Source organism: Halichoerus grypus, chromosome 8 (assembly GCF_964656455.1).
Source record: "Halichoerus grypus chromosome 8, mHalGry1.hap1.1, whole genome shotgun sequence".
NCBI lineage: Eukaryota > Metazoa > Chordata > Mammalia > Carnivora > Phocidae > Halichoerus > Halichoerus grypus.
The window spans coordinates 151,366,298-151,509,873 of record NC_135719.1 but is presented as its reverse complement, the minus strand read 5'-3'; the positions used below and the strand labels follow the sequence as shown (position 1 = coordinate 151,509,873).

At 55.0% G+C, this 143,576-nt stretch overlaps 2 gene segments (V, D, J or C); both read left to right on the top strand.

Moving 5' to 3' along the window:
* The first annotated feature begins 52,704 nt into the window (after positions 1–52,704).
* LOC118535940 (immunoglobulin heavy constant mu-like) lies at positions 52,705–66,714 on the top strand. The segment is given in 7 exon segments: positions 52,705–52,869; positions 61,707–62,024; positions 62,106–62,447; positions 62,716–63,033; positions 63,134–63,466; positions 66,289–66,404; positions 66,495–66,714. Coding segments are annotated over 6 exon segments (1,362 nt in total).
* Positions 54,397–117,329, top strand: LOC118519715 (immunoglobulin heavy constant gamma 1-like). The segment is given in 7 exon segments: positions 54,397–54,851; positions 111,617–111,907; positions 112,198–112,251; positions 112,383–112,706; positions 112,829–113,149; positions 114,711–114,841; positions 116,076–117,329. Coding segments are annotated over 7 exon segments (1,317 nt in total).
* Positions 117,330–143,576: the final 26,247 nt, after the last annotated feature.

The window sequence follows — 143,576 nt, the reverse complement described above, 5'->3', positions numbered from 1 at the left end:
TGTCTGATTGTTGTTGCTAGGACTTCCAATACTATATTGAACAATAGTGGTGAGAGTGGGCATTCTTGTTGTGTTCCTGATCTTAAGAGAAAGGCTCTTAGCTTTTCCCCATTGAGAATGATATTCATAGATGCTTTTCATAGAAGCTTTTATGATATTGATGTATGTTCCCTCTATTCCCATACTTTGAAGAGTTTTCATCAGGAAAGGATGCTATATTTTGTCAAATGCTTTTTCTGCATCAATTGAGAGGATCATATGTTTCTTTTCTCTTCTTCTGTTAATATGATCTATCATGTTAATTGATTTTTGAATGTTGAACCAGCCTTGCATCCCAGGAATAAATCCCACCTGGTCATGGTGAATAATCCTTTTCATGTACTGTTGGATTCTATTGGCTAGGATCTTGTTGAGTTATTTGACATCCATGTTCATCAGGGATATTGGTCTGTAATTCTCTTTTTTGATGGGATCTTTGTCTGGTTTGGGGATCAAGGTAATGCTGGCCTCAGAGAATGAGTTGGAAGTTTTCCTTCTGTTTCTATTTTTTGTAACAGCTTCAGTTTCATATCTAGAATAGGTATGATTTCTTCTTTATTTTTTTTTTTTTTTGATTTCTTCTTTAAATGTTTGGTAGAATTCCCCTGGGAAGCCATCTGCTTCAATTTCTTTGCTGGTTATGCCTCCATTCAGGTCTTCTATTTCTTCCTGGTTCAGTTTTGGTAGTTTATACATTTCTAGGAATGCAGCCATTTCTTCCAGTTTGCCCATTTGTTGGCATATAGTTACTCAAAATATGTTCTTATAATTGTTTGTATTTCTTTGGTATTGGTTGTGATATCTCCTCTTTCATTCAGGATATTATTTATTTGGATCCTTTCTCTTTTCTTTTGGATAAATCTGTCCAGAGGTATCTATCTTATTAATTCTTTCAATGAACCAACTTCTAGTTTCATTGATCTTTTCTACTGTTCTTCTAGTTTCTATTTCATTGATTTCAACTGTAATCTTTATTATTTTTCTTCTCCTGCTTGGTTAGGATCTATTTGCTGTTCTTCTTCCAGGTCTTTCAGTTGTAAGGTTAGCTTGTGTATTTGGGACTTTTCTTATTTCTTGGGAAAGGCTTGTATTGCTATATAGTTCTCTCTTAGGACTGCCTTTGCTGCATCCCAAAGGTTTTGAGCAGTTCTGTTTTCATTTTCATTAGTTTCCAAAATTTTTAAAATTCTTCTTTAATTTCCTGGTCAACCCATTCATTCTTTAATAAGATGTTCTTCAACCTCCAAGTGTTTGAGTTCCTTCCAAAATCTTCTTATGATTGAGTTCGTTTCAAAGCATTGTTGTCTGAAAATGTGCAGGGTATAATCCGAATCTTCTGGTATCCTTGAGACCTGATTTGTGACCCAGTATGTAATCTATTCCGGAGAATGTTCCATGTGCAATCAAGAAGAATGCGTATTCTAGAGCTACGGTATGACCCAGCAATTGCACTACTGGGTATTTACCCCAAAGATACAAAAGTAGGGATCCGAAAGGCTACGTGCACCCTGATGTTTATAGCAGCAATGTCCACAATAGCCAAACTGTGGAAAGAGCCAAGATGTCCATCAACAGATGAATGGATAAAGAAGATGTGGTATATATATACAATGGAATATTATGCAGCCATCAAAAGGAATAAGATCTTGCCATTTGCAACGACGTGGATGGAACTGGAGGGTATTATGCTGAGCGAAATAAGTCAAACAGAGAAAGACATGTATCAGATGACCTCACTGATATGAGGAATTCTTAATCTCAGGAAACAAACTGAGGGTTGCTGGAGTGGGGGGTGGGGTGGGAGGGATGGGGTGACTGGGTGTTGGACACTGGGGAGGGTATGTGTTCTGGTAAGCGCTGTGAATTGTGCAAGACTGTTGAATCTCAGATCTGTACCTCTGAAACAAATAATGCAATATATGTTAAGAAAGAAAAAAAGAAGAAGAAGAATGTAGCAGGAGGGGAAGAATGAAGGGGGGGAAATCGGAGGGGGAGAAGAACCATGAGAGACGATGGACTCTGAAAAACAAACTGAGGGTTCTAGAGGGGAGGGGGTTGGGAGGATGGGTTAGCCTGGTGATGGGTATTGAGGAGGGCACGTTCTGCATGGAGCACTGGGTGTTATGCACAAACAATGAATCATGGAACACTATATCTAAAATTAATGATGTAATGTATGGGGATTAACATAACAATAAAAAATTAAAAAAAAAAGAATGCGTATTCTGTTGCTTTAGGATGGAATGCTCTTTGTGTATCTGTGAAGCCCATCTCTTCCAGTGTTCCATTCAAAGTCCAAGGACTTTTATCTGTCCATTGCTGTGAGTGGGGTGTTGAAGTCCCCTACTATTATTGTGTTATTATCTATGTGTTTCTTTACTTTGATTATTAATTGGTTGATGTAATTGGCTGCCCCCAAATTAGGGGCATAAATATTTATAATTATTAGATCTTCTTGTTTGGTAGACTCTTTAAGTGTGATATAGTGTCTCACTTCCACCCTTACTACAGTCTTTGGTTCAAAATCTAACTTGTCTGATATGAGGATTGCTACCCCAGCTTTCCTTTGACCTCCATTGACATGATAAATGCTTCTCTATCCCCTCAGTCTTAGTCTAGATGTGACTTTGGGTCTAAAATGAGTTTCTTATAGACAGCATATCAATGGGTCTTGTTTTTTTATGCAGTCTCATACCCTGTGCCTTTTCATTGGAGCATTTAGTCCATTTGCATTCAGGTTAATTATTGAAAGATATGAAATTGGTGTTATTTTATTACCTGTAAAGTCAGTGTTTCTGTAGATTGTCTCTTTTCCTTTCTAGTCTTTGTTATTTGGGGGCTGTCTCTTTGCTCAAAGGATCCCCTTTAATATTTCTTGCAGGGCTGGTTTAGTGATCATAAATTCTTTTAGTTTTTCTTCATCCCTAAGCTTTTTATATCTCCTATTTTGAAGGACGCCCTGCTGGATCAAGTATTCTGGCTGCATATTTTTCCCATTTAGCATATTGAATATATCATGGCAGGCCTTTCTGGCCTGCCTGGTCTCTGTGGATAGGTCTGCTGCCAACCTTATGTGTCTACCCTTGTAGGTTAAGGACCTCTTGTCCCAAGCTGCTTTCAGGATTTTCTCTTTATCTCTGAAGTTTACAAGCTTCATTATTATAGATTGGGTTTTTGACCTATTTTTATTGTATTGAAGGGGTTATCTGTGCCACCTGGACTTGAATGTCTGTTCCCTACACCAGATTAGGTAAGTTCTCAGCTATAAATTGTTCAAATAAACCTTCTGCCTCTCTCCTTCTTTCCTCATCACCTTGGACCCTTATTATTCAAATATTATTGTACTTTATGGTATCACTGATTTCTTGAAGTCTCCCCTCATGATCCAGTAGTTGTTTTTGTCTCTTTTTCTCAGCTTCCTTACTTTCCATCATTTTGTCTTCTCTATCACTGATTCTCTCTTCTGGCTCATTTATCCTAGCTGTTAGAGCCTCCATTTATGACTGCCTCACTGTAATAGCATTATTAATTTTGCCCTGATGAGATTTTAGTTCTTTTATTTCTGCAGTAAGAGATTCTTTCGTGTCTTCTGTGCTTTTTTTTTAGCCCACCTAGTACCTTTATAATAGTTGTTTTGAATTTTAGTTCCAACATCTTACTTATATCTGTACTGATGAAATCTATGGCATAGAGCACTACCTCTGGTTCCTTTTTTTTTTTTTTTTTTTTTTTTTTTTTTTGCTGTGAATTTCTCCTTCTAGTCATTGTGTCCAGAAAAGACAGGAGGAAATAAAGAAATAAAAGAAAAAAGACGGGGAAGCATGATGGTAGAAGAGTAGGGGACCTCGTTTCATCTGGTTCCTTGAATTTAGCTGGATATCTATCAAACCATTCTGAATGCCCACAAACTCAGCCTGAGATGTAAGAAAATATATCGGGAACTCTACAAGCAGAAAAATGACTGCTTTTTGCAAGGTAGGAGGTGTGGAGTCCCAAATTTATGGGAAATTTCAGAAGATATGTGGAGGGGGGGAGGGAACCTCCATAAGCTGGCTACTGGAAAATGATATAACAACAGAGAGCAAAATCAGAACCCTTAGAAATCTGCTCCAGTGAGAGATCCCTTTGTGATAGGGGCTCAGGGGGTGAAAAGGGCAGAATTCTAGGTGGATCATTGTGGTCTCAGGATCCCAGGGAACACAGAAAGTTCGGGGGTACCTGAACTGATAGAGTGCTCAAGCAGTGGAACAGGTAAACTGGTTATGGTCAGTGAGCCCAGGAGGGACCCTCGGCTCTGGTCACCATAAACTGTGAACTGGGTGGTCAAGTGACCCCTCTATGCCTGAGCACCCTGAAAAGGACTGGAACGTGCAGGCCATTTACCGTTTCCTGGCAGGGACAAAAGGGCTGTGCCCATGACTGAGCAACAGGTCTCAGGGTTACAGCAGCCCTGGAAAGGACAGTAGGGCAGCATTCTGCCATGACCAGGGAGCAGCAGGATAGTAGGGTGCACATGCAAGCCCACAACCACTCACCCGTTGCAAAGACACAACGCACAGAGATGCTTGTGGGTCCCTGGGACTACCCCAGGGAAAATTGCAGTGAGCATGAACCTCAGGAGTCTCCGGAGTTTGGTGCACACAGATGTGGCACCCACAACCAGGCAACAGCTCTCAGGGTGGTGGCGGCTCCAGAAAGAACAGTACGGCAGCACCCAGCCATGACCTAGAGGCTGTGGAGCAGGGTGCACATGCAAGCCCACAACCGCTGGCAGTCACAAAGACACAAAGCACAGAGACAATCGCCGGTCCCTGGGACTCCCCCCAGGAGAATTGCAGTGGGCACAAACAGTGGGGGTCTTCAGAGTTTGGCGCACACAGAAGTGGAGACAGTTTAACCCAAAGGGTTTATTGAAGAAGGAGTACCACGATCTTGTGGCTCTGGACCAGATCCCCACACAGCCATTTTTGCTCTGACCCTCTGAAGAGGCATGGAGAGCTTCGAGGGAAAAGCCACACAACCAGCTCACATTGAGCCCATCCCCCTGATAAAGGGTGGAGCAACTCCGCCCAGACAGAGACACCTGAGAAGCAGCATAGACGGCCCCTCCCCGAGAAGACAGTATGGAAGAACCGGTGAAAGACAAGTTTATGGATCCCACAAGACTGTAAAACTCCAGCACCAGGGGAAAATAGTATATCGACCTCCAGGTTTTTCCCATGACTCGTTTATCCTTCAGTAACAATGAAGCATGGATCACTACATCAAAGACTAATGGTGTATTATATGGTGACTAACATAACATAATAAAATAAAATTTAAAAAAATAAAATAAAATAAATAAAATTTTCCATTTCTTTTTTCTTTTTTTACCTTTTTCCCATTTCAACTAGATTCTTATTTTACCAACTTATGTTAAGTTGCTTTTTATCTTTTATTTTTTCACATTTACTTTTTATAGATTTACTGCTCATTCTAATCCTTTTTTCGCTCTATTCAATTTTATTTATTTTTTTATTGTTTTTTTTTAACTTTTTTATGTTATGTTAGTTACCATACAATACATCATTGGTTTTTGATGTGGTGATCCACGATCCGTTGTTTTCATATACCAAGTGCTCCTTAATACCCATCACCGGGCTGACCAATCCTCCCTCCCCCCTCCCCTCTAGAACCCTGTTTGTTTCTCAGAGTCTAAAGTCTCTTTTTATATATAAGTTATGCTTTCTTTGCAATTTGGGGATATTGTGTTTTCTAACACACAGACCAAAATTCAATCAGGAATAAGTGGATCATGCTGCTTTGTCAACCCTGTAAAATTATAGTCTCTCCTCTCGCCCCCATTTTTTCTTTTGTTTCATTTTGAATTTGTTTGCTTTCCTGTGCTGGCTTCCGACCACTTCGGATTTTTTCTAGGGTGCATTGTGCTTGGGTCGTGGTTGATATTTTGGACTCTGTTCATTCGCACAACCATCCCTCGACAAGATGATTAGGAGGAGAAACACTCAACAACAGTATGGAGGTTTCTGAAGGCGTTAAAAATAGAGCTACCCTACAACCCAGGAATTGCACTACTGGGTATTTATCCCAAAAATACAGATGCAGTGAAAAGAAGGGGTACATGCACCCTAATGTCACACAGCAATGTCCACAATAGCCAAACTATGGAAGGAGCTGAGATGTCCTTCAAGGGATGAATGGGACCACAGGGAGGAGCTGTGTGCACAGCAAGAGAGGGTGTGAAGGAACCCCTCCTCTGAGATGGACAGGGGCTCAGGGGAGGCCAGAAGGCCCCCATGCAGCACCACTCCCCCCAGGGCTCCTCAGGGTCCCCTCCCGGAGGCTGGGGGCTCAGGCAGGGAGGCAGCTGCCCCTCTGTGGGGGGAGGTTCTGGGGGGTCCTCCCTCCGGACATGCCACACAAGGCAGCTCTGCAGGACCCCACACTCAGGGCTGGATGAGGTACAGAGGGAGAGAATTTCTGGAACACACATCCTGGGAAACCAACAAGCTCAATGCGGAAGTCCAGCCTGGGAGGCCAGGCACTGGGAGAACACAGCCTTTTCCTCGCTTGCTTCCTCACTTAGAAATGCTGCCATGGGAATCCCCTGCCTTTGGAATGAGACCTTAAAACCCAATGGAAATGTCTCCTCAACATTGACCACTCGTGGTGCTGGGAACCCCACCAAGCCCTGAGGCTGGACTCAGAGGAGGGTCGGGGTCACAGGGCAGCGCCCAGCCCAGGAGACAAGGAGCAAACGCACCAACATGGGCCCCTTGGGCAGGGACGCTGAGCTTCACAGGAGACAAGAGCCCAGAGAGGACTGACTCTTCCCCTCCAGGCAGCAGTGATGTCAAGGCTTGAAGACCCAAAGGACACAGGCAGCTGGGGACGGGGGTTCCAGCAGAGGGCCAGCCCGTCTGCTCCACAATCCCATGGGGAACCTGAGGGAAACAGACAACAATGTCAGCCAGGCCCTGGGCAGCCCTCTCTGGAAGCCCCGGTGGTCAGGAGGTGGGACGAGAGACAACCAGGGTCCATCCTGCAGAGGGAAGCATTTAGGCCCAATCAGAATCACCCACATTCACCACGGAGTCGATGCCCAGGAGCCACTGGGAAGACAGAGAGATCAGATTCCTGGGGCCTCGGGAGAAGGTGCGGGACCTGTGCAGACACAACAAACCTCACCCTCACGGGGGCTCTGGTGCTCCAGCAGCACCCCCAGCCAGGTGTGCAGGAGGGCACCTGGGCCTCCCCTGGAACTGGAATACACATCACCTGTGCCTGGGCATCCCCTGGGCCTCCCCTCTGTGTGGGCCTACCCTGAACCTGCACCTAGGTCTTCCCTGGTCTGGACCTCCCCTGTTCAGCTGCACCTGGGCCTCTCCTAGGACTGGATTTCCCCTGGACCTCCCCTTGGTCTAGACCTCCCCTGCACTGGCACCTGGGCCTTCCCTGGGTCTAGACCCCTCTTTATCTGTACCTGGGCCTCCCCTGGGTCTGGACCTCCCCTGAATTTCCATAAGTCTGTTCCTCTCCTGCACCTGGACCTGAGCCTCTATTGGTTCTAGATCTCTGCACCTGTAGCTGGTCTTCCCATGGTTCTCCCCTCTACCTGAGACTCCCCTTCACCTGCACCTGGGCCTCTCTTGGGATGGACCTGCCCTGCACCTGTAATTGGCCCTCCCTTAGGTCTGGACTACTCCTTCATCTATACCCTGGCCTCACCTGCACCTGGCCCTTCCCTGGGCCTCCACTGGGTCTGGACCTGCCCTGCACCTATACTGGGCTTTACCTTCTCCTGGGCCTTCCCTTTGTTAGCACATCCCATGCAAATTCCCATGGGCTTCTCCTGGGGTCAGACCTCACCTGAATTTGTACCCAGGCCTCACCTGCTCCTGGGCATTCCCTGATCTGTGCTTCTCCTGGACCTGGGCGTGTGGCTCCCCTGTATCTGGCCGTTACCTGTACCTGGGCCTCCACTTGCCCTGCACCTGTGCCAGGGACTCACCTGTACCTGGGCCTCCTCTGGGTCTGGAATACACTTTACATGTCCCTGGGCCACCCCAGCACCTCCCCCAGGCCCTGCTGGGCATGAGCCTCACCTACATTTGAACCTGGGACTCCCACTGCCTGGGCCTCACTTGGGTCTGGACCTCCTCTGCACCTGTACCTGGGCTTCCCCTGGGTCTTGGCCTCCCCTGGGCCTCAACTGCACCTGGGCCTCCCCTGCACCTGTAACTGGTCCCAACCAAGATCTGCATATCCCCTTCACGTGCGCTGGGCCTCTCCTTGGTCTGGACCTGGGTCTCCCCTGGGACTGGACCTCACCTGCACCTGGTCCTGTGCCTCTATGGGTTGGACCTCCCCTTGACCTATACCTGAGGTTCCCCTGGGTCTGGGCCTCTATGGGGATCCCCTGAGTCTGGACCTCCATTTCACCTATGCCCTGGCCTCATCTGCATGTGGGCCACTCCTGGGCCACCTCTGGACCTCCCCTGGGCCTCCCTGGGCCTGGGCCTCCCCTGCACCCGAAGCTGCGCCTCACTGGCTGTTGGGCTTCATGTGGGCCATCCCTGGGCCTCCCCAGGTTCTGGGCCTCCCCTCAGCCATACCTGGGCCTTACCTTCTCATGGGCCTTCTCTGGGCCTCCCCTTTGTCTGGACCTCCCCTGCACCTGGACCTGCACCTGGCCTCTCCTGGGTTGGACCTCACCTTCATTTGTACCTGGCGCTGTCTTGGGTATGGACCTTCCCGGGTACTCCCCTGGGTTTGGACCTTCCAAGCACCTGTACCTGGGCCTCCCCTGGATATGGATCTCCCCTGGCTTCCCTGAGTTTGGATCTGCCCTGCACCTGGACCTGGACCTCCCCTGGGTCTGGACCTTCCCAGCACCTATACCTCAGGCTCCCAAGGTCTAGAAAACACTTCACGTATACATGGGCCTCCCCTGACCATCCCATGGGCCACCTCTGGGCCTCCCTAGGTGTGGGCTTCACCTACAACTGTTCCTGGGCCTCCCCAGGCCCTGGGCTTCACCTTCACCTGTACATGGTAATACCCTGGGTTTGGACTTCCACTTAGCCTCCACTGGGTATGGGTCTTCGTTGGATCTCCCTGGATCTGGACTTCCATGCACGTGTTCCTGGGCCTCCCCTGGGTTTGGACATATCTTCACCTGCTCCTGGGCCTTCCCTGGATCTGCCCCTCCCCTGTCCCTTACCTGGACCTTACGTGCTCCGGGGCTTCACCCACACCTGCGCCTCCTCACCTGTACCTGCCCCGGGTCTGGCTAGAACCAGAAAGGACTGAAGCTGAACCAGGGACAGCAGGCCCTCTGGGGCTCGAGAATCTCTGGGTCCATCAGCACAGGGGCTTTAGAGAAGGTGAGCTCACAGGCACATGGCAAAGGGAGACAGCTGCTGGGGGTCAGAGGCACAACCAGAGGCCCATGTCCAGGTGGGCAAAGCCTGGCATCATCCTTCCAGATACCCTCGAAGGCCAGGCAGCATGACTCAGACCCAGAGTACCAAGGCTCAGCAGCACCCGGACTGACTCCTGTCTGGTCCTCCCACCTCTGGCCTCCCTGGGTGAGAGCCACCTGCTGGCCCCAGGGTAAAAAGGGCCCCAGAGTGACCCCCACACCATGGGGCAGTTTATTAACCCAGAAGGCCGTCACAATGTGGTTCGGATCCATTATGGGCGCACACTCCAACCCAACACTGCCGCGGCCTGCCAAGGAGCCTCGACCAGCGCCCAAGAGGCCTCCCCTGTTTCCAGCAGGACACCTGCAGCTCTGGGCCCACCCACCGTCTCCCCGGGCCCCGCCTCCATCCAGGGCTCAGCTCTCAGCATCCCAGGTTCCTCCCCAGCTGGGCCCTCAGGCAATGACCTCCAGGGAAGAAGGATTTGGGGTGGGTCTGTGTCACTGTGGTATTATTATGGTAGTAGCTGTTACTACCACAGCATTACAGAGCCCATCAAAAACCCCGACCAGGGAGTCCCAGCCATGGCCCTGCTCTGGGCACAGCAGGGACACCATCCCTGGGTTTTGAACGTGGCCACATCACCAGTCTGGCTGGACCGTCCATCCCAGTGCTCAGGGATCCCCTAAGTCTGGTCCAAACCTGACCTCACCTGTTGACCCCCGGGACCCTCCATCCACACTGTAAATCCGGGGGCTTCCGGAAGAGCACACCCTCCCGCAGGCCAGTACTTGGCATATCTGGGCACATACCCCAAGTCTGGGAGAGGCTGCCTGAAGGAGACAGCCTGACCCCCAGGGCTGCCCCCATGCCCAGATCCACCAGGAGCCCGCAGAGTACCCGGAGCAGCCCCCACACCCCCGTGCCCCGCCCATGGAGGCTTGGCATCTCCCTACCCCTGCAGGGGGGGGGCCTCACCTACTCCCTGGGGAGACAGGGCTGGAGAGGGCAGCCAGAACGCCCCCAGCTGGCCAGGACTGTGGGGCAGGTGCACAGGACAACCCTGCAGACAGGCCCAGCGGGGCGCCTGGACCGGGGCCTCCAGCAGGAAGGGGTCCTTCCCCCACCCACCAGGCTTTTTGACAAGGAACTTCCCACTGTGTAACTACGTACGCTACAACCACAGTGACTGACCCAGAGCAAAACCCAGCCCGGACCCGGGGCCCTCAAGCCTGGCTCCTGAGGGTCCCAGGGCTGGCTGCCCACCACTGCTCAGCTGCTGACGGCCAGGGGTCCCTCCCAGAGCCCCAGACCTCTGTCTCCATCTGGGAGGTGCTGAGATTGCCCTGTGCACAAAAAACCCTCTGCAGCCCCCCCTCTCCCCAGCACAAGCTCAGCTCCAGGTCCCAGCCTATAAAGACCCTGCTGCATCTCTTCCTCCCACAGGTAAGACGGGGGGCAAGGGGCCCCTCACACCGTCCCCTCCCGGCCAGATGCTGCCTGGTGGGGGACAAGACCAGGACGCTGCTCACAGTGGTGACCCACCACAGGGACAGAGCTGGGCCCGGGGTGCCCCGAGGACAACGCGGGGCCCAAAGGGCTGGGAAGGATGGTCAGGATGGGCAGAGCAGTGGACAAGAGGTCGCTGAAGCCCCAGCGAGTTAGGGACCCCAGGGAGGGGCCATGTGCACAGCAAGAGAGCATGTGAAGGAGCTCCTCCTCCGAGATGGGCAGGGCTCAGAGGAGGGTCGGGGTCCCAGGGCAGCACCCAGCCCAGGAGACAAGGAGCAAACGCACCAACATGGGCCCCTTGGGCAGGGACGCTGAGCTTCACAGGAGACATGAGCCCAGAGAGGACTCTGCCCCTCCAGGCAGCAGTGATGTCAAGGCCTGAAGACCCCACAGGACACGGGCAGCTGGGGGGGTCCAGCAGAGGGCCAGCCCGCCTGCTCCACAATCCCATGGGGAACCTGAGAGAAACAGACAACAATGTCGGCCAGGCCCTGGGCAGCCCTCTCTGGAAGCCCCGGTGGTCAGGAGGTGGGACGAGAGACAACCAGGGTCCATCCTGCAGAGGGAAGCATTTAGGCCCAATCACCCACATGCACCACGGAGTCGATGCCCAGGAGCCAGTGGGAGGACAGAGAGGTCAGACTCCTGGGGCCTCGGGGAAGGTGGGGGACCTGTGCAGTCACCGTAACGTCACCCTCTCGGGGGCTCTGGTGCTCCAGCAGCACGCCCAGCCAGGTGTGCAGGAGGGCACCTGGGGCTCCCCTGCACCTGGGCCTCCCCTGCTCCTACACCTGGGCCTCCCCTGCACCTGGGGCTCCCCTGCACCTGGGGCTCCCCTGCACCTGGGCCTCCCCTGCTCCTGGGGCTCCCCTGCACCTGGGCCTCCCCTGCTCCTACACCTGGGCCTCCCCTGCACCTGGGGCTCCCCTGCACCTGGGCCTCCCCTGCTCCTACACCTGGGCCTCCCCTGCACCTGGGCCTCCCCTGTTCCTACACCTGGGGCTCCCCGGCACCTGGGCCTCCCCTGCACCTGGGGCTCCCCTGCTCCTGGGCCTCCCCTGCACCTGGGCCTCCCCTGCACCTGGGCCTCCCCTGCTCCTGGGGCTCCCCTGCACCTGGGCCTCCCCTGCTCCTGGGCCTCCCCTGAACCTGGGCCTCCCCTGCTCCTGGGCTTCCCCTGCTCCTGGGGCTACCCTGGACTGGAATACACATCACCTGCGCCCGGGCCTCCCCTGGGTCTCCCCTGCACCTGGGGCTCCCCTGCACCTGGGCCTCCCCTGCACCTGGGCCTCCCCTGCACCTGGGCCTCCCCTGCACCTGGGGCTCCCCTGGGCTTTCCATGATCTGTTCCTCTGCTGCACCTGGACCTGGACCTCCCCTTCGTATAGACCTCCCCTGCACCTGAAGCTGAGCCTCTCCGGGGTCTGGACCTTCTCTGTACCTGTGCCTGCGTCTGCCCTGGGTCTGGACTACCAATTCACCTGTACCTGGGCCTCCCCTGCTCCTGGGTCTTCCCGGGCCCTGGCCTCAGCTGTACCTGATCCAGGGCCTCACCTGTTCTTGGGCCTCTCCTGGGTGATCCCTGGGCCTTCCCTGGGCCTGGGTCTCCCCTTGCCTCCCCTGGGGCTGTACCTCCCTTTGATCTTGACCTGGGTCTACCCTGGGTCTGGACCTCTCCGGGCCTCCATGAATCTGGACCTCTCCTTCACCTGTACCTGGGCTTCACCTGCACCTGGGATTCCCCTGGGCCTCCCTGAGCCCGGGCCTCCCCTGAACTAGTACCTGGGCCTCACCTGCTCTTGGGCCTCACCTGGGCCATCCCTGGGCCTTCCCTCATCTGAACCTCCCTGGACCTATATCTCGGCCTCATCTTTTCTGGGCCTTCTCTTCAATTGTACTTTGCCCTCCCCTGGTTCTGTGTCTCCCCTGGGCCTTCGCTGGGCCTGGACCTGCCCTGCACCCGTACGTGGGCCTCCCTTAAATCTAAACTACTTCTTTACCTACACCTGAACCTAATCTGCATCTGGGCCTCCGCTGGACCTCCCCTGAGCCTCCTCTGGGCCTGGGCCTCCCCTGAACGATTACCTGGGCCTCACCGGCTCTTAGACTTCACATGGGCTGTCCCTGGACCTCACCTGGGTCTGGACTCCCCTGCACCTCTCCCTGGGACTCCCCTGAGCCTCCCATGAGTGTGGACGTCTCCTGCACCTGTACTGGGCCTCCCAGGGGTCTGACAACCATTCATCTGTACCTGGGCCTCCCCTGAGACAAGAACACCAAATCACCTAATCCTGGGCCTCACCCGCACCTGCACCTCCTCACCTGTACCTGCCCCGGGTCTGGCTAGAACCAGATAGGACTGAAGCTGAACCGGGAACAGCAGGCCGTCTGGGGCTCGAGAATCTCTGGGTCCATCAGCACAGGGGCTTTAGAGAAGGTGAGCTCACAGACACATGGCAAAGGGAGACAGCTGCTGGGGGTCAGGGGCAACCAGAGGCCCGTGTCCAGGTGGGCAAAGCCTGGCGCCGTCCTTCCAGACGCCCTCGCAGGCCAGGCAAACGACTCAGACCCAGAGTCCCAAGGCTCAGCAGCACCCGGACTGACTCCTGTCTGGTCCTCCCACCTCTGGCGTCCCTGGGTGGGAGCCACCTGCTGGCCCCAGGGTACAAAGGGCCCCAGGGTGACCCCCACACTGTGGGGCAGTTTATTAACCCAGAAGGCCGTCACAATGTGGTTCGGATCCATGATGGGCGCACACTCCAGCCCAACACTGCTGCGGCCAACCAAGGAGCCTCGACCAGCGCCCAAGAGGCCTCCCCTGTTTCCAGCAGGACAGCTGCAGCTCTGGGCCCGCCCACCACCTCCCTGGGCCCCACCTCCATCCAGGGCTCAGCTCTCAGCATCCCAGGTTCCTCCCCAGCTGGGCCCTCAGGCAGGTGGCCTGCCAGGGAAGAAGGATTTGGGGTGGGTCTGTGTCACTGTGATAGTAACTGGAACTACCATAGCATTACAGAGCCCATCAAAAACCCCAACCAGGGAGTCCCAGCCATGGCCCTGCCCTGGGCGCAGCAGGGAGACCATCCCTGGATTTTGAATGTGGCCACATCACCGGTCTGGCTGGACCGTCCATCCTAGTGCTCAGGGATCCCCTAAGTCTGGTCCAAACCTGACCTCACCTGGAGACCCCTGGGACCCTCCATCCACACTGTAAATCTGGGGGCTTCCAGAAGAGCAGACCTTCCCCCAGGCCAGTCCTTGGCATATCTGGGCACATACCCCGAGTCGGACAGACTGTCCGAAGGAGACAGCCTGACCCCCCAAGGCTGCCCCCATAGCCCAGATCCACCAGGAGCCCCCAAAGTACCTGGAGCAGCCCCCACACCCCCTGTGCCCTGCCCATGGAGGCTTGGCATCTCTCTACCCCTGAAGGGGGGGGAAACTCACCTACTCCCTGGGGAGACAGGGCTGGAGAGGGCAGCCACACCGCCCCCAGCTGCCCAGGATTGTGGGGCCGGTGACCGGGACACCTGTGCAGACAGGCCCATCGGGGCACCTGGACCAGGGCCTCCAGCAGGAAGTGGTCCTTCCCCACCCGCCAGGGTTTTTTTTTTCTCTGTTATGTTAATCACCATACATTACGTCATTAGTTTTTGATGTAGTGTTCCATGATTCATTGTTTGCGTATAACACCCGGTGCTCCATGCAGAACATGCCCTCTTTAATACCCATCACCAGGCTAACCCATCCCCCCACCCCCCTATCCTCTAGAACCCTCAGATTGTTTCTCAGAGTACATAGTCTCTCATGGTTCGTCTCCCCCTCCAATCTCCCCCCTTCATCTTTCCCTTCCTACAATCTTCTTTTGTTTTTAAATATATAATGTATTATTTGTTTCAGAGGTACAGATCTGAGATTCAACAGTCTTGCACAATTCACAGCGCTCACCATAGCACATACCCTCCCCAATGTCTATCACCCAGCCACCCCATCCCTCCCACCCCACCCACCACTCCGGCAACCCTCAGTTTGTTTCCTGAGATTAAGAATTCCTCATATCAGTGAGGTCATATGATACATGTCTTTCTCTAAATGATTTATTTCGCTCAGCATAATACCCTCCAGTTCCATCCACGTCGTTGCAAATGGCAAGATCTCATTCCTTTTGGTGGCTGCATAATATTCCATTGTATATAGATACTACATCTTCTTCATCCATTCATCTGTCGATGGACATCTTGGCTCTTTCCACAGTTTGGCTATTGTGGACATGGCTGCTATAAACATCGGGGTGCACGTACCCCTTCAGATCCCTACATTTGTATCTTGGGGGTAAATACCCAGTGGTGCAATTGCTGGATCGTATGGTAGCTCTATTTTCAACTTTTTGAGGGACCTCCATACTGTTTTCCAGAGTGGATGCATCAGCTTGCGTTCCCACCAACAGTGTAGGAGGGTTCCCCTTTCTCCGCATTCCTGCCAACATCTGTCCTTTCCTGGCTTGTTAATTTTAGCCATTCTGACTGGTGTGAGGTGGTATCTCATTGAGGTTTTGATTTGGATTTCCCTGATGCCGAGTGATGTTGAGCACTTTTTCATGTGTCTGTTGGCCATTTGGATGTCTTCTTTGGAAAAATGTCTGTTCATGTCTCCTGCCCATTTCATGATTGGATCATTTTTTCCTTGGGTGTTGAGTTTATAAGATCTTAATAGATTTTGGATACTAGCCCTTTATCTGATATGTCATTTGCAAATATCTTCTCCCATTCTCTCGGTTGTCTTTTGGTTTTGTTGACTGTTTCTTTTGTTTTTTTTGTTTTTTTTGTTTTTTTTTTAAAGGTTTTATTTATTTATTTGACAGAGAAAGACACAGCGAGAGAGGGAACACAAGCAGGGGTAGCGGGAGAGGGAGAAGCAGGCTTCCCGCCGAGCAGCGAGCCCGATGCGGGGCTCGATCCCAGGACCCCGGGATCATGACCTGAGCCGAAGGCAGACGCTTAACGACTGAGCCACCCAGGCGCCCCTGACTGTTTCTTTTGCTGTGCAAAAGCTTTTTATCTTGATGAAGTCCCAATAGTTCATTTTTGCCCTTGTTCCCTTGCCTTTGGCAATGTTTCTAGGAAGAAGTTGCTGCGGCTGAGGTCAAAGAGGTTGCTGCCTGTGTTCTCCTTCAGGATTTTGATGGACTCCTGTCTCACATTGAGGTCTTTCAACATTTGGAGTCTATTTTTGTGTGTGGTGTAAGGAAATGCTCCAATTGCATTCTTCTGCATGTGGCTGTTCAACAATTTTCCCAATACCATTTGTTGAAGAGACTGTCTTTTTTCCATTGGACATTCTTTCCTGCTTTGTCAAAGATTAGTTGACCATAGAGTTGAGGGTCCATTTCTGGGCTCTCTATTCTGTTCCATTGATCTATGTGTCTGTTTTTGTGCCAGTACCATACTGTCTTGATGATGACAGCTTTGTAGTAGAGCTGGAAGTCCGGAATTGTGATGCCGCCAGCTTTGCTTTTCTTTTTCAACATTCCTCTGGCTATTCAGGGTCTTTTCTGGTTCCCTACAAATTTTAGGATTATTTGTTCCATTTCTTTGAAAAAAGTGGATGGTATTTTGATGGGGATTGCATTGAATGTGTAGATTACTCTAGGTAGCATTGACATCTTCACAATATTTCTTCTTCCAATCCATGAGCATGGAACGTTTTTCCATTTCTTTGTGTCTTCCTCAATTTCTTTCATGAGTATTTTATAGTTTTTGGAGTACAGATTCTTTGCTTCTTTGGTTAGATTTATTCCTAGGTATCTTATGGTTTTGGGTGCAATTGTAAATGGGATCGACTCCTTAATTTCTATTTCTTCTGTCTTGTTGTTGGTGTATAAGAATGCCACTGATTTCTGTGCATTGATTTTATATCCTGCCACTTTACTGAATTCCTGTATGAGTTCTAGCAGTTGTGGGGTGGAGTCTTTGGTTTTACCACATAAAGTGTCACATCATCTGCAAAGAGTGAGAGTTTGACTTCTTTGCCGATTCGGATGCCTTTGATTTCTTTTTGTTGTCTGATTGCTGTGGCTAGTTCTAACACTATGTTGAAAAGCAGTGGTGATAGTGGATATCCCTGCCGTGTTCCTGACCTTAGGGGGAAAGCTCTCAGTTTTTCCCCATTGAGAATGATATTCGCTGTAGGTTTTTCATAGATGGCTTTTATGATATCGAGGTATGTACCCTCTATCCCTACACTGTGCAGAGTTTTAATCAAGAAAGGATGCTGTACTTTGTCGATTGCTTTTTCTGCATCTATCGAGAGGATCATATGGTTCCTGTTCTTTCTTTTATTGATGTATTGTATCACATTGATTGATTTGCGGATGTTGAACCAATCTTGCAGCCCAGGGATAAATATCTCTTGGTCGTGGTGACTAATCCTTTTAACGTACTGTTGGATCCTATTGGCAAGTATTTTGGTGAGAATTTTTACATCCATGTTCATCAAGGGTATTGGTCTGTAATTCACCTTTTTGATGGGGTCTTTGTCTGGTTTGGGGAACAGGGTAATGGTGGCCTCATAAAATGAGTTTGGAAGTTTTCCTTCCATTTCTATTTTTTGGAACAGTCTCAGAAGAATAGGTATTAATTCTTCTTTAAATGTTTGGTAGAATTCCCCTGGGAAGCCATCTGGCTCTGGGCTTTGGTTTGTTTGGAGATTTTTGATGACTGCTTCAATTTCCTTAGTGGTTACAGGTCTGTTCAGGTTTTCTATTTCTTCCTGATTCAGTTTTGGTAGTTGATATATCTCTGGGAATGCAACCATTTCTTCCAGATTATATAATTTGCTGGTATAGAGTTGCTCATAATATGTTCTTATAATTGTTTGTATTTCTTTGGTGTTGGTTGTGATCTGTCCTCTTTCATTCATCATTTTATTAGAAGAAAGAGAAATTAAGGAGTTGATCACCAGTCTGATTGGACCATCCATCCCAGTGCTCAGAGATCCCCTAAGGCTGGTCCAAACCTGACCTCACCTGGAGAGCCCTGGGACCCTCCATCCACAATGTAAATCTGGGGGTTTCCGGAAGTGCACACCCTCCCCCAGACCAGTCCTTGGCATAACTGGGCACACACCCCGAGTCTGGGAGAGACTGCCCGAAGGAGACAATATGACCCCCCAGGGCTGCCCCATAGCCCAGATCCACCAGGAGCCCCCAAAGGACCCAGAGCAGCCCCCACACCCCCTGTGCCCTGCCCATGGAGGCTTGGTATCTATCTACCACTGCAGGGGGACCTCACCTACTCGCTGAGGAGACAGGGCTGGGGGGGCCAGACAGACCCTCCCACAGCTGCCCAGAACTGTGGGGCAGGTGCATGGGATACCTGTGCAGACAGGCTCAGTGGGGCGCAAGGACCGGGGTCTCCAGCATGGATGGGTCCTTCCCCCACCTGCCAGGCTTTTTGACAGAAACTTCCCACTGTGTATTTACGTAAGCTAAAACCACAGTGACGGACCCAGAGCAAAACCCACCCCAGACCCTGGGCCCTCAAACCTGGCTCCTGAGGGTCCCAGGGCTGGCTGCCCACCACTGCTCAGCTGCTGATGGCCAGGGATCCCTCCCCAGAGCCCCAGACCTGTGTCTCCATCTGGGAGGTGATGAGTTTCCCTGTGCACAAAATAACCTCTGCAGCCCCCCCTTCCCCCTGCACAAGCTCAGCTCCAGGTCCCAGCCTGTAAGACCCTGCTGCATCTCTTCCTCCCACAGGTAAGACGGGGGGCAAGGGGCCCCTCACACCGTCCCCTCCCGGCCAGATGCTGCCTGGTGGGGGACAAGACCAGGACGCTGCTCACTCTGGTGACCCACCACAAGGACAGAGCTGAGCCCGGGATGTCCCGAGGACAACTTGGGGCCCAGGGGCTGGGAAGGGTGGTCTGGATGGGCAAAGCAGGTGGACAGAAGGTCCCTGAAACCCCAGCGAGTTAGGGACCACGCGGGGGGCCATGTGCCCAGCAAGAGAGCATGTGAAGGAGCCCCTCCTCCAAGATGGGCAGGGCTCAGAGGAGGGTCGGGGTCCCAGGGCAACGCCCAGCCCAGGAGACAAGGAGCAAACGCACCAACATGGGCCCCTTGGGCAGGGACGCTGAGCTTCACAGGAGACATGAGCCCAGAGAGGACTCTGCCCCCCCAGGCAGCAGTGATGTCAAGGCCTGTAGACCCCAGAGGACATGGCCAGCTGGGGGGGGGGGGGTCCAGCAGAGGGCCAGCCCGCCTGCTCCACAATCCCATGGGGAACCTGAGGGAAACAGACAACAATGTCGGCCAGGCCCTGGGCAGCCCTCTCTGGAAGCCCCGGTGGTCAGGAGGTGGGACGAGAGACAACCAGGGTCCATCCTGCAGAGGGAAGCATTTAGGCCCAATCACCCACATTCACCACGGAGTCGATGCCCAGGGGCCAGTGGGAGGACAGAGAGGTCAGACTCCTGGGGCCTCCGGGAAGGTGGGGGACCTGTGCAGTCACCGTAACGTCACCCTCTCGGGGGCTCTGGTGCTCCAGCAGCACGCCCAGCCAGGTGTGCAGGAGGGCACCTGGGGCTCCCCTGCACCTGGGGCTCCCCTGCACCTGGGCCTCCCCTGCTCCTGGGCCTCCCCTGCACCTGGGCCTCCCCTGCACCTGGGGCTCCCCTGCTCCTGGGCCTCCCCTGCACCTGGGCCTCCCCTGCACCTGGGCCTCCCCTGCTCCTGGGCCTCCCCTGCACCTGGGGCTCCCCTGCACCTGGGCCTCCCCTGCACCTGGGCCTCCCCTGCACCTGGGCCTCCCCTGCTCCTGGGCCTCCCCTGCACCTGGGCCTCCCCTGCACCTGGGCCTCCCCTGCTCCTGGGCCTCCCCTGCACCTGGGCCTCCCCTGCTCCTGGGTCTCCCCTGCACCTGGGCCTCCCCTGCACCTGGGGCTCCCCTGCTCCTGCAGCTCCCCTGCTCCTGGGCCTCCCCTGTACCTGGGCCTCCCCTGCACCTGGGCCTACCCTGCTCCTGGGCCTCCCCTGCACCTGGGGCTCCCCTGTGCCTGGGTCTCCCCTGCACCAGCACCTGGGCCTCCCCTGGCTCTGGACCTCCCCTGGGCTTTCCATGATCTGTTCCTCTCCTGCACCTGGACCTGGACCTCCCCTTGGTATAGACCTCCCCTGCACCTGAACCTGAGCCTCTCCGGGGTCTGGACCTTCTCTGTACCTGTGCCTGCGTCTGCCCTGGGTCTGGACTACCAATTCACCTGTACCTGGGCCTCCCCTGTTCCTGGGTCTTCCCGGGCCCTGGCCTCACCTGTACCTGCTCCAGGGCCTCACCTGCTCCAGAGCCTCACCTGTTCTTGGGCCTCCCCTGGGCGATCCCTGGGCCTTCCCTGGGCCTGGGTCTCCCCTTGCCTCCCCTGGGGCTGTACCTCCCTTTGATCTTGACCTGGGTCTACCCTGGGTCTGGACCTCTCCGGGCCTCCATGAATCTGGACCTCTCCTTCACCTGTATCTGGGCTTCACCTGCACCTGGGACTCCCCTGGGCCTCCCTGAGCCGGGGCCTCTCCTGCACCCGAAGCAGCTCCTCACTGGCTCCTGGGCTTCACGTGGGCCATCCCTGGGCCTCCCCAGGTTCTGGACCTCCCCTCAGCTATACCTGGGCCTTACCTTCTCCTGGGCCTTCTCTGGGCCTCCCCTTTGTCTGGACCTCCCCTGCACCTGGACCTGCACCTGGCCTCTCCTGGGTTGGACCTCACCTTCATTTGTACCTGGCGCTGTCTTGGGTATGGACCTTCCCGGGTACTCCCCTGGGTTTGGACCTTCCAAGCACCTGTACCTGGGCCTCCCCTGGATATGGATCTCCCCTTGGCCTCCCTAGTTTGGATCTGCCCTGCACCTGGACCTGGACCTCCCCTGGGTCTGGACCTTCCCAGCACCTATACCTCAGGCTCCCAGCCTCTAGAAAACACTTCACCTGTTCCTGGGCCTCCCTTGCATCTGACCCTCCCCTGTTCCTGTCCCTGGGCCTTACGTGCCCCAGGGCCTCACCCACACCTGCACCTCCTCCCCTGCATGTGTTCCTGGTCCTCCCTGGGTCTGGACATCACTTATACATATACCTGGGCCTCCCCTGAGACAAGAACACCAAATCACCTATACCTGGGCCCCACCCACACCTGCACCTCCTCACCTGTACCTGCCCCGGGTCCGGCTAGAACCAGAAAGGACTGAAGCTGAACCAGGGACAGCAGGCCCTCTGGGGCTCGAGAATCTCTGGGTCCATCAGCACAGGGGCTTTAGAGAAGGTGAGCTCACAGGCACATGGCAAAGGGAGACAGCTGCTGGGGGTCAGAGGCACAAACAAACCCCATGTCCAGGTGGGCAAAGCCTGGCACCGTCCTTCCAGATGCCCTCGCAGGCCGGGCACACGACTCAGACCCAGAGTCCCAAGACTCAGCAGGACCCGGACTGACTCCTGTCTGGTCCTCCCACCTCTGGCTTCCCTGGGTGGGAACCATCTGCTGGCCCCAGGGTACAAAGGGGCCCAGAGTGACCCCCAAACCGTGGGGTGGTTTATTAACCCAGAAGGCCGTCACAATGTGGTTGGGATCCATGATGGGCGCACACTCCAACCCAACACTGCTGCGGCCCGCCAAGGAGCCTCAACCAAGGCCCAAGAGGCCTCCCCTGTTTCCAGCAGGACACCTGCAGCTCTGGGCCCGCCCACCGCCTCCCCGGGCCCCGCCTCCATCCAGGGCTCAGCCCTCAGCATCCCAGGTTCCTCCCCAGCTGGGCCCTCAGGCAATGACCTCTAGGGAAGAAGGATTTGGGGTGGGTCTGTGTCACTGTGGTATTATTGTAGTAGTTATTGTGGCTATTACTACCACAGCATTACAGAGCCCATCAAAAACCCCGACCAGGGAGTCCCAGCCATGCCCTGCCCTGGGCGCAGCAGGGAGACCATCCCTGGATTTTGAACGTGGCCACATCAGCGGTCTGGCTGGACCGTCCATCCCAGTGTTCAGGGATCCCCTAAGTCTGGTCCAAACCTGACCTCACCTGGAGACCCCCAGGACCCTCCATCCACACCGTAAACTGAGGGCCTCTGGAAGAGCACACTCTCCCCCAGGCCAGTGCTTGGCATATCTGGGCACACACCCCGAGTCTGGGAGAGACTGCCCGAAGGAGACAGCCTGAACCCCCAGGGCTGCCCCCATAGCCCAGATCCACCAGGAGCCCCCAGAGTACCCGGAGCAGCCCCCACACCCCCTGTGTCCCGCCCATGGAGGCTTGGCATCTCTCTACCCCTACAGGGGGGGCCTCACCTACTCCCTGGGGGACAGGGCTGGAGAGGGCAGCCAGACCTCCCGCAGCTGCCCAGGACTGTGGGACAGGGGCATAGGACACCTGTGCAGACAGGCGCAGCGGGGCGCCTGGACCGGGACCTCCAGCAGGAAGGGGTCCTTCCCCACCCGCCAGGCTTTTTGACAAGGAACTTCCCACTGTGTTACTATGTAAGCTACAACCACAGTGACTGACCCAGAGCAAAACCCAGCCCGGACCCGGGGTCCACAAGCCTGGCTCCTGAGGGTCCCAGGGCTGGCTGCCCACCACTGCTCAGCTGCTGACGGCCAGGGGTCCGTCCCCAGAGCCCCAGACCTCTGTCTCCATCTGGGAGGTGCGGAAAATTGCCCTGTGCACAAAATACCCTCTGTAGCCGCCCGCTCTCCCCCCTGCACCAGCTCAGCTCCAGGTCCCAGCCTGTAAAGACCCTGCTGCATCTTTTCCTCCCACAGGTGAGACGGGGGGCAAGGGGCCCCTCACACCGCCCCCGCCTGGCCAGATGCTGCCTGGTGGGGGACAAGACCAGTATGCTGCTCACAGTGGTGACCTGCCACAGGGACAGAGCTGGGGCCGGGGTGTCCCGAGGACAAAGTGGGGCCCAGAGGCTAGGAAGCGTGGTCTGGATGGGCAAAGCAGGTGGACAGAACGTCCCTGAAGCCACAGCAAGTTAGGGACCCCAGGGAGGGGCCGTGTGCACAGCAAGAGAGCATGTGAAGGAGCCCCTCCTCCGAGATGGGCAGGGGCTCAGGGGACGGTCGGGGTCCCAGGGCAGCGCCCAGCCCAGGAGACAAGGAGCAAACGCACCAACATGGGCCCCTTGGGCAGGGACGCTGAGCTTCACAGGAGACATGAGCCCAGAGAGGACTCTGCCCCCCCAGGCAGCAGTGATGTCAAGGCCTGTAGACCCCAGAGGACATGGCCAGCTGGGGGGGGGGGGGGGTCCAGCAGAGGGCCAGCCCGCCTGCTCCACAATCCCATGGGGAACCTGAGAGAAACAGACAACAATGTCGGCCAGGCCCTGGGCAGCCCTCTCTGGAAGCCCCGGTGGTCAGGAGGTGGGACGAGAGACAACCAGGGTCCATCCTGCAGAGGGAAGCATTTAGGCCCAATCACCCACATGCACCACGGAGTCGATGCCCAGGGGCCAGTGGGAGGACAGAGAGGTCAGACTCCTGGGGCCTCGGGGAAGGTGGGGGACCTGTGCAGTCACCGTAACGTCACCCTCTCGGGGGCTCTGGTGCTCCAGCAGCACCCCCAGCCAGGTGTGCAGGAGGGCACCTGGGGCTCCCCTGCACCTGGGCCTCCCCTGCTCCTGGGCCTCCCCTGCACGTGGGCCCCACCTCCACCCGGGCCTCCCCTGCTCCTGGGTCTCCCCTGTGCCTGGGCCTCCCCTTCTCCTGGGCCTCCCCTCCACCTGGACTCCCCTGCACCTGGGCCCCCCTCCACCTGGGCCTCCCCTGCACCTGGGCCTCCCCTGCACCTGGGGCTCCCCTGGGCTTTCCATGATCTGTTCCTCTCCTGCACCTGGACCTGGGCCTCCCCTTGGTATAGACCTCCCCTGCACCTGAACCTGAGCCTCTCCGGGGTCTGGACCTTCTCTGTACCTGTGCCTGCGTCTGCCCTGGGTCTGGACTACCAATTCACCTGTACCTGGGCCTCCCCTGCTCCTGGGTCTTCCCAGGCCCTGGCCTCACCTGTACCTGATCCAGGGCCTCACCTGGTCCAGAGCCTCACCTGTTCTTGAGCCTCCCCTGGGCGATCCCTGGGCCTTCCCTGGGCCTGGGTCTCCCTCCCTCCCCTGGAGCTGTACCTCCCTTTGATCTTGACCTGGGTCTACCCTGGGTCTGGACCTCTCCGGGCCTCCATGAATCTGGACCTCTCCTTTATCTGTACCTGGGCTTCACCTGCACCTGGGATTCCCCAGGGCCTCCTCTGCGCCTGGGCCTCCCCTGAACTAGTTCCTGGGCCTCCCCTGAAAAAGTACCTGGCCCTCAACTGCACTTGGACTTCACATGGGCTGTCCCTGGACCTCACCTGGGTCTGGACTCCCCTGCACCTCTCCCTGGGACTCCCCTGAGCCTCCCATGAGTGTGGACGTCTCCTGCACCTGTACTGGGCCTCCCATGGGTCTGCCCCTCCCCTGTTCCTGTCCCTGGGCCTTACGTGCCCCAGGGCCTCACCCGCACCTGCGCCTCCTCACCTGTACCTGCCCCGGGTCCGGCTAGAACCAGAAAGCACTGAAGCTGAACCAGGGACAGCAGGCCCTCTGGGGCTCGAGAATCTCTGGGTCCATCAGCACAGGGGCTCTGGAGAAGGTGAGCTCACAGACACATGGCAAAGGGAGACAGCTGCTGGGGGTCAGGGGCAACCAGAGACCCGTGTCCAGGTGGGCAAAGCCTGGCACCGTCCTTCCAGATGCCCTCGCAGGCCGGGCACACAACTCAGACCCAGAGTCCCAAGGCTCAGCAGCACCCGGACTGACTCCTGTCTGGTCCTCCACCTCTGGCCTCCCTGGGTGAGAGCCACCTGCTGGCCCCAGGGTACAAAGGGCCCCAGAGTGACCCCCAAACCATGGGGTGGTTTATTAACCCAGAAGGCCGTCACAATGTGGTTGGGATCCATGATGGGCGCACACTCCAACCCAGCACTGCCGCGGCCCGAGAAGGGGCCTCATCCAGAGCCCAAGAGGCCTCCCCTGTTTCCAGCAGGACACCTGCAGCTCTGGGCCCACCCACCACCTCCCCGGACCCCGCCTCCATCCAGGGCTCAGCCCTCAGCATCCCAGGTTCCTCCCCAGCTGGGCCCTCAGGCAATGACCTCCAGGGAAGAAGGATTTGGGGTGGGTCTGTGTCACTGTGGTATTATTGTAGTTATGGTAGCTGTTACTACCACAGCATTACAGAGTCCATCAAAAACCCCGACCAGAGAGTCCCAGCCATGGCCTTGCCCTGGGCGCAGCAGGGAGACCATCCCTGGATTTTGAACGTGGCCACATTAGCGGTCTGGCTGGACCATCCATCCCAGTGCTCTGGAATCCCCTAAGTCTGGTCCATAACTGACCTCACCTGGAGACCCCCAGGACCCTCCATCCACACTGTAAATCTGGGGCCTTCTGGAAGAGCACACCCTCCCCCAGGCCAGTCCTTGGCATATCTGGGCACATACCCCGAGTCTGGGAGAGACTGCCCGAAGGAGACAGCCTGACCCCCAGGGCTGCCCCCATAGCCCAGGTCCACCAGGAGCCCCCAGAGTACCCGGAGCAGCCCCCACACCCCCTGTGCCCCGCCCATGGAGGCTTGGCATCTCTCTACCACTGCAGGGGGGACTCACCTACTCCCTCGGGGACAGGGCTGGAGAGGGCAGCCAGACCGCCCCCAGCTGCCCAGGACTGTGGGGCAGGGACACAGGACACCTGTGCAGACAGGCGCAGCGGGGCGCCTGGACCGGGGCCTCCAGAAGGAAGGTGTCCTTCCCCCACCCGTCAGGCTTTTTGACAAGTAACTTCCCACTGTGTAACTACGTACACTACAACCACAGTGACTGACCCAGAGCAAAACCCAGCCCGGACCCGGGGTCCACAAGCCTGGCTCCTGAGAGTCCCAGGGCTGGCTGCCCACCACTGCTCAGCTGCTGACGGCCAGGGGTCCGTCCCCAGAGCCCCAGACCTCTGTCTCCATCTGGGAGGTGCGGAGATTGCCCTGTGCACAAAATACCCTCTGTAGCCGCCCCCTCTCCCCCCTGCACCAGCGCAGCTCCAGGTCCCAGCCTGTAAAGACCCTGCTGCATCTTTTCCTCCCACAGGTGAGACGGGGGGCAAGGGGCCCCTCACACCGCCCCCGCCTGGCCAGATGCTGCCTGGTGGGGGGACAAGACCAGGATGCTGCTCACACTGGTGACCCGCCACAGGGACAGAGCTGGGGCCGGGGTGCCCCGAGGACAAAGTTGGGCCCAGGGGCTGGGAAGTGTGGTCTGGATGGGCAGAGCAGGTGGACAAAGGTCCCGGAAGCCCCAGCGAGTTAGGGACCCCAGGGAGGGGCCGTGTGCCCAGCAAGAGAGCATGTGAAGGAGCTCCTCCTCCGAGATGGGCAGGGCTCAGGGGAGGGTCGCGGTCCCAGGGCAGCACCCAGCCCAGGAGACAAGGAGCAAACGCACCAACATGGGCCCCTTGGGCAGGGACGCTGAGCTTCACAGGAGACATGAGCCCAGAGAGGACTCTGCCCCCCCAGGCAGCAGTGATGTCAAGGCCTGAAGACCCCAGAGGACATGGCCAGCTGGGGGGGTGCCAGCAGAGGGCCAGCCCGCCTGCTCTACAATCGCATGGGGAACCTGAGAGAAACAGACAACAATGTCGGCCAGGCCCTGGGCAGCCCTCTCTGGAAGCCCCGGTGGTCAGGAGGTGGGACGAGAGACAACCAGGGTCCATCCTGCAGAGGGAAGCATTTAGGCCCAATCAGAATCACCCACATGCACCACGGAGTCGATGCCCAGGGGCCAGTGGGAGGACAGAGAGGTCAGACTCCTGGGGCCTCCGGGAAGGTGGGGGACCTGTGCAGTCACCGAAACGTCACCCTCTCGGGGGCTCTGGTGCTCCAGCAGCACCCCCAGCCAGGTGTGCAGGAGGGCACCTGGGGCTCCCCTGCACCTGGGGCTCCCCTGCACCTGGGCCTCCCCTGCCCCTGGGCCTCCCCTGCCCCTGGGCCTCTCCTGCACCTGGGCCTCCCTTGCTCCTGGGGCTCCCCTTCACCTGGGCCTCCCCTGCACCTGGGGCTCCCCTGCTCCTACACCTGGGCCTCCCCTGCACCTGGGGCTCCCCTGCACCTGGGGCTCCCCTGCTCCTGGGCCTCCCCTGCACCTGGGGCTCCCCTGCACCTGGGGCTCCCCTGCACCTGGGGCTCTCCTGCACCTGGGCCTCCCCTGCTCCTGGCTTCCCCTGCACCTGGGCCTCCCCTGCTCCTGGGTCTTCCCGGGCCCTGGCCTCAGCTGTACCTGATCCAGGGCCTCACCTGTTCTTGGGCCTCCCCTGGGCGATCCCTGGGCCTTCCCTGGGCCTGGGTCTCCCCTTGCCTCTCCTGGGGCTGTACCTCCCTTTGATCTTGACCTGGGTCTACCCTGGGTCTGGACCTCTCCGGGCCTCCATGAATCTGGACCTCTCCTTCACCTGTACCTGGGCTTCACCTGCACCTGGGATTCCCCTGGGCCTCCCTGAGCCCGGGCCTCCCCTGAACTAGTACCTGGGCCTCACCTGCTCTTGGGCCTCACCTGGGCCATCCCTGGGCCTTCCCTCATCTGAACCTCCCTGGACCTATATCTGGGCCTCATCTCTTCTGGGCCTTCTCTTCAATTGTACTCTGTCCTCCTCTGGTTCTGTGTCTCCCCTGGGCCTTCGCTGGGCCTGGACCTGCCCTGCACCCGTACGTGGGCCTCCGTTAGGTCTAAACTACTACTTCACCTACACCTGAACCTAATCTGCATCTGGGCCTCTGCTGGACCTCCCCTGAGCCTCCTCTGGGCCTGGGCCTCCCCTGAACGATTACCTGGGCCTCACTGGCTCTTGGACTTCACTTGGGCTGTCCATGGGCTTCACGTGGGTCTGGATTCCCCAGCACCTCTACCTGGTCCTCCCCCAGGCCTCTCCTGGCTCTGGACCTTCCCCTCATCAGTGCATGGGTCTCCCCTGTGACTCCACTGGGTCATGACCTCCCTGCACCTGTTCCTGGTCCTCCCTGGGTCTGGACATCACTTGTACATATACCTGGGCCTCCCCTGAGACAAGAACACCAAATCACCTAATCCTGGGCCTCACCCGCACCTGCGCCTCCTCACCTGTACCTGCCCCGGGTCCGGCTAGAACCAGAAAGGACTGAAGCTGAACCAGGGACAGCAGGCCTTCTGGGGCTCGAGAATCTCTGGGTCCATCAGCACAGGGGCTTTAGAGAAGGTGAGCTCACAGGCACATGGCAAAGGGAGACAGCTGCTGGGGGTCAGGGGCAACCAGAGGCCCGTGTCCAGGTGGGCAAAGCCTGGCGCCGTCCTTCCAGACGCCCTCGCAGGCCGCGCACATGACTCAGACCGAGTCCCAAGGCTCAGCAGCACCCGGACTGACTCCTTTCTGGTCCTCCCACCTCTGGCCTCCCTGGGTGAGAGCCACCTGCTGGCCCCAGGGTACAAAGGGCCCCAGAGTGACCCCCACACCGTGGGGCAGTTTATTACCCCAGAAGGCCGTCACAATGTGGTTGGGATCCATGATGGGCGCACACTCCAGCCCAACACTGCTGGGGCCCATCAAGGAGCCTCAACCAGCGCCCAAGAGGCCTCCCCTCTTTCCAGCAGGACACCTGCAGCTCTGGGCCCACCCACCGCCTCCCCGGGCCCCGCCTCCATCCAGGGCTCAGCCCTCAGCATCCCAGGTTCCTCCCCAGCTGGGCCCTCAGGCAATGACCTCCAGGGAAGAAGGATTTGGGGTGGGTCTGTGTCACTGTGGTATTGTTATGGTTATTGTAGCTATTGCTACCACAGCATTACAGAGCCCATCAAAAACCCCGACCAGGGAGTCCCAGCCATGGCCCTGCCCTGGGCGCAGCAGGGAGACCATCCCTGGATTTTGTTCGTGGCCACATCAGCGGTCTGGCTGGACCGTCCATCCCAGTGCTCTGGGATCCCCTAAGTCTGGTCCATACCTGACCTCACCTGGAGACCCCCAGGACCCTCCATCCACACTGTAAATCTGGGGGCTTCCGGAAGAGCACACCCTCCCCCAGGCCAGTCCTTGGCATAAATGGGCACACACCCCAAGTCTGGGAGAGACTGCCGAAGGAAACAGCCTGACCCCCAGGGCTGCCCCCATAGCCCAGATCCACCAGGAGCCCCCAGAGTACCCGGAGCAGCCCCCACACCCCCTGTGCCCCGCCCATGGAGGCTTGGCATCTCCCTACCCCTGCAGGGGGGGGCCTCACCTACTCCCTGGGGGACAGGGCTGGAGAGGGCAGCCAGACCGCCCCCAGCTGCCCAGGACTGTGGGGCAGGGGCACAGGACACCTGTGCAGACAGGCGCAGCGGGGCGCCTGGACCGGGGCCTCCAGCAGGAAAGGGTCCTTCCCCACCCGCCAGGCTTTTTGACAAGGAACTTCCCACTGTGTTACTATGTAAGCTACAACCACAGTGACTGACCCAGAGCAAAACCCAGCCCGGACCCGGGGTCCACAAGCCTGGCTCCTGAGGGTCCCAGGGCTGGCTGCCCACCACTGCTCAGCTGCTGACAGCCAGGGGTCCGTCCCCAGAGCCCCAGACCTCTGTCTCCATCTGGGAGGTGCGGAGATTGCCCTGTGCACAAAATACCCTCTGCAGCCGCCCCCTCTCCCCCCTGCACCAGCTCAGCTCCAGGTCCCCAGACCCTGCGGCATCTTTTCCTCCCACAGGTAAGACGGGGGGCAAGGGGCCCCTCACACCGTCCCCGCCTGGCCAGATGCTGCCTGGTGGGAGACAAGACCGGGATGCTGCTCACACTGGTGACCTGCCACAGGGACAGAGCTGGGGCCGGGGTGCCCCGAGGACAAAGTGGGGCTCAGGGGCTGGGAAGCGTGGTCTGGATGGGCAGAGCAGGTGGACAGAAGGTCCCTGAAGCCCCAGCGAGTTAGGGACCACGCGGGGGTCTGTGTGCCCAGCAAGAGAGCATGTGAAGGAGCCCCTCCTCCGAGATGGACAGGGCTCAGGGGAGGGTCGGGGTCCCAGGGCAGCGCCCAGCCCAGGAGACAAGGAGCAAACACACCAACATGGGCCCCTTGGGCAGGGACGCTGAGCTTCACAGGAGACATGAGCCCAGAGAGGACTCTGCCCCCCCAGGCAGCAGTGATGTCAAGGCCTGAAGACCCCATAGGACACGGGCAGCTGGGGGGGTTCCAGCAGAGGGCCAGCCCGCCTGCTCCACAATCCCATGGGGAACCTGAGAGAAACAGACAACAATGTCGGCCAGGCCCTGGGCAGCCCTCTCTGGAAGCCCCGGTGGTCAGGAGGTGGGACGAGAGACAACCAGGGTCCATCCTGCAGAGGGAAGCATTTAGGCCCAATCACCCACATTCACCACGGAGTCGATGCCCAGGGGCCAGGGGGAGGACAGAGAGGTCAGACTCCTGGGGCCTCGGGGAAGGTGGGGGACCTGTGCAGTCACCGTAACGTCACCCTCTCGGGGGCTCTGGTGCTCCAGCAGCACGCCCAGCCAGGTGTGCAAGAGGGCACCTGGGCCTCCCCTGCCCCTGGGCCTCCCCTGCACCTGGGGCTCCCCTGCACCTGGGCCTCCCCTGCACCTGGGCCTCCCCTGCACCTGGGGCTCCCCTGCACCTGGGCCTCCCCTGCACCTGGGCTTCCCCTGCACCTGGGCCTCCCCTGCACCTGGGGCTCCCCTGGGCTTTCCATGATCTGTTCCTCTCCTGCACCTGGACCTGGACCTCCCCTTGGTATAGACCTCCCCTGCACCTGAACCTGAGCCTCTCCTGGGTCTGGACCTTCTCTGTACCTGTACCTGGGTCTCCCCTTGCCTCCCTTGGGGCTGTACCTCCCTTTGATCTTGACTTGGGTCTACCCTGGGTCTGGACGTCTCTGGGCCTCCATGAATCTGGACCTCTCCTTCACCTGTACCTGGGCTTCACCTGCACCTGGGACTCCCCAGGGCCTCCTCTGCGCCTGGGCCTCCCCTGAACTAGTACCTGGGCCTCACCTGCTCTTGGGCCTCACCTGGGCCATCCCTGGCCCTTCTCTGGGTCTGGACCTCCCCTGTACCTAGGTCTGGGTCTCATCACTTCTGGGCCTCCCCTTCAATTTTACCTGGTCCTCCCTTGAGTCCTGGCCTCCCCTGGGCCTCTGCTGGATGGACCTGCCCTGCACCTGTATGTGGGCCTCCCTTAGGGCTAAACTACTACTTCACCTACACCTGAACCTAATCTGCATCTGGGCCTCCGCTGGACCTCCCCTGAGCCTCCTCTGGGCCTGGGCTTCACCGGCTCTTAGACTTCACATGGGCTGTCCCTGGACCTCACCTGGGTCTGGACTCCCCTGCACCTCTCCCTGGGACTCCCCTGAGCCTCCCATGAGTGTGGACGTCTCCTGCACCTGCTCCTGGGCCTCCCATGGGTCTGCCCCTCCCCTGTCCCTGTCCCTGGGCCTTACGTGCCCCAGGGCCCCACCCGCACCTGCGCCTCCTCACCTGTACCTGCCCCGGGTCCGGCTAGAACCAGAAAGGACTGAAGCTGAACCAGGGACAGCAGGCCCTCTGGGGCTCGAGAATCTCTGGGTCCATCAGCACAGGGGCTCTGGAGAAGGTGAGCTCACAGACACATGGCAAAGGGAGACAGCTGCTGGGGGTCAGGGGCAAGCAGAGGACCGTGTCCAGGTGGTCAAAGCCTGGCGCCATCCTTCCAGATGCCCTCGCAGGCCGGGCACACGACTCAGAGCGAGTCCCAAGGCTCAGCAGAACCCAGATTGACTCCTGTCTGGTCCTCCCACCTCTGGCCTCCCTGGGTGGGAACCACCTGCTGGCCCCAGGGTACAAAGGGCCCCAGAGGGACCCCCACACCGTGGGGCAGTTTATTACCCCAGAAGGCCGTCACAATGGTTGGGATCCATGATGGGCGCACACTCCAACCCAACACTGCTGCGGCCAACCAAGGAGCCTCGACCAGCGCCCAAGAGGCCTCCCCTGTTTCCAGCAGGACACCTGCAGCTCTGGGCCCGCCCACCGCCTCCCCGGGCCCCGCCTCCATCCAGGGCTCAGCCCTCAGCATCCCAGGTTCCTCCCCAGCTGGGCCCTCAGGCAATGACCTCCAGGGAAGAAGGATTTGGGGTGGGTCTGTGTCACTGTGGTATTATTGTGGTAGTAGCTATTGCTACCACAGCATTACAGAGCCCATCAAAAACCCCGACCAGGGAGTCCCAGCCATGGCCTTGCCCTGGGCGCAGCAGGGAGACCATCCCTGGATTTTGAACGTGGCCTCATCAGCGGTCTGGCTGGACCGTCCATCCCAGTGCTCTGGGATCCCCTAAGTCTGGTCCATACCTGACCTCAGCTGGAGACCCCCAGGACCCTCCATCCACACTGTAAATCTGGGGCCTTCTGGAAGAGCACACTCTCCCCAAGGCCAGTCCTTGGCATAACTGGGCACACACCCCGAGTCTGGGAGAGACTGCCCGAAGGAGACAGCCTGACCCCCAGGGCTGCCCCCATACCCAGATCCACCAGGAGCCCCCAGAGTACCCGGAGCAGCCCCCACACCCCCGTGCCCCGCCCATGGAGGCTTGGCATCTCTCTACCACTGCAGGGGGGCCTCACCTACTCCCTGAGGGACAGGGCTGGAGAGGGCAGCCAGACCGCCCCCAGCTGCCCAGGACTGTGGGGCAGGGGCACAGGACACCTGTGCAGACAGGCCCAGCGGGGCGCCTGGACTGGGGCCTCCAGCAGGAAGGGGTCCTTCCCCACCCGCCAGGCTTTTTGACAAGGAACTTCCCACTGTGTTACTATGTAAGCTACAACCACAGTGACTGACCCAGAGCAAAACCCAGCCCGGGGCCCGGGGCCCTCAAGCCTGGCTCCTGACAGTTGGAGCCGGGATCCTGGGCCTCAGGCACCAGCAGTGGGCAGCTCGGCCCCTGGGCTTGTGTCTATAGCTGCAGTGGGCACACACATCCAGGGCCTCCAATGGCCGGGGATGGCCCCCCAGCAGCGGGCAGGCACAGGCCTGGCTCCCCACACTCCCGGCAGGAGGAATCAGGAAGGACAGAGCCTCCAGCACACACTGTCCGCGGTCAAGCTCCCCATGGGCAGGACCCCCCAAGACCCTCGGGCCGGCTGACAGGAGTGGATGTGGAGCGAGGCCCGTCGTCAGAGCTCACTGATGTTCAAGGAGAACGAGGGTCACAGATGCTGGAGCCCCTCCCGGCCTGTTCCCGGCCTGGCCACGGGGGGTCCAGGGCCTCTGGCCCAGGAGCGGGGCAGTGTAGGCCCCGGCGGTGGGCTGTTTCCTGGTTGTGCCAGGAGGTGCAGTGTGCTGGAAATCCACCCACAGTGCGTGGCCTCCAGGGAAAGCCCCTCGGAGGAGCCAGCTCAGCCCAGCCCAGCCGCATGGGCGCCCACCCCGCCCAGCCCCAGCTCTGCCAGGGTGCCCCGAGCTGTGCTGCCCTCCGTACCTGCCGGGCTCCTGGGGACGGACACTGTCTGGTGCCTCGTCTGGCTCTCAGCCACACGGCCGCCCCCCAGCTCTGGGCTCTGCTGCACACTCCCATGCCCAGTTCCAGGCTTCTGTCCCCAGGGGCTGCATTCCCGGGGTGGGGAGCCCACTGGGTGGACCTTCCTGGGAGAGTGGCCGCAGGATGGCAGGGATCACAGACCACGCGGCAAAGCTCCAGCCCCCGTCTTCCAGGAGGGCAGGCTGGCTGGCACAGGAAAAGGGCAGTGGCCTTGGGGACTGTCCCCCCCACCGGCCCAGGCTGGGAGCCAGCACCTTCCTCCCCCACCATCCACCCCATCCAGTGTCCCTTGGACCTGAGCCCAAGCACAGCCCAAGGCCCCGACCAGCCCAGCCCAGGTTCCCACGAGTGGACGGGTCCTCGCCGGCCAGCACATGGCCCCCCGGCCTGGGCAGCAGGTCTGAGTGGCACCAGCGCAGCAGACCGTGCTCCTCCAGGTCCAGCCTGCCCCAGGGCCTCCCAGGCCTGGCGTCCACACACAAGGCGCTCACAGATGTGGCGTCCACCTTGCAGCCTCTCCCCGCCCAGCCCACCCCAGGGGCTGCACCCTGCAGCCTCCAGTCTCCCACCCAGCAACTGGCATGCGTCCCGGTCCCAGGGCAGCCCCCAGCCTCCCCCACTGCCCTGGTGGCCCCGGACGCCCCCTTTCCCGAGGAAGCTCCGCCCGTCAGCCCCGCCTCCAGGTGCCAGCCCGGGTTGTCGTCCTGGGGCCTCAGGCAGTGGTCCAGATGAGGACGGCACCACAGTGCTGCCTCCCATAGCAGCAACCAGGGCCACCTGCTCCCTGGGGCCCCCCGACCCCTTTGAGTCTAGGGCTCTGGCCTCTGGCCTTTGGGGGGACGGGACCCTCATGCTGAGGGCCTCCGGGGCCGACAGATTCTAAATGATGAGGCAGCGTCCAGTGTGGCCGGAGGGGCTGTGTTGGGACCAGGGAAGGAGGAAACCCCAGGCCCGGGTGCACACAGAGCCCAAGCCCCGTAGCTCCCCCTGCCGACCCGAGGACAGTGAGCACAGAGCCCCCAGGCTGGGCTCCACGGGCCTGGCGCAGGTCAACCCCTCATCTGCCCACCTGTCCCTCCGTAGAGGCTCCAGCGGCAGCCCCTCCACAGTGGGGGGACCGAGCACTGGAGAGGCCCACCCAGCTACGGAGACGGCTGGGAGCCCAGGGGGAGCCCAGAGCCCTGAGCCCCCCACCCAGGCACTGCCTGGCATTTGCTCTGAGGCTAGTCCCTGCGGTATCGGGTATCCTCACCGTGGTACAGCCCTGCTCCAGATCCTCCACTGCCCCCCTGCTGCCCGCCCCAGGGGCCACTCCTGGAGACACCAGGCTCTTCTCCATCAACTGCAGATGAGCCGCAGTGGGGTCAGGACCCCAGGGGGACCCAGGGCCCACTCAGTCAGGCCCCATCTCCCAGCCCACCTGCCCTCCAAGGCAGGCTGAAGGGGGCCTGGCCTCCACCAGGACGCGTGGGCAGCTGTGAGCTGGGCCCTCCCCCAGGCCTTGGGGACAGGCCGTATTGTCCGAGCCTCTGTCACTGTGGGTCCTGGAGTAGTACCTCCCACGGTCCGTGCTCCAAACCAGCTGCCCCCGCCCGGCCCACTGTCCCCTGCGAGGGGCTGGGCCCTGTCCCCTCACGCTGTCCTCCCCACCGTCCTAGGGGGCTGGTGAGCTCAAGTCGGCCCCTGTCCCGGCACCAGGCAGCGCCAGGGCCGACCCAGGGGCACAGCAGCCTGAGCGCCGTGGTCCAGGGCAAGCACCCCGTGAGGAGAGGACGTGCGCAGCGCTGACCTGGCCCCTACCCCCCTGCTGTCCTCACGGGACAGGCAGATGGAACGGACTCCTTGCCACACACGGGAGGCCCTCCCTGCTCCCTGGGCTCAGGCCTGGGCAAGTGGGCAGGGGGGACGGTCGGCTGGCAGGTCCTCTCCGGAGACCTCAGCCCAGCACCCCCTACCCGTGGCCCCCAGCCTCACCTCCTCTGCCCCTCCACTCACTGTGCCAGGACTCCCTCTGGGCAGGGGACGCTGCCCGGATTTGCAGGATCTGGAGCAGGGCTGTACCACGGTGAGGATACCCGATACCGCAGGGACTAGCCTCAGAGCAAATGCCAGGCAGTGCCTGGGCGGGGGGCTCAGGCCTGGAACCTGACCTGGGCCTGGGCTGACTGCCCCGAGCTCTCCATGAGCCCGGGTGCTGGCCGGTCTCCCAGGTCCCAGCGCCTTTCGTCCGGCACCTGCCCGGTGGACAGCAGGTGCAGAGGGTGCTGCCGGGGCAGGGGAGCGGCTGGGCAGCTGCAGGGGGAGCTCAGCTGAGGACGCCACGGCCCCGCCCTCATCCCAGCCCCCACCCCACACCGGGGGGAACAGGCAAGAGGGCAGGTTCTGCTCCGGACCCTCTCACGGCGAAACAAGCCCCCCGCAGTAGTTCCTTCGGCCTTTGGCCCCCCTCTGCCCTCGGGGATCCCCCTCCCACTGACGCAGTGACCAGCCAGCAGGGCTGATAGCAGACCCCTCACAGACGGAATGGGCCCCACATGTCCGGCGGCCCCGGGCGAAGGAGACCTGAGCAGCACGGAGGAACGGGAGCCGCCCCAGGCTGTGTGGGCAGCCGACGGCTGGCCTCTCAGAGCCCACCCGCCTGCAGGACGCTGGGCCTGACGCGGGACTGGGCTGGAAGCACCCTCGGAATCCTCAGCCACGGGAGCCCCGGCCTCCGGAGCCTGCAGAGGCCCCCACCCCCAGCTGTGGGCCCTGGCTCCTGGTGGGGTGCAGCGCCTGTCCTCCCAGCCCTCAGGCTCCCCCGCACACTCGCCCTGCGTCCTCAGCGGCCAGAGACGGCCCGAGTCAGGGCCCGGTCCAGGAGAAGGGCTGCAGGGTGGGGGCTCCAGGGAGGACGCTGCCTGGATGACCGTCCCCATGGGGGACGCAGCCCGGCGGGGTCCACGGCAGCCCCCCCACCCCGGGACCCTTGGCGGATTTTGTACCAGCCTGAAGCAGAGTGAGCATTAGTGGATGGGGCTCACAGTGCCTTGGGCCATTCATAAAAACCGGTGCGCGGGCCGGAGTCCGGGAGCCCCCGCCCAGCAGCCTGCGCCTCACGGCAGAGGCCCCAAGGCCGAGCAGGAACTGGTGCATTGGAGCTGCCCGGAGTCCCTGGGGGTCTGTTAGGGACCAGCGGGGACACATGGGCCGAGGCCCAGCCCCAAGCTAGGGCTCGGACAGTGGAGCCCTGCGCCCAGCTGGGTGGTGTCTGCGGGCTCCTCGGGTACCCGGACAACCCCGGATGCCCCTCGGCATCCCCAGTTCACGGTGAGGACAGGAGGCCGAGCCGGTCAGGGTGGGGCTGGACCCTGTGCTCAGCCTCCCTCCTCCGCGCTGGCAGCCCTGGCCAGAGCCACCCTGTAGGCCAGCGTCCCTCGGGGGAACGCACGACCCCCATGTAAGCCAACCAGAGCCAATGCCCAGAGCACGGACCGCCGTCTCTGCCCCCTGCCAAGCCTGGCTGGGCACGAGCTCCCCGGGAACAGACCTGCAGGGGCCACGGCTGGACACAGCCCGACCGGGCCTCAGGCCTCCTGAGGACGGCACGGCGGGCGGGCCGCACACACAGTGTGGGTCAGCTCACAGCCAGCAGGCCGGGCAGCGCCGGGAAGACCGCCCAGAGAGACCCGCGCCCCTCCTGCCCATCTCCAGCTGAGCCCCATGGGGACGGTCATCCAGGCAGCGTCCTCCCTGGAGCCCCCACCCTGCAGCCCACCAGGTCCTCAAGGGCCACTGGCCCAGCACTGAGGACTCGGCCACCCTGGGCAGCCGGGCTGCCCCAGCCCACCGTGGAGCCCAGGGAGCCCTGCATGCCCCGGACCCTCCACCAACCTTACCCACCCACCCGTCACCCAGGAGCCAGTCTCCAGAGGGTCCGGAGCCCCCACCCAGGGCAGGGGCTGGGGCGGCACTCACAGGGCTCCTTCCTGGGTGAAGGCTCGTGGCGTCGGGGTCCTCCCACCGGCCAGCGCCGGTCTCGGGGAGGGGCCTGAAGGACAGCCGAGCCCCCAAGCTCCCTGGTCTCCCGCGCTGCCCAGGGCCTGCACCACAAGCCCACAGGCAGGAAGCAGATACGCTCCAGGGCATCGGGCCCCCCTGCCCCCCTTCCTGCCCCGGTCCCGCCCCCCACACCCCTCTCCTCCCCGCCCTCCCTGCACTCAGGCCTGGGTGGGGGGCGGTCAATACTTTTAACCTAAAGCTGGGATTTCCCTGCATGGGATTCTCTGCAATCTCATTCTGCTGGTCAACACGGTGTGTCTTCCCTCAGTCCGGCACCACAGTCCTGCACTCACTGGCTCGCTGGCTCACTCACTCGTCACCCCAGAGACGCTGAGCCGCGCCCTGGGTGTGACCACGGTGCCCACATGCGGCGTGAGGCTGCGACCAGGAGGCACGGGCCGTGGCGTGGAGGGTGCGTCGCTCTACCTGTGTGCTGGGCTTAGTCAGGGCAACTTCCTGGAGGAGGTGCTTTAGCTGCAGTTGGAGAGGACAAGCATGCAGAACTTGGCGATGGGGGCCGAGGAGGCCCCCGGGGGGACGGGGAGACTGAGCAGTCTGAGTCCCCCCGAGGCCCCACTGGAGCTCAAGAACCAGCTGCAGCCGGAGACAGGGCTGGGCCGGGCTGCCATCAGGAGCTGCGGTCCCGGACGCTGACGCACGGGGCGGGGGGCGCACAGGGACCCAGAGGAGCACCCCCAGCCCTGACGCCCCCAGCAGCGCAGGACACAAATGAGCCAGCCCTCCTGCCCCCACGCAGGGGGACAAAAGCCACCCGTCTCCGGGTCCCACACAGACCACCCCCGAATCTTACTGGCCCGCGGATTCAGACGCAGCCCCTCTGGGGGCAGGCCAGGCGAGGCCGGCCAGGGGGTCCCAGGGAGCCCCACGCAGCCCTGCATGAGGACGCACTCCCGGCTTGGCCCGCGGCCCGTGGCCAGGAAGGAGGCTGCGCTATTCCCCACACGCCCAGAACACAGGAGCCCCGCGAGCTCCCTCCCCAGCCCCACAACGACCACCTGGGCCGGCCCTTGCCGTGACCCCCACCCCACGCAGACGGTCGCCCCACCTCCTCCCGGCCCGCCCCTCCTGGGGAGGCTGCTGGTTTCCCCTACCCCGTCACCAGGACAGCTCTGAGGACCCTCCATCCAGCTCACTGGGGCAGCACCCATGACCCCATGACCGAGCGAGGTCAGCCCCATGAGCTCCTTCTGTCATCCGTGTGAGCCTGCAGGCCGTGCCCCCCGGCCCTGCGCGGGGAGCCAGCCCCACGGCACCCACTCCATCCAGAGGGAGGACGCGGAGCCTCTCGGCAGAAGCACGTGAACGCGAAGCCCTTAGGGCCCTGCTCAGCCGCACAGCGGGTCCCTAGCACTTTGGGACCGGCTTCCAGCTCTCCAAACGCACCCTTGTGTGCAAGGCAGGACTGGCTTTGCATCTGTAAGTGCAGCCTCCGGGCTCTCCATGCCCACGATGTGCCTGCCACGTCTAAACTCTCCCGAGCACACTGCAGCCTGACCTGTCTCCTAAGGCAAACTTCCCGAGTTTCTCAGAATGAATGGTCTGAAAGCATAGAGGCCACCGGACATGTGAAATCAATGTTGGATCCCAGATGATTTGGGGTCTGGCTAATGGTTCTGGGATGCCCTGGTCCCTGAGTGGCAGACTGGTGACCGTCACCTGCACGTTCCTGGCTTCTGAGGCGTCCGCAGCCTGGCCTCTCGTCCCCATGCATGCGGCCCTCGACAATCTCCTCTGGTGCTCCAGCTCAAACACCACCTACACGCTGACGAGTCCTGGCCCTGGAGGCCCCGGACATGCACACGCCCGCCTGCCTGACCCACGCCTCCCTGTGCACCCCGATGCCCGGGTGGCAACCGAGGGACATCAAGCCCCCTTGCGCGCCCGCTGGAAACCCGCCCAGAGCCCCCTTCTTTCTCAGACAGAATCCCACAGCCCCTGCTGAGGTCCACGCTGGCCACACCATGCTGGCTCTGACCGGGCCTTGATGGGGCTCAACCCCTCGACCCACAAGCCTCCTCCCTGGAGTCACGTCACCCTGCAGGGCTGTCCACACGGAAGCCTCAGGGGCTGAGCCTCCCCCACACCGGAGACTGCAGATACCAGTCACTTCTCCTCACACTCGCTCCCCCCGGGGCCTGGGGGCCGCCCCTCACCACGTCCACCACCCGCCAGTCGCGGGGAGAGGTGGCCAGGAATCCCAAACCAACCATCGGATGCAGCTCAAAACCGTATCCAGAACTTCCTTCAACTTCGCAGGAAATCAACAACCCAGAGCAGTCGATAGCAAATACACTGTATGAAAGTTCCTGGGCTTAAAGATGGCAGAGGAGTAGGGGATCCTGGTTCCGTCTGTCCCTGGGATCAGCTGGACAGCTATCAAATCATTCTGAGCACCTGCAAAATCAACCAGAGATCCAAAAAGAGAACTGCTACAGTTCTACAAATAGAAAAGCAACCACTAATTGCAAGGTAGGGGGTGCGGAGACGCGAATCTGAGCAGATATATTCGGAAGATAAACCGCAGGGGCAGGGAGCTACCGGAAAGTGAGAGAGCAGCAGAGCACAAAATCGGAATATTTAGAGGTCTGCTCCAGTGGGAGACGTCCCTGCCTGAAAGGTGCTCAGGTGGCAAAGTGGGGCAGGATCCCGGCTGGGACAGCATTGTGTCAGAATCCCTGGGGTCTCGGCGAGAACGGGGTGCCTGAGTGGGCAGAGTCCCCAGGCATCCCAGCGGGAACAGTCCACAATCGGTGAGCCCAGGAGGCAGCTCTCAGCTCAGGGCTGCCATAAACCCGGAACCCCAGCACCATCCAGCGGCCGCGGCCAGAGTGGAGCCCCACGAGCAGCAGAACCCAGCACACCCCACCTTCCAGCCAGGGGATGGAAGCAAGTGTGCCGCACGAGTCTGCAGAGTGTGGCACACGCAGAGGCGGCAGACGGCTTGTCCCTGAGTGTTTACTGAAGAGAGGGGCCCTCGATCGTTCAGCTCCGGGGCTGGAGATCAGGGCACCACCATTTTTTTTTTCCATCCTCTAGAAGAGTGCAAAAAAGGTTCAGGGATCAAAAGCCACACAGAGAACCAGAACCAGCTTACACTGAGCCCAGCCGCCTGGCAAGGGGGGGTGCAACTCTGAGCAAAGACACCTGAGAATCAGTGCACCGGGCCCATCCCCCAGAAGACAAACTGCAAGAACAGGGGACACCAAGTTTACAGAGAACCCAACACTGCAAAACTCCAGCATTTGGGGTAAATAGTACATAGAATTTGAGGTTGTTTCTCCTGATTCGTTTATCTTTAAGTTTAAAATTTTCCTTTTTTTTTCTTTTTTTCCTTTTCAACTAGATTCTCATTTTACCAATTCTTTGTTTTTGAGTCTTTTTTAATTTATATTTTGTAAATCTGTTCTTCATTTTTGGCTTCCTTTCACTGTAATCAATTTTATTTTTGTATATATGTAAGGTTTTCTTTCTTTACAATTTTGGGATTTAGTGTCTTCTAACAGACCAAAATGCACCCCAGATGAAGTGTCTCACCCTGTTTTGTAAGATTATATTCTTGTAAGATTATATCTCTTTTTTCCCTTTTTTTTTCCTTTTATTTTTGGTTTCAGATTCCTCAGACCTATCTAGTGTGTATTTCACTGGGGTCATCATTGATACTTTTGATTTTGTTTTCTCATTCATCTATTCTTCTCTGGACAAAATGACTAGAAGGAAAAATTAACAACAAAAGAAAACCAGAGGTAATACTCGCTTCCATAGATTTAACTGATATGGATATAAGTAAAATGTCAGAACTAGAATTCAAAAAAGCAATTATAAGTTACTAGGTGGGCTTGAAAAAAGCATAAAAGACAATAGAGAATCCCTTAGTGCAGAAATAAAATAACTAAAATCTAATTAGGCTGAAATTAAAAATTATTTAATGGAGACATAGTCTAAAATGGATGCTCTAAGAGCTAGGGTAAATGAGGCAGAAGAGTCAGTGACATAAAAGACAAAATGACGGAAAGTAAGGAAGCTGAGGAAAAGAGAGAAAAACAGCTAATAGATCATGAGGGGAGGCTTTGAAAAATCAGTGATATCATACAGCAAAACAATATTACAATCATTGGGGTCACAGAGGAAGAAGAAAGAGAGAGAGACAGGCAGAGAGGACTAGAAGGTATTTTTGAGGAAATCATAGCTGAGAGCTTCCTTAATCTGGGGTAGGAAACAGGCATTCAAGTCCAGGAGGCACAGAGAACCCCCCTAAAAATCAATAAAAATAGATCAACACCCACACATATAATTGTGAAGCTTGAAAATCTGAGAGATAAAGAGAAAATCCTGAAAGCACCTCAAGACAAGAACTCCTTAACCTACAGATGCAGCAACATTAGACTGACATCAGACCTCTCCACAGAGACCTGGCAGGCCAGAAAGGACTGGCATGAAATATTCAGGTGCTCAATGAGAAAAATATGCAGCCAAGAATACTTGATCCAGCTAGGATGTTGTTCAGAATGGAAGGAGAGATAAAGAGCTTTCAGGACAAACAGAAACTAAAAGAATCTGTGATCACTAAATCAACCCTGCAAGAAACATTAAAGGGATCCTTTAAGCAAAGAGAGAGCCCAAAAGTAACCTAGACCAGAAAGGAACAGAGAGAATCTACAGAAACAGAAACTTTACAGGTATTACAATGGCATAAATTCATGTCTTTCAATAGTTACTCTGAACGTAAATGGGCTAAATGCTCCAATCAAAAAACATAGAGTATCAGATTGGATAAAAAGGCAAGACCCATGCATATGCTGTCCGCAAGATATTCATTTTAGACCTAAAGACACCTGCAGACTGAAAGTGATGGGGTGGAGAAACATTTATCATGCTAATGGACATCAAAAGAAAGCTGGGGTAGCAATCCTTATATCAGAGAAATTAGACTTTAAACCAAAGACTGTCGTAAGGGATGTAGAGGGATATTATATAATACTTAAAGGGTCTATCCAACATAAGGTCTAACAATCATAAATATTTATGCTCCTAATTTGTGAGCAGCCAATTACATGAACCAATTAATAACAAAACTAAAGAAACACATTGATAATAATACAATAATAGTAGGGACTTCAATACCCCACTCACAGCAATGGACAGATCATCTAAGCAGAAGATCAACAAAGAAACAAGGGCTTTGAATGACACACTGGACCAGATGGACCTCACAGATATATTCAGAGCATTCCATACTAAAGCAGTAGAATACATATTCTTCTCCAGTGCACATGGAACAGTCTCCAGAATAGATCATACTGGGTCACAGATCAGGTCTCCAATACCAAATTTGGGATTATTCCCTGAATATTTTCAGACCACATGCTTTGAAACTTGAACGCAACAAAAGAGGAAATTTGGAAGGAACTCAAATACTTGAAGGTTAAAGAGTATCCTACTAAAGAATGAGCCAACCAGGAAATTAAAGATGTAGTGAAAAGAAGTGGCACATGCACCTCAATGTTCATAGCAGCAATGTCCACAATAGCCAAACTGTGGAAAGAGCCGAGATGCCCTTCAACAGAGGAATGGATACAGAAGATGCAGTCCATATATACAATGGAATATTACTCAGCCATCAGAAAGGATGAATACGTAACTTTTACGTCAACGTGGTTCGGACTGGAGGGGATTATGCTAAGTGAAATAAGTCAAGCAGAGAAAGACAATTATCATATGGTTTCACTCATATGTGGAAACATAAGGAATAGCACGGAGGACTTTAGGGGACCAAAGGGAAAACTGAAGTTGGGGAAATCACAGGAGGAGATGAACCATGAGAGACTCTGGACTCCAGGAAACAATCTGAGGGTTTCAGAGAGGAGGGGGGTGGGGATGGGTTAGCCTGGTGATGGGTATTAAGGAGGGCACGTGTTGTGATGAGCACTGTGTGTTATACACAAACAATGAATCATGGAACACTACATCAAAAACTAATGATGTACTGTACGGTAACTAACATAACAGAATTTAAAAAAATGGATATCTGAAAGAAAAGAAAATTCAAACTACAAAAAGATACACAATAAAAATGAAAAGTCTCAAAAACAAAAGAAGAATTTTACAAATTTATGGAAATGGGGCACCTGGGTGGCTCAGTCATTAGGGGTCTGCCTTCGGCTCAGGTCATGATCCCAGGGCCTGGGACCAAGCCCCGCATCGGGCTCCCTGCTCTGTGGGAAGCCTGCTTCTCCCTCTCCCAATCCCCCTGCTTGTGTTCCCTCTCTCGCTGTGTCTCTCTCTGTCAAATAAATAAATAAAATCTTTTAAAAATAAATTAAAATAAATAAATAAAAATTCATGGAAACAAATGAAAATGAAAACACAGCTATTCTCAACCTTTGGGATGCAGCAAAGGTGGTCCTAAGAGGAAAGTATATAGCAATACAAGCCTTTCTCAAGAAACAAGAAGTCTCAAATACACAAGCTAACCTTGCACCTAAAAGAGCTGGAGAAAGAACAGCAAATAAAGCCTAAAGCAAGCAGGAGAAGAGAATTAATAAAGATTAGAGCAGAAATCAATGAAACAGAAATTTTAAAAAAGCATAGAACATATCAATAAAACCTGGAGCTAGTTCTTTGAAAGAATTAATAAGTTTGATAAACCCCTAGCCAGACCTATCAAAAAGAGAAAGGATCCAAATAAATAAAATAATGAATGAAAGAGGAGATATCACAACCAACACCAAAGAAATACAGTTATAAGAGAATATTTTGAGTAACTATATGCCAAAAAATTAGGCAATCTGGAAGAAATGGATGCATTCCTAGAAACTTGTAAACTACCAAAACTGAAACACAAAGAAATAGAAAACCTGAACAGATCCATAACCAGCAAAGAATTTGAAGCAGTTATCAAAAATCTCCCAAAAACAGGAGTCCAGGACCAAAGGGCCTCCCAGCAGAATTCTACCAAACATTTAAAGAAGAATTAATACCTATTCTTCTGGAAAAAAAAAGAAAAGGAAGAAAGAGAAAGAAAGAAAGAAAGAAAGAAAGAAAGAAAGAAAGAAAGAAAGAAAGAAAGAAAGAAAGAAAGAAAGAAAGAAAGAAAGAAAGAAGGAAAGAAAGAAAGGAAGGAAGGAAGGAAGAAAGAAAAAGGAAGGAAGGAAGGAAGGAAGGAAGGAAGGAAGGAAGGAAGGAAGGAAGGAAGGGAGAGAGAGAAATGGAAAACTTCCAAACTCATTCTATGAGGCCAGCATAACCTTGATCCCAAAACCAGACAAAGGCCCCACCAAAAAGGAGAATTACAGACCAACATCCCTGATGAACACTGATGCAAAAATTCTCAATAAAATAGAGGTGGCTGGGTGGCTCAGTTGGTTGAATATCTGACTCTTGATTTTGGTTCAACTCATGATCTCGGGGTTTTGAGATTGAGCCCTGCATCCAGCTCTGCACTCAGTGGGGAGTCTACTTGTGGATTTTCTCTCTTCCTCTCCCTCTACCCCTCCCCCCACTCATGTGCACACTGTTTCTCTCTCTAAAATAAATAAATAAAATCTTTTTAAAATTCTCAATAAAATATAGCAAATTTAATTCAACAGAACATTGAAAGAATTATTCACCACCTTCAAGTGGGACTCATTTCTGGGCTGCAGGGGTTCAATATTCATAAATCAATCAATGTGTAAAGCACATTAATAAAAGATAAGAACAATATGATCCTCTCAATACATGCAGAAAAAGCATTTGACAAAATACAGCATCCTTTCTTGATTAAAAAAAAAAAACCCTCCACAAAGTAGGAATAGATGGAACATACTCAACATCATTAAGGCCATATACAAAATACCCACAGCTAATATCTTTCCTCAATGGAGAAAAACAGAGGCATTCCCCTACCATCAGTAATCAGACAGGATGTCCACTCTCACCATTACTATTTAACATAGAACTGGAAGTCTTAGCCTCAGCAATCAGGCAACAAAAAGAAACAAAAGGCATCCAAATAGGCAAACAAAAAAAAAAAGTCAAATTTTCACTGTTTGTAGATGACATGATACTCTACACAGAAAACCTGAAAGACTCCACCAAAAAATTATTTGTACTAATACATAAATTCAGCAAAATTGCAGGATATAAAATCAATGTGCAGAAATCTGTTGCATTTCTATACACCAATCTGGAAGCAACAGAAAAAGAAATCAAGGAATCAACCCCATTTGCAATTGCACCAAAAACAATAGGATACCTAGGAATAAACTTAACCAAAGAGGTAAAAGATCTTGTACTGTAAAAACTATAAAACACTTATGAAGGAAATTGAAGAGGACAGAAAGAAGTGGAAAAACATTCCATGCTCATGGATCGGAAGAACATTGTTAAAATGTCTATACTACCCAAAGCAATCTACACATTTAATGCAATCCCTACCAAAATACCACCAGCATTTTTTCACAGAGCTAGAACAAACAATCCTAAAATTTGTATGGGGCCACAAAAGACCCTGAATAGTCAAAGCAACCTTGAAAAAGAAAACCAAGCTGGGGGCATCACATTGCCTGACTTCAAGCCATAATACAAAGCTGTGATCACCAAGACAGCATGGTATTGACACACCCACAGACACATAGATCAATGGAACAGAACAGAGACCCCAGAAGTGCACCCCCAACTCTAGGGTCAACTAATGTTCGACAAAGCAGGAGAGAAGAGTCCCTTCAATAAATGGTGCTGGGAAAATTGGACAGCCACATGCAGAAGAATGAAACCAGACCATTCTCTTACACCAAAATAAATTCAAAATGGTTGAAATACCTCAATGTGAGACGAGAATCCATCAAAATCCTAGAGGAGAACGCAGGCCTCAACCTCTTTGACATCGTCCACAGCAACTTCTTACTAGACACATCTCCAAAGACAAGGAAAACAAAAGCAAAAATTAACTATTGTGACTTCATCAAGATAAAAATCTTCTGCACAGCAAAGGAAACAGTCAACCAAACTAAAAGTCAGCCTGGAGAATGGGAGAATATATTTGCAAACAACATATCTATAAAGAACTTGTCAAACTCAATGCCCAAGAACCAAGTAATCCAATTTTAAAATGGGCAGAAGACATAAACAGCCATTCCTACAAAGACATACAATCTGCTAATAGACACATGAGGAGATGCTCAACATCACTCATCATCAGGGTGAAAATCAAAACCACAATAGGATACTACCTCAGAACAATCAGAATGGCTAAAATCAACAAAACAAGAAACAACCAGAGCTTGTGAGGATGCAGAGAAAGGGGAACCCTCTTACCCTATTGGTGGGAATGCAAACCGGTATAGCCACTCAGGACAACAGTATGGAGGTTCTTCAAAAAGTTAAAAATAGAGATTCCCTACAATCCAGCAAGTGCACTACTAGGTATTTACTCAAATACAAGAACACAAATTCAAAGGGATACATGCACCCCAATAATTATAGCATACTATAGCCAAATTATGGAAATAGCCCAAGTGTTCATGGATGGATGAATGGATAAAGATGTGTCATATATATGCAATAGAATATTATTCAGTCAAAAAAAAAAAGAATGAAATCTTGTCATTTGCAATAACATGGACAGAGCTACAGAGAACAATGCTAAGTGAAATAAGTCAGTCAGAGAGACATACACCATATGATTTCACTCATGTGTGGAATTTAAGAAACAAAACAGAGGAGCAAAGGTGAAAGAGAAAGAAAGACAAACCCAGAAACAGACTCTCAACTGTAGAGAACCCACTGATGGTTACAAGAAGAGAGATGGGTGGGGGATGGTGGATAGGGATTAAGGAGTGCACTTGTCCCGATGAAATAAAATAAAATGACTATTTTTTTTTAATTTTTGAAGATTTCAGCCTCCATGTCATGGCAGATGACTCCTTGCCTCTTCTCCACACATGCTCCCTGTCATTGAATGCCTCTTGTGCATCACTACCTCTTAATCCTGCAAGACTCTCGTGAGCAAGATGCTAGTTCCTGTGTCCCTGCAGATGAGGGATTGTGAAGCTTAGAGCATTCAAGAGACTTTTCTGAGGGAAATCATGGTAAACGTGGAGCAGGACTAAGCTGCACATCTTCACACACCGAAGGCCCTACCCCTTCCCTATTCCAAGAAGAGCAGCTGGTCTACCCACTGCAGGGGCCCCAGGGAGCTGGCTCTTAGCAGACACAGAGCCACCAGCAGAAAAGCAACTCACCACGCACGAGCTAACTGGGTGGGTGAGTGGCCATGGTGGCGGCACCTCAGTGCCTTCATATTCCAAAAGCTGAGGGAGTCCTGTTGCCCCGTTCTGTCCATTTGGACACTTTTTCCACAGAACATCCACTTTCTTTAACACAATTGGGGTGCCCAGCCCTGACCAATGGCCGTTGGGAGCTTCCCAAGAATTCCGAAGGCACTTTGCTCTTCCCCTCCCACTCACTGCTAGCTGGGAACCTATGATGACAGGAGTCTGTGGGAACAATGAGGAAGGGGTAAGAGCCTCCCAGTCTAAGTCAGGACAGCCCTCAAGAGAAAAGCTTGAATGTGCCTCAAAAGTGCATATGGCTGGCAATGCCCAAGAGCATGCCAACAATGACAAGGGAGACGGTAAGGGTGACCTTGGGCTGTGGATACCCTTCTGGGTACTGTTGGCTGAGTATTGAGCTTGACCCGATTTACTCTAACCTTAAGGTAAAGAAGGGGTGAAGGGGGATGTCATGATCTCTGAGATTTTGTACATGTCCAGGTCATTGCAGGGACTGACCTGTAGGCACGGGCATGTCCCACTCTTGGGACCGGGGCGGTGCTGCTCTCAGGACCTGAGCCCTGGACCTACTGCTTCTATCACGGAAGACCCATCATGGCCACCCACCCCTTCCCTGCGGCAGCTCTCAAAAGCAGCCGTTCCGTGCCAGCCAGAGAGCAGGTTGACATGAGGTGTCTGTCCAGCAGCGTGTGCTCCTTAGACCCCGGCAAAAGGAGAGTGCTCTCAGATCCAGGGGACGAAAGCATCAGGGAGGCCTGAGATGGACACAGGATTCACTCTGGACAAGGAGATGCAGAAGAAGCTGGGGCTTCCCCTCTTGTACAAAAAGCCAGATTGGCAATGAGAGTACCTTAGCTCCTGCCCATTCCTCCTGCTTCAGGTACCAGTGACTGCAGCAGCCCCACTCCCACCAGGGAGGAACGGCCTTCACAGAGACACCTGCCCAACACCCCATACCCTCAGCAGCTGGGCAAGCTCCCGTCCTGACTCCTCATTCAGTGAGGAGACCAACGTCAGCCCTGGCTACCCCTCGTCAACGCTTTGTCATGTGCATTGAAGGTGCTCTGTCCCATAGAGCGTGATGACCACCCCAGCCAGTCCCCTCTCAGAAACGTGGGGAACATATGAGCCGCCTTCTCGGGGCTTTGTTAACCCCACCACCACCTCTCTGGGCTGCAGGGATGAGGTGGGGACCCTGCCGGGAGCCACTGATGTCTTCTGTTCTTTCCATAGCAAGACTTGGTGCCCCCTCCCATTGTTTTTTCATATTTGTTTGTAAGCTCCTGCCCCTTTTTTCTGGTTCTTACTCTTTTTTGCTCATGTCATAGAGTCTCAGAGGAGGGAAATTCTGTTTCTTATTCCTCTCTATTCCCTTTGGTGGCTTCTCACAACTGCTGGTTTGTTGGCAACAGAAGCTTTTGCAGCTTCTGGCCTGAGAGATGAAGCAAGAAGAATTTCCTCTTGTGTTTTTGCCCATGAAGACCTTCCTTCTGGAGTAGTGTGCTCAGGAACCAGCTCCCCAATGGCAGAGGCCATCAGAGGTCAAATATCAGATATGAAGCTTCTCCCCAGGAGTGTAAGGAATGCTCTCAGTACTTGCCAGAGCGTGTCTGCATTCTGGCCATCTGGTCTACCGCTGTGCCCGATTCTAGCGGAGCATGACCCTGGAGTGTGATTAGCTCACCGAGGCACGGCAGCACCACAGGCCTGGAAGGACATCAAGGCCCCTTGCTAGCTGCTCCTAGCTCACCAGCCATTTTCAGAAGCAATTGCATGGACATGTCCTGACTGACAGGGTGCCCTCCCCACCTGCTGCAGGGGTTCAGCCTCCAGCTTGACTCCGAGTCTTGCTCAGGTCAGCTAAGTAAGCCAGGAGACACCTTCCCAGTCACCGTTCTGGAAGGGGTAGGGCCCCAGGAGCCTGCAGCTGTGGGCAGTGGCTGGAAGGCCCACCAGTGAGCCCAGTCCTGGCCACCGCATTACAGTGATCCAGACACCACACCTGGCATCGCTGGGGTACACTCCTATAACCCCCATGTCTTTTCCCTGGAGGGCAGTGGCGGGCTCCCAGGACCGGGTCGTGGGATGCTGCACAAGGAGCCCAGCCGGGGCTTGAGCATGGCCAGACACATGGTTTGCAGGCCCTGGACCCAGCACAGCTGCCCTGACCCAAACTCCACATGGCGGTGCCAGGAAGAGCCAGGGAGGGCAGGTCAGAGATCTCCACGGAAGGCTCAAGAGCTTTGCCAAGCTTAGGTCCCATCCTCCACGGGCCCGCTAGGACCCGCTGGTCTGCAAGAGCTGCACCGGGTCCTGTGCAGCCAGATGGTGCCTGCAAGCTGACTGGTTCTCCGCCATGGTGAGGAGGCAGGGCTAGGGACTGGGGCTGGGAGCTGGAGGACAGGGGTCAGCAGGGCATGGGGGGCACCGTCCCTCCCCCAGCCAGGAACTGAAGGGCCTAGAGAGCCAGGGCGGGTGCCTCCTGAAGGGCCAGAGCAGACCCTACCCCTGGTTCCCTCAGAGGAGACAGCAGGTCCAGGGCTGAGACCCCAGTGAGCTGGAGGAAGCCCTGCCTGCGAGCCAGGAGCCACCCCTGTGGGCCCTGGAGGGAGGGCAGGCTCGGGAGGCCCGAGCATGGGGGCGCAGGGGGACCACAGGCCGTGACCCACTCCTCAACCTGCCCTGCCCCCAACCCCAGGTCCCCAGGGCCAGCCGGTTCTCACACAGGCCCAGGACCACCTCCCCCTAGGGACAGACACTGCTCTCTCTCCACTCTCCCCACCTCACTCCTGCCTCTTCTCCCTCACCTGCATCCTCCACAGGTCGCACTCGGGGCCGTTGCGCTGGTCTGCCCTTGCACAGGGCACCCCCACGGTGCTCCCCTGCCTCGTCCCTCCATGGGCTGATGTCCGGCCATGTCTGGAGAGGCCCTGCACTCCACCGTCACAGCGGGGTCTCCCCGGCACCTTGTGTCAGCCTGCTGGAGGCCAACATCGCCAGCTGAGCCCCTCGCTGCACCCGCACCACACTCCCCAGCTTCCCTCCATTTCCCCAAGGCCAGGCCAGGATCCTGGAGCCCCACCCCAGACACTCCCCTGCTCTCCCTGCCCCCACCCCCTCCCACGGGCACCCCCGTGACCTACCTGCCACCCCAAGGGCTCCCTGACCCTCTCTCAGCACCCAGGCTTCCCGCTCCTGGTGCCCCCAGGCTGGCCTAGATCCATCCTCCACACCGTACTAGACAGAACTTTCCAGAAAGAGACTCTAAACCAGGCCCACACATCCCTCCACCTCTTCAAGGGGCACATAGGCCACGTTTGAAGGCAGCTACACCGAGCCACGTGCCCTGCTCTCCAGGCCCACGGCCAGTGTGTGGTCTTGGCCTCGGCTGTCCCTCAGCCTGCAGTCACACACACACAGACTTCCAACCTGCCAGCAAGCCAAGGGGCGTCATCGCTCCCTCCCCGTCCCCGGCTGTGTCCATGCCCCTAGCTGTTGCCCCTGCATGAGCTCACCGGCCGCACTCAGGCCGGCCCGTGGGAGCCCGTGTGGGTCTCCGCCTCCCTGAACGCCACAGCTGGTGAACCTGCAGGTCCCAGCGCCCAGCCCCAGGTCTGACGCGTGGGGTCAGGGGAGAGTGGCCTATACAGGGGGGAGGACCACCCCCGTGGACCATCGTGCCCCTGCACCCGCCCCACAGCCAGGGGCGTGCGGAGCTGGGAACCCTCCTCCAGGACCCGCAGTCCCGGCAGACGAGCACAGCCCTGGCCCCCAGGAGCCTGTTCATGAGGGACGGGGAACAGGCAGAGTTCACAAGGCAGCTGCTCCTGGGTCCACAGACCTGGCCGGGGGGAAGGCGGCCTCATCGACCGAGCCTCAGGCAGGCCGCCCGGGGCCCGGCCGGAGGGAGTCATCCCCCCTCCAGGTCGGCCATGGACCTGGGTGCAGCCCTGCCGGCAGCGGCCGCCGGGCTTTTCGGACCACACGGCTCGATGCTGGTGGCCTGTGGGCACAGCCCTGGGTCTACTCTTATTTCTGAAAGATAAAAGGAAAACGGACGCAGGAAGGCCTTCGATATTCTGATGGTTGTTAATGGTGGTAAACCGTTTGCTGCGGAGTCAGGAATGGCTGGAGGACGGAGGTCTGTGGCCCCATCCTCCCCCGCGCCTGCCTCAGGGCCCTTGGGGATTTGGCTGAGCCAGGAGCCACAGTGCTACCTGGGGCCGCAGTGATCATAACCCTACAGAAACCCCGTGGGCGAGCACTCCAGGGGCGGACAGTGCTCACCCTCCCGGCTCCCCACAGACCCGCAGGGGCAGAGGGAGCCCCAGAAAGCTGGAGGAGGGGTGCTCAGCTGCCCCAGAAGGCCAGGGGACTTTCAAGTGGACATGACACAGCCAGGGGGATGGCCTGGGTCACTGATGGGCTGGGGGAGGGGTGGTGTGGGCAGCGGCCTGGATACTGGGGGTGGGGGTGGGAGCTTGGTCCTGCTTGGTCAGGCGGGGCGCACAACCCTGGGCCACGAGCAGTGAGGGCCATTGCAAGGCTGTTCGGGGAGAAAGTGACCTCAGGCCCCACGTGAGTCAGGTGTCAGGAAGGACATCAAATGCCAGGCCAGTGCACTGAGTGCAGGAGGGAATGTGTGGGGGCGTGGGGCGGGCCGTTTCTTCCAGCAGAGAGCAGACCTTCCGGCCGCTGGGGCTCCCTGGGGACCCTGGCTGGTGGGCGGTTCTGCAGGCCCCAGCACTGGGACAGCGCACTGTGCGTGTGCTTACTTCAACACCCGGGGCCAGGGTGCACTGGTCACGGTCTCCTCAGGTAATTGCAGCCCTGCCTGGCTCGTTCTCGCTCTGGGTGGCGTCTCTGGGGGGAGGGGAGCTGGAGCACCAGAGGCCGGGAGGGTTTATGTCAGGGGAGAATCGGGGACCAAGTCCTTGTGCAATGCTTTTGGCTACTGGGGCCAGGGGACCCTGGTCACCATCTCCCCAGGTGAGTCTCCGCTGGACCTCTCTGTGGGCATCGGGCCAGCTCTCTGGGGCTGGCTGCCGCTCCGAGCCTGAGGTCCAGCCTGGGGCCCCGCAGGGCGGCAGGGTCCCCGCTGGGTTCCGGGCCCCGTGGGGACTAGACTCAGCGGCAGAGCCCCTGGTGGCAAGCAAGCCGAGGGCCAGGCAGACAGAAGCCCCGGGACAGGCAGATGGAAGCCCCGGGACAGGCAGACAGAAGCCCTGGGACAGGCAGACGGGAGCCCCGGGACAGGCAGATGGAAGCCCCGGGACAGGCAGACAGAAGCCCTGGGACAGGCAGACGGGAGCCCCGGGACAGACAGACAGACAGAAGCCCCGGGACAGGCAGACGGAAGCCCCGGGACAGGCAGACGGAAGCCCCGGGACAGACAGACGGAAGCCCCGGCACAGGCAGACGGAAGCCCCGGGACAGACAGACAGAAGCCCCGGGACAGGCAGACGGAAGCCCCGGGACAGGCAGACAGAAGCCCCGGGACAGGCAGACGGAAGCCCCGGGACAGACAGACGGAAGCCCCGGGACAGGCAGACAGAAGCCCCGGGACAGGCAGACGGAAGCCCCGGGACAGACAGACAGAAGCCCCAGGACAGGCAGACGGAAGCCCCGGGACAGGCAGACAGAAGCCCCGGGACAGGCAGACAGAAGCCCCGGGACAGGCATTGGCCCGGAAGCAGAAGTGTGGGGCCGGGCTTTCTGTGTGCGGGGGCTGGACGGCTGCATCAGCGTGGCTATGACTACTTCGGTGTTTGGGGCCAGGGCACCCTGGTCACCGTCTCCCCAGGTAAGAGGGCCTTCTGCCTGCCCCGTCTGTCCCAGCCCCGGGGCAGAAGTCTCCCGAGACGCCCTGGTCTCCGCGGGGCCGTGTGGGGAGCCCGGTGGACTGCTCCTGAGGCAGTGAGGTCCTCACTGTAGGGAACAGGGGTTGGCAGAGGGGGCTCTGTGTCTGGGGTGCGCAGACCTGAGGACGGAGGGCAGCCGCCAAGGCTGGGCAGCCAGGCAGGGGTGAGGTTTTTGTACACCCCCTAACGGGGCCCTTGGCAATGTGACTACTTTGAATACTGGGGCCAGGGGACCCTGGTCACCGTGTCCTCAGGTGAGTCCTCACAGCCCTTCTCGCTTCTCTCTCTCTGGGGCTTTTTGCTGCATTTGGGGGAAAAACGACGGTGTCTGGGTCTGGGATCTGGAAGGACTGGGGGCAGCCGGGGGCCCAGGAAGGGGTCGGCGGGCCAGCGGCTGCCTACCCTCCTGGCTCTCAGCCACCCTTGCCTCCTGGGGCCGTCCTGTCAGCCCCACTGGGTGGGCTTTGAGGTCCGAGGCCTTAGCGGGGCCGACTACTTGTCCGGGGTCCCCACACAGTTGTCACATTGTGGCTCTACAACTGGGGCCAGGGGACCCTGGTCACCGTGTCCTCAGGTGGGTCTTCAGCCTCCCCCTCTGGCTGCACTTGGGGGGATCAGGCTGTTGGGGTTTCTGGGGGCCAGGAAGGGGACAGAGACAGGGGCCTGGAGATCGCCCTGCCCTGAGAACGGCTGCAATCAGGGACACGGCGGCTTCTTTGGTCGGTCCGGCTACGTTGTCCAGGACCTCTTGGGGGCCACGGCGACTGTGGCATGATCGGTGGAATTGGGCTCTCCGCGGCCGTGTCCCTTGGGGGGGGGATGGACTTCGGAGTCCCAGTTAGGGGCTGTCGGCTTGCAGTCAGGCGGCCCAGGCGGGCAGTGGTCTGGCTTCCGTAGGGTCTCAGGGGCAGTGGTGGGGGAGCAGGGCCGGTGGAGGGTGACTTGGAAGATCGGCTTCCGTGTGGCCCGGAGACCGTGCAGGCCTCTGAGTTGGGGCGATGCCAGCCCAGGCCCCCAGGGTTTTGGTCGGGTGCGGATGGCGATTTCACCACTGTGATTGCTATGGTATGGACTACTGGGGCCAGGGGACCTCAGTCACCGTGTCCTCAGGTAAGAGCGGCCCTACCAGGGCCTTTATTTTCTGCTCCTTTCTGTGGGATTTTCTGGGCATCGATGGTGGGTCCTCGGGACATGCCCCCCCCGGGGCAGGCTGGCCGGGAGGGGACAGGGACCGGGTGACTTCGGGACTTCCGAGCCTCTTGATTTTCTGATGCGTTCTTAAAACTGGAATAATACCAGCACGTCCAGAGCAGTAACTGAGCCCCTGAAGAGGGGGCTGGAGGCTGGGCCGGCCACGAGTGGGCCAGGACCCCCATGGCCATAGGGCCTGGCGGCCGTGGTCGGCGCCGTCCGGCTCTTAGACTCTGGCGTCGGCTAAGGAGTGTGCGCGGCTAGCTGTGTTTGCGGGACCACCAGGTTCGCCCCACGTAGAGCGACACTGAAAGACTCTCCTCAGAACTAGGAGTGGTGTTCTGGGCTAGACTGTTTACGATTCTCGGTCAGGAACAGAGCCGTCCGGGCCGGGAGGGACGCAGAGTCCCGCTGCCCCTAAAGGGCAGGTCTGGGGGCCCAGGGAGCTCGGCTCCGGGCAGTCAGCGTCCAAGGGACGGTGGCTTGCTCCTCCTCCGTGTATGATTACTAAACATGGAAGGACAGGATATCTTTGAAGTGGCTCCTGAGAAAAACAGTGGAGAAAATTGTGACTTTAAAATGTCCAAGATTTTCGAGTATATTAGACTATTTAATTGTATCGGGCAATTAACAACCCAGAATCATGTCTTTCTGGAGTCGATCCAAGAAATAGTACCCCAGTGCTGTCGACACCCCGCCAGAGCTGAGTTTTGATGGTGAGAAACTAAGCTTAATTTTGTATTTAATTCAGCGATTCTAGAAGTGGTGGTGCTGAGTTAGCCGAGGTGCGGCGAGCGGCCGGGCACCTGCAGGTGACAGGAAGCAGGTCGCAGGGACTGGCTATTTTAGGAAGCAAGAAAACACACTTGGCAAATTTATAGTTTGTGGTTAGCAGAAGTGGTTTTCGGTGGTTTTGCCCAGCCCCGCAAGGCTGAACACAGCCGTGGCGCAAAACAACACCTGTGCGATTTGCATTTCTAAAATAAGGCCAAGATGCTGGCAGGAGCCCAGACACTTCCTTTTTTAACTATCTGAATTTACCTTTTCGGTCTTAGCTCACCAACATCTGAATTATACTCATTTCCAAAGTAAGACGTTTAAGAAATTAAACTGGTCTTGGGGACAGTTTACAATGCGTTCGTGTAAGGCTTTTTTAATTAGTTGTTTCCGCAAACGGTTGTTAACCTCAAACCACCTTCCAGTGTCCCGAAAGCACGGTTTTTGCAATCGCCGCGTTCACAGTATTCTAAGTTGGACGATTTTCTCTTCGTGATGAAGAGGCATGTAGATATTCTGATAAAGTTTGCAGACCTCTTTTCAAGCATTCCTGTGGAGACAGGCTTTAGGTGAAACGTGTGTGATTGTCCAGAATGAGCTCAGTGAAGCGTGTTGCTTGTTGGACTAAGAGGAAGTCCGGTCAGGTCTCGACTCAGAAAGGAACTCTGCCGGGCCCCCACGCTGACGGAGCCCCAGTGGAGGGCCCGCCTGGCCCCCCGGCCCACCGTGGCTGGGGGTCCCCACAGCCCCCAGTGGCTTCTGCCACCCGGCCAACCGGCTATGCTTCGACCAGCCGATTTTAATGGATTTGGAGGAATTCTTCAAAGACCCCCACGGTGACCAGGGAGACGAGCCGGTAAGAGAGAAGTTTGCCTCTGACGTTTTGGTTTCTGCTTGATAAGGAATCAGTCTGTAACGACCGCTCAGTGACACAATGAGATTGATTTTTATGAGTCCCGGAGTGACCATCGTCTTGGTCACTCACATTTAACTTTCTCTAAAGATCATTTCAAGGAAACAGTTGGAAGGGCTGCCCCGTGGTTTCTTGGCTATCGATCCTATGGCTCAGACGCTCTAACATAGAGAGCCCCTTATGCTATTTTTTGGTTGTAAACGCGGCTTTGGGTGTGAGGTCATTACTGTGCATTTGAAAGTAGTCTACTGCCTTGTAAGGAGCTTTAGGATAAAGAGCAGAATGAGAAGTACAAATTCAGATAAGATGCATCTTTGGTCATATTTCATGATGATTTTTATTTAGAGGGAATTTAGCTAAAGTCGGGGACCTGCTTTAGACTCAGAAGGCAGGAGTTCAGCTAAGGGCAAGTGCCCAGAAGGGTGAAGGCCGTGAGGGGACCGTCCCGAGCACCCTTATGTCAGCCCAGAAGCAGCACTGCCTATTCTAACGCAAAGACGGGCTTTTCACCCTGATGACAGTGAACACTCCTCGATCCTTGTAAAATGTCCTGATGAATTTTAACTGGCCAGGAAGTATTTTATCCAGGACACTGAGGTGGGAGTGATTGATAATGCTTGGGCACCAAGAGCCAGCTCAGACTGAGGCCATGACAAAATCGGGGGTCCCAGTGGAGAAATCCACAAGGACTCACGAGGGTGGAAAAGGCAGGAGTAAGCACCAGAAGGAACTGACCCGGCGCCAGGCCCATCCATACAGGTTTCCTGGATAAGATGGCTTTAGCTTCAAGGCAAGCAGGTCTGGTGGTCTGAAATTTTCTAGCCAGTCCCAGGCCTGGGTTTTCGGGACTGCACTACACAGGACTATACCGGGCTGCCCAAAGCAGTCCTCAGCTGAGCTGGACCAAACCAGATTGAACTGGCACTTCTGAGCTGAACCAGACTGAGCTGGGCTGAACTGGGCTGGGTGAGCTGGGCTGGGCTGGGCTGAGCTGAACCAGGCTGGGTGAGCTGGGCTGAGCTGGGCTGAGCTGGGCTGAGCTGAGCTGGGCTAAGCTGGGCTGAGCTGAACAAGGCTGGGTGAGCTGGGCTGAGCTGGGCTGAGCTGAACTGGGCTAAGCTGGGCTAAGCTGGGCTGAGCTGAACCAGGCTGGGTGAGCTGGGCTGAGCTGGGCTGAGCTGAACCAGGCTGGGTGAGCTGGGCTGACCTGGGCTGAGCTGAACCAGGCTGGGTGAGCTGGGCTGAGCTGAGCCAAGCTGGGTGAGCTAGGCTGAGCTGGACTGAGCTGGGCTGGGTGAGCTGAGCAGAGCTGAGCTGGGTAAGCTGGGCTGAGCTAGGCTGAGCTGGACTGAGCCGAGCTGGGTGAGCTGGGCTGAGCTGGGTGAGCTGGGCTCAGCTGAGCTAGGCTGAGCTGGGCTTAATTGGGCTGAGCTGGGCTGGGTGAGCTGAGCTGAGCTGGGTGAGCTGGGCTGAGCTAGGCTGAGCTGGGCTGGGCTGAGCTGTGTGAGCTGAGCTGAGCTGGGCTGAGCCAGGCTGAGCTGGGCTAAGCTGAACCAGGCTAGGTGAGCTGGGCTGAGCTGGGCTGAGCTGAACCAGGCTAGGCGAGCTGGGCTGAGCTGAGCTGGGCTGAGCTGGGCTGAGCTGGGCTTAACTGGGCTGAGCTGGGCTGGGCTGAGCTGAGCTGAGCTGGGTGAGCTGGGCTGAGCTAGGCTGAGCTGAGCTGAGCTGAGCTGGGCTTAACTGGGCTGAGCTGGGCTGGGCTGAGCTGAGCTGAGCTGGGTGAGCTGGGCTGAGCTAGGCTGAGCTGAGCTGGGTGAGCTGGGCTGAGCTAGGCTGAGCTGCACTGGGTGAGCTGGGCTGAGCTGGGTAAGCTGGGCTGAGCTGGCCTGAGCTGGCCTGAGCTGGGCTGAGCTGAACCAGGCTGGGTGAGCTGGGCTGGGCTGAGCTGGGCTGGGTGAGCTAAGCTGAGCTGGGTGAGCTGACCTGGGCTGGGTGAGCTGAGCTGAGCTGGGTAAGCTGGGCTGAGCTGGGCTGAGCTGAGCTGAACTGGGCTGAGCTGGGCTGGGCTGAGCTGGGCTGAGCTAGGCTGAGCTGGGCTGAGCTGAGTATGGGTGAGCTGAGCTGAGCTGGGCTGAGTTGGGCTGAGCTGAACCAGGCTAGGTGAGCTGGGCTGAGCTGAGCTGGGCTGGGTTAAGTTGGGCTGAGCTGGCCTAAGCTGGCCTGAGGTGAGCTGGGTGAGCTGAGCTGAGCTGGGTGAGCTGAGCTGAGCTGGGTGAGCTGAGCTGAGCTGGCCTGAGCTGGCCTGAGCTGGGCTGGGTGAGCTGACCTGGGCTGGGTGAGCAGACCTGGGCTCGGTGAGCTGAGCTGAGCTGGGTAAGCTGGGCTGAGCTGGGCTGGGTGAGCTAAGCTGAGCTGGGTAAGCTGGGCTGAGCTGAGCTGAGCTGGGCTGAACTGGGCTGAGCTGGGCTGAGCTGAACCAGGCTGGGTGAGCTGGGTTGAGCTCAGCTGGGCTGGGTGAGCTGGGTGAGTTGGGCTGAGCTAGGCTGAGCTGAGCTGGGTGAGCTGGGCTGAGCTAGGCTGAGCTGAGCTGAGTGAGCTGGGCTGAGCTGGGCTGAGCCGGGCTGAGCTGGGCTGAGCTGAACCAGGCTAGGTGAGCTGGGCTGAGCTGGGCTGAGCCGGGCTGAGCTGGGCTGAGCTGAACCAGGCTGGGTGAGCTGGGCTGAGCTAGGCTGAGCCAGGCTGAGCTGGGCTGAGCCGGGCTGAGCTGGGCTGAGCCGGGCTGAGCCGGGCTGAGCTGGGCTGAGCTGAACCAGGCTGGGTGAGCTGGGCTGAGCTGGGCTGAGCCGGGCTGAGCTGGACTGAGCTGAACTGGGCTGGGTGAGCTGGGTGAGTTGGGCTGAGCTAGGCTGAGCTGAGCAGGGTGAGCTGGGTTGAGCTAGGCTAAGCTGAACTGGGTGAGCTGGGTGAGCTGGGCTGAGCTGGGCTGAGCCGGGCTGAGCTGGGCTGAGCTGAACCAGGCTGGGTGAGCTGGGCTGAGCTGAACTGGACTGGGTGAGCTGGGTGAGTTGGGCTGAGCTAGGCTGAGCTGAGCTGGGTGAGCTGGGTTGAGCTAGGCTAAGCTGAGCTGGGTGAGCTGGGTGAGTTGGGCTGAGCTAGGCTGAGCTGGGCTGGGTGAGCTGAGCTGAGCTGGGTGAGCTGAGCTGAGCTGGTGAGCTGGGCTGAGCTGGGCTGGGTGAGCTGAGCTGAGCTGGACTGGGCTGCGTGAGCTGGGCTGAGCTGGGCTGGCCTGGGCTGGGCTGAACTGGGCTGAGCTGGGCTTGGCTAAGCTGGACTGAGCTGGGCTGAGCTGAACCAGGCTGGGTGAGCTGGGCTGAGCTGAACCAGGCTAGGTGAGTTGGGCTGAGCTGAGCTGGGCTGGGTAAGCTGAGCTGAGCTGGGCTGAGCTGGGCTAGGCTGGGCTGAGCCGGGCTGAGCTAGGCTGGGTGAGCTGAGCTGAGCTGGATAAGCTGGGCTGAACTGGGCTGAGCTGGGCTGAGGTAGACTGAGCTGAACCGGTCTGGGTGAGCTGGGCTGAGCTGAACCAGGCTGAGTGAGCTGAACCAGGCTAGATGAGCTGGGATAAGCTGGGTTGAATTGGGCTAAACTGGGCTGAGCTGGCCTGAGCTGGGCTGGGCTGAGCTGCACTGAGCTGGGCTGGGTGAGCTGAGCTGAGCGGGGTGAGCTGGCTTGAGCTGGCCTGAGCTGAGCTGAGCTGAACCAGGCTGGGTGAACTGAGCTGAGCTGCGCTGAGCTCAGCTAAACCAGGCTGGGCTGAGCTGGGCTGGGCTGGGCTGAACTGGGCTGAACTGGGCTGGGCTGGATGAGCTGGGCTGAACTGAACCAGGCTGGGTGAGATGAGCTGAGCTTGGCTGAGCTGGGCTGAACCAGGCTGAGCTGAACTGGGCTGAGCTGGGCTGAGCTGGACTGAGCTGATCTGAGCTGGGCTGGACTGGGCTGGGCTGGGCTGAGCTGAACCGGGCTGATCTGGGCTGGGCTGGGTGATCTGGGCTAAGCTAAACGGGGCTGGGTGAGACGAGCTGAGCTGGATGGAGCTGGGCTGAGCTCGGCTGAACTGGGCTGAGCTGAGCTGAGCTGAGCTAGGCTGGGCTGGGCTGAATTGGGCTGAGGTGGGCTGAACTATACTGGGCTGGGTGGGGTGAGCTGAGCTGAGCTAGATGGAGCTGGGCTGAACCAGGCTGGGCTGAGCTGGGCTGAGCTGAATTGGGCTGGATGAGCTGAGCTGAATTGGGCTGAGGTAGGCTCGGGTGAGCTGAGCTGAGCTGGGCTAGGCTGGGCTGCGCTGAATTGGGCTGAGTTGGGCTAGGCTTGGTACATTGAGCTGATTAGCCAGGGTTGCTGAGCTGGTCCAGCAGAAATGGACTGGCTGAGCTAGCTTGGCCCAGAGGCGTTTGATGTCCTAGTTTGGGCTAGATTCCCCTGCATTGGGCCATTTAGTCCTAGCTGGGCTGGGCTGGCCTTGCTGGACGGTCCTGACTAACATTGGTCTGACTTCAACGACCCGGTTGTGCTAAGAACAGGCCAAGGGGAGTCTGCATGGTCCGACTCTTCACATACATACCGTCCACTGACCCTAGACACACAGGCCAGGTCTGGGGGCCTGGCTGGGGGGGCTCCTCTTCATGCCCTCAACCTGTGTCACAGACCGCTCATGGGGCTTGTGGCTGAGCGTACCAGTCTGGCTGCGGTGTCTCAGAGGGAAGGCAGCACTGGCCGAGCCATCCTGAGCTGGGAGCCAGGGCACCAGAGTGCTCGAGGATAAGGCAGAGGCCACGTCTTTCCCCAGCTTCTCACAAGTGCAGAGCTGGGCTTTTGCGGCTGGGTGAGGGCTGCTGCGCCTCCCTTTCCCAGCTAGACTCGGCCTCCGCCCAGCCGCCCGCTGCACTGTTGGTCCAGGCTGGGGAGGCCATGAGGCCAGCCCTTGTGGCAGTGGGGTGAGGGGGCCACGGGGCTGGCTCAGGCCTGCCTGGCGGAGCGTGGGAAGAAGACACCTTGTCACTCAACTCCTGTCCCTCTCTGGTCCTCAGAGAGCCCGTCCCCTCCAAACCTCTTCCCCCTCATCACCTGTGAGAGCTTCCCATCTGATGAGACCCTGGTGGCCATGGGCTGCCTGGCCCGGGACTTCCTGCCCAACTCCATCACCTTCTCCTGGGACTATCAGAACAGCAGTGCGGTCAGCAACCAGGACATCAAGAACTTCCCTTCGTTTCTGAGAGAGGGCAAGTACGTGGCTACCTCCCAGGTGTTCCTGCCCTCCGTGGACATCCTGCAGGGCTCTGATGAGTACCTCACATGCAAGGTCAAACACCCCAACGGTGACAAATCTGTGGAAGTGCCCCTCCCAGGTGAGAGCCATGCCCTTCTACCCATGGCCAGGTGGGCAGGGTGAGGCCACGTGAGCTGACTGATGCCTTGTCCCCTCCCAGCAGTGAGGGGAGAGCTGTCCCCCAACGTGACTGTCTTCATCCCGCCCCGCGATGCCTTCTCTGGCAACAGCCAGCGCACGTCCCAACTCCTCTGCCAGGCCAGAGGTTTCAGCCCCAAACAGATCTCCGTGTCCTGGTTTCGTGATGGAAAGCAGATCGAGTCCGGCATCGACACCGGCAAGGTGGAGGCTGAGGACAAAGTGTCCGGGGCTGTGACCTACAAGGTCCTCAGCATGCTGACCATCACCGAGAGCGCCTGGCTCAGCCAGAGTGTGTTCACCTGCCAAGTGGAGCACAGCGGAGTGATCTCCGAGAAGAACGTGTCCTCCACGTGCACCCCCAGTGAGTGCTCTGGCCCCTAGTGCAGCCCCTCAGGGTGGGGGTCCCTCACGTGCACCACGGGGTTCCACTCAGGCCAGCAGCTCCCTGAGCCTTGGCTTCCCGGAGTGGCCAAGGGCAGGGAGGTGGGAGCCCAGCATGCCCCTCCAGTGGGTCCTTGGGGCTCAGGAAGGCTCGGTGTGAATTCAGCCTATGTTCTTTGGGGAAAATCTCCACCTCTGCCTGATTTCACATCCAACCGGTCACTGACACAAACTCTCTCCTGATCTAGATTCAGCAGTCGGCATCAGCATCTTCACCATCCCCCCCTCCTTTGCTAGCATCTTCCTCACCAAGTCGGCCAAGCTGTCCTGCCTGGTCACAGACCTGGCCACCTACGACAGCCTGACCATCTCCTGGACCCGCCAGAATGGCGAGCCTCTGAAAACCCACACCAACATCTCTGAGAGCCACCCCAACATCACCTTCAGTGCCATGGGGGAGGCCACGGTTTGTGTGGAGGACTGGGAGTCGGGAGAACAGTTCACCTGCACTGTCACCCACACGGACCTGCCCTCGCCTCTGAAGAAGACCGTCTCCAGGCCCAAGGGTAGGGGCCCGCGCCCACTCTGCCCCGGGACTCTCCAGGCTCTGGGGGTCTCTCCCCAGTGGCCCCCGGCCTGAGCTCACCACTCTCTTTCCTCCCACAGAGGTTGCCAAGCACATGCCAGCTGTGTATGTCCTGCCACCAAGCCGGGAGCAGCTGAGCCTGCGGGAGTCGGCCTCGGTCACCTGCCTGGTGAAGGGCTTCTCTCCCCCAGACGTGTTCGTGCAGTGGCTGCAGAAGGGGCAGCCCATGTCCCCCGACAGCTACGTGACCAGCGCCCCAACGCCCGAGCCACAAGCCCCCGGCCTCTACTTTGTCCACAGCACCCTGACCGTGAGCGAGGAGGACTGGAGCGCTGGGGAGACCTACACCTGTGTTGTAGGCCACGAGGCCCTGCCCCACATGGTGACCGAGAGGAGCGTGGACAAGTCCACCGGTAAACCCACCCTGTACAACGTGTCCCTGGTCTTGTCCGACACAGCGAGCACCTGCTACTGAGCACCGGGCCGCCGCCCGCTGGCGGACCCCGCAGCCCCCGGCTGACCCATCGCTGTGTGTGCGTGTGTACAAACTAACCTCGTCAGTGGGGTCACATGTGGCATTTTATCAAAATTAGAAATAAAAACATCCATTCAAAAGACACTCGTCCTGAGTAAGCGATGCTCTCGCCTGCCGGGGCCGTGGCTGTGCTGTCCCCACCCCCAGACCACCCTCCACGCCCGTCCCTGCCCCCACCCAGCCTCTGGAAGTCCCTGTGCTCCTTGCAGACCGAGCCCATGCTCACCACTCCTGTAGCTGCTCCCACGGCCACGTGAGTGTGCAACACGTACACACATGCGTGCACACGGATGCACACACATGGATGCAGACATGGATGCACCTGCATCAGATGCACAGATACACACAGAGACACGTGTGTATGGACACGCACACACATGCACACACACGTGCACACACCCACACACGTGGACGCATACAGACAGATGCACACGTATACACACATGCACACACAGACACAGACACATGCACACACACACGTGGACACATACAGACAGATGCACACGTATACACACATGCACACACAGACACAGACATGCACACACATACGTGGACACATACAGACACGTGCACACACAGACACACATGCACACACACGTGCACACACCCACACACGTGGACGCATACAGACAGATGCACACATATACACACATGCACACACAGTCACAGACACATGCACACACACACGTAGACACATACAGACACGTGCACACGTGGACACACATGGACACACACGTGCACACACACCCACACACGTGGACGCATACAGACAGATGCACACGTATACACACATGCACACACAGACACAGACACATGCACACACACGTGGACACATACAGACACGTGCACACACAGACACATGCACACACACGTGGATGCATACAGACAGATGCACATGTATACACACATGCACACACAGTCACAGACACATGCACACACACGTGGACACATACAGACACGTGCACACACGGACACACATGCACACACACGTGCACACACCCACACACGTGGACGCATACAGACAGATGCACAGTATACACACATGCACACACAGTCACAGACACAGACACATGCACACACACGTGGACACAGACACGTGCACACACGGACACACATGCACACACACGTGCACACCCCCACACATGTGGACACATACAGACATGTGCACACATGGGCACACATGCACACACGTGCACACACACCCACACACGTGGATGCATACAGACAGATGCACACATATACACACATGCACACACAGTCACAGACACATGCACACGTGGACACATACAGACACGTGCACACATGGACACACATGCACACATGTGTGCACATACCCACACATGGACATATACACACGTGTGCGCACACACCCACACACATGGACACGTACAGACACATGCTCACACATGCACATGCACACACGTGTGCACACACACCCACACGTGGACACATACAGACACATGCACACACACACGCACACACACGGTGCCAGCCCCCACACACCCGTGGTCCCTCAGTGCCTCTGGCAGGAACTTCTGCCCTGTCCAGTCATGTCACTTTCTGCTGGTCTTTGTGCCCAAGCTCTGCTTGTCCCTCTGTCTCCGCTTGGAGGTCCGGACTCTGACCACGGCCACCGTTGCCGGGCCTGGAGCCAGGGAAGCCCCTGCCCGCGCCCAGGCTCTTGAGGGCAGCAGTGCGCACAGGTGAATGGGGCTGGGCCCACGCTGACAGAGCAGGCGGCGCCTGGACATCGGCCCCGCAGGCAGAGAGGCTGTTCCTGGAGGCCCCTCCTTGCAGGGGCAGGCTGCAGAGAGCCTGGTCTGAGTGGAGAGCCCTGCAAACACCCAGCCCTGGAAATGGTGGAAGATGAGGCAGGAGTGAGGGGGTACAGACCTGGTGGGCAGAGAGGAGCAGAGGCCCGAGTGGGATCTCCTCTGCCAACAGCCACAGGCAGCACGGCCCCTCTGGGCTGCCCCCAAGACCCTCTGTGCCCCCCAGGCCCTTGGGAACCTGAGCTCCAGATGCCCCAAAGGGGCCAGTTATGCAGGGCTGCAGACCCCCTGAAAGTCCTCAGCCTGTCCACCCCAGTGTCACCCTCCATGGAGCCTCAGGGTTCTATCTGAGCCCTTGGCCCTCGAGGACTGGCAGGGCAGACAGTCGGCCAGGGCCCCACACGGGCTCTCCCACCGGCCATGCACTCTGAAACGGAAAGACAGCAGGAATCTCACTAGGAATCAAGGAGGTTCCCCTTGGGCCCAGACACGTGCCAGCCTCGCTGGTCTCAGGGGTCAGGGGCACACCCACACCCCAGACCGCAGCCAGCAGAAGGCCCTGCTCCCTGCCCCGCTCCAGCCCGGCCACATCCCTGTGTCTGTGTTGTTCTGCCGCACTCTCTGCCACCCCATGGCTCCCACGCAAGGTGCTCGGGGTCACCCCTGCTCTGCTTTGGCCACGTTCGGCCTCTACCTCACCCTCTGCCTCAGGCTGCCAAGGCCCAGCTAGCGCCTGGCTTAGACGCTTCCCAACCGAGCCCAGGAGCCCTGGGCCCCACGAGGCGGGTGCGGAGGAGGAGACTGTGGGGCTGGGAGTCACGCGCCCCCGCTGGCCCCCCGGGGGCAGCACAGCCCAGGCCCAAGGGTGGCTCTGGGGCCAGGCCATGCTGCAGGGCGGCCTGACCCCCCTGTGCTGTGTTCCCTACAGGGGGGGAGGTGAGTGCCGATGAGGAAGGCTTCGAGAACCTGAACACCATGGCGTCCACCTTCATCGTCCTCTTCCTCCTCAGCGTCTTCTACAGCACAACAGTGACACTGTTCAAGGTAGCCGCAGGGCTGGCACGGGGGGCGGGCGGGGAGGCACACACGGCCCAGGGCAGCGGGAACACAGCTCACGCCGTCTGTCATCTGCAGGTGAAATGACCGGCCAGCCAAGAACATCAGAGGCCCGGGACGTGGACCCAGGGGGCAGCCCGCGGAGCCCGTCAGCTGGCCCTCAGATCTGCCCCACGTCGCCCCCTCCCGCTTCCAGCTCCAAGACGCGGCCGCGTGTCTTCGAGTCCGCTCCGAGCATTGTTTTGCAATGTACACGCATGTCACCTTCAAATAAACATGTATATTTTATCTTAAAAAACGGCTTCCTTGTGCAGGCTTTTTGTCCCAAAGTGCACTCCCGGTGTGTCGAGTGTGCGTCAAGGGCCTGTGGGAAAGGGAGGTCCGTCTGCACACAAGCCCGCCAGAGGACGTGCCGGCGAAGGGGGCCGGTGTGGGACCCAGGGTCTCGGGCACGTCCCATCTGCTGAAGGACGCAGCCGAGCTGGGCACAGTCCCAGGCCTGACCTCCCGGACATGGTGGGACCCAGGAGCCAGGCTTGGGCCTCGGGGGGTCTGTGTGCAACCGCACGATGCATGGTCCCCGTCTCCATCCCCAGCCGGCCCGGCCGCCCAGCGGGCTTGTCCCACGCTTCGTGCCTGGGATGTGTGGGACTGAGACCGGCAGGAGCACGGGGGCTGACCCTGCCGTTGGACTGCGCCCTGACCGCTGTGTGGACGGCAGCAGGAGTTTCTGGGGAACCGGTGAGGAGAGTACCTGCCAGGGAGCGGCGCGGCGGGGGAAGGCTCTGTGCGTCCACATCACTGCACGGGAAGGGCAGGCGGTGCCAGGCCCGGGAGCCATGGCGGAGGCGGACCGCGGCAAACGGGGTGCGGGACCTGTGTGGGGGGCTTGCCTGGCCACCGTGCAGACGGCCGGAGGGGCCCCCAGGCCGTGAAGTGGTGGCAGCGAAGGTCTGGAGGGCGGCAGGGGAGGGCAGAGAGGGGAGGCACAGACCCCACACAGCTGAGGGGTTGGGGCCGGCAGCTCGCGGGTCCCCGGGACACCTGTCCCCTGTGTGCGCTCCGGGGGGGCACTTCGAGGCTCTGGCTTCGTTTTGGTTACACAGACACCCCCCGGCCCATCCTCACAGGCTGAGGGGGGTCCAACGAGGTGCGGGCCGCGGCTGGGGGCCCTTGTGCCCGTGGGGAGGGGGGCTGTCGGCTCAAGATGGCCCCTTCGCTGCGTTTGTGCCCAAGGACCCCTGATGGAGGGGCTTGCATGACAGAAATTCAATCGTCTAGACATCAGGTGTCCCATGGGAGTGTCGGCAGGGCCAGGCCCCCAGGCCAGGAGGGAGAGTCCGTTCCAGGCAGCCTTCTGCTGGCTGCCGCCATCTTTGGCGTCCCCGGGCTTGGAGGTGCCATCTCCGTGCTGTCTGCCCCTGTGCGCGTGTGTCCAGACGCCCCCCTTTGATAAGGACGTCGGTCGGGTAGGATCAGGGTCTCAGCCTCCACGATCCTGTTCCCAAACAAGGGCCCATTCTGGGGCACTGGGGCGACAGGATTTCAGTACATAAACCAGGGCTCACAATCTAAGCCGTAACCGTCCACCCCCGGCCCCCGAAATTCATGTCCTTTTCCCAAGCAAAACACATCGCTGAACAACTCCCGAAATCACCCCACTGAGCAGCAACCCTGCGTCCAAAATCAGCTGAATCAGGAAGAGGCGAGACATGCGTGTGACTGAGCCCGGGGTGCAGGGTGGACGGGCCCGTCCCGGCAGGCAGGGACCCGAAGCAAGAGAGGCCAGGTCCGGCAGGGCTCCCCATTAGGTGCTAAGGCTCCGGAAGAATCCGCCCGGCCCCAGGCTCTATCTTCGGAGCTGGCCCGAGGCCTGGGTCCTCTGCGCCCCCCTTGGCAGCCCCGCCGGCCCCTGCGTCCGCGGCTCCGTCTCAGCGAGAGCCGCCCTCTGCGTCCGTCGGGCAGGCGCGTTTACGTGAGATTCTCAGAAACCTTGTCGGCATCCCAGGCAGTTCCTGGGACAAGTCCACGTCCAGGGGCCTTTCCTGGGGAACCGCATGGCTGCTCCTGGTTCCTCTCAGACGCTTGCTGGGACCACACGCGCCATCCGCCGCGGGAGGCACCCGGCCAGACCCGCAGAGACCTTCCCAAGGCTCCTAGTTGTGGCTCCGCGTGCGGCCGCCTCGCACGTTCCCGGCAGCGGCGAGCAGGGCCGGGCCGTCTGCACTGTGCGTGGACGGCTCCTCAGCCAAGTGCCCCCGGCCGGCGCGTGCGCAGCGGCGCTCTCCGAGCCCAGACACGCCGGCGGCCCAGCTCCCCCATTCCGCGTCCTCGGCAGAGTCACCCTTCCCACCGAATTCCACCAACAGTCTTCAGGACAATTTGGCTTTTTCTGACGCGCCCTCCAACACCAGCCTCTGCCGGTCAGCCGGGCCCAAAGCCACGTCCACGTTTCTAGCTGTTTGTCGCAGCTCACTCCACTCTGCTCCCAAAATCGGCTTTTGTTTCCTGCGGGCGCCGGAACCACATACATTTCTCCTCCGTTCTGGGGGCCGGGAGCCCGAGATCGGGGTGGGGGGCGTAGGTTGCCGTTGGGGCGGTGAGGGGGTTCGCGCCTCCGCAGCGCGGCGGCTCCCGGCCGTGGGCGACCCTTGGTCTTCCTGCCACGCATCCCTCCGACCCCCAGCTCATCCGCACACGGCACGTGTGTCCCCTTCCGCAAGGACGGGCATACTGGGTTTGGAGCCCACCCTCTGGCACTATGACCTCATTGAATTATTAATTCACCCCCTAGCGCCTTATCTCCAAGTGAGGTCACGTTCTGAGGCATGGGGGTTAGGACGCAGTTGGGCCCACAAGCCCACCCATGCCTGGCGTCTCCCGCACGGCGAGGGAACCCGGGGACACTGTGCGGGCAGTGGGGGCCCCTGGGACGTGGGTGGGAGATAATCCTGCTGGGGAAGCCCAGGAAAAGGCAGGGGCAGGCTGGCCAGGTGCTTGGGAGAGCACACAGGTGGGTCCTGCCCCAGGGGGCCCGTGCAGCGGGCACGGGTGGCAGCCCGGCTGGCCGGCTGGAGAACGGGCATGTCTGAGCAATGGCAGCGTGGTGCCCGGGGGGCTTGGCCCAGAACGGGGGCCACAGACTATGGTGGCGGGGCCGTCAGGGACAAAGGCAGGGACCCCGCACTCACTCGGCCGCCCTTGCCCAGCCAGGCCCCCAGGGAGAGGACAAGGGGACTGGAGCCGGCCTGCCAGGGAATCTCACTCAGGGACCTGCCTCCCCCGGGCCCAGGGTCCATGAGTGACAGCCCCATGGGCCCAGACACTGCAGGGCGGCCTGCACCCCAGCCCAGGCATGGCCGAAGGCCTCCCGTGAAAACAAAGCAAGCACTCACGGGCCTGGACCCCAAGCCGCAGAGCCCCGGGGGCAGGCACTGGGGACGGCTGCGTCTGCTCCCACCTGCTCGTCCCGGAACCGCACAGAAGTCCAGCCACAGGCCCCTCTGCAGGCAAAGGGGACACAGGCCTCCTGCGGGATGGCCCAGGGCCAGCATCCGGAGGCCTGGGGGGACACAGGGCCCCAGGGCCCGCCACCAGGGCAGCAAGGGCTCTGCAGCGGGGGGAGCACCCTTTATTGTCCCCCCCACCCTGCACTCTCCCTCCGCGGCCCCAGCCTCACAACCCCCGTCTGTCTTCCAGACTCCAAGACGCCGGCTCTGTTCCCCTTGGTCTCAGGATGTGAAGCCCCGAGTGAAGGCAACCTCATAGGCCTGGCCTGCTTGGCACAAGGACTCTCCATAGAGTCAGTGCAGGTCAGCTTGAGCCCCGCGGCGCAGGACCAGAGGCAGAAGACCCCCCTGATCGTGCTGGGGCCACAAGGGCACACTCGGCTGTCCGTCCTGATGGCCAGCTGGAAGCCGGGCCCACACCACTGCAGCGCCACCGTCAGGGGGGGCCCCCCCCCCAGCAACGTGCTGCGGAAGGACATCCAGTGGCCAGGTGGGTGGTCCCCAGGCCCCCGAGGATGGCCTCCAGGGTCTCCCGCTCCTTCCACCCCGAGGACGACGGGGCACCTGGGCCCAGCACGCAAGACAGAGTCTGTGGCCGAGTGTGGGGCCTCCCATGGCCCAGTCCGCACCGTGCAGCCCACTGGCACCTCCGTCCCGCCATCCTCCGTCCTCCCGGCCACTGTGCATGCACCGTCTGACCCCCCCCACTCTCCCTCCGGTTTCAGCGTCCTGGGAAGTGAGGACCTCCCGGTCAACTCACAGGCCGTCCCTACCAGAGGACTCCACCAGAGCCCCCAGCACTGCCAGGGTCCCAGGTGAGGACCCCCACTCAGCACGCCCATTCCTGCCTTCTGTCCCTTGGGCTGACTCCTTCAGGCAGCCCTCCCTGACTTCTCTGGGTCGGGAAGGGCAGGCACTGAGGAGGTGCGCACGAAGCATCGACCGCATGGCAGGCCCTGCGCGGGGCACCAGCAGACGCCCCCTCAGGCCCCTTGTGAGTAGGAGACCCCCCGACACCTGCAGAGAGCACAGCGCACGGGGCGGGGCCGCGGGCCAGTGCTGGGACGCACTAGGCCTCAGACGTGAGCCTGTCCCGGAGCCCCACGTGGGCACACGTGGACGACGCGGCCAGCCGGGCGGAACCTGGCCCCGTGACTGTTACAGAGCATGTCACCAAAGGCTCAGGAGCCGGGACAGTGGACCCAGGTGCCCCCCCAGCTGGCTGCCTGTCCGAGGGCCACGTGGGGTCACAGCCGCCCTGCCTGCCCCTCGGGGACGGTCCGGTGCTCGCTCCTCCGAGTGGGGCAGCAAGCTGTGTTCGCAGACAGAGAAGGGCAGCCCCAGCACCAGCCCTCTGGGGCACTGGTGAGGCCCACACGAGGGGCAGGGGCTGTGGTCGGCTGTGGCCCCTCCGTGGGCCCTCCACAGCCCGCCACACCTGTGACCACCCCATCTGCGAACACCAGTGCCCCGGCTCAGCACAGCCTGTCAGACCCAGAGGGGACGGGGCAGCAAGGAGAGGATGCCGAATGCCACCCTGACCTGGGGCAGGGGTACTTGCCGGACCCTGTCCATGCGGGGCACGTGCACCGGCTGACCGGGAGCCGGGCCCAGGCAGAGCTCTGGGGAGACCCTGCAGGCAGGCTGTGTGGGCCTCCAGGGGAAGATGAGCTCCGTGGGGCAGACTGGGCCGCGCTGACCCCACGAGCCCAGCCCTCCAAACAGGCCAGCTCTCTCCACCCCAGAGGGCCGCACGGGCCACAGCCCGGAGCTGTTTCCTACAAGCTGGGAATGCTGTTTTAGCTGGATGGGGCGGGGGGGGTGGAACGGAGACCCAGGAGTCCCAAGTAACTGCAAAGCCTAAATATTTACTATCTGGCCCTTTACAGAACAAACTTGCGGGCGCCTAGTCTGTCCCAAACCTAAGGCCCGATAACGTCCTGGCTGCCCTCACCCTAACCGTAGAGGGTACTGTGGCATGATGACCCCACGGGAGCCCTGGCGAGGGGCCAGCAGCGGGTGCGGGTAGGTCTCCGGACCCCAGAGAGCAGGAAGGCTGAGGGGCCCAGGGAGGCCACAGCCCCGACTACAAGTCCCGCCGGTCTCACCCCCTCTTCTCCCCACAGTGCCCTCCACCAGCCACACCCTGACACAAGCCACGGAGCCAGGAAGCCCAGTGGACACCACGCTCAGAGGCCAGTTCCTTGGGGCACAGAGTGGGAAGAGGAGGGACTGGGGAACCTGGGGACGTCCTGCCCTGCGAGCCCCCAGCCCGGCAGCAGAAGGCCAGGAAGCAACAAAGGGGGCTCTGCACGGGGCGTGTGGCAGACCTGGGCCTGGCACTGCCCACAGCACCGCCCCCAGCCTGACCCCCAGCTGCCCGAGGGCCCCCGCTGACCTCTGCCCGCTGACCGAGGTCGCTGTCCTCTGGCAGGCTGCGGGAACCACACCCACCCTCCCAGCCTCTCCTGCACGCTGAGCCAGCCCAGCACGCCTTCCCAGGTGGCGCCCACAGCACCAGGAGAGCACGGTGAGGCCCGCTCCTGGGCCCAGGACACGGGGTGGCTGGGGGCCCTGCACATGCACCCCCCGCCCAGCCCGGCCCTCCTCCCACAAGGAGACACCAAGGGGGTGGGGACCCGCCCCCCCAGGCCGCCCAGCTTCGCCCAGCCTCAGGTGGCCCCAGCATGACTGGGCTTCTCCCCGTAGCTGCCACGGCGCCCTGCTGCCTCGCCGTCCGCGCCCTGACCGTGCCCCAAGCAGCCTCCTGGCTCCTGTGTGAGGTGTCTGGCTTCTCGCCCCCGGACATCCTCCTCACCTGGCTCCAGGGCCAGACGGAGGTGGACCCTGCTGGGTTTGCCACCGCACGCCCCATGGCCCAGCCTGGGAGCAGCACGTTCCAGACCTGGAGCGTCCTGCGTGTCCTCGCCGCCCAGGACCCTGGCCCGGCCACCTACACGTGCGTGGTCAGGCATGACGCCTCCCGGAAGCTGCTCAACTCCAGCTGGAGCCTGGACACTGGTGAGTCACTCACGGGCTTGAGGGCTCCCGTCCCAGCCTCCTCCCAGCGCGGGGCAGGGGCGGAGGGGCAGCCCCCCCAGGAGCTGAACGGCTGGGTCCTGGGGCTGTGGCCAAGGGCTGCACCGCCCACCCCGGACCTCCCCACCCGGGCCTGCTCGGCTCTGCTCGGCGCCTGGGGTGGGCTTTGGATGCCCCGACACCTGTCCCCCCAAGTCTGTCCTCATGTCTACACACCACATGCTGGACTAGGACGGGTGGGAGGCGGCTGTCACCCCCGCCAGGCCCCAAAGAACAGCCGTTTCCACCAAGATACGCCGCACCGGTGGGCACAGAACAGGGGCCGCCCCTGGGGAGGGTGGTCATCCCAGACACCGCCTTCCAGGGGCATCTGAGCCTCCCCAAGCCCCAGGCCCCCCAGTGGTCTGGGAGGACAGCCGGCACCTCAGGAGGCAGATACGCCCAGAAGTGGGAGCTGGTCTCGGTGCCCGGGGACATCTGACCAGCACAGGCCCACAACGGGCCCCGACTGCAGGCCGCCTGCAGGGCGGAGGGCACGGAGGCCCGCCAGGGTGGGGCTCATGGTGGAAGTTTAGGGCTTACTGTCCCCTCTGAGGCCCTCGTCAGACCCCCTTGCCACCCCGTCACAGGGCAGCACCCTGACAAGAGCCCCCTCCTGGCCCGGCAAGGCCCTGGCGGGACTGTGCTGGACACCTTAGGCCAAGCAGGCAGCAGGATGCCATCCTCCTCCTGCTCATAGAGGGGCAGCAGGCGGTCTGGGCGCCGGGTGCTGGGAGGGGGAAGGTGCCCAGTGGAGGCCCACGGCAGCAATGTGGGGGCCATGCAGGAAGGCTGTGCCAGGCTCCATGGCTGGGACACCCCGCCAACAGCCCAGACCCTGCCTTGGGCATCCCCCCACCGATGAGAGCGCTGGCCCTACTCTGTCCTATAGCCAGGCTTGGTGGTGCTGGCAGCCCGCTGGGCAGCAGCCCATGGGGGCCCCAGAGAGGTGGCGGCTCCTCAGCCCCCCGGCCTGCTTGCCTCTGCCCCCTCAGGCCTCCCCCAAAGTCCCGGTGCCAGGCCCTGTCTGCCTACTTATGCGGGGACCCCTTTTCCTCAGCCTGTCTTCTCGGCCTTGCCCCCTTTCCCGCTGGGTGCCCCCTGCGCTGGGCCACCTGTCATGGCTCATGCCCCCAGGGTATGTGTTCTCTGGCCCCCAGAGCAGCCTCCCGGCCCTGCTTATCCTCCCTCCTCTGGGCTCCCTGAGGGCCAGGTCCACGCTGACACTCCTCCGGGTTCCCCCGTCCTACCCCCAGCTGCCCCCAGGCACACACCCGGCCTCTCCAAGGTCTGAGGTCACAGGTGAGGGTAGACGAGCGCCCTGGACAGACTCAGTCAAGGCTGGAGACGGACCTGCGTCCTGCACGAGCCCTAGCTGCAGCTGCGCCCCTGGGTCACCGGAGCACACAGAGTCCCGCAGTGGAGAGGCAGGACAGCCCAGCGGGCAGGGCTCAGCTCGGTCGAGGGGGCCTGGCCCCAGCGCTCCCCCCACCGGACCGTGGCATCCATGCCTGCGGTTGCCGGGCTGCTCAGCCAGGCCTCGCCCAGCACCTGCCCCTGCGAGCACGTGTGGAGCAGGGCAGGGGCGCATGGAGGCGTGCGAGCGAGCGGGGACGGCCAAGCCTCCCCAGTGCCCAGCCCTCTCCCTGCACCTGCAGCCGTGCGTCCCGTCCCCAAGCGTGGACTCAGAGCCTCCAGAGCCCAAACATGCCACATCTTCCTGCAGGGGCAGAGGTACGTCCACCTGCCAGGGTCACACACTCTGGAGACAGGATGCGCTGCAGGGGACGCCGGGGGCCTGGCGTGCCCCCAGGGCCCCTGGGAGCGAGTGGGGAGAAAGCCCTCACCAGCCCACCAAGGGCTGAGCCGAGCAGGCGAGCAGGCGGGCCTGCTCAGGGAGGCAGCTGGGGCCCTGCCCATATCTCCTAGACCCCTCCTCCAGCCAGGTGGGGGCGGCTGGAACCACTCCCCCGGTTTAGGCCACCGCAGCCCCGTGGAATGAGCCCGTCCTCCACGGCTCAGCAGGGTCTCAGCCGCGTCCCCCGTGCAGCTGAGCACCCTCCTTCCTTCCACTGCAGCTGAGGCTTTGCTTCTGGGGGTCCTGCTCGCTCTCCTCACAGGACCCCCAGGCTCCCCGCATCCTGCATCCACAGGCCTGTCCTCTGTCTCAGCCCAGCACAGCCCCTTGTTCCCAAACAGCGGTATGCTCAGCACAGGCCTGGCGCACGGGCAGCCACGATGACTGGGGGACACTTGTGCTCCGCAGGATCACCGTAAAATAACACCCCCCCGACCTGGTCCTGCTTCCCGTCTCGCAGGAGGGCTGCATGCGCCCAGGTCCCACAAACAGAAGTCAGGGGGGTCTCCAGCGCCCGGACCTCCAGCCCTTCTGCTTCTCTCAGCCCCACCCTGGGCCCTCCCCCGCTAATCACAGTGCCCTCCCTGCGGGTCTCTTGCTGCAAGCCGTCCCCCTCAGCCCAGCCTTGCTCCACAACAAAAGGATTTCTGAGCCTCCAGTTAGGATGTAGGAGATGAGGAAGGACTGTCAGGCCCGCAGGAACAAATAGACAACACCACATACATCTATAAACCATGCTTATTTAAAGCCACTAAAGAGCTGGGGACTCACAGAGGTCCAGCTGGTGACCTGGCTCCTACAAAGAGAACATTGTCGGCCACCTTACCCCACCCTGGGCACAGGGGGACAGAGGGACACGAGCCCCACCCTGGGCACGGGGGACAGAGGGACACGAGCCCCACCCTGGGCACGGGGGACAGAGGGACACGAGCCTCACCCTGGGCACAGGGGACAGAGGGACGCGAGCCCCACCCTGGGCACGGGGGACAGAGGCGTGGGCAGCCAGGGAGGTGAGGGACATGAGGGAATCAGTCAAGGCTTTAATGTCTACATGGGCTGACATGAGGAATGAGCGTAGGGATGAACCCAAATGCATTCTCCCTGTCACTGACTGCCCCGCACAGGACCTTTGTTCAGTGTCCACAGTGGGGAACCGAGCTGGGTCAGATCCCCCGTCCTGCATGGTGCTAGACCCCGACGCCCCCGTGGAAGGAGAGTCCTGACCCCAAACACTGGAGTTGAAGCCAGCGGTCCTGCCATCCCAGCCAGCTGAGTCCTGATTGGACAGGTCCCCACCCTTGCCCATGGAAAGTGCATGTTACACCCCACTTTACACTCTGCTGCTTGTCTGTTCGCAATGCCCAGCGTGCACGCAAAAATTAAAAGGTGTGAAAAGAACCAGAAAAGCTTCCCCCATGATCTGGATGAAAAGTCGCAAACAGACCCATCAGAGATCCAGATGCTGTGATTAAAAGCAGGTCTGTTCACGTGCAGTTCCCGTCTCGGGCTTCTCCAGGCTGCGCCCTGCAGATGGCCCACTGCTCTGGCTGCCGTGCCGGAGGGGAGGCTGCAAAGGAGGCTTGTCACACCCCCCCTCCTGTCCTCGCCCTTCCCGCTGCAGGGCTTGGTCCACTGCCCTCGTCGGGGCCCAGAACCCCAGCCTTTCCCTGGACAGCGCTCTGTGCACGGGTGACCCTTGTCACGTCCAGCCAAGCCCCCAGCTGTCCACCACTACCCTCCACCTGTCTGGCACAGGCTTTCCCAAACTGTCTGGAGCAAGGACCGTCTCCTGTCCACCATGGACCGGGACCTTTGTAGAACGTGACGGGAAGTACTTACTAGATTCACAGATGGCTATACGTTTGCAAGGCCCACGCGATGTCCCCGCCTGCTCCCTGGGCCCACAGCGCCCCAGACCCACTGTCAGCAGCCCTGGTCAAGCAGAGTGGAGCCCCGGAAAGGCTGTGACCAGCCAGGAGCATCGGTGCCTTGTCATGGTTCCTGTCAGGACTTCCTACCGGGGAGGGAGTGTGCTTGCCGGACGCCCCCATCACGTCCCCCACGGAGTGGCTGCTTTGACAGGCAGAGCTGGCCATGCCTGGCCCTTGCTTCCAGGCCCTGGGGAATCCCTGCTGCTCAGAAGCACCCGGCCCAGCCCTGGCTCCCGGGCCACCCCTGCCCAAGCTCCCCGCTCCAGGCACCCTGGGCCCCTCCGCCCTCCTGGAATCAGGCTGTGTGCGAGAGCACGGTGGTTCTTCCGCGTAAAGTGCCGTTCTGGTCGGACCGTCTGGTCCCCCTCATGGCTCCTGAGGGGGACTTTCACAGTGGCCTGGCTGGGTCCCCCATGTGTCCACACCTGCTGAGTGCCACTTGTCATGCAGACCTGTTGGCTTACGTGCCCGGCTGTTTGGTTGCAGTCCATCCTGCACCACGGGCCTGGTGCTGGGCCCGTCTGGCTCGGCAGAGCCCCCAGTGCCGGGGCGGGGGGCGGAGGAGGTTCGCAGGTGCGCACCAGGTGGGCGCTACGTCAGGACAGGGGCGCCCCAGAGCAGTCGCCCGCCCCTCGGCATCCCGCCACATGCGGAGCAGAACCTCCTCACCAGTGCCCTTGCTCCCCAGGTCTTGCCATGACCCTCCCACCCCCCCAGAGCCACGACGAGAGCGGCGGGGACTCCACGGACCTGGAGGATGCCAGCAGACTGTGGCCCACGTTCGCAGCCCTCTTCCTCCTCACTCTGCTCTACAGCGGCTTTGTCACCTTCATCAAGGTAAGGCAGCCGGCGCCCCTGTGTGCAGGTCTCAGCCCTGAGACCTCGGGGGCCCCCTCCCTCCACCTCCACATTCCTACGGCGGGACAGAGGCTGGCCGCCTGCTCACATCTGACTTGGCTGGGCAGGACTCGGGCCTGGACCCTGTTCTCTGGGGACCCTGCCCCTCACACCCGCCCCCTTCCTGACCCCTGGGCTCTTACTGCAGGTGAAGTGACCCCAGGACAGTAGACGCCCAGCACCTGCAGAGAAAGGAGGCTCAGCCTCATGCTGTCGCCGAGGGCAGAGGGGATCACCCTGGACTCCAGCCCCATCTCTGCCCCCCCAGCCCACCTCTGTCCAGAGCTCAGCCACCACACCCAGAGAGGAGGGCGTCACCCTGCAGTTCCCCGAGCCAGCAGTCCTCACTGCCGCCCCTTGCCTTTTCGCCTGCCAGCCGGCCCCATAAACAGCCTTGCTCATTCCACCCATCTCAGTCATCTGGATCTGCCTCCGTCAGAGGACCCAGGGGGCTGCAGGCAGGCATCAGGATCCACACCCAGGACTGGGGTGCGGCTGTGGCAGGGCTCGCAGTGGGGAGCCGCCCCCGTGGGAAGAACTTGTGGGGCCTCTCTGCCCTGAAGGGAATGGGAGGTGCTCCCCGCACTGGCGGGCACACGCATGCGGGCGCACGTGGGTACCTGTGTGCACGAACACAGCTCACACGTAAGCACACGTGCACAGACGTAAGCCATGCACGTGTGCACCGTGCCCTGGAGACCCTGAGCGCACACACACGCGTACAAACATGTGCATAGACATGTGCGGGTCTGCAGACCGTGTGTGCTCACGTGTGAGCAGAGACACGTGCCCCGCACCCACACAGGCTCACACACACCACTAGAAGACAGCCCTAAATGGTGGGACTCGGGACAGCCCCCACACGGAGCTCTTTCTACGCCCCCTGCCCTCTGCCCGTCCCCGGCTGAGTTTTCCTCTCTGCCCCTTCCAGCACATTCTGTGGCTCCCTTTCTCATCATACCGGTTGGTTATTTCTTTCCCCTCGCCAAGAAAGTTAATGTCGAGGGCACAGTGTTTCCTGTTGCTCCCTGATGACCCCCAACACACAGAGCAGAGCCCAGCGCATAGTAGGTGCTCAGCAAGCAGTTGCTGAGTGAATGAGTGCCCAGCTGCTGCACAAGAGCATCTTCGCCTCCCGGCATTTCCACCTGCACACGTCACCGATTTACAAATCCTTCTGAAGTCTGCCTCCCCCGCCCTGCCATCTCTGTAAATGACCTCCTGCCACGTGGACCCCAAAAGACACCCCAAACCATCACCACATGCTGCAAACCATGTCACCCCTGCCCAGAGCTCCCTGTTGTCCAGCCAGCCTCCAGGCTTCCCCCCCACCCCCCGCCCCAGCCCTCGGCCATGTCCTGAGGACCTAACTGTCCCGGCAGCCTCAGCTCAAACCCATCGATGGGCTCCCTTTACACCAGGAACGAGGTCGGGCCTCCTGCACCCCTAACCCACCCTGCCTGCCCTGGCCCAGAGCCCCAGGACTGCCCAGCACCACCCTCCTTGTAGCCGTCCAGCCCACTCGCCCCCTGGTTCCACCCACCTCCCAGCCTGGCCTCGAGGCCCCACACACACACTCAGCATCCGTAGTAGTGGAAGGAAGGAAGGAATGAGTAAAGGAATGAATGAAGGGTCTGGCTGGCCTCAAAGGAGGCCATGCACTTGGGCCTTCAGACCTAAGGCACATCCTCCAGCCCAGCCTCCCTGGAGAAGCCCCCATGGGACGACAGCTGTTCCCAAGGAAGCCCCTGGCTTTTCCCATGCCCATGGATCGACACAGTGGAGCCCCATCAGCAGGCCCCGGGGAGAATGGGAGGGGGCCGGGCACCAAGCCCCTGACCCGAGTCCTCCCCTGAGCATGGTGGGCGCCTGGTTGGGCCCAGGGGATCTGTATTTGAGCTTCTTTCTGTCCAGGAAACATACTTAGATGCCCTAAAATATGTTTCCCTAAAACTCATGTGACCCCAGCCTCTCCTGGCCGGTAAGGCGGATTTCTGCAAGAGAAGGATCCAGTGGGCGGCCTTCTACCACGACTTCCCCTTTTGTCTTAAATAAGCACAAACTAACCTCTGCCAAACTACAGAAATCTGTCTGCCGGAGGCATGTGACGGCCCCTGTGGGGCGCCGGCCCGGGCTGTTTCCCTCCACGCAGGGAGTGCGTTCGGGACTTTCCCCAGCTCTGCAGCCACAGCCCAGTGACGTGCAGGCTGAGGGCCGTTTCCCAGCATGCTCCGCAGCTCACCCACGCCAACACCGCCTCGCCGGCCCAGGCGCCAACCACCCTGGGCAGAGACATCTGTTTCCAGCTGTGTGATAAATAAGACACAGCTGCCCTCCCACACCTAAATCAAGGCTTGACAAGTCTGGTCCCCAGTGTGGAATTCACCGCCCAGCCACCTGCATGGGGCCCGACCGATCCCCACTCTCTTGGTGTCTGAGGGGAAGGTTTGAGCCCTGCCCCCCGGGCTTGGGGACCAGACCTCCTGGCACCTGGGCAGAAACCAGAGTTCTGTTCCCCAGCCAAGGCCCCGACGTCCATGCCCTACCCACGGCCAGGCCCAGGTTTGCTGAGGTCATTCTGGAAGACTCCATAGTGCAGAGACAGGACCCTGCTCCCACGGTCATGACAAAAGCAAAGTCAGGACCAGCATTACTGACTGATAGGAGTCAACAGTGGGACCAGAGGGACAGTGGGGAGGCATTCACCTTCTCCCGAGGTGATTAAGGGCTTTCTCAGAATGACAGCAGAGCCAGGAACTTTAAAAAATAACATTGGCAGATTTGCCTACAGAGCAAAGATTAAATATCTATCAGGATAGAGTCTCCATAAACAAAGGAGAAAGGATGGGAGACAGTGGCCAAAGCCTCTGACATCAAAAAGAGTATTGGTCAGAGTTCTTCAGAGAATAAACAATGATAGACCAGATAGGTGATTGATAGATGATAGATAATGTGTGTGTGTGTGATGACAGGTAAGTCTGTCAATCTTATTTTAAAATCTTATTTATATTTGTATATACATATAAAAGGGATTATTTTAAGGAAGTGGATCCCATGAACTATGAAGGCTTGGTGAGCCCAAAACCTGTAATACAGGCCCTCAGCCTGGAGACCCAGAGTGGATGTTGCAGGTCAGGTCAGAAGGCGTCTGGAGGCAGAACCCCCTCTTCCTCGTGGGACCTCAGCCTTTTTCCTCTCAAGGCTTTCAGCTGATTTTACAAGGCCCACCCTCACATGGAGGCAATCTGCTTTCCTCGATCTCTTCTGATTTGCACGTTAATCACATTTTTAAAATACCTTCACTCTCCTGGACTTGTGTTTGGCCAAATATCTGAGCACTACGGCCTGGTCAAGTTAACCATGAAGCTAACCATCCCAGGGTCCCAGTAAATGAGTGATGGGACAACACAGAGAGTGGGAAAAACTTGACCTTCAAGGAAAAGTTTTCAATGGGAGACAGAAGATTGTTCCCAGGGGGTTGTAAGCACAAACAACCAAGAAAACACATGAAATTGCTAGAAGTTGCAAATAATCAAAGAAAAGCAGCTTCAAACTGCTGACCCCCCGCTCAGGGGGCTGCTGCTCCTTGCCAGCCCACTGTGTGCCACGCAGCTGTTAGGTGGACGCACAGACGGGTGTCCACGCTGTGGTACCACCGTCCTGATGAGGGACGAACTGCGCAGGTAAAAACAAGTAAATGCCCCGTAAAAGACAGGGAGGCTGGACACGGACATCAACGCCAGCTACTATTTGGCCGATGACCAGGACACTTCCTAGAGGGGGACTGACCTGCAGGGTCAGCACAGGGCTTCGGGGGGCACATTGCAGGCAGAAGGGGCAGCAGGTGAAAGGGTCCTGGGGCAGACATGAGCCTCTGGGCTTCAATCCGAGGGGATAGGAAGCCCCCAGAGGGGTTCGGGTGGTCACCAGTGCAGAAGTCTGACCAGGAAGCAGCGGGCAGAGAGCAGGGCTCAGATGATGCACATCCTGGGGGGGACAACCTGACGGGTTTGCACACAGGCAGAATTGCACCCATGGGGCCTCCCGACCCACAGCTTGGATGGAATTGCCACTTCCCGAGACTGGGGACTCAAGAGCTCCCTTCCTAGGATGGCGGGATGAGCTGCCAATTGGACATCCAAGGGATGCTGGGGCGGGATCCCACAGCGAGACCCAGTAAGAAGCCAGAGATGGGGACTTGGATCTGGAACCATCAGCACAGGGTTGGCATTTATCCATATGGGATGGGGGGGATGAGCAAGGATGGAATGAGCAGAGAAGAGAAGGCCAAACCGGAAGGCAGGGACCTCAGCGGCCGAGGCCAGGGGCGGGAGTCAGAGAGGGAGGGGCTCCAGCTGCGTCCGGCGTCTCTGACAGGTCCTGTCATGGGGTTGGGGCCACCCCCTGGGTTGGGCACAACAGAGGTCATGCTGCCCTCCCAAGAGCAGTGTCAGTAGCCACGTGGGGTCCAGGCCCGAGCAGAGTGGACACAAGAAGTGAGAGCAGCCGTGCAGACAGATGAGAGCAGAACCACGGGCACCGGCCGGTGGACGTCACAGGATTCTGACCCAGAAATCAAGGAGAATTACTCCTTAAACACACAGCGAACTTGTAGAAACCCCCATCTGCTGGGCCCCAGGTCACAACTCAGTAAATTTTGAAGTGTCTGGGCCCTACAACACAGCAAGCTCTCTGACAACACCGTGAACGGGGCAGGAGTCTATGACGAAGGTAAGTGACCGCCCACGTCTCACGTCACATCCGAGGAGGAATCCGCACCCGTAAGTGTCTGGAAGAGAGAAAAAGACAAGTTAACGAAGAGCCCAAATTTACAAGTTGGAAAAAGAGCAACAGAACAAACACAAAGCAAGAAAGGAGATCATTGTTGTTTCAACAAAAAACATCAATAAAAGGTAAGAAAATAAACAACTGAGAGGCACAGCAAGTCCAAAATTGTTTCTTGAAAAGGACAGACCTCTGAGGGGACGGGTCAGGGGAAAAGGGGAGAGGACAAAATACACATAAAGAGGAGAAGAGAGAGTTAATTACTGCTTGATGAAGAGGTATAAGAGCAAGGAATGGATAAACATATTCCACTAATATTGAGATAAAATGGAAAACCCCAGAGCAGCATCTTATCAAACCTGAGTCAAGAAGAGAACAGCTCAAGAGCACCGTATTTACTGAATAAGCTGAAGCGTGAAGGAGCGGCTGCAGGAGGGGGACGCTCGCGTTGTCATCCGGGCAGCGTGACGCAGGTGGTCGATGCCACGGCGGGAGCAAGGGAAGCAAGAGAGGGCAGCACCATCTCCGAAGCGCAGAGGGAAAGAACTGGGCCACCAGAGAGACTGTGTTCCCATCATACAGCCTCAAGGCTGTCCTCACGCATTTCTGGAAGCCCAAAGTCTGGCATCGCTGTGCGGGAGGGCCGTGCCCCCTCCAGTGCCTCGAGGGGACCACCCCTTGCCCCTTTCAGCTTCGGGTGGCTGCCCGCAGCACAGTGTCCCTTGGCCTTGGTCACTTCGCGCTAATCTCGGCCACATGTGGCGTTTGGCCCCTGTCGCTGTGTCTAAATGTCCCTCCTCTTAGGACAGTAGTCATACTGGGCGGAGGGCCCACCCACTCACATATGGCCTCATCGTAACCTGATTACATCAAGGAGCCCATGTCCAAATATGGTCACAGTTGCAGGCTCTGGCTGGGCGTGAATTTTGGGGAGACACTACTGAACCCAGGATCCTTTCCTTTCCTGAGCAATTTACCCCCAAAGCTGTTAGGTAGGCAGGGGTGGGGACATGCAGACTCAGAGCTCAGAGCCCTGCCCGGGGGGCAGGGAGTGATGTCTGAAGCAGGGTCTGGAGATTCCAAGGGGGCAGCCAGGACCTCCACGCTGGAGATGACAGGAAGGTGTCCATGTGAGCAGGGATGGGAGGCTGGCACACCCGGAGGCCGATCAAGTGAGTAAACAGACCCAGAAGAGTGGAGGACTGGAGGGACCCACAGTCGCCAAGAGGGAAGGAGCTAGACGGGGCCTTTGCTGGGGGGTGGGCTGGGTGCATCAGTTTGAACTCATGGTTTCCAGTATATCAAGACAAATATATACACATATAATAGATTAAATAATGGCCAAAGCTTCCCAAATTTGCTGAAGTACATGAATCTACACACACAGGAAGCTCATGAACTCCAATACAAATGGGCTAAATGCTCTACTTAAATGTCAGTGGTGTGGGGGGAATGTTTCTATATATAATGTGTTTTTCATGTTTTATGGTTCTTTTCATTTATTTATTTTTTTTCTATTTTTAATTTTTTTATTGTTATGTTAATCCCCATACATTACATCATTAGTTTTAGATATAGTGTTCCATGATTCATTGTTTGTGCATAACACCCAGTGCTCCATGCAGAACGTGCCCTCCTCAATACCCATCACCAGGGTAACCCATCCTCCCACCCCCTCCCCTCTAGAACCCTCAGTTTGTTTTTCACAGTCTATCATCTCTCATGGTTCTTCTCCCCCTCCGATTTCCCCCCCTTCATTCTTCCCCTCCTGCTACATTCTTCTTCTTCTTTTTTTCTTTCTTAACATATATTGCATTATTTCTTTCAGAGGTACAGATCTGAGATTCAACAGTCTTGCACAATTCACAGCGCTTACCAGAACACATACCCTCCCCAGTGTCCATCACCCAGTCACCCCATCCCTCCCACCCACCCCCCACTCCAGCAACCCTCAGTTTGTTTCCTGAGATTAAGAATTCCTCATATCAGTGAGGTCATATGATACATGTCTTTCTCTGTTTGACTTATTTCGCTCAGCATAATACCCTCCAGTTCCATCCACGTCGCTGCAAATGGCAAGATCTTATTCCTTTTGATGGCTGCATAATATTCCATTGTATATATATACCACCTCTTCTTTATCCATTCATCTGTTGATGGACATCTTGGCTCTTTCCACAGTTTGGCTATTGTGGACATTGCTGCTATAAACATTGGGGTGCACGTAGCCTTTCGGGTCCCTATTTTTGTATCTTTGGGGTAAATACCCAGGAGTGCAATTGCTGGATCATATGGTAGCTCTATTTTCAACTTTTTGAGGAACCTCCATATTGTTTTCCAGAGTGGCTGCACCAGCTTGCATTCCCACCAACAGTGTAGGAGGGTTCCCCTTTCTCCGCATCCCCGCCAACATCTGTCATTTCCTGACTTGTTAATTTTAGCCATTCTGACTGGTGTGAGGTGGTATCTCGTTGAGGTTTTGATTTGGATTTCCCTGATGCCGAGCGATGTTGAGCACTTTTTCATGTGTCTGTTGGCCATTTGGATGTCTTCTTTGGAAAAATGTCTGTTCATATCTTCTGCCCATTTCTTGATTGGATTCTTTGTTCTTTGGGTGTTGAGTTTGATGAGTTCTTTATAGATTTTGGATACTAGCCCTTTATCTGATATGTCATTTGCAAATATCTTCTCCCATTCTGTCAGTTGTCTTTTGGTTTTGTTGACTGTTTCCTTTGCTTTGCAAAAGCTTTTTATCTTGATGAAGTCCCAATAGTTCATTTTTGCCCTTGCTTCCCTTGCCTTTGGCGATGTTTCTAGGAAGAAGTTGCTGCGGCTGAGGTCGAAGAGGTTGCTGCCTGTGTTCTCCTTTAGGATTTTGATGGACTCCTGTCTCACATTGAGGTCTTTCAACCATTTGGAGTCTATTTTTGTGTGTGGTGTAAGGAAATGGTCCAGTTTCATTCTTCTGCATGTGGCTGTCCAATTTTCCCAACACCATTTGTTGAAGAGATGTCTTTTTTCCATTGGACATTCTTTCCTGCTTTGTCAAAGATTAGTTGACCATATAGTTGAGGGTCCATTTCTGGGCTCTCTATTCTGTTCCATTGATCTATGTGTCTGTTTTTGTGCCAGTACCATACTGTCTTGATGATGACAGCTTTGTAGTAGAGCTGGAAGTCTGGAATTGTGATGCCGCCAGCTTTGCTTTTCTTTTTCAACATTCCTCTGGCTATGCGGGGTCTTTTCTGGTTCCATAGAAATTTTAGGATTATTTGTTCCATTTCTTTGACGAAAGTGGATGGTATTTTGATGGGGATTGCATTGAATGTGTAGATTGCTCTAGGTAGCATTGACATCTTCACAATATTTGTTCTTCCAATCCATGAGCATGGAACATTTTTCCATTTCTTTGTGTCTTCCTCAATTTCTTTCATGAGTATTTTATAGTTTTCTGAGTACAGATCCTTTGCCTCTTTGGTTAGATTTATTCCTAGGTATCTTATGGTTTTGGGTGCAATTGTAAATGGGATCGACTCCTTAATTTCTCTTTCTTCTGACTTGTTGTTGGTGTATAGGAATGCCACTGACTTCTGTGCATTCATTTTATATCCTGCCACTTTACTGAATTCCTGTATGAGTTCTAGCAGTTTTGGGGTGGAGTCTTTGGGATTTTCCACATAAAGTATCATATCATCTGCAAAGAGTGAGAGTTTGACTTCTTCTTTGCCAATTTGGATGCCTTTATTTCTTTTTGTTGTCTGATTGCTGTGGCTAGGACTTCTAATACTATGTTGAATAGCAGTGGTGATAGTGGACATCCCTGCCGCGTTCCTGACCTTAGGGGGAAAGCTCTCAGTTTTTCCCCATTGAGAATGATATTCGCTGTGGGTTTTTCATAGATGGCTTTTATGATATTGAGGTATGTACCCTCTATGCCTATACTCTGAAGAGTTTTGATCAAGAAAGGATGCTGTACTTTGTCAAATGCTTTTTCTGCATCTATTGAGAGGATCATATGATTCTTGTTCTTTCTTTTGTTAATGTATTGTATCACGTTGATTGATTTGCGGATGTTGAACCAACCTTGCAGCCCAGGGATAAATCCGACTTGGTCATGGTGAATAATCCTTTTAATGTACTGTTGGATCCTATTGGCTAGTATTTTGGTGAGAATTTTTGCATCCATGTTCATCAGGGATATTGGTCTGTAATTCACCTTTTTGATGGGGTCTTTGTCTGGTTTTGGGATCAAGGTAATGCTGGCCTCATAAAATGAGTTTGGAAGTTTTCCTTCCATTTCTATTTTTTGGAACAGTTTCAGAAGGATAGGTATTAATTCTTCTTGAAATGTTTGGTAGAATTCCCCTGGGAAGCCATCTGGCCCTGGGCTTTTGTGTTTTGGGAGATTTTTGATGACTGCTTCTATTTCCTTAGTGGTTATAGGTCTGTTCAGGTGTTCTATTTCTTCCTGGTTCAGTTTTGGTAGTTGATACATCTCTAGGAATGCATCCATTACTTCCAGGTTATCTAATTTGCTGGCATAGAGTTGCTCATAATATGTTCTTATAATTGTTTGTATTTCTTTGGTGTTGGTTGTGATCTCCCCTCTCTCATTCATGATTTTGTTGATTTGGGTCATTTCTCTTTTCTTTTTGATAAGTCTGGCCAGGGGCTTATCAATCTTGTTAATTCTTTCAAAGAACCAGCTCCTAGGTTCGTTGATCTGTTCTACTGTTCTTTTGGTTTCTATTTCATTGATTTCTGCTCTGATCTTTATTATTTCTCTTCTCCTGCTGGGTTTAGGCTTTATTTGCTGTTCTTTCTCCAGCTCCTTTAGGTGTAGGGTTAGGTTGTGTACTTGAGACCTTTCTTGTTTCTTGAGAAAGGCTTGTATTGCTATATACTTTCCTCTTAGGACTGCCTTTGCTGTATCCCAAAGATTTTGAATAGTTGTGTTTTCATTTTCATTGGTTTCCATGAATTTTTTTAATTCTTCTTTAATTTCCTGGTTGACCCATTCATTCTTCAGTAGGATGCTCTTTAGCCTCCATGTATTTGAGTTCTTTCCGACTTTCTTCTTGTGATTGAGTTCTAGTTTCAAAGCATTGTGGTCTGAAAATATGCAGGGGATGATCCCAATCTTCTGGTACCGGTTGAGACCTGATTTATGACCTAGGATGTGATCTATTCTGGAGAATGTTCCATGGGCACTAGAGAAGAATGTGTATTCCGTTGCTTTGGGATGGAGTGTTCTGAATATGTCTGTGAAGTCCATTTGGTCCAGTGTGTCATTTAAAGTCTTTATTTCCTTGTTGATCTTTTGCTTAGACGATCTGTCCATTTCAGTGAGGGGGATGTTAAAGTCTCCCATTATTATTGTATTGTTGTCAATGTGTTTCTTTGCTTTTGTTATTAATTGCCTTATATAATTGGCTTCTACCATGTTAGGGCATAGATATTTACAATTGTTAGATCTTCTTGTTGGATAGACCCTTTAAGTAGGATATAGTGTCCTTCCTCATCTCTTATTACAGTCTTTGGTTTAAAATCTAATTTGTCTGATATAAGGATTGCCACCCCAGCTTTCTTTTGGTGTCCATTAGCATGGTAAATGGTTTTCCACCCCCTCACTTTCAATCTGGGGGTGTCTTTGGGTCTAAAATGAGTATCTTGCAGACAGCATATCGATGGGTCTTGTTTTTTAATCCAATCTGATAGCCTGTGTCTTTTGATTGGGGCATTTAGCCCATTTACATTCAGGGTAACTATTGAAAGATAGGAATTTAGTGCCATTGTATTGCCTGTAAAGTGACTGTTACTGTATATTGTTTGTGTTCCTTTCTGATCTATGTTGCTTTTAGGCTCTGTCTTTGCTTAGAGCACCCCTTTCAAGATTTCTTGTAGGGCTGGTTTCATGTTTGCAAATTCCTTTAGTTTTTGTTTGTCCTGGAAGATTTTTATCTCTCCTTCAATTTTCAATGACAGCCTAGCTGGATATAGTATTCTTGGCTGCATATTTTTCTCATTTAGTGCTCTGAATATATCCTGCCAGTCCTTTCTGGCCTGCCAGGTCTCTGTGGATAAGTCTGTTGCCAATCTAATGTTTCTACCATTGTAGGTTATATATCTCTTCTCCTGAGCTGCTTTCAGGATTTTCTCTTTGTCTCTGAGACTCGTAAGTTTTACTATTAGATGTCGGGGTGTTGACCTATTTTTATTGATTTTGAGAGGGGTTCTCTGTGCTTCCTGGATTTTGATGCCTGTTTCCTTCCCCAAATTAGGGAAGTTCTCTGCTATAATTTGCTCCATTATACCTTCTGCCCCTCTCTCTCTTTCTTCTTCTTCTGGGATCCCAATTATTCTAATGTTGTTTCGTCTTATGGTATCGTTTATCTCTCGAATTCTGCCCTCGTGACCCAGTAGTTGTTTATCTCTCTTTTTCTCAGCTTCTTTATTTTCCATCATTTGGTCTTCTATCTCACTGATTCTCTCTTCTGCCTCATTTATCCTAGCAGTTAGCGCCCCCATATTTGATTGCACCTCATTGATAGCCTTTTTGATTTCTACTTGGTTAGATTTTAATTCTTTTACTTCTCCAGAAAGGGTTTCTCTAATAACTTCCATGTTTTTTTCAAGCCCAGCTAGTATCTTTAAAGTGATGATTCTGAACTCTAGATCTGACATCGTACTAATGTCCGTATTGAGTAGGTCCCTGGCAGTCAGTACTACCTCTTGTTCTTTTTGTTGAGGTGATTTTTTCCATCTTGTCATTTTGTGCAGAGGAGAATAGATTAATGAGAGAACAAAATGCTAGCAGGGTAACAACGTCGCCAGAAAATATACTCTAAACAAATCAGAAAAGACCTGAAGCAGTGGGAAAAGAAAGGGAAAGAGAGAAAAAAGAAAAGGAAAGAAAGAAAGAAAAAAGAAAAAGATAAAGATAAAAACAAACAAAAGCAGAACAAAACAAAACAAAACAAAAACAGAATGTGATCAAATATGATCAGGCTGGATTATAGATCAGTGCCACACACTAGATTTTGGGTGTATTTTGGTCTGTTAAAAGAAAGTCCCTCCCAAAATTTTAAAGAAAGAAAAACTTATATATGTACAAAAATAAGGGCTGATATGATGAAGGGATGGAATATGACTGTAAAGATGGAAATTATAAAAAATTTTTAAAAAGGATTTGATAAGTTGTTTGAAAAAAGAAAGAAGAGGATTAAAAAAAAAAAAAGAAAAGAAAAAAGGGAGAGAATGTGATCAGGCAGGGGAGTAGAAAAAAACCATACACTAGAGATTTAGAGTATATTTTGATCTGTTAGAAGAAACTATCTCGGGGCGCCTGGGTGGCTCAGTCGTTAAGCGTCTGCCTTCAGCTCAGGTCATGATCCCAGGGTCCTGGGATCGAGTCCCACATTGGGCTCCCTGCTCAGTGGGAAGCCTGCTTCTCCCTCTCCCACTCCCCCTGCTTGTGTTCCTGCTCTCGCTGTCTCTCTGTCAAATAAATAAATAAAATCTTTAAAAAAAAAAAAAAGAAGGAGAAACTATCTCAAGATTTTAAAGAGAGAACAACTTATATATATATATGCCAAAAATACGGGTAACTACTATGAAGGGATAGAATATGACTTTAAAAATGAAAAATAAAAATTTTTTTTTTAAAAAAGGGATTGATAAGATGTTGGTTGAAAAAGGGAAAAAGAGAAATTCAAAAAAAAAGAAAAAGAAAAGAAAAAAAGACAGTTAAAAAAAATAATTAACTTTGAAAGACTAAAGAATCATGGTAAAAAAGCCATGAATTCTATGTGCAGTATTCCCCTAGCGCTGGAGTTCTGCCGTTCTCATTGATCGGTAAACTTGGTCTTGGCTGGCTGTTCTCGCTGATCTCCTGGGGGAGGGGCCTGTTGCCGTGGTTCCCAAATGTCTTTGCCGGAGGCGGAATTGCCCCGCCCTTGCCGGTCCGGGCTAAGTCATCTGCTCGGGTTTGCTCTCCGGAGCTTTTGTTCCCTGCAAGCTCTCCGTACTGCTTTGGAGGCGGAGAGTGAAAATGGCGGCCGCCCAGTCTCCGCCCCGGAGGAGCCGAGAACTCGGGGTCCCGCTCCTCAGTGCGCCCCCAGAGAAAAGCAGTCAGTCACTCCCGTCTCCCCGGTCTCCGGCCGCACTCCGCGCTCACCCGGCCTGTGACTGAGCGTTTCTATCTCTGGCACCCGACCCCGGGTGGAGTCTCCAAACCCAGCAGATCCCCGTGGTGCACTCCCGCCGCTCCTCCCGGGGGAAGAAGGTGAGTCTCCCCGGATCTGCCGCTTGTTGGGTCCCTGCTGGAGGAGCAGTGGCCCGACTGTGCCGCGGATCACGGTCTATGACAACCCCGAGCTGAGAGCCCGCGCCTGGGCTCCGTCTCTGCAGCCGGCTTCCCCGCTCCGATCCCTGGGAGCTCTGCCGCACTCAGGCACCCCCGGTCTTTCTGTGACCCCGAGGGTCCTGAGACCACACTGTCCCGCGAGGGTTCCACCCCCCACTTCGCCACCAGAGTGACGTCCCTCAGCGGAGCGGACTCTAAAAGTTCCGATTTTGTGCCCCGCGGCTCTATCACTTGCCAGAAGCGGCCGACGGAGGCCCCTCCCCCGCCGTCTATCCTCCCGAATATCGCCTCGGATTCACTTCTCCGCACGTCCTACCTTCCAGAAAGTGGTCGCTTTTCTGTTCAGAGAGTTGTTGCTCTTCTTTTCTTCGATCTCCTGTTGAGTTTGTAGGTGTTCAGAATGGTTTGATCCCCATCCAGCTGAATTCCTGAGAGGAGACGAAATCCAGGTCTCCTACTCCTCCGCCAGCTTGCTCCGCCCCCTCTTTTCATTTATTTATATGAGAGAGCACAAGTTGGGGGGTGGGGGGCAGAGGGAGAAGCAAACTCCCGGCTGAGCAGGGAGCCTGATGCAGGACTCAATCCAAGGACCCTGGGATCATGACATGAGCGGAAGGCAGACGCTTAACCCGCTGAGCCACCCAGGTGCCCCTTATGTTCTGTTTTAATATGAAATATGAAGTTGGTTAAGCTCAGTGACTTTCACCCAAGGAAAGCAGCTGTGGCCACATTGATCTCAAGTAAAACAGACTTTAAGGCAAAAGGCTTTAGGGGACACGAAGAGGGATGACACAGCTCTCAATGTGCACACACCTGGACTATAACTCTCAAAATATAGAGCAAGAAATGGACAGACCTACAGGAAGAATCACAAACTTGCGGTTATCATGGGAGGTGTTAACCCCGACCTCTCGGTAGGGACAGCACAAGAGGACAAGCATTAGTAAAGATGCACTTCATGATAGCACTCCCGCACGCAGGCCTTGGAAAAAGCCACCGCATCAGCCCACATACCCCGAGCTTTGCAGCACATCCACTCCCTGTTCTATACTGTGGCCACAAAAGAAGACCCAACACGTTCCCAAAGACGAAGTGCACTTAATTATGCAGTGACAATGGCATGATTATGCCTTGACGAATTGTTGTCTCCTTCAGGCTTGGCCAGCATTTCTGTGGGATGGGGTCTGTATCTGGTGGAGAGGCCTACATCTCCTTTTCTGCATGACCTCAGACCCCAACTCAGCTGTGCTCATCCCAGGTCTTGGGGTCCCATTCCTTCACTCTAGACCCTTCCCTTCATGGGAGGGACCTCTGGGCTTTTGAATTCAGCCTCCTCTGTAATCCTCCCCACTCTTAGATCGGATGCTGGGCCCCATTCTCAGTAATATTTGTCCTCTGGCTGCAGGATATGGGGCCTCTTAAAATGCTGTCATAGGGGATTTCTGGTGCCCACTCTGTTCCTTGAGTTGACAGGAAAAGGGGCTGACTCACTGAGCCCTCCTCTTTCTGCATCTCACCGAACACCAACCAAGCTGCTCATTATCACAGTCACCACTGTGTCCACTGGCCTGATGATACTCACTGCCCCACGTCTCTCAAAGGCTGGAGATATTGCACAAGGTGCACCCCCTTCCTGCCCACGTCCCATTATGAGCATTCAAGAGGCCTTCTTTACAAAGGATCTACTTACAGATGGGAGGTGACAGAACCACAGTGGGGAGGGGCAGGTTAGGTGACGGTAGAGCTGTTTCCACCCCAGGCCCAAATATCAACTTGCTTCAGACAAGACATAAACTATAAAAGACACCATTGATAAATTTAACTATATTAAAATTAAGCAAGGTCCATCAAAAAAGATACCTTTAAAAAAAATAAAAGATGAGTTACCTGAGAAAATATATTTGCAACACCTACACCTGACAAAGGAATGTTGTCAGTGATATGCAAACAGCTGCTGCAAAGCAAGAAAAGACAAACAATCCAATAGTCAAAAGACATAGATAGACATTTCGGAGAAGAGAAGTACATAAAGCCAATAATCATATGAAGAGATGTCAACCTCACCAACAATCAGAAAAAATTCAAATTGAGAGCGGAATGAGGTATCACCTTAGCAAAATGATATTAACAACCATGAAGAAGTCTGACCACACCAAGTGTTAGGATGTGGATCCACATCTTTCGTGCATGAGTTGCTGACAGAGAGTCAAACTGAAAAAGTCACTTTGGGAAACAGCCTATTTTTGCCTCCAAGTGTCCAGAGCTCCATAGTTCACCACCAAGCAGCTTCACCACTAGGTACATGCTGGAGAACCCCCTGTACGAATACACCAGAAAACACCTATAGTGAACCCGTCGGATGGGCTAGGGTTCCATCGTGAGTGCACGGTCACCGGGTGGGGCGGGGAATACAGGGTGCCAGGGATTGGACTCTGCACAAGTGTGTGAGAAGCTAGGAAAAGCACAGATGTGAAGTGTCCACTGTACCATCAGAGAAAACTCCCCAACCAGAGACCCTGAAGGGGACTCGTTGATGAGGGCTGTGGAAGGCTCCTGCCTCTACATCTGGCAGAGGGTTTAAAGCCTGTCATTGATCAGGGCAGGCAGTTGGGAAGAACTGCTGCATAAAGAGCAGGGAGAGAAGAGGTTTCTGGGAAGATGGCAGAGCAGGAGGCACCAGGAATCTGTCTCCCCACCTGGACAACACCTGCTCCTGCAGAATCTGTCTGATGTAACTATTTTGGAACTCTGGAGGCTACTGAAGGCTTGCAACTTCTAAGAGAAGTCTTGGATGGTAAATGTGCTTAAGTTTGGTCAATTTTAGCTCTTAACACAGTAGCAGCTGCCCAGCCCCCAGCCGTGACCCCATGGCAGGCAGCTGTGCATTCCTGGAGCAGCCTGCACACAGCTTGCAGGAGCCAGGGTAGACCAAAGGACCCTATCCTCCGAATATCAGGGATCTGTGCTCCAATCAGAGTGCAGACAAAGAAGAGGGAAGTCATCCTGGCATCTCCCCTCCTCTTCAGGCTGAAGTGACTTCCAGGGGACACAAAGGGCTTGATCTGCTTCTGCCCACTTTATTTCTCTCTTTTTCAATTTTGGGGAAACAGACATCAAAGACTAAGACTTTCAAAAGCAAGTGCATATGCCAGGAAAATTAGAAAGTGACTGCACATGCCCAGGGAAAGACTCAGGCTCAGAAGAGACTTGAGAAGACATTACGTTTCAGTTCTAATTTTTTTATTGTTATGTTAATCCCCATACATTACATCATTAGTTTTAGATATAGTGTTCCATGATTCATTGTTTGTGCATAACACCCAGTGCTCCATGCAGAACGTGCCCTCCTCAATACCCATCACCAGGCTAACCCATCCTCCCACCCCCCTCCCCTCTAGAACCCTCAGTTTGTTTTTCAGAGTCCATTGGAGAAGACATTACGTTTACACCTCAGGCTGACCTGTGACACAGAGACAGCCTCCAACAATCAGAAAAACAATAAACAATAACAACAACAAAAATAAACCTGGGGAAGGAGAAGAATCTGACTTCCAGAGTTAACACATTGAATACAAATGTCCAGTTTTCAACCAAAAAAATCACATGGCATACAAATAAACAGGAAAGTATGGCCCACTCAAAGGAAAAACACAAATCAACAGAAACTGTTCCCAAAAAAGAACTGATGGCAGATCTACTAAAGATTTAAAACAACCATCTTAAAGATGTTCAAAGAATTATACACGGGGCGCCTGGGTGGCTCAGTCAGTTAAGCATCTACCTTCAGCTCAGGTCATGATGCCAGAGTCCTCGGATCGAGTCCCGCATTGGGCCCCTTGCTCAGCAGGGAGCCTGCTTTTCCCTCTGCCTGCCCCTCCCCCTACTTGTGCTCTCTCTCTCTCTCTCTCAAATAAATAAATAAATCTTTTTTAAAAAAGAATTACAGGCCAATGTGGAGAAATTCAAGAAAATGATGGATGAACAAAAAGCAAATATTGATAAAGAAATAGAAAAAAGAAACCAAGAAGAATTGTGGGAAATGCAAAGTACAATAACTGAAATGAGAAATTCACTAGAAAGATGGCAGAAGAGTAGAGGACCTCGTTTCATTTGGTCCCTTTGAATTTTTGCTCGATACTATCAAATATTCTATCTATGAATTCAACCCAAAATGTAAGAAAAGAATTGCTGGAGTTCTACAAATAGAACAACAACCACTTTTTCCAAGGTAGGAGGTGTTGAGAAGTGAATCAGTGGGGAGATATCAGAAGATAAATGGTGAGGGGTGGGAGCCTCAGAAAGCTGGCTACTGGAAAGCAATATAGCAGCAGAGGGCAAAATCAGAACTTTTAGAAATCTGCTCCAGTGAGAGATATCCTTGCCTGAAAGGTGCTCTTTGGTGAAGTGGGGCAGAATCTTAGGTGGGATAATGTGGTCTCAGGATTACCAGGGTCAAAGAAAGCATGGGGGTACTAGAGCCTGCATTGGAGTGGGGAAACTGATTATGGTCTGCAAGCCCAAGAGGAGGCTCTCAGCTCTGTTCACCATAAACCCCAAACCACAGCACAATCAGGTGACTGCTCTCCACGCGGGGCCCCGCAAAGGTCAGAAACACAGCAACATTCTGCCCTCCCCAAGGAGGATCAGTGGGGGCACATACTGCAGGAGACTAACTATAGACTGTGGAACACACAAAAGTGAAGACCACTATCTCTGAGTGTTTACTCAAGAGAGGGGGCCTCGATCATTCAGCTCCGGGGCTGGAGATCGGGGCACCACCATTTTTTTTTTTCCACCCTCTAGAAGAGTGCAAAAAAGGTTCAGGGATCAAAAGCCACACAGAGAACCAGAACCAGCTTACACTGAGCCCAGCCGCCTGGCAAGGGGGGGTGCAACTCTGAGCAAAGACACCTGAGAATCAGTGCACCAGGCCCATCCCCCAGAAGACAAACTGCAAGAACAGGGGACACCAAGTTTACAGAGAACCCAACACTGCAAAACTCCAGCACTTGGGGTAAATAGTACATAGAATTTGAGGTTGTTTCTCCTGATTCGTTTAAGTTTAAAATTTTTCTTTTCTTTTTTCTTTTTTTTAATGAATTAATTTATTTTTTTATTTTATTATGTTATGTTAGTCACCATACAATACATCATTAGTTTTTGATGTGGTGATCCATGATTCATTGTTTTCGTATAACACCCAGTGCTCCACGCAGTACGTGCCCTCCTTAATACCCATCACCAAGCTAACCAATCTCCCCACCCATCTCCCCGCTAAAACCCGGTTTGTTTCTCAGAGTCCATAGTCTCTCATGGTTCATCTCTCCCTCCAATTCCCCCCCTTCATTTTCCCCTTCCATCTCCTAATGTCCTCCATGCTATTCCTTATGTTCCACAAATAAGTGAAACCATATGATCATTGACTTTCTCTGCTTGAGTTATTTCACTTAGCATAATCTCCTTCAGTCTCATCCATGTTGATGTAAAAGTTGGGTATTCATCCTTTCTCATGGCTGAGTAATATTCCATTGTCTATATGGCCTACATCTTCTTTATCCATTCCTCTGTTGAAGGGCATCTCGGCTCTTTCCACAGTTTGGCTATCGTGGACATTGCTGCTATGAACATTGGGGTGCATATGGCCCTTCTTTTCACTACATTGGTGTCTTTAGGTTAAATACCCAGTAGTGCAATTGCTGGGTCATAGGGTAGCTCTATTTTTAATTTTTTGAGGAACATCCACTGTTTTCCCAAGTGGTTGTACCAGCTTGCATTCCCACCAACAGTGTAAGAGGGTTCCCCTTTCTCCACAACCTCTCCAACAGTTGTTGTTTCTTTCCCTGTCCATTTTTGCCATTCTAACTGGTGTAAGGTGGTATCTCAATGTGGTTTTGATTTGAATTTCCCTGATGGCTAATGATCATGAACATTTTTTCATGTGTCTGTTAGCCATTTGTATGTCTTCTTCAGAGAAGTGTCTTTTCATATCCTCTGTCCATTTTTTTACTTGATTATTTGTTTTTTGGGTGTTGAGTTTGAGAAGTTCTTTATAGATCTTGGATACCAGCCTTTTATCTGTAGTGTCATTTGCAAGTATCTTCTCCCATTCTGTGGGTTGCCTCTTTGTTTGGTTGACTGTTTCTTGCTGTGCAGAAGCTTTTTATCTCGATGAAGTCCCAAAAGTTCATTTTTGCTTTTGTTTCACTAGCTTTTGGAGATGTATCTTGAAAGAAGTTGCTGTGGCCGATGTCAAAGAGGTTACTGCTTATGTTCTTCTCTAGGATTTTGATGGATTCCTGTCTCACATTGAGGTCTTTCATCCATTTTGATTTTATCTTTGTGTATGGTGTTAGAGAATGGTCGAGTTTCATTTTTCTGTATATAGCTGTCCAATATTCCCAACACCGTTTATTGAAGAGACTGTCTTTCTTCCATTGCATGTTTTTTCCTGCTTTGTGGAAGATTATTTGACCATAGAGTTGAGGGTCCATATCTGGGTTCTCTATTCTGTTCCATTGGTCTGTATGTCTGTTTTTGTGTCAGTACCACTGTCTTGGTGATCACTGCTTTGTAATATAGCTTGAAAGCGGGCAATGTGATGCCCCCAGCTTTGTTTTTCTTTTCCCAACATTTCCTTGGCATTTGGGGTCTTTTCTGATTCCATACAAATTTTAGGATTATTTGCTCCAGCACTTTGAAAAATGTCATTGGAAAGTCAGAGAAAGACATGTATCATATGACCTCACTGATATGAGGAATTCTTAATCTCAGGAAACAAACTGAGGGTTGCTGGAGTGGGGGGTGGGGTGGGAGGGATGGGGTGACTGGGTGATAGACACTGGGGAGGGTATGTGCTATGGTGAGCGCTGTGAATTGTGCAAGACTGATGAATCACAGATCTGTACCTCTGAGGCAAATAATGCAATATATGTTAAGAAAAAGAAAGAAAGAAAAAAGAAGATAGCAGGAAGGGATGAATGAAGGGGGGGAAATCGGAGGGGGAGACGAACCATGAGAGACGATGGACTCTGAGAAACAAACTGAGGGTTTTAGAGGGGAGGGCATTATGTCATCTACAAAAAGAGAGAGCTTGACTTCTTCTTTGCCAATTTGAATACATTTTATTTCTTTTTGTTGTCTGATTGCTATTGCTAGGACTTCTAGTACTATGTTGAACGATAGTGGTGAGAGTGGACATCCTTGACGTGTTCCTGATCTTAAGGGAAATGCTCTCAGCTTTTCCCCATTGAGGATGATATTTGCTGTGGGTTTTTCATAGATGGATTTTATGAACTTGAGGAATGTTCCCTCTATCCCTATATTCTGAAGAGTTTTAATCAGGAAAGGATGATGTATTTTGTCAAATGCTTTTTCTGCAACAATTGAGAAGACCATATGGCTCTTCTCTATTTTTTGAAACAGCTTCAGTAGAATAGGTATTATTTCTTCTTTGAATATTTGGTAGAATTCTCCAGGGAATCCATCAGGCCTTGGACTCTTGTTTTTTGGGGGGGTTTTGATCACTGCTTCAATCTTGTTACTGGTGATTGGCCTATTCAAGTTGTCAATTTCTTCCTGTTTCAGTCTTAGCAGCTTATAGGTTTCCAGGAAGGCATCCATTTCATCCAGATTGCTCAGTTTATTGGCATATAGTTGTTGATAATAATTGCTAATAATTGTTTCTATTTCCTTGGTGTTAGTCATGATCTCTCCCCTTTCATTCATAATTTTATTAATTTGGGTCCTTTCTCTTTTCTTCTGGATAAGTCTGGCCAGTGGTTTATCGATCTTATTAATTCTTTCAAAGAACCACCAGCTGCCCCTGGTTCGCACAAGGGACCCAGCTGCTCCAGTTTCCGGTTTCCACCTGAAGTCCTTTCCCCGCAGCTACTGGTCTGCAAGTCTGTGCCCCGTTCCCAGTGGGGGAGACTATCGCTCACCAACGGTGTATGATCCACCTGGGATATTCTGTCTGTAGAGATCCAGATCTTCTTACATCTCAGGCTGATTTCGTGGGTGCTCAGAGTGGTCTGGTAGATATCCAGCTCAATTCCGAGGACCAGTTGGAATAGGGTCCCCTACTCCTCTGCCGTCTTTTCCCCTCCCCTTTTTTCCTTTTCAAGCAGATTCTCATTTTATCAATTCTTTGTTTTTAAGTCTTTTTTAACTTTCATTTTTACATTTACGTTTTATAAATCTATTCTTCATTTTTGGCTTCCTTTCACTGTAATCGATTTTATTTGTGTGTGTGTGTGTGTGTGTGTGTATGTTTTTGCTTTCTTTACAATTTTGTGTATATATATTGCTTTCTTTACTATTTCAAGATTTAGTGTCTTCTAACAAAGAGACCAAAATACACCCAGGACCAAGTGGATCACCCTGTTTTGTCCCTTGGGAATTATATTCTCTCCCCCACCCTTTTTTTTTTTCTTTTTCTTTTATTTTTGGTTTCTGACTTCTTTGGATTTGTCTAGTGTGTATTTCACTTGGCTCATGGTTGATATTTTTTATTTTGCTCTCTCATTCATCCATTCTTCTCTGGGAAAAATGACTAGGACGAGGAATTCACACCAAAAGAAAGAACCAGAGGTAATATTCTTTGCCATAGATCTAATCAATATGGATGTAAGTAAAATGTCAGAGCTGGAATTCAGGATAATGATTATAAAGTTAATAGTTGGACTTGAAAAAAGCATGAAAGACAATAGAGAATGTCTTAGTGCAGAAACGAGATCAAAAAGTTGCATTCTAAAGATGACAGAAGAGTAGGGGACCTCGTTTTATCAGGTCCCTGGAATTTAGCTGGGTATCAATCAAACTATTCCGAACACCCACAAATTCAGCCTGAGATGTAAGAAAATATATCTGGAACTCAACAAACAGAAAACAACTGCTTTTTGCAAGATATGAGGTATGGGTTTGTGAATCTTTGGGGAAATATCAGAAGATAAACAGAAGGGGGAGGGAGCCTCCATAAACTGGCTTCCAGAAAGTGATACAACACCAGACTGCAAAATCAGAACCGTTAGAAATCTGCTCCAGTGAGAGACATCCCTTTTGAAAGGGGCTCAGGGGGTGAAAAGGGCAGAATTCTAGGTGGGTCATTGTGGTCCCAAGATCCCAGAAGACACAGAAAGAACCGGGGTGCCTGAACCAATAGAGTGCCCAAGCAGTGGAGTGGGGAAACTCGTTACGGTCAATGAACCTGGAAGAATTCTCAGCTCCGGTCACCATAACCACAAGCCAGGCTCGTCGGTTGATGGCTCTATGCCTAAGCACACTGTAAATTACTGGAACATGCGGGCCATGTATCATCCCCTGGGAGGGGTGAAATGGCTGCAGGGCAGGGTGTGTGCACAAACCCACAACCTTGCAGTCGCAAAGACACAAAGCACAGTGATGCTCACAGGTCCCTGGGGCACCCCTCCAGGTGGACTGCAGTGGGCACAACCGCAGAGGACTGCTGAGATTGTGGCACACAGAAGTGGAGACTGTTTGACCCAGAGGGTTTATTGAAGAGGGGGGACCGCGATCTTGTGGCTCTGGGCCAGAGATCCCTACACCACCATATTTGCTCTAACCCTCTGAAGAGGCTGGAAAGCCGCCAGGGAACAAAAGCCACACAACCAGCTCACATTGAGCCCATCCCCCTGACAAAGGGTGGGGCAACTCCGCCCAGGCAAAGACACCTGAGAAACAGCACAGCAGGCCCCTCCCCCAGAAGACAGTGTGGAAGAACAGGTGAATGACAAGCTTATGGATCCCACAAGACTGTAAAACTCCAGCACCAGGGGAAAATAGTGTATTGAGCTTCAGGTGTTTCCTCACAACTTACTTATATTTCTGTCTAAAATTTTCCATTTCTTTTTTTTTTACCTTCTTCCCATTTCAACTAAATTCTTATTTTACTAACTTATGTTTTTAAGTCACTTTTCAGCTTTTACTTTTTCACATCTACATGTAATAGATATATACTTCATTCTAGTCCTTCCTTCATTCTATTCAATTTTATATATATATAAGTTTTCCTTTCTTTGCAATTTTGGGATGTACAGACTTCTAATACACAGACAAAAATTCAGTCAGGAACAAGGGGATCACACTGCGTTGTCCACCCTGTGAGATTATAATCTCCCCTCCACTCCCTTTTTTACTGTTTTATTTCACTTTGGTTTTGTTTGCTTTTCTGTGGTGGCTTCTGACCACTTCAGATTTTTTCTAGGGTGAATTTTGCTTCAGTCATGGTTGATATTTTGCACAGTGTTCATTTGCTCACCCATACTTCCCTGGGCTGAATGACTAGAGGGAGGAATTCACAACAAAGGAAAGAACCAGAAGCAATGTTCTCTGCCACAGACTTAATCGATATGGATATAAGTAAGATGTCAGATGGAATTCAGGATGGCAACTATAAAGTTAATAGCTAGACTTGAAAAAAGCATAAATGACAATACAGAATCTCTACAGGCAGAAATGAGATCTAATCAGGCCCAACATAAAAATGCTATGAATGAGATGCAGTCTAAATCGGATGCTCTAACAGCTAGGGTCAATGAATCAGAAGAGAGAATCAATGATCTAGAGGACAGGCTGATGGAAAGGAAGGAAGCTGAGGAAAAGAGAGAAAAACAACTAATAGCCCATGAAGAAAGGCTTTGACAACGTACAGATGCCCAGAAATTAACCAATGTCAGAATTATTGGGATCCACAAGGGGTAGAGAGAGAGAGGGCTAGAAGGTATATTTGAGCAAATCATGGCTTAGAACTCCCCTAATCTGGGGAGGGAAACAAGTATTCATGTCCAAGAAGCAGAGAGGACCCTCCCAAAATCAATAAAAATACATCAACTCCGTGACATATAATAGTGAAGCTTACAAATCTTATAGCCAAAGAAACTATCCTGAGAATAGCTAGGGAGAGGAGGTTCCTTACATACAGAGGGAGGAACATCAGAATAATGTCAGACCTATCCACAGAGACCTGGCAAGCCAGAAAGGGCTGGCAAGACATATTCAGGGTACTAACCGTGAAGAACATGCAGCCAAGAGTATTTTTCCAGCAAGACTGTCATTCACAATGGAAGGAGAGATAAAGAGCTTTTAGGACAGACAGAAACTAAAAGAATATGTGAGCACCAAGTCAGCCCTGCAAGACATATTATAGGGGATACTGTAAGTGAAGAGAGACCCCAAGAGTAACATAGAACAGAAAGTAACAATCTAGAGAAACAGGGACTTTACAGGTAATACAGTGGCACTAAATTCATATCTTTCAATAGTTACTCAGAATGTAAATAGGCTAAGTGCTCCAACCAAAAGGCACAGGGTTTCAGATTGGATAAAAAAAGCAAGAACCATCCATATACTGTCTACAAAAGACTCATATTAGACCTAAAGACACCTCCAGACTGAAAGTGAGGGCGTGGAGAACTATTTACCATGTTAATGGACCTCAAAAGAAAGCTGGGGTACCAACCCTCATATCTTTTAAACAAAGACTGCTGTAAGAGATGGAGAGGGACATTATATCATACTTAAAGAATCTATCCAACAAGAAGATCTAATAATTATAAATATCTATGCCTCCAATGTGGAAGCAGACAATTATATAAGCCAATTAATAACCAAAGTAAAGAAGCATATTGATAATAATACATTAATAGTAGGAAACCTAAACACCCCACTCACAGCAATGGACAGATCACGTAAGCAGAAGATCAACAAAGAAATAAAGGCTTAAGTGACACACTGTACCACATGGACTTCACAGATATATTCAGAGCATTTCATCCTAAAGCAACAGAATACTCATTCTTCTCGAGTGCACATGGAACTTTCTCCAGAATAGATCACATACTGGGTCACAAATCAGGTCTCAACTGATACTAAAAAAATGAGATTATTCCTTGCATATTTTCAGACCACAATGCTTTCAAACTTGAACTCGGTCATAAGAAGAAATTTGGAAGGAACTCTAACATTTGGAGGCTAAAGAGCATCCTGCTAAAGAATGAATGGGTCAATGAGAAAATTAAAGAGTAACTTAAACAATTCAGGCAAACTAATGAAAATGAAAACACATCAGTTCAAAACATATGGGATACAGCAAAGGTAGTCCTAAGAGGGAAGTACATAGCAATCCAAGCATCTCTCAAAATATTAATCAAATCCGAAATGCACAAGCTAACCCTACAACTAAAGCACCTGGAGAAAGAACACCAAATAAAGCCTAAACCAAGTAGAAGACAAATAATAAAGATTAGAGCAGAAATCAATGAAATAGAAACCAGAAAAACAGTAGAACAGATCAATGAAACTAGAAGCGGGTTCCTTGAAAGAATTAATACGATCAATAAACCTCTGGCCAAACTTATCCAAAAGAAAGGACCCAAATTAGTAAAATCATAAATGAAAGGGGAGAGATCATAACCAATACCAAGGAAATACAGACAATTGCTAGAACATATTATAAGCAACTATATACCAAAAATTAGGCAATCTGGAAGAAATAGATGCAATCCTGGAAACTTATAAACTACCAAGACTGAAACAGGAAGAGGTAGAAAATCTGAACAGACTGATAATGAGCAAGGAAATTGAAACAGTGATCAAAAACTTCCCTAAGAACTGGAGCCCAGGGCCAGATGTCTTCCCATGTGAGTTCTACCAAACATTTAAAGAAGAATTAATACCTATTCTACTGAAGCTGCTTCAAAAAATAGAAATGGAAGGAAAACTTCCAAACTCTTTGTATGAGGCCAGCATCACTTTGATCAGACAAAAACTCCATCAAAAAGGAGAATTACAGACCAATATCCCTGATGAACATGGATGCCAAAAAACTCACCACGATCCTAGCCATAGGATCCAACAGTACATGAAAAGGATTATTCACCACGACTAGGAGGGATTTATTCCTGGGATGCAAGGGTGTTTCAACATTCGCAAATCAATCAACGTGATAGAGCACACTAATAAAAGAAAAGACAAGAACCATACGACCTTCTCAACTGATGCAGAAAAAGCATTTGACAAAATACAGCATCCTTTCTTGATTAAAACTCTTCAAGGAATAGGGATAGAGGGATCATACCTCAATATCATAAAAGCCATCTATGAAAAGCCCACGGCAAATATCATTCTCAATGGGGAAAAGCTAAGAGCTTTTCCCTTAAGGTCAGGAACACAACAGGGATGCCCACTCTCACCACTATTGTTCAACATAGTACTAAAAGTCCTAGCCTCAGCAATCAGACAACAAAAATAAATAAAAGGCATTCAAATTGACAAAGAAGTCAGACACTCTCTCATTGCAGATGAGATGATACTTTATGTGGAAAACCCAAAAGACTCCACCCCAAATTACTAGAATTCATACAGCAATTCAGTAATGTGGCAGGATACAAAATCAATGCACAGATCAGCTACATTCCTATACACTAACAAAATGCAACTGAAGAAAGAGAAATTAAGGAATCGATCCCATTTACAATTGCACCAAAATCCTTTAGATACCTCAGAATAAACCTAACCAAAGACGTAAAGGATCCATACTCTAGAAACTACAGAAAACTTATGAAAGAAATTGAGGAAGACATGAAGAGTTGGAAAAACATTCCATGCTCATGGATTAGAAAAATAAACATGGTTAAAATGTTTATCCTGCCCAGAGCAATCTAGACTTCCAATGCAATCCCTATCCAAATAACACTGACATTTTTCACAGAGCTGGAACAAACAATCCTAAAATTTGTATGGAACAAAAAGGGCCCCAAATCACCAGGGGAATGTTGAAAAAGAAAACCAAAGCTGGGGGCATCACAATGCCTAACTTTAAGCTATATACAAGTTGGTACAGCCACTTTGGAAAAGTGTGGAGGTGCCTCAGAAAATTAAAAATAGAGCTACCCTATGACCGAGCAATTGCACTACTGGATATTTACCCCAGAGACACAGATGTAGTGAAAAGAAGGGCCATATGCTCCCCAATGTTCATAGCAGCAATGTCCGCAATAACCAAAATGTGGAAAGAGCCGAGATGCCCTTCAACAGAGGAATGGATAAAGAAGATGTGGTTCATATATACAATGGAATATTACTCAGCCATCAGAAAGGATGAACACCCAACTTTTACATCAACATGGGTGGGACTGGAGAAGATTATGCTAAGTGAAATAAGTCAAGCAGAGAAAGTCAATTATCATATGGTTTCACTTATTTGTTGAACATAAAGAATAGCATGAAGGACATTAGGAGATGGAAGGGGAAAATGAAGGGGGGAAAATCGGAGGGAGAGATGAACCATGAGAGACAATTGACTGTGAGAAAAAAACTGAGGGTTTTAGAGGGGTGGGGCATGGGGGGATGGGTTAGCCTGGTGATGGGTATTAAGGAGGGCATGTACTGCATGGAGCACTGGGTGATATATGCAAACAATGAATCATGGAACAATACATCAAAAACTAATGATGTATTGTATGGTGACTAACATAACATAATAAAATAAAATTAAAAAAAATAAAACCTAAAAAAAATAAAAATAAACTAAAAAAAACAATAGCCAAATTGTCTTCTTCCTAACATAGGGAAATTACCCCACATACAATTTAAAACATGCCAACCGTCTTCCCAAAAGAGGATACAAAGTCCAATGCATCACTTTAAATATCTTGGGATGCCCTTAATCGCTCCTCTGGATAAGTAACACTGAGCCTTGGATATCTTGCAAATCAAATACTGAAATATGGTAAATCACCATTAATGCATCTTACGTTAGATGGTAAGGAAATGAGAAGGTAAGAAAAAGAAAGAAATCGGTTAATATACATACAAATGTCATACAAAATAAGGCACCCTCTTAGAATTCGACCTACCACACTCGATCAATCCAGTCTTCTTTGTGGAGCCTCATAACAAACCCATGCATGGAATAGGACTCCAAGATTTGTGCTAGGTACTCAGGTTGCAAAGGGGACATAGTCCATGACCTTAAGATACATGAGACCATGGGATGATGGTCTTTTTTAAAAGAATTTATTTGAGAGAGAGAGCAGAAGCAGGGGGAGGGGCAGAGGGACGAAATCCCCACTGAGCAGGGATCCCCATGGAGGAGTTGATCCCAGACCCTGGGATCATGACCTGAGCCCAAGGCAGACACTTAATGACTGAGTCACCCAGGCACGCAAGAGATGTCTTCTTATACTGTAAACTCTTATGTAAAACCATTTTGCTGTGAACAGGGCTGCCTCTTCCTCACCAGACAGGGGCTGGGCCGTGTATACCCAGAGGACACAAGGCCACAAGCACAGGGCTGCCCTTCCTCACCCAGTGCTTCAAGCTGCTGTCCATGGTTCTGCTTTTCTTTTTCTGTGCAGCACAGTGATTAGCCTTAATAAATAAATTTTAGTTTTTTATTTAGGCCTGGGTCCCAGGTTGCATCCTGACGGCCCTTGAGGAAATGCCTCCATCTTTCTCCTAGAGAATCTAAAAGGTTGTTCATTCTGTGTGGACAGTGCAGGACTGGGCCACAGGGCAGGCCAGGGGAAGCCGATGGCCCACGATCCTCCGATGGGCAGCGGTCGTTCCAACCACACAGGCTCCCAGGGCAGGGCAGTCAGGGGCAAGGGCAGACCCCCCCACGGGCCGCCCAGCTCTGCTTTGGGGCTCACGGCGAGACCCGCTGAGGTTGCTGACATGGTTTCCACTGGGTGTGGGGACCCGGGACACGGCTCCATTCAGATACACCGCCCTCCAAACATGCAATTAGACGTCAGATTATTTAGAGCCGAGGCATGGATGGAGCCAAAGGAGGACACGATTCTACTGGGAGGCCATCCTGCTGTGTGGACAGGGCAAGCCCAGGGCTGGTCCGCAGGCTACGGGTGGGACAGTCTGCACCCACGCTGCAAGCTCGCCAGGGCACAAGGAGGAGCCCACCAGGGCTGGGGGCACCGCAGGGCTCAGCTGAGAGCAGCTTAGACTGCTCTGCCGGGGAGCAGGCAGCAAGCATATCCCTGCAGGAGGCAGAGAGCTAAGAGCATCCTGTGGAGGGGGGTTCCTGTGCTCTCCCTTGGGCCCTCGGGCACCCACCACACCCCACCCCTGCACACTCACGTGGGGCACTCTTGGCCAGGTCCGGAATCCCCCCAGGGCCTCAGACAAAACCACCCAGAAGAAAAGGGAACTTCAGGTAGCAAGCCAAGCCTCTTGGTTTCAATCCTGTTCTTAGTCTTCCCAGGGCTGCCTGGAGGCTAGGAAGCAGGGCTGTGGGCACAGAGCTCAGCCACAAGGAGCCACGTGTGCCTGGGGCCACAGCAGGGAGGAGGTGGGGTGCAGGGGCGAGCATGGCTGCAGGGGAGCGGCTCCCTTGCCCCAACCATGCTGAGTGCGATCTGCATGGAGCAAAGACGAGGGACTGAGGTGGGGATAGCAGAACCAGCTACAGGAGCTGAGGAACACCAGGCCCTCAGGACCCCATGGAGGGACTGGAGCAGGTGAGCCCGCACGGGGGAAGGCAGGCTGCCTGAAGTCCATGGCACCGCCAGGAGAGGGACGAGAGAGGCACGGGAGGGGTTCACCCACACCAACACTGCTGGATGCACCAGACGCTGACAGAGGGGGGCCAGGACCGGGACCTTCAAGGACCATGACGGGCATGGTGGGCAGAAGCCTGAGGGTTGCCCTTCACCACCTGTGCTGGGAGCCGGGGGCTGGACCAGCTTGAGCCACTGCAGGACCAATGCCAACATGGACAGATGGGTCTGAGGTGAGGACACAGAAAGGGGCTGGCTCAGCACAGGGGAGGAGGAGGACACCAGGTGGACTGAGGGTCCTGTCCAGACCAAGGGAGCCGGCTCAAGCCCCAGGGCAGGGTCAGAGGTGTTGGCCATGAGGCCCTGGGCTGCACCAGATGAGCAGCAGATGAGCGGAGCAGACCAGGCGGGGCTGGTACGGCTCCCATGTGCTCAGGACCCAGACAGCAGGGAGGCTGTTCAGGGAGCTCAACATGCTACAGGAGTCCAGGGGCTGAGGGTCAGAGGCCAAACCTGGGCTAAAGGGTCTGGGATGGGCAGCAGAGGCGGGGCAGCCTTGGGACACACAGAAGTCTGGGGCTGAACTCAGGGACCTGTGGGAGAAGGATCACAGGGCAAGAAGAGCAGGAGGCTGCTGTGATCCATGAGCTCCAAGGACCAGGGCAGAGCAGCTGTGAGTGAGAAGGTATCTGGAGGGCAACACAACCAGGAGCTGCCCCAGGGTAACAAGGGAGAAGGCAGAGCTTGTGCAGCTGAGCAGGGGCAGGAGGGAGGGCAGCAGGGGTAGGGGTCTGCCCAGGGGCTAGGGGAGCAAGAAGAGATTGAGCAGGTGAACAGGGGCAAGTGGGAGAGCAGGAGGGGAGGGGCGCTGCCCCAGGGGCTCAGGGTAGCAGGCAGAGCTTCTGCAGGTGAGCAGAGGCATGTGGATAGCAGGAGGGGAAGGGGGCTGCCCCAGGGGCTCAGGGGAGCAGGCAGAGCTTGTGCAGGTGAGCAGGGGCAGGTGGAGAGCAGGAGGGGAAGGTGGTTGCCCAGGGGCTCAGGGGAACAAGCAGAGCTTGTGCAGGTGAGCAGGGGCAGGTGGGAGAGTAGGAGGGGTAGGGGGCTGCCCCAGGGGCTCAGGGGAGCAGGTAGAGCTTGTGCAGGTGAGCAGGGGCAGGTGGGAGAGCAGGAGGGGTAGGGGGCTGCCCCAGGGGCTCAGGGGAGCAGGCAGAGCTGGTGCAGGTGAGCAGGGGCAGGTGGGAGAGCAGGAGGGGAAGGGGGCTGCCCCAGAGGCTCAGGGGAGCAGGCAGAGCTTGTGCAGGTGAGCAGAGGCATGTGGATAGCAGGAGGGGAAAGGGGGCTGCCCCAGGGGCTCAGGGGAGCAGGCAGAGCTTGTGCAGGTGAGCTGGGGCAAGTGGAGAGCAGGAGGGGAAGGGGGCTGCCCCAGGGGCTCAGGGGAGCAGGCAGAGCTTGTGCAGATGAGCAGGGGCAGGTGGAGAGCAGGAGGGGAAGGTGGTTGCCCAGGGGCTCAGGGGAGCAGGCAGAGCTTGTGCAGGTGAGCAGGGGCAGGTGGAAGAACAGGAGGAGTAGGGGGCTGCCCCAGGGGCTCCGGGAAGCAGGCAGAGCTTGTGCAGGTAAGCAGGGGCAGGTGGGAGAGCAGGAAGGGAAGGGGGCTGCCCCAGGGGCTCAGGGGAGCAGGCAGAGCTTGTGCAGGTGAGCTGGGGCAAGTGGAGAGCAGGAGGGGTAAGGGGCTGCCCCAGGGGCTCAGGGGAGCAGGCAGAGCTTCTGCAGGTGAGCCAGGACATGTGGGAGAGCAGGAAGGGAAGGGGGCTGCCCCAGGGGCTGAGGGGAGCAGGCAGAGCTTGTGCAGGTGAGCAGGGGCAGGTTGAGAGCAGGAGAAGAAGGGGAGCTGCCCTAGCAGCTCAGGGGAGCAGGCAGAACTTGTGCAGGTGAGCAGGGGCAGGTTGAGAGCAGGAGAAGAAGGGGAGCTGCCCCGGGGGCTCAGGGGAGCAGGCAGAGCTGGTGCAGGCGAGCAGGGGCAAGTGGAGAGTAGGAGGGGAAGGGGGCTGCCCCAGGGGCTCAGGGGAGCAGGCAGAGCTTGTGCAGGTGAGCAGGGACACTTGGGAGAGCAGGGCATGTAGGGGGCTACCCCAGGGGCTCAGGGGAACTGGCAGAGCTTGTGCAGGTGAGCAGGGGCAGGTGGGAGAGCAGGAGGGGAAGGGGGCTGCCCCAGGGGCTCAGGGGAGCAGGCAGAGCTTGTGCAGGTGAGCAGGGGCAGGTGGGAGAGCAGGAGGGGTAGGGGGCTGCCCCAGGGGCTCAGGGGAGCAGGCAGAGCTTGTGCAGGTGAGCAGGGGCAGGTTGAGAGCAGGAGAAGAAGGGGAGCTGCCCCGGGGGCTCAGGGGAGCAGGCAGAGCTTCTGCAGGCGAGCAGGGGCAATTGGAGAGTAGGAGGGGAAGGGGGCTGCCCCAGGGACTCAGGGGAGCAGGCAGAGCTTGTGCAGGTGAGCAGGGGCAGGTTGAGAGCAGGAGAAGAAGGGGAGCTGCCCTAGCAGCTCAGGGGAGCAGGCAGAGCTTGTGCAGGTGAGCAGGGGCAGGTTGAGAGCAGGAGAGGAAGGGGAGCTGCACCGGGGGCTCAGGGGAACAGGCAGAGCTTCTACAGGCAAGCAGGGGCAGGTGGAGAGCAGGACGACTAGGGGGCTGCCCCAGGGACTCACGGGAGCAGACAGAGCTTGTGCAGGTGAGCAGGGGCAGGTGGGAGAGCAGGAGGGGAAGGGGGCTGCCTCAGGAGCTCATGGGAGCAGACAGAGCTTGTGCAGGTGAGCAGGGGCAGGTGGGAGAGCAGGAGGGGAAGGGGGCTGCCTCAGGAGCTCACGGGAGCAGACAGAGCTTGTGCAGGTGAGCAGGGGCAGCTGGAGAACAGGAGGTTAAGGGGACTGCACAGGGGCTCAGGGGAGCAGGCAGAGCTTCTGCGGGTGAGCTGGGGCCTGGGACACAGGAGGGGCAGGGGCAGCCCCAGGAGCTCCGGGGATGAAGGGCAGGACTGAGCTCGCAGGAGCTCGGGACTAGGTGGGAGCTGAGCAGGTGCAGCCTATAGGTACAGCTGAGGGCTCGGGTCCAGGTGAGCGACCCTGCACATGGGGGACAGGGTGAGGGGCTGGCCCGGGGGGACAACTTAGGGTGGAGACTAGAGCCTGGGTGGCCAGGTCTCTGGAGCGGAAGGGTCAGCGGTGGCCACCTTTGAGGGGCGGAGCGGGGGCCTAGGTCTTTGGTCCAGGGGCACGAGCCATGTTCTGGAGGCTCATGGGGACGAGAAACAGAAGAGGTGGACATGCCTCAGCCAGGCGGGGAGGCACGGGGCAGTGGACCCAGTGGAGGAGAGAGCAAGGGGCCCCATCAGAGCTTGAGGCAGAGCTGCCAGCCTGGGGTGTGGGTGGGAGGGGACACCAGCAGGGTCCTCAGCCTTAGCAGAGGGGACCAGGGTCAGAGGGGATAGGCGTGTCTGGGTTTGGGGGGCTGAGATGCCCTGAGGTGCTGGCACCATGCAGGGAGGACAGCCAGGGCAGGGCAAGTCTCCCCCACACACACCATGCTAAGGGGCAGACAGGCTCAGGAAAGACATGGGCTGAAGGAGGACTCTGGGGAGAGCAAGGAGCTGGACAGGCCCCAGAGCAGGGGTGGCCAAGGCCAGGGGCACTGGCTGGGAGGGGCCCTGAGTGAGCTCAGGAAGCCATGCCAGGAAGGCCTGAGGAGGGTCCAGTGCTTTCGGGGCAGGGACGGGGGCTGGAGCTGCTTGGCTGCAGAGCTGACCCAGAGGACGTGAGGTCTGGAGGGCAGTTGGCAGGCCTTGTTGAGGGCTCTGGGCTGAGGGGCATGGGCAGTGGGTGGATGTTCCCGCTGGTCCAAGGCACAGTCAGGCTGGGACAGCATGGCAGTGGGGTCAGGGGACTAGCAGGAGCCGGCTGGGAGCAGGGGCCACAGGTCTGGGCTCAGACAGAGGGCTCAGTCAGGCTGGACACCCAGAGAAAGCCTGAGTGGGGACCCAAGACCTGAGTCCCAGGGAACTCTGACCCAGGTGGTCAGCCAGCACTGACCACGCTCATTAGTCCAGCCCCTGTGGCCACAGAGAGCGAGGCCAGGCAGCTGGTCGCACATGTCCAGGAAGCACATGGGCACTGGGCCCAAGGGCACCCCAGCCTGGGCACCTGCTGTCCTGCCCCAGCCCTGAAGGGGTGAGAGCCTGGTGGTCACACAGCCTCCTCTCTTGCAGCCTCCACCACGGCCCCATCGGTTTTCCCACTGGCCCCTAGCTGCGGGACCACACCCAGCTCCACAGTGGCCCTGGCCTGCCTGGTGTCCGGCTACTTCCCCGAGCCTGTGACTGTGTCCTGGAACTCCGGCTCTTTGACCAGTGGTGTGCACACCTTCCCGTCCGTCCTGCAGTCCTCAGGGCTCTACTCTCTCAGCAGCATGGTGACAGTGCCCTCCAGCAGGTGGCCCAGTGACACCTTCACCTGCACTGTGGCCCACCCGGCCAGTAAGACCAAGGTGGACAAGCAAGGTGAGAGGACGGGCCTCAGAGAGGGTGTCCACTGGGAGACAGGCCAGGTCAGCTGGCCGCCTGGACCCCAGGGCACAGGGGAAGCACTGCTGTCTCCCCCACATGAAGGCCTCCCATTTCGGGAAGGAGGTCCTCTGGGTGTTGCTGCCTGGTCCACTGTGAGCACAGGCGGCTTACCCTGACTCCAGTCCCTGGTCTGAGAAGCCCCCAAGACCTAGCCCTCACCTACACCCACCCAAACCTGTGCCCACTCCAGATACCCAGTAATGCCCAGTCTGTTCTCTCTGCAGTGCGCAAACTGAATGGTAATGTCTGCAAATGTAAGGAATGTCCCAAATGTCCAGGTGAGTCAGCAGGCCCTTGCACTCCACCCCAAGCAGATGGCCAGCGTCCAGGCACAGCCTGGTGGGGGGAATGGATGTTCAAGAGGAAGCCCACCCACATGCTGACCCCTGTACTCTGTCTCCATTACTAGTCCCTGAAACGCTGGGAGGACCTTCAGTCTTCATCTTCCCCCCAAAACCCAAGGACACCCTCTCCATTACCCGAACCCCCGAAGTCACATGCATGGTGGTGGACCTGGAAGACCCTGAGGTCCAGATCAGCTGGTTCGTGGGTGACCAGGAGGTGCGCACGGCCAATACGAAGAAGCCTGAGGAGCAGTTCAACAGCACCTACCGTGTGGTCAGTGTCCTCCCCATCCTGCACCAGGACTGGCTCAAGGGGAAGGAGTTCAAGTGCAAGGTCAACAACAAAGCCCTCCCATCCCCCATCCAGAAGACCATCTCCAAGGCCAGAGGTGTGCAGCAGGGTGGGAGATGCGTGGGTGGGGGGTGCATGGAGTGTTGAGTGGGGCTTTGCAGACCCAGCGCAGACCTCCACCCTGTGAGTGACCATCTGTGCTGACCTTTGACCCCACAGGGCAGGCCCATCAGCCCAATGTGTACATCCTGCCCCCATCCCGGGATGAGATGAGCAAGAACACAGTCAGCGTGACCTGCCTGGTCAAAGACTTCTACCCATCTGAGGTTGATGTCGAGTGGCAGAGCAATGGCCAGCAGATGCCAGAAAGCAGTATCCGAACAACCCCACCCCAACTGGATGCAGATGGGACCTACTTCCTCTACAGCAAGCTCTCAGTGGACAAGAACCGATGGCAGCGGGGAGAGGTCTTCACGTGTGCGGTCATGCATGAAGCTCTACACAACCACCACACACAGAAATCCATCTCCCAGACTCCGGGTAATTGAGCAACACACCCGGGATCCCAGCAAGCCCCCCACCCATGGGCTCTCAGGGTCCCACAAGGACACCAGAGCCCCCACCCCTGTGTACACACCTCCCGGGCAGGCACCCCTGCATGAAATAAAGCACCCAGCACTGCCCTGGGACCCTGCGATGCTGTCATGGTTCTTTCTGAGGCAGAGCTCAGGACCCCTGGGCCTCTGGGCGGCACAGACAGGCCGGGCTCCAAGGCCAAGGGGTCACCATTGGTGGGAGAGAGCAGGTCCCACGGGGGCCACATCCCCAAGCGGACAGGTCTTCACAGCTGCCACAGCATGTGGGCAAGAGTTGCCTGGGCAGGAGAGGGGACTTTGCCAGAGGTGGCAGCCACTCTGGGTCGTCCCTCTAGTCAGAAGCTGCCCAGGGCTGGAGGGTATGGACAGGGATTGCAGAAGCCCCTCCAGAGCCCTCAGGGAAATGAGCACACAGTCCTACCCACCTCTGTGCCAGCCCAAGTTGTGGGACACTGGCCTGTCCTCCGCCCTGGGCTCCCTGGGCCTCCTGAGACTCTGCGTGGTAGCTCTGTGCCCACGCAAGAGCCATGCCTGACCCATGTGTGGGGACAGGCCCTCCTTTGCCCTCAGGCACTCCATGAACAGGCCCCCGCCCTCCCTCAAACGCAGGGGTCTTGCCTGGCTTCATCCTGCCTGGGGCCAGGCCTGTCCACTCCTGAGGACACTCATCCCCGTGCCCCAAAGGGGCAGAGGCAGGTGGCCCTGGGTGCCCAGGGGAGGGACCATCCCAGATGCCACTTGGAGGCTGAGTCCAGACCCACTGAAAACAAGCCTGTCCCACTGAGCAGTGCCACCTTCTCTCTCTCACACACACACACACACACTCACACACATGCATGTACATGCACACACATGCATACACATGCGTGTGTGCACACACCCGCAGGTACATACACATGTGTGTGCACAGTCACACACATGTACATGCACACATGTGCTTGCAAACGCACCCACACGTGCATGTACATACACACACAGATCTTACACGCTGGGCCTCACACCGGACAGCCTCCATGAGCCCAGACCAGAGCGGGTCTGGGGGCCCTCACCCTGCACACCAGCCTGGTCCCCACCCCCCCAACACCTGTCAGCTGCTCAGCAGCTCATCCACACTGACCACACTAACCAGCCCTCCTCTGCCCCAGGGCACCTGCACCCCCCCAATATCCACGAAACCCCCACACCCAGCTTGTCCTGATGCTCCCACACACTCCTATTCTAGGACACTCCCCGACACTGACCAGCCCTTCCCTGGACTCTGCTGACCCTCCCACCCTCTGGACCTGGCCCCCAGGGGAAGAGGAAGTGTGTCGGTCAGGGCGCCTTCCCCCATGAGGGCCCCAGCACAGGGCAGAGCAGAGAAGGAGGGCGTCCCCCTGGCCAGACCCAAGCTGGAGAGCTGGGGGTGCTGAGGCTGGCACCTGAGGTGGCAGAGGGCTGTGACTGTCCCCCAGGGAATGACCCCAGTGGGCAGGCACGGCACTGATCACCCCCTTCCTGTCCAGAGCTGCTCCTGGACGACAGCTGTGCCGAGGACCAGGATGGGGAGCTGGACGGGCTGTGGACCACCATCTCAATCTTCATCACCCTCTTCCTGCTCAGCGTGTGCTACAGCGCCACTGTGACCCTCTTCAAGGTGGGCATCCCCACACGTCCCTCACTGTGGCCTGCTGTCTCCATGGTGTCCCCACGCTGTCCCCATGGTGTCCCTACACTGTCCCATCACTGTCCCCATGCTGTCACCACATTGTCCCCACGCTGTCCTCACACTGTCCATACACTGTCCTCAACCATCCCTTCACTACAGCCCACTGTCCCAACACTGTCCCCACACTGACCCCATGCTGTCCCCACGCTGCCTTCACGTTGTCGCCATACTGTCCAAACACCATCACCTCACTGTGGCCAGCTTTCCTCATGCAGTCCCCACACCATCAACTCACTACGGCCCACTGCCCCCATGCTGTCCCCATACTGTTGCCTCACTGACCCAAGGCCATTCCCACATTGTCCCCACACTGATATCTAGCTGTCTGCACACTGTCCCCATGCTGAACCCACGCTGTCCCCACACTGACGCCATGCCACACTGTCCATATGCTACCCCCATGCTGTCTACACATAATCCTCTACCTGTCCCCACACTATCCATACCCTGACCCCACACTGTCCCCTGACTGTCCACATGCTCTTCCTTTGCATCCCCACGCTGTTCCCACGCTGTCCCCTCACTGTCCCCACGCTGTCCCCACACTGTCTCCTCCCTGTCCCCATGCTGACTCCATGCTGTCCCCATGCTGTACTTATACTGTACTCTCACTGCAGCCTGTTGTCCCCATGCTTTCCCCACCTTGACCACATGCTGTCCCCACACTATCCCCACGCTGACCCAAAACTGTCCCCACACTGACCCAACGCTGTCTCCACACTGTCCCATGCAGTACTCACACTGTACCCACACTATGACCCACTGTCCCCACGCTGTCCCCATGCTCACCCCACACTGTCCCTACACTGCCCCACACTATGCCCTGTTGTCCCCACACTGTCCACACACTCCCTCTTTGCTTTCCCCATATTGTGCCCACTCTGTCCCCATGATGTCCCCACACTGACCAAACACTGTCCCCACACTATGGCCCGCTGTCCCCACGCTGTCCCCATACTGTCCCCTCTGTGTCCCCACACTGTCCCCTCTGTGTCCCTTCACTGACTACTCACTGCCCCTTTGCTGTCCCCTTGCTGTCCGCATGCCATCCCCACCAGGGCCCCCGCACACTACAGTGGTCCCGGGTGTGGGGGGCAGGCCCTGGCGGGAGGCGGTCCTTCAGACTACAGGCCACGCTCACTCCCTTGCCCACCTGCTGCAGGTGAAGTGGATCTTCTCCTCGGTGGTGGAGCTGAAGCGCACGATCGTGCCCGACTACAGGAACATGATCGGGCAGGGGGCCTAGGGCCCGCCCTCTTGGGCGGGTGTCCAGGACTGCCCTCGACCCCACATAGGAACCGGGTTAATCCGTTCATGCCGCTCGGCTTGCTGCCAGGCCCGCTCTCTGCCCTCCCACCTTGCCACCCTCTGACCTCACAGCCACCCTGGGCCTGCACCTCCACCCTCTGGGCTCGTGGACACCGTGGGCTGCATCTTGCCCCTGAACCCCCGTTTGGAGACTCAACACGACAGCAGGCCGTGCCCCCGACCTGAGCTGACGGACACCTGCTGACCCCTCCTCAGCAGCCACCAAGATACTGCTGGGGCCGTGTGGACACTGAGGCATCAGGGCAAGATGGCCCTCACCAGGACAGCCGCGGAGTCGGAGTGCACGGTCATCCTGGAGGAGGTGGAGGGCTCATGATCCCAGTGTCTGTCTGGGCAGGGCCTGGCCTCTGTGCAAACCCCTTCCAGGCCAGGCTCCAGAAAGCAGGACATCCCCAGAGCAGGCATGTTGTCACAGATCCTGAGGAAGCCACGGACCACCGTCACCCCACAGAGAAGTTTCCAACGTGCTGAGAATGGTCAGTCAGAACTTCTCCACGGGAGGAGACCACGCAGAGAAGGGCCCAGACCTGTGGCCACTGCAGGAGCCCACCAGGGGCAGGGGGCACCATCTGGGGAAGGATTGATGGCAGCCAGACTGGCCTCCTGCAGAGGGGCCTGGTGACCTGGTCCCAAGGTGGGTGGGATGCAGCCTCACTGGACAAAGGTGGACGGGAGCCGAGAGGCCAGGACAGCAGGCCCAGCCTGCACCATCCTGTGCCCAGGACCCGAGTCATGCTGAGCAAGAATGCCTGCTTGCTCCTGGGAGCTGGGGGCAGAGACAAGATGACCAGAGAGAGCCCCGGGCATTGGGGCCTGAGACAGGTGGACCCCTAGGCCTGGTTCTCCACCAGTCTTTGAGCAAATGCCAGGTCAGATCCCCTACATGGGAGAGACGGCCGGGCAGGGGAGGAGAAGTAGAGCCCCCATGCCCCCGGGAGAGAATGCACACCTATCACTCAAAGGAAACCCACTGTTGTAGCTTGGGTAGCATATTTCTTCTTGTGAAATTTCTGGAGCACAATAATGTCCTTTACTGTTTCTTCTCTTTTTCTTCGATGACAATAAACTATCCTGAAAAGTTCCATAACTTGCTGGGAAAAGTCTTCCTCTGTTGATGTGCCTGGTGAAATCCCAGCCTGGCCACGCCGTGCATTGGCTCACTCCTGCCGTGGGGGGCCAGGACCCCATAGGCCCTGGGGCTCCCAGTAGGTGAGGAAGGCAGCCAGAAACAGTGCAGGGCCAGGGGTCACCTGGGGCTGGGTGCAGGACGGGCTGCCAGCCCTGGCCGTGGCCAGAAGCAAGAGGCATGTGTAGGGTGTGTATTAGCATGGGCAGCCAGACAAAAGGGCCACAGTCCAGGGGCTTCAACCACATGTGTTTCTGTTTTCACAACCCTGGAAGCTAGCAGGGAGAGATGCAGGCCTCACAGGGTGGGTGACTCCTGGGGCTTTTGCCCCTGTCCTCACATGGCCAGCCCTCTGTGTGTGTCTGTGTCCTGATCGTCTGCTCTTACAAGAAGAGGCCATACTGAGGACCAGGCTTACTGGATTGCATTAATGACCTCCTTTTACCTTATCACCTCGCCAAACACCCCATCTCCAAATACCGTCACATTCTGAGGTCCTGTGGTCAGGGCTTTAAGACATGAATCTGGGGAACACAATTTAGGATGGCTGTGGGACAGAAAGCAGGTGTCCAGGACAACATTCCAGCCCTCAGGGACCCTGGGGGCTCCAGGTTACCATCCTCAGGATCACTCCACACCCTCCATCCCCTTCACCCTACACATCTACCTAGAATCCAATCTGCCAATGGGCCATGCAGCCTGCCCAGGCCCCTCTTCCTCTCAGTCCCAGGGCTACCCCCAGTCCCATCCCCTGGACCAATGATCAGCCTCCATCCCACCCACCCACCCCACATGGTAATGCCAGGAGCTCCCACAACAGGGGGACCACATGCCCTCCCTGTGGAGCACCAGGCACGGGCACAACTATGCCATCACCCTCCGGGCTAGAATGCCTGCTCTCTGAGAACTACCTCCCACCAGGCCCTGAGGCTCCCACCTGGGACCCTCCAATACTGTCCTACCACATGGAACCAAGAGAAGACAGATGAGAGCTAAAATATAAAGACCCAGAGTAACAGAATTAGGAAGAGACAGGTGGGAGGTGAAAGATAGAGACCCAGATTAACAGAACCAGGAGGAGACAGAACACAGGAGGAGACAGGAGGAGACAGAGCACAAGTAAGAGATAGAGACCCACAGTAACAGAACTTAGAGGAGAAGAAGACAGGTAAGAGATAAAGACCCACAGTGACAGAACCAAAAGGATACAGATGACAGGTAAGAGATAGAGACCCAAGGTTACAGAACCTACAGGAGAAAAAAACACAAGTAAGAGTGAGACCCACAGTAACATAACCAAGACAAGAGAGGTTGGAGGTAAGAGATAGAGACCCACATTAACAGAACCAAGAATAGCCAGAAGACAGGTAAGAATAGAAACCCACAGTAACAGAACCTAGAGAAGAAAGAACACAGGAAAGAGATAGAGACCCACAGTAACAGGTCCAGGAGGAGACATAAGAGAGGTAGGAGATAAAGACCCACAGTCACAAAACCCAGAGGAGACAGATGAGAGGTAAGAGATGGAGACCCACAGTAACAGAACCTAGAGGAGACAGATGGAAGGTAAGAGATACAGACCCAGAGTAAAAAAACCTAGAAGTGACCAAAGACAGGTAAGAGATAGAGACCTACAGTAACAGATACCAGAGGAGACAGAATACAGGTAAGAGATAGAAACCCACATTAACAGAACCAATAGGAGACAGATTTCAGATAAGAGACAGAGGCCCACAGTAACAGAAACTAGAGGAGACAGGTTGGAGGTAGGAGATAAAGACCCATTGTAACAAAACCTAGAGGAAACAGAAGAGAGGTAAGAGAGAGAGACCCACAATAACAGAATATAGAGGAGAAAGATGACAGGTAAGAGATGGAGACCCACAGTAACACAACCTAGAGGAGAGAGATGGAAGGTAAGAGATACAGACCCAGAGTAAAAAAAACCTAGAAGTGACAGAAGACAGGTAAGAGATAGAGACCCACAGTAATATAACCAATAAGAGACAGATTTCAAATAAGAGACATAGACCCATAATAAAAGAACCTGGAGGTGAAGAAGACAGCTAAGAGATAGAGACCCACAGTAAACGAACCAAGAGGAGAGAAATGGGCAGTAAGGGATAGAGACCCACAGTAAGTGTACCTAGATGAGAAAAGACAAGTAAGAAATAGAGACCCACCATCTCAGTACCTAGAGAAGACAGAACACAGGAAAGAGATAGACACCCACAATAACAGATCCAAGAGGAGACAGAAGACAGGTAGGTGATAAACATCCCCAGTAACAGAACCTAGAGGAGACAGATGGCAGGTAAGAGACAGAGACCCAGAGTAACAGGACTAAGAGGAGAGAGATGTGAGGTAAGAGTTAGAGACTCAAAGTAACAGAACTTAGAGGACACAGAACACAGGTAAGGGATAGAGACCCACAGTAAAAGAAACAAGAGGTGACAGAAGACAGGTAAGAGATAGAGACCCACAGTAGGAGAAGGGGGCAAGATGGTAGAGGAGTAGGGGACTACATTTTAACCGGTCCCCTCAATTTAGCTGGGTATCTACCAAACCATCATGAACACCCCCAAAATCAGCCTGAGATGTAAGAATATATATCTTGATCTCTACAAGCAGAAAAACACGACCTGTCCCAAGGTATGAAAGGAGGAATCGTGAATCTGTGGGCAGATATCAGAAGATAAGCAGAAGGGGGAGGGATCTGCCATAAGCTGGCCCCTGGAAAGTGATATGACACCAGAGTGCAAGAGCATACCACAAGGGGGTGGGGCGATAACTCGCAGAATGGTAATGCCGGGAATGGCCTTATAACAGCATTCAAACATGATCCAGGAGTTGTGGGGGCACGCTCACGAACCCAGGACTGCCTGCGGTTTTAGAAGCACCAAGGGCAGAGACAAGTGGGGCTCATGGATCAACCACTGAGAAGGTTGCTGTGGACGCGAACCACTTGCGATAGGCTTCGTTTTTCAGCGGCACTTAACAGAAACGGAGACTGTGTGTTCTGGGGGGTTCAGAACGAGCAGACTGTGATTTCTCTGCTCTAGGACAGAGGTGGTCTGGGTACAGCCATTTTTTTGTTCTGACCCTCAGAATAGGCTCAGAAAGCTGCCAGAAAACAAAAGCTCAAAAAACTAGTTTGCACGGAGCCCAGCACCATAGCAAATCTCAGAACCAAGAAAGCTTCCAGAGAGCAGCTAGGGGGAAGTGATTTCTTAAGTACAGAGGGAGGAACATCAGAATAACATCAGATCTGTCCACAGAGACCTAGCAAGCCAGAAAGGGCTGGTAAGACATATACAGGGTACTAATTGAGAAGAACATGCAGCCAAAAATACTTTATCCAGCAAGGCTGTCATTTAGAATGGATGGAGAGATGCAGAGCTTCCAAGACTGGCAGAAAATGAAAGAATATGTGACCACTAAGCCAGCCATGCAAGAAATATTAAGAGGGGTTCTATAAAAGGAGAAAGACCCCAAGAGTGATAAAGAACAGAAATTTACAGGGACAAGCTATAAAAACAAGGTCTTCACAGGCAACATGATGACAATAAATTCATATCTTTCAATAATCACTCTCAACTTGAATGGCCTAAATGGTCCCATAAAAATGCCACAGGGTTGCAGATTAGATAAAAAGACAGGACCCATCCATATGCTGTCTACAAGAGACTCATTCTGAACCTAAAGATACATCCAGACTGAAAGTGAAGGGATGGAGATCCATCTTCCATGCCAGCAGACCTCACAAGAAAGCTGGGGTAGCAATTCTTATATCAGACAAATTAGAATTTAAACCAAAGACTGTATTAAGAGATCCAGAGGGACACTGTATCGTTCTTAAAGGGTCTATCCAACAAGAAGATCTAACAATTGTAAATATCTATGCCCCCAACATGAGAGCAGCCAACTACATAAGCCAACTGTTAACCAAAATAATCATATCAACAATAATACATAAATAGTAGGAGATTTTAACACTCCACTCTCAGAATTGGACAGATCATCTAAACAGAATATCAACAAAGAAACAAGACCTTTGAATGACACACTGGACTGGATGGACTTCATAGATATATACAGAACATTCCACCGTAACACAACAGAATACTCATTCTTCTCGAACACACACAGAACTTTCTCCAGAATAGACCACATACTGGATCATAAATCAGGTCTCAGCCAGTACAATAAAGATTGAGATTATTCCCTGCATATTCTCAAACCACAATGCTGTGAAACTGGAACTCAACCATAAGAAAAAAAAATGGAAGGAATTCAAACACTTGAAAGTAAAAGAGCATCTGGCTAATGAATGATTGGGTCAACAAGAACTTAAACTTAAGAACTAAAACAATTCATGCAAAGTATAGAGAATGAAAAGATTTCAGTCCAAAACATATGGGATACTGCAGAGGTGGTCCTAAGAGGAAAATACATACCCATCCAAGCCTTTTTTGTTTTATGTTATGTATCCAAACCTATCTCAGAAAATTAGAAAAATCCCAAATGTACAAGCTAAACTTACACCCAAAAGACCTGGAGAAGGAATGGAAAATAAAATCTAACCAAGTAAGAGAAGAGAAATAGGTCATTCCTAGAGGGGGGAAAAGATGGCAAAGAAGTAGGGGACCCTATTCCAACCTGTCCCCAGAATTGATCTGGATATCTACCAGACCACTCTGAACACCCACGAAATCAGCCTGAGATGTAAAAAGATAGATCTGGATCTCTACAGACAGAATATCCCAGGCGGTTGGTCTCGAGGTACAAAGCGAGGAGCTGTGATTCCGCAGGCAGATACTGGAGGATAAACAGCAACAGGAGGGAGCCAAGCCATCGGGATCCTACACACCTGGTGAGTGATAACCTCCAGCGCTGGGGACGGGCACAGACTCCGCAGATGGGTAGCGGTGGGGAAAGGATTTTATGACAGCACCCCCAGATGGAAACCCAGAGTGGCGGGGCCATGTGTGTGAACTAGGGGTGGCCGGCGGTTTTAGAAACACAAAGGGCAGAGACTTGCCCCAACCTCGAAGCGAGGACCAGGAGCGCAGCTGAAGGGTGCACAACCCAGGACACTGCAGTTTATAGCAGCACAGACAGAAACGGAAATAGTATGGCCTGGAGAGCTCGCTGAAGCACAGACTGCGATCTCTCTGCTCTGAGGCAGAGGGTTGGAAACGGTCTCTTCTGCTCTGACTCTTGGAAGAGATGCAGAAAGCTGCCAGAGAAAGCAGCCAGAGAACAAAAGCCCCCAAAAACAGGTTGTCACTGAGCCCATCCCCGCCACAGGGGGCAGGGCAACTGCCCAAACAGGGTTGCCTGAGTAACAGCATGGCAGGCCCCTCCCCCAGAAGACAAGCTGGGAAAACAAGAGGCCAGCAACCCTAAGGTCCCTAGAAAACAGGTGCCTCTTGCTTGGGTTCTGGTCAATAATTTGGACTCTATACAATCCCTCAACCACCCCTCAACAGAATGACTAGGAGGAGGAACCCCCAAATTGGAAAGACTGAGAGATTATGACTTATGCTACAGATTTAAAAATGGATTCAGATATATCCAAGATGTCAGAGATGGAATTCAGGTTAGCAATTGTGAAGACAATAACTAGAATGGAGAAACCAATTAATGGCAACATAGAGTCTCTAAGGCAGAAATGAAAGCTGAATTGGCACAACTTAAAAATGCTATCCATGAGATCCAATCTAATCTAGATAATCTAACAGCTAGGGTAAGTGAGGCAGAATAACAAATCAGTGACCTGGAAGACAATTTAATAGATAAAAAGGGAAAAGAGGAGGCCAGGGAAAAACAACTCAGAATCCATGAAAATAGAATCAGAGAAATAAGTGACACCATGAAGCGCTCCAATGTCAGAATTATTGGAATCCTGGAGGGAGAGGAGAGAGAGAGAGGACTAGAAAATATATTTGAGCAAATCATAGCTGAGAACTTCCCTAATCTGGGGAATGAAACAAACATTCGTGTCCTAGAGGCAGAGAGGACCCCTCCCAAGATCAAGGAAAATAGGCCAACATCCTGACATGTAATAATTAAACTCGCAAATCTTAGAACCAAGGAAACCATCTTATGGGCAGTTAGGGCGAAGAGATTCCTTACGTACAGAGGGAGGAACATCAGAATAATGTCAGACCTATCCACAGAGACCTGGCAAGCCAGAAAGGGCTGGCAAACATATTCAGGGTGCTAAACAAGAAGAACATGCAGCCAAGAATACTTTATCTGGCAAAGCTGTCATTTAGAATGGATGGAGAGATGCAGAACTTCCAAGACTGGCAGAAAATGAAAGAATATGTGACCACTAAACTGGCCTTGCCAGAAATATTAAGGGGGGTTCTATAAAAGGAGAAAGACCCCAAGAGTCATAATGAACAGAAATTTACAGGGACAAGCTATAAAAACAAGGTCTTCAGAGGCAACATGATGACAATAACTTCATATCATTCAATAATCACTCTCAACTTGAACGGCCTAAATGGTCCCATAAAATGCCACAGGGTTGCAGATTGCATAAAAAGACAGGACCCATCCATATGCTGTCTACAAGAGACTCATTCTGAACCTAAAGATACATCCAGACTGAAAGTGAAGGGATGGAGATCCATCTTCCATGCCAGCAGACCTCAAAAGAAAGCTGGGGTAGCAATGCTTATATCAGACAAATTACATTTTTAAACTAAAGACTGTAGTTAGAGACAAAGAAGGACACTATATCATTCTTAAAGGGTCTATCCAACAAGAAAATCTAACAATTGTAAATATCTATGCCCCCAACATGGGAGCAGCAAACTATATAAATCAAATATTAACCAAAATAAAGTCATATTGATAACGATACATTAATTGTAGGAGACCTCAATACTCCACTCTCAGCAATAGACAGATCATCTAAGCAGAAAATCAACAAAGAAACAAGAGCTTTGAATGACACACTGGACCAGATGGACCTCAAAGATATGTACAGACCATTCCAGCCTAAAACAACAGAATACTCATTCTTCTCGAGCACACATGGAACTTTCTCCAGAATAGACCACATACCAGGTCACAAATCAGGTCTCAACCGATACCAAAAGATTGAGATTATTCCCTGCATAATCTCAGACCGCAGTGCTTTGAAACTGGAACACAATCCCAAGAAAAAATTTGGAAGAAATTCAAACACTTGGAAGCTAAAGACCACTCTGGTCAAGAATGTTTGCGTCAACCAGGAAATCAAAGAAGAACTTAAACAATTCATGGAAACCAATGAGAATGAAAACACATTGGTCCAAAACCTATGGGATACTGCAAAGGCAGTCCTAAGGAGGAAATACATAGCCATCCAAGCCTCATTCAAAAAAATAGAAAAATCCCGAATTCACCAACTAACTCTACACCTTAAAGAACTAGAAAAAAAGCAACAAATGATGCCTAAGCCATGCATTAGAAGAAAAATAATTAAGATTAGAGCAGAGATCAATGAATTAGAAACCAGAAACACAGTAGATCAGGTCAACAAAACTAGAAGCTGGTTCTTTGAAAGAATTAATAAGATCGATAAACCACTGGCCAGATTTATCCAAAAGAAAAGAGAAAGGACCCAAATTAATAAAATTATAAATGAAAGGGGAGAGATCATGACTAACACCAAGGAAATAGAAACCATTATTAGAAATTATTATCAACAGCTATATGCCAATAAACTGAGCAACGTGGAAGAAATGGATGCCTTCCTGGAAACTATAAATGCCCAAGACTGAAACAGGAAGAAATTGACAACCTGAATAGGCCAATAACCAGTAACAAGAATCAAGGAGTGATCAAAAACCCTCCAAAAAACAAGAGTTCGGGACCTTATGGATTCCCTGGGGAATTCTACCAAACATTTAAAGAAGACAATGAATCGTGGATCACCACATCAAAAACTAATGATGTATTGTATGGTGACTAACATAACATAATAAAATTAAATTAGAAAAAAAGAAAGTATAAAAGAAAAAAATAACATTTAAAGAAGAAATTATACCTATTATCCTGAAGCTGTTTCAAAAAATAGAAACAGAAGGAAAGCTTCCAGACTCATTCTATGAGGCCAACATTACCTTGATCTCCAAACCAGGCAAAGACCCCATCAAAAAGGAGAATTTCAAACCCATATCCCTGATGAATATGGATTCCAAAATTCTCAACAAAATCCTAGCTAATAGGATCCAACAATACATTAAAAAGATCATCCACCATGACCAAGTGGGATTTATCCCCAGAATGCAAGGGTGGCTCAACATTTGCAAATCAATCAGTGTGATAGAACACATTAATAAGAGAAGAAGAACCATATGGTCCTCGCAATTGATGCAGAAAAAGCATTTGGCAAAACACAACATCCTTTCTTGATTAAAACTCTTCAGAGTATAGGGAACATTCTTGAAGTTCATAAAATCTATCTATGAAAAACCCACAGTGAGTATCATCCTCAATGGGGAAAAGCTGAGAACCTTTCCCTTAAGATCAGGAACACGTCAAGGATGCCCACTCTCGCCACTATTGTTCAAAATAGAACTAGAGGTCCTGGCAACAACAATCAGACAACAAAAAAAATAAAAGGTATTCAAATTGGCAAAGAAGAAGTCAAACTCTCTCTCTTCACAGATGACATGATACTTTATGTGGAAAATCCAAAAGACTCCACCCCCAAATTACTAGAACTCATCCAGCAATTCAGTAATGTGGCAGGACATAAAATCAATGCACAGAAATCAATTGCTTCCTTATACACTAACAACACAACTGTAGAAAGAGAAATTAGAGAAACGATTCCATTTACAATAGCACCAAAAACCATAAGATACCTCAGAATAAACCTAACCAAAGAGGTAAAGGATCTATACTCTAGGAATTACAGAACACTCATGAAAGAAATTGAAGAAGACAAAAAAGATGGAAAAATATTCCATGCTCATGGATTGGAAGAATAAACATTGTTAAAATGTCTATGCTACCCAGAGCAATCTATACCTTCAACGTCATCCCGATCAACATTCCAATGACATTTTTCAAAGTACAAGAATGCATCAAAATCCTACAGGAGAACATAGGCAGCAACCTCTTCAACATCTTCCACAACAACTTCTTTCAAGATACGTCTCCAAAGGAAAGTGAAACAAAAGCAAAAATGAACTTTTGGGACTTCATCAAGATAAAAAGCTTCTTCACAGCAAAGGAAACAGTCAACAAAACTAAAAGGCAACACATGGAATGGGAGATGTTTGCAAATGACATTACACATAAAGGCTTGATATCCAACATCTATAAAGAAGTTCTCAAACTCAACACTCAAAAAACAAATAAACCAGTCAAAAGTGGGCAGAAGCCATGAACAGACACTTCTCCAAAGAAGACAAAGAAATGGCTAACAGACACATGAAAAAATGCTCAACATTACTAGCAAATCAAAACCACATTGAGATACCACCTTACACCAGTTAGAATGGCAAAAATTGACAAGACAGGGAACAACAAACGTTGGCGAGGATGTGGAGAAAGGGGAACACTCTTACACTCTTGGTGGGAATGCAAGCTGTTTCAACCACTTTGGGAAACAGTATGGAGGTTCCTCAAGATGTTAAAAATAGAGCTACCCTATGACCCAGCAATTGCACTCTTAGGTATTTACCCCAAAGATACAGATGTGGTGAAAAGAAGGGGCACATGCACCCCAATGTTCATAGCAACATTTCCACAATACCCAAACTGTAGACATTGCCGAGATGCCCTTCAACAGATGAATGGGTAAAGAAGATCTGGTCCATATATACAATGGAATATTACTCAGCCATCAGAAAGGATGAATATCTACCTTTTCCATCGACACAGATGGAACTGGAGGGGATTATGCTAAGTGAAATATGTCAAGCAGAGAAAGACAATTATCATATAGTTTCACTCATATGTGGAACATAAGCAATAGCATGGAGGACATTAGGAGAAGGACGGGAAATCTGAAGAGAAAGAAATCAGAGTGGGAATCGAACCATGAGAGACTCTGGACCCTGGGAAACAAACTGAGGGTTTCAGAGGGGAGGGAGTGGGGAGGAGGGTAACAGGGTGGTAGGTATTAAGGAGGGCAGATTCTGTGATGAACACTGGGTGTTATATGCGACTAATGAATCATTGAACACTACATCAAAAACTAATGATGTATTGTATGGTGACTAACATAACATAATAAAATAAAATTTTAAAAAAACTAATGATGTACTGTACCATGACTAACTGAACATAAAAAAAAAAAAAGAAAACAAACTGTGGCTCATAAAAAAAAAAAAAGAGATAGAGACCCACCGTTACAAAACCAAGAAGAGAGAGATGGCAACCTACAGTAACAAACATAGAGGAGACAGACACAGAATACAGATAGAGTCCCACAATAACACACCTTAGATGAGACAGAATACAGGTAAGATATAGAGACACACAGTCAAGAAACTAGAGGAAATAGAACACAGGAAAGAGATAGATACCCAAGTAACAGATCCAAGAGGAGACAGAAGACAGGCAGGAGATAAAGACCCACAGTACAGAACCTAGAGGAGATGTATGAGAGGTAAGAGAAAGAGACACACAGTAACATAGTCTAAAGAAGAGAAATGGTAGGTAAGAGATAGAGACCCACAGTAACAGAACCAAGAGGAAGGAGATGAAAGGTAAGACATAGAGACTCTGCTACAAAAACAGCTAAACTAAGCTAGAGACATACACATAGACATAGAGGGACTTCTTTCCAGGAACTGGCTCATGTGCTTGTGGGGATCGGCAGGCAAATCCAGAACGCGTAGGGCCACCCAACAGCCTGGAATCTCAGGCAAGAACTAACACTGCAGGCTTGTGGCAGAATTCCTTCGTCTGCAGGAAACCTCAGGTTTTGTTCTTCAGTCCTTTGACTGATTGGATGAGCCCCACCCACATTATGGAGGATAGTGTCCTCTCCCTCAAGTACACTCATTTACCTGCACAGGGAGAATGCTGTCTGGTTGAATAGCCCAGCTGAGTGAGTGTGGGAGACTGACCGTCCTGGGACCTCCTCTTGCTTCATGCTCACAAGAAGCTGGGGGCATCACTGTCACTGTCACAGTCTTACCTGGAAGAAACTGCAGCCTTGGAGAGCGTCAGCCCCCTGCCTGTGGGGAGGGTGCGAGGGTTTGCACCATGTCTTCTGACCCCAAGGCTCATGCACTGTCCATTGTCCACACTGCCTCTTGGAGAATCTCCAGAACATCCTCCTGATTCCGATCCCTGCCTTTGGGGACAGGTCACAGGAGGTGGTCCTGCTGCCCAGAGATGTTGGGTGAGGACAGAAGCCCTGGAAAGGCTCTGAAGATGCCATCTCTTTATCTGTGGGATAAGGACTTACCAGAGGGAAACTGTGCCATCAACACCAGCAGCGAGCACACTGTGCTCAGTGACACAGGAGTGTCTCTGGATACAAGGGCCTGACAGACCAGGGCAAAGACAGACATTAAGTAAATCGTTCCACAAACAAGTAAGGACCATCATGACAAGTGCCGTGAGTAGAGAGCATCGGTGTCCTGAGGCCCCCTAACAGAAGAGCCCAATCTGTGGGATCAGGGGAGGCTTTCCTGGGGGAGCACCCTGAGGCAGAACCCCTAGAGGAAGTAGTGCGGCTGCCCCGGGCCTGCTCCTCTGCACCTGCTCTCCTGCCCGCCCAGGCCACGGAACCTCGTCGACCCAGGAGAACCGGGCCATCTGGAAGAAGACATGCATGCCACATTACAGGATAGTTTCCAAAACAGAGTGTGATCCTGACTCCCATATGGACACATAACGAATGTCTTTCAAATATTTCTTTAACTCATCAATTCAGTAGAATCAAAGTATCTCATTTCTATCATTGAATCAAGAATGCTACGAAGCATTTATACATAGTTGCATTTTCAAATGCATCTGGTTTATTCCATGGGAGGCAGGAAGAATCCACCATCCTTCCAAAGGAGAGAATTTGCATTGCCATCCACTACCTACAACTCATGGGAATGTAAGATAGCTCAAAGACAATGATCCGCCCACCTGGAAGGGTGTACGAGACAATGCCTTTATTTCCAATGAACACATAAGAAGTCATCTTTGGGTCCATTTCCGACACTTGCACAATATTTCCTAAAAGCATTTGTAACTGACAGAATATCCAGAATACGTACAGCACTCCTGCAAATCAATTGGAAAAATCACACAATTCGAGAGAGAAATGGACACGGGAATTGAACAGATGTTTCACAGCAGATCCGAATAGCCCTTAAACCTATGGGAAGGATGCGGGGCCTCCCTAGGTGCACGGGAAGTGATCGTTTCTGAGAAACCGCAGGAGAGAAAGTGGTTTCATTCCAACAGGGCAGAGCCGCTTGTACCAGAATAAATTCGCGGGCAGCAAGTATAAACTGGAAGCACTGCTCGGCCAACAGAGATCAGAAGACAGCGGAGAAACGTCAGAAGCAAGCAGATACTGGAGAAGATCGCTCCCGGGAAAGATCTGTCTGAAGGCAAAGCCCAGTCGTGCAGCAGGTGCAGTCAGAGGGCAGGCAGAATCCGCCGCCGGCCCAGGTCCAGGCAGGCCATGGGGCTCGGGGCCGCACCTAGGGAGCAGCTGGGAATTAAGGGGAAGGAGTCAGCGAGGGGGAACCCCAAATTCTGTTGTAAGTGCTCTTCAAACCCTTGGCTGATCCCTTGACTGGGCACCTGTAGGGGAAACTAAGAGGGACCCAGCAGACACACCAGCCAGAAGGTCAAAGAACAGAGGGCCAGCTTCTCATACACAGACAGAGGAACCCGCACAAACACGTGCACACGGGCTCGCATGCACATGGAGACACATGCACACACACACAGGCTGTGCCAGGTCAGTGAATAAAGGGCAGCATTGTGGGTCCACGCAGGGCACTGTGCAGGCAGGAAGGTGTGACGCCAGAGCAGGGCAGCCTGGAGGTTGAGGGCACGGTGCCTGCTGGGTGGAGCAGCCAGTCCTGCTCCTGGACAGAAGGGGGCACGGGTGAGGGTGGATCCTGGAGGCCAGGACAGGGCCACGGCCCCAGAGAGGAGCAGAGCAGGGACAGCACGGACACGTATGCTCAGAGCTGAGCTGCCCTGGTGGGAACTGGGAGGAGATGAGAGCCATTCTCCTCCAAGACCAAAGGACCCCAAGGACAGCCTAGGTTGGAGACAGGACCCACCAGCAGCAGCAGGGTGCATCCTGCGCCTTCAGCGTAGAGCCAGGAGACTGGCTGGGCACTGAGGTCCCGGCCCCACACCCGGGGAAGAATGAGCAGGGGCCACCAGGGTGGGCCAGGGCTGCCAGTGGAGCCCGAGCCAAGCATGCTCACCTACGTGCAGGCTACAGTGCCGGGCAGCACCTGGCCTGGGCCTGCAGGGGCATCATGCTCTGGGATGGGGCTCTGCCTGCCCTGTGGTTTCTCTCAGAATCGTGGGCCCTTCCAAGGAACTGGGTGCTTGCCCTCTGCCGCCCACTCAGCACCTGTCCCCGGGGCCAAGGGCGGGGCAAGCAGACTGGGACAGACTGCCCGGGGGGCAGGGAGGTCAGGCTGGGCACTGACTCCCCCAGACTTCACATCCAGGCTTCCCGGAGCCCTGGCTCTGCCCCATACCTCCCAGCCCAACCACGCAGCAGCCCCTCTCGCATCTTCTAAATGAGCCCGAATGTCCCTCCGAGGGCACCAGACCTGACAGAGGCCACCTCCACACAGCCTCCCTGCTCGGGAACTGCTGGCCCTGGGCATCCTGCGTCCAGAGGGTGGGATCCTGATGTCTCTCGCTCCAAACCCTGCACAAAGCCTCACGGGAGCTCACACTGTGAGCTGCATTGGCAGGTCCCCATGGCCTCCCTGACGTGTGCGCTCAGGCCTTCGGGGGGGTTCAGGGGACACACAGGCCTGCAGGACGTGACCACAGTGTGAAGGTATGGCCTAGACCAGCCCATCACAGCTCCACACACGTCACAGGTGTGTCAAGAGTGGGCAGCTGCCCCAACAGGCCAGAATCAGATGCCACTCCATGGTCCCCACACCCGTGGTGAGCACCCACAGAACAGATCCATGACACAGTCCACCCCTGGCTGCAGCTGATACAGCAATCTTCCAGAGCCCCCAGCCATCCTCACAGCCAGGTCCAGCATGCCCATGGTCCCTGCCGGCCGTCCCTGGCCACACCACCCACCTGTAGCCCCAGTAAGCACCCCATCTGCAGGATATGGGCTTGGGAAGGAGTGTGTGGGCAATGGGTGAGGTCCCCTGCCAGCAGGATGCCCAGGGTGGGCCAGGGGTTCCATGACCTGCCTGCCCCCAGGGGGACTCATGGCCTCACACACTCACTCCCAGAGCCACTCCCACCAGGCAGTGGGACACAGGAACAAGGATGCAGGCGGAACGTGCTCTGTATTATCCCCACGTGGTCCAAGGCACAGTAGAGGCACAGCTAGGTCGGAGGAAACTACCATGGGCCTGGAACCTGGACATCACCCAAAATTTAGATAGATAGATAGATGATAGATAGACAGATAGATAGATAGATAGATAGATAGATAGATAATAGATGATAGATAGATAGATGATAGATAGATGATAGATTAGATAGATAGATGATAGATAGATAGATAGATAGATAGATAGATAGATAGATAGATAGATAATAGATGATAGATAGATAGATGATAGATTAGATAGATAGATGATAGATAGATAGATAGATAGATAGATAGGTAGATGGTAGATAGATAGATAGATAGATAGATAGATAGATAATAGATGATAGATGATAGAGACAGATAAAGAGATGGGTGGATGGATAGATGGATAGATAGATGGATGGATAGATAGAGACATGGATGGATATATGATAGATGATAGATAGATGATAGATAGATAGATGATAGAGAGATAGATAGTGGATGCATGGATGGATGATTGGATAAATGGATGAATAGATGGATCGATGGGTGGTTGGAGAGATAGATGATAGATAGATAGATAGATAGATAGATAGATAGATAGATAGATGATGGATAGATGATAGATAGATGTTGGATACATAGATGGATAGATACATGGATGGATGGTTAGATAGATAGATATATAGATAAATGATGGATAAATGGATGGATAGATACATGATAGATAGTGGATGGATGGATGGATGGATGGATGGATGGATGGATGATTGGATAGATGAATGAATGGATGGATGGATGGATGGATGGATAGAGAGATAGAAGATAGATGATAGAGATAGATGATAGATAGATAGATAATAGATGGATGGATGCATTAATGGATGGATGGATTGAGGAATACATAGATAGATGACGATATAGATAGATGATGATGATGATAGATAGATAGATAGATAGATAGATAGATAGATAGATAGATAGATGATAGATAGATGATAGATAGATAATATATAGATAGATACATAGATGATGGAGAGATAGATGGACAGACGGATGGATAGATAGAGACATGGATGGATGGATGGATGGATGGATGGATGGATAGAGAGATACATACATACATACATGGATGGATGGATAGATGGATACATAGATAATAGATGGATAGATAGTGAGATGGAGGTATGGATGGATGATAAATAGGTAGATAGATAATGGATGGATGCATTGATAGAGAGATATATGATAGAGAGATGGATGGATGGATAGATGATAGATGATAGATAGATTAGATAGATAGATAGATAGATAGATAGATAGATGATAGATAGATAATAGATAGATAGATGATAGATAATGGAGGGATACATTGATAGAGAGATAGATGATAGATGATGGATAGATACATGGATGGATACATAGATAGATACATAGATAGATACATAGATGATTGATAGATGATAGATAGATAGATGATAGAGAGATAGATAGATGATACACAGATGTTAGATAGATGGACAGATAGATACATGGATGTAAGAATGCATGGATGGATGGTTGGATTGATAGATAGATATGGATGGATGAATAGATAGATAAATACATAGGTGGAAGGATAGATAGATGATAGATGATAGATAATAGATGAATAGATGAATATATGGATGGATAGATGATAGATAGATGAGAGAGAGAGAGAGAGATAGATAGATGATAGATAGATAGATAGATAGATAGATAGATAGATAGATAGATAGACAGATAGATAGATAGATATAGATAGATGATGGATAGATAGATGGATAGATAGACACATGGATGGATGGATGGATAGATAGATGGATAGATAGATACATGGATGGATGGATGGATAGATCAATAGAGAGATAGATAAATAGATGAATAAATAGATGGATAGATATATAGAGATAGATAGATAGATGATAGATAGATAGATAGATGATAGATAGATAGATAGATAGATAGATAGATAGATAGATAGATAGATAGATGATAGATGATAGATGATAGATAGATGATAGATGATAGATTGATTTTACATGATGGATACATAGATGGGTAGATGGATGGAAAGAGACATAAATGGACGGATAGATGGATAGATAGATGGAGAGGTGGATGTAAGGATACATGATTGATAGATGATAGAATAAGATTTTAAGAGAGTTTTGTTCATTTTGAGCTGACAAGACCCACTCCCACTTACAAGTTTCTGGGGGGCCAAGGCCTGGGTTCCTTCCCCTCATCTCCTGGACTGGGGGTCCCCCAAGGACGGAGCTGAGTGTCTTCCTTCTCTGACTGGTGCCCCAGATCAGGAGACCTGCCCCATGGACAACAGCACGAGGACAACAAGGGCTCGACTCACACTGGCCCCCAGAGCCAGATGCCGTTGCACACGGCAGAATGCATCTCCTCCAAGCCTGGAAGGCCAGTGTGCCGGTCACCGGTCAGGAGGACCGGCAGAGACCTGGCACACAGGGACCACAAGCTGAGAGCAGGCCGCGGGGTGGACACTGCCAGGGATGTTGCCTTCACGGGCCCTCCCGGCAGTAAGGGGCTGCCTTCTCAGGGTCCCTCTGTCCCTCTTTCTTTCCTTCTGTTATGAACCCAGCACAGTGTGCTGAATGCTGGTCCCGAGAGCTATGTCCACGGCCTAATCCCAGGAACCTTGAATGTGACCTTGTTTGGAAAAGTGTCTTTGCAGATGTGATTGATGTTAAGGATCTTCAGATGAGATGGTCCAGGCCCTAAATCTGATGGCAGGTGTCCTTCCAAGGGGCTGAGGAGGAGACACACAGACACAGAGGAGAAGCCCCATGAAGACGGAGATGGGGGTGGGAGGGATGCGGCCATAAGCCCAGGAGTGACCCTGACCCGTGGAAGGTGCTCAGTCATGCCATGCACGGACCCTGACCCATGGAAGGTGTTTGGTTATGCCGGGCACAGATCCTGAGCCATGAAGGTGCTTGGTCATACTGGGCACAGACCCTGACCCGTGAAGGTGCTCGTTCATGCCGGGCACAGACCCTGACCCGGAAACACCTCACCACCACCCCCGGCTATAATGTGCTTTCTACGCAGTGCAGGGTGTTAGGGCAGCGTGGAGCTTTCTGCAGCTGGTCCCCTGACTCGGCACACGCCGGCCAGAGTGGGGTCCACACGTGCCCATAGGGGCTGACTGCCCGGGCGGCTCCTCAGGAACGGGCCTGAGAGGGGCAGGTGTGCGGGGGCTTGGGGCGGGAGCCCTGCTGCACCGTCCCACACAAAACACTCCCTTTCCATAAGAGAGGGCACCCAGGGATCCAAGCTCATGGTCACTGCTTGGAAGAGGTGCTGTGTTGGAGCCCACACGGATTCTGCCCCCAGCAATCCTGAAGAGAGGAAACCCCAGCAGCCTGACGTGGACGGGAAGCCACGGCACATTTCCCTCTCCAGCAGCATGACGGCCCACCAGCTTGGCCTTCCCCGAAGCCTGACGTACGGCCCCCACGCGTGCACCATGCACCCGCCTTGCAAATGAGTCACCGGAGGGACACCCTCCTGTCCGAACAAGCCCATCAGGCGGCTCCTCCCTTCATTCCTCCACATGAGGTCTCCCGATTCCGGCCTCTGCTAATTGACAGTCTCAGGGGCATTTGCAGGAGGGAATCAGGTCCCAGAGCCTGTGTGAGGTGGTCTTCTCCAGAGCACTTACTAACAGCTGCGGGCCTGGGTCCCGGGCTGCATCCTGACGGCCCTCGAGGAAATCCCTCCTTCTTTAACCTAGAGAATCTAAAAGGTTGTTCATTCTGTGTGGACAGCCCGGGACTGGGCCACAGGGCAGGCCAGGGGGAGCCGATGGCCCACGATCCTCCAATGGGCGGCGGTCGTTCCAACCACACAGGTTCCCAGGGCAGGGCAGTCGGGGGCAAGGACAGACCCTCCCACGGGCCGCCCAGCTCTGCTTCGGGGGTCACGGCGAGACCCGCTGAGGTTGCTGACATGGTTTCCGCTGGGTGTGGGGACCCGGGACACAGCTCCCTTCAGATACACCGCCCTCCAAACATGCAATTAGGCGTCAGATTATTTAGAGCCGAGGCATGGATGGAGCCAAAGGAGGACACGATTCTACTGGGAGGCCATCCTGCTGTGTGGACAGGGCAAGCCCAGGGCTGGTCCGCAGGCTACGGGTGGGACAGTCTGCACCCACGCTGCAAGCTCGCCGGGGCACAAGGAGGAGCCCACCAGGGCTGGGGGCACCGCAGGGCTCAGCTGAGAGCAGCTTAGACTGCTCTGCCGGGGAGCAGGCAGCAAGCATATCCCTGCAGGAGGCAGAGAGCTAAGAGCATCCTGTGGAGGGGGGTTCCTGTGCTCTCCCTTGGGCCCCCGGGCACCCACCACACCCCACCCCCGCAGACTCCCGTGGGGCACCCTTGGCTGTGTCCGGACTCCCCCTCTGGCTGTTTGAGACAGAAACCACCCAGAAGAAAAGGGAACTTCAGGAAGCAAGCCAAGCCTCTTGGTTTCAATCCTGTTCTTAGTCTTCCCAGGGCTGCCTGGAGGCTAGGAAGCAGGGCTGTGGGCACAGAGCTCAGCCACAAGGAGCCACGTGTGCCTGGGGCCACAGCAGGGAGGAGGTGGGGTGCAAGGGCGAGCATGGCTGCAGGGGAGCGGCTCCCACAGCCCCAACCATGCTGAGTGCGATCTGCATGGAGCAAAGACGAGGGACTGAGGTGGGGATAGCAGAACCAGCTACAGGAGCTGAGGAACACCAGGCCCTCAGGACCCCATGGAGGGACTGGAGCAGGTGAGCCCGCACGGGGGAAGGCAGGCTGCCTGAAGTCCATGGCACCGCCAGGAGAGGGACGAGGGAGGCACGGGAGGGGCTCACCCACACCAACACTGCTGGATGCACCAGACGCTGACAGAGGGGGGCCAGGACAGGGACCTTCAAGGACCATGACGGGCATGGTGGGCAGAAGCCTGAGGGTTGCCCTTCACCACCTGTGCTGGGAGCCGGGGGCTGGACCAGCTTGAGCCACTGCAGGACCAATGCCAACATGGACAGATGGGTCTGAGGTGAAGACACAGAAAGGGGCTGGCTCAGCACAGGGGAGGAAGAGGACACCAGGTGGACTGAGGGTCCTGTCCAGGCCAAGGGAGCCGGCTCAAGCCCCAGGGCAGGGTCAGAGGTGTTGGCCATGAGGCCCTGGGCTGCACCAGATGAGCAGCAGATGAGCGGAGCAGACCAGGCGGGGCTGGTACGGCTCCCATGTGCTCAGAACCCAGACAGCAGGGAGGCTGATCAGGGAGCTCAACATGCCTCAGGAGTCCAGGGGCTGAGGGTCAGAGGCCAAACCTGGGCTCAGGGGAGCAGGCAGAGCTTGTGCAGGTGAGCAGGGGAAGGTGAGAGCAGGAGGGGAAGGGGGCTGCCCCAGGGATTCAGGGAAGCAGGCAGAGCTGGTGCAGGTGAGCAGGGGCAGGAGGGAGGGCAGGGGGAAGGGGGCTGCCCCAGGGGCTCAGGGACGCAGGCAGAGCTTGTGCAGGTGAGCAGGGGCAAGTGGGTTAACACCAAGGGCAGGGGCTGCTGTGGGGCAGGGTGACATCTGATAAGCTGTCAGGGGAAGGACAAGGCAACCCTGGTCTGAACCCAGGGCCTAGAGCTGAGGAGCTCCGGGTGCAGGAGGCAGGAGGGTGGCAAAGCCTGGAATCCTACAGCAGCTCAGGGGTGTGGGTTCTGACTGCTCAGTGCTGAGAACTACAGGGCAGGGGAGGCAGGGGCCAAGGGTGGAGAGGGCTGGGGCCTGAGCTGGCAGGACCAGGTATCCAATCTGCACAGGCAAGTGCCTAGAAGGCTGAGAGGCCATAAAGAGGGGCGGGGGGGGGGGGGGGGGCAGGTAGAGTAGCAGCTGGGAGGAGGTGAATGGACAGGGATCCCAGACGGGGAGGAGCTACCACCAGGCCAGGAGCTGAGGGGAGCCGGGAGAGCTTCTGCAGGTGAGCAGGGGCAGGTGGGAGAGCAGGAGGGGAAGGGGGCTGCCTCAGGAGCTCACGGGAGCAGACAGAGCTTGTGCAGGTGAGCAGGGGCAGGTGGGAGAGCAGGAGGGGAGGGGGGCTGCCCCAGGGGCTCAGGGGAGCAGGCAGAGCTTGTGCAGGTGAGCAGGGGCAGGTAGAGAGCAGGAGGGGAAGGGGGCTGCCCCAGGGGCTCAGGGGATCAGGCAGAGCTGGTGCAGGTGAGCAGGGGCAGGTGAGAGCAGGAGGGGTAGGGGGCTGCCCCAGGGGCTCAGGGGAGCAGGCAGAGCTTCTGCGGGTGAGCTGGGGCCTGGGACACAGTAGGGGCAGGGGCAGCCCCAGGAGCTCCGGGGATGAAGGGCAGGACTGAGCTCGCAGGAGCTCGGGACTAGGTGGGAGCTGAGCAGGTGCAGCCTATAGGTACAGCTGAGGGCTCGGGTCCAGGTGAGCGTCCCTGCACATGGGGGACAGGGTGAGGGGCTGGCCCGGGGGGACAACTTAGGGTGGAGACTAGAACCTCGGTGGGAAGGTCTCTGGGGTGGAAGGGTCAGTGGTAGCCACCTTTGAGGGGCGGAGCGGGGGCCTAGGTCTTTGGTCCAGGGGCGCAAGCCATGTTCTGGAGGCTCATGGGGATGAGGAACAGAAGAGGTGGACATGCCTCAGCCAGGCGGGGAGGCACGGGGCAGTGGACCCAGTGGAGGAGAGAGCAAGGGGCCCCATCAGAGCTTGAGGCAGAGCTGCCAGCCTGGGGTGTGGGTGGGAGGGGACACCAGCAGGGTCCTCAGCCTTAGCAGAGGGACCAGGGTCGGAGGGGATAGGCGTGTCTGGGTTTGGGGGGCTGAGATGCCCTGAGGTGCTGGCACCATGCAGGGAGGACAGCCAGGGCAGGGCAAGTCTCCCCCCCTCCCATCCTGAGGGGCAGACAGGCTCAGGAAAGACGTGGGCTGAAGGAGGACTCTGGGGAGAGCAAGGAGCTGGACAGGCCCCAGAGCAGGGGTGGCCAAGGCCAGGGGCACTGGCTGGGAGGGGCCCTGAGTGAGCTCAGGAAGCCATGCCAGGAAGGCCTGAGGAGGGTCCAGTGCTTTCGGGGCAGGGACGGGGGCTGGAGCTGCTTGGCTGCAGAGCTGACCCAGAGGACGTGAGGTCTGGAGGGCAGTTGGCAGGCCTTGTTGAGGGCTCTGGGCTGAGGGGCATGGGCAGTGGGTGGATGTTCCCGCTGGTCCAAGGCACAGTCAGGCTGGGACAGCATGGCAGTGGGGTCAGGGGACTAGCAGGAGCCGGCTGGGAGCAGGGGCCACAGGTCTGGGCTCAGACAGAGGGCTCAGTCAGGCTGGACACCCAGAGAAAGCCTGAGTGGGGACCCAAGACCTGAGGCCCAGGGGGACTCTGACCCATGTGGTCACCCAGCACTGACCAGGCTCATGAGTCCAGCCCCTGTGGCCACAGAGAGCTAAGCCAGGCAGCTGGTCGCACATGTCCAGGAAGCACATGGGCACTGGGCCCAAGGGCACCCCAGCCTGGGCACCTGCTGTCCTGCCCCAGCCCTGAAGGGGTGAGAGCCTGGTGGTCACACAGCCTCCTCTCTTGCAGCTCCCGCCACGGCCCCATCGGTTTTCCCACTGGCCCCCTGCTGCAGCACCACATCCTGCTCCACAGTGGTGCTGGCCTGCCTGGTGTCCGGCTACTTCCCCGAGCCTGTGACTGTGTCCTGGAACTCCAGCTCCTTGACCAGTGGTGTGCACACCTTCCCGTCCGTCCTGCAGTCCTCAGGGCTCTACTCTCTCAGCAGCATGGTGACAGTGCCCTCCAGCATATGGCCCAGTGACACCTTCACCTGCACTGTGGACCACCCAGTCAGTAAGACCAAGGTGGACAAGCAAGGTGAGAGGACGGGCCTCAGAGAGGGTGTCCACTGGGAGACAGGCCAGGTCAGCTGGCCGCCTGGACCCCAGGGCACAGGGGAAGCACTGCTGTCTCCACCTGAAGGCCTCCCATTTCGGGGATGAGGTCCTCTGGGTGTTGCTGCCTGGTCCACTGTGAGCACAGGCGGCTTACCCCCACTCCAGTCCCTGGTCTGGGAAACCACCATGACCTGGCCCTCACCTACACCCACCCAAACCTGTTCCCACTCCAGACACCCAGTAACGCCTACTCTGCTCTCTCTGCAGTACCCAAAGAATGTGCCTGCAAATGTCCAGGTGAGTCAGCAGGACCTTGCCCTCCACCCCAAGCAGATGGCCAGCATCCAGCCACAGCCTGGTGGGGGGAATGGATGTTCAAGAGGAAGCCCACCCACGTGCCAACCCCTGTACTCTGTCTCCATTACTAGGCTGTTGTTTGCTGGGAGGACCTTCGGTCTTCATCTTCCCCCCAAAACCCAAGGACACCCTCTCCATTACCCGAACCCCCGAGGTCACATGCGTGGTGGTGGACCTGGAAGAACCTGAGGTCCAGATCAGCTGGTTCGTGGATGGCCAGGAGGTGCGCACAGCCAAGACGAAGGTGCCTGAGGAGCAGTTCAACAGCACCTACCGTGTGGTCAGTGTCCTCCCCATCCTGCACCAGGACTGGCTCAAGGGGAAGGAGTTCAAGTGCAAGGTCAACAGCAAAGCCCTCCCATCCCCCATCCAGCGGACCATCTCCAAGGCCAGAGGTGTGCAGCAGGGTGGGGGGTACAGGGGTTAGGGGTGCAGGGAGGGTCGAGCAGGGTCTTGCAAACCTGGTCTGGCCCTCCACCCTGGGAGTGACCATCTGTACTGACTCTGATCCCACAGGGCAGGCCCATCAGCCCAATGTGTACGTCCTGCCCCCATCCCGGGACGAGATGAACAAGAACACAGTCAGCGTGACCTGCCTGGTCAAAGACTTCTACCCATCTGAGGTTGATGTCGAGTGGCAGAGCAATGGCCAGCAGATGCCAGAAAGCAGTATCCGAACAACCCCACCCCAACTGGACGCAGATGGGACCTACTTCCTCTACAGCAAGCTCTCAGTGGACAAGAACCGATGGCAGCGGGGAGAGGTCTTCACGTGTGCAGTCATGCATGAAGCTCTACACAACCACCACACACAGAAATCCATCTCCCAGACTCCGGGTAATTGAGCAACATGCCCGGGATCCCAGAAAGCCCCCGACCATGGGCTCTCAGGGTCCCACAAGGACGCCAGAGCCCCCACCCCTGTGTACATACCTCCCAGGCAGGCACCCCTGCATGAAATAAAGCACCCAGCACTGCCCTGAGACCTTGTGATACTGTCATGGTTCTTTCTGAGGCAGATCTCAGGACCCCCGGACCTCTGGGCGGCACAGACAGGCCGGGCTCCAAGACCAAGGGGTTACCATTGGTGGGAGGGAGCAGGTCCCACGGGGGCCGCTTCCCCGAGTGGGCAGGTCTGCACTGGCTGCCACAGGATGTGGGCAGGAGTTGCCTGAGCAAGAGAGGGGACTTTGCCAGAGGTGGCAGCCACTCTGGGTCGTCCCTCCAGTCAGAAGCTGCCCAGGGCTGGAGGGTATGGACAGGGATTGCAGAAGCCCCTCCAGAGCCCTCAGGGAAATGAGCACACAGTCCTACCCACCTCTGTGCCAGCCCAAGTTGTGGGACACTGGCCTGTCCTCCGCCCTGGGCTCCCTGGGCCTCCTGAGACTCTGCGTGGTAGCTCTGTGCCCACGCAAGAGCCATGCCTGACGCATGTGTGGGGACAGGCCCTCCTTTGCCCTCAGGCACTCCATGAACAGGCCCCCACCCTCCCTCAAATGCAGGGGCCTTGCCTGGCTTCATCCTGCCTGGGGCCAGGCCTGTCCACTCCTGAGGACACTCATCCCCGTGCCCCAAAGGGGCAGAGGCAGGTGGCCCTGGGTGCCCAGGGGAGGGACCATCCCAGATGCCACTTGGGGCTGAGTCCAGACCCACTGAAAACAAGCCTGTCCCACTGAGCAGTGCCACCTTCTCTCTCTCACACACACACACACACACACACACTCACACACATGCATGTATATGCACACACATGCGTACATATTCGTGTGCATGTGTGCACACACCCACATGTACATACACGCGTGTGTGTGCCCAAGTTACATGTATGTGCATGCACACACGTGGGTGCACACACACGTGCGCATGTACATACACATACAGGCCTTAACCAACTGAGCCACCCAGGCGCCCTCACATACAGGCCTTAAATGCTGGGCCTCACCCGGACAGCCTCCATGAGCCCAGACCAGAGCAGGTCTGGGGACCCTCACCCTGCACACCAGCCTGGTCCCCACCCCCCCAACACCCATCAGCTGCTCAGCAGCTCATCCACACACTGACCACACTAACCAGCTCTCCTCTGCCCCAGGGCACCTGCGACCCACCCCCCAATATCCACGAAACCCCCACACCCAGCTTGTCCTGACGCTCCCACACACTCATATTCTAGGACACTCCCCGACACTGACCAGCCCTTCCCTGGACTCTGCTGACCCTCCCACCCTCTGGACCTAGCCCCCAAGGGAAGAGGACATGTGGGGGTCAGGGTGCCTTACCCATGAGGGCCCCAGCACAGGGCAGAGCAGAGAAGGAGGGGGTCCCCCTGGCCAGGCCCAAGCTGGAGAGCTGGGGGTGCTGAGGCTGGCACCTGAGGTTGCAGAGGGCTGTGACTGTCTCCCAGGGAATGACCCCACCAGGCAGGCACGGCACTGATCACCCCCTTCCTGTCCAGAGCTGCTCCTGGACGAAAGCTGTGCCGAGGACCAGGATGGGGAGCTGGACGGGCTGTGGACCACCATCGCAATCTTCATCACCCTCTTCCTGCTCAGCGTGTGCTACAGCGCCACTGTGACCCTCTTCAAGGTGGGCATCCCCACACGTCCCTCACTGCGGCCTGCTTTCTCCATGGTGTCCCCACGCAGTCCCCATGCTGTCCCCACACTGTCTCATCACTGTCCCCACACTGTCCCCATGCTCCCAGCACATTGTCCACATTCTCTCCCCATATTGTCCCCATGTTGTCCCCTCGCTGTCCCCTCGCTGTCCCCACACTGTCCCATGCTGTACTCATACTCTACCCACACTATAGCCCACTGTCCCCACATTGTCCCCATGCTCTCCCCAAGCTGACCCAGAACTTTCCCCACACTGTTCCCACCCTGTTCCATGCTGTCCCCACACTGACCACACACTGTCCCCACACTATGCCCGGCTGGCCCCACACTGCCCCCCATGCTGTCCCCTCACTTTCCACATACTGTCCCCACGGTGTCCCAATGATGTCCCCATGCTGACCTCACACTGTCCCCACACTATGGCCCGCTATCCCCATGCTGTCCCCACACTGTCCACACACTGTCTCCACACTGTCCCCACACTGTCCCCAAGCTGTCCCCACAGTCTCCACACTGTCCCCATACTGTCACCTCTCTGTCCCTGAGCTGTCCCCTCCCAGTCCCCATGCTGTCCCCACAATGACCACACACTCTCCCCACACTGTCCCTGTGCTGTCCCCACACTGTCCCCATACTATTCCCACATGGGCCCCTCTGTGTCCCCACACTATCCGCTCACTGACTACTCACTACTCCCTCGCTATCTCCACTGTGTCCCCACAGTCCCCTAGCTGTCTCCAAATTGTATCCACGATGTCCCCACACTATTGTCCACTGTCCCTATGCTGTCCCCACAATGGTCCCATACTGTCCTCTCCTTGTCCCACAG